We start from the raw sequence: 144,179 nt of genomic DNA on the forward strand, positions 1-144,179 counted from the left end.
ATCTTAATAAAAAACGTATATGGATGCATTAATAGATACTTATTTAATATTTAATTTAGTTTGTAATTAAATTAATTATAATGCAACAAAAAGAATCTATAATTTTAATAAATAAAATTATTAAGAGAGAATCCCGAATCTCAAATATAAGATGAAAAAATCAAAAAAAATTCTAAGTCAGGCGGAAGAAGTAGTTAAGATGAAGGCATTATTAGGTAAAGAAATAACAAGAAAAGGAAGAGTTGTGGAAACCTAAGAGAAAAACGCCATGCAACCATTTTATATTTGGACACGTGGGGGTTTTGTGTAAAGAAATCTGGAGATGTGAAAGAAAGAAAGAAAGAAGAAGGCAGCTGTTGGCTCTACTTTATTGGAAATCCATTCTTGCTATACAATGCCAAAGTCGTCACGTTTTTTATGTTTATTATTGTCATAAGTCTTACACAACATTTTACTATTTTTATATCCTATTTTATTTTAATTATTAATTTACTTATTTGCTTAAAATGAAAATTGTAATATAAATATTAGATTGCAGTAGCCATTACGATTTGATATTGTAAAAATTGTGCAAACCAAATAAAGAACATTAAATTTTGTTTACGTAGTTCGGTTTTCCTACATCTGCGAAGCTTAACATAATTAGTAGTTCTACTATCTTTAATCCACAATACAGCAAGTGATTCACACTCTATCACTCTCTCCTTGTATAGGGATCTTCCTTTTGTACTTAAAGATTAGAACATTCACCTCCCCTGAGAACTTGGGCGGTAAACACTCAACAATATTTACAATTCAGATTGCACACTCTCCCAAGATAGTTCCACGATGAACAAATTAGAATGCACTTAATAAGCTCTCATTACAAAACCTAGACAAGCCTCCAAGCATATATAAATTTTCGCTTGTTAACATAAAATCTAAGTTAATACAAAGTAACTCCTTGAAAATAGCTATTATATCAATAAACAATCAAAGCACAATCAATCGTATCTCCAAAATCAACAACACCACCTCGATCAAATCTTTACATTCCAAGCAGTTAATTGATTCACACGAATCCAAACCAATCTTCAAATGTCAAGGATTGATTTCTATAGATGGATCAAAGTAGTTTCAATAAAACAACATATTAACATATCCAAAAATTTTCCTCATTGAATTGTCAAATCAAATAAAACAAACTTTTTTTAATTAGTCCAATAGCAGTTTGTAGTTGACATTGTTGAGTGCCACTCAGTAACTCACTCATTTTGCCTCAACACTTTTTGGTTCTTATGTTTTTTTTTTCCAAATTGAAACTTATGTTTGGTTTCCGTTATACAAAGTGGTACTCGAAATTAACAATGTTAATTTTTCTATGTGGTCTAATGAACATTTGACACGTGGCAATGATGAAAAAATTATCAAAAATAAATTTGTAAAATTATAAAAAAATTATTTTATGTAAAAACTTATAATTTTTTTATCTTCATGTATTTTTTTTTATCTTCTATAAAAGTATACTTTGTAAAAATAATATTTATATTTACATAAGATATAATATTACCTAAAAATATTAGAGTATATTTTGTTTAAAGAAAATGATTTTTAAAAATTGATGAAAAATAGATTTCATTCAACAAAAACATTCGAATGCCAATACGATTTCATGTTTATTAAAAAATATTTTATTTTTAATATGTTCGGCAACTATTTTTTTTTAAATGTATATTCAGAAAAAGTTATAATTTTGGTGTATGAAAATGTTCTGTTTAAATCTTGAGTTGATAAATGCATTTGAGTAAAAACTCATTTAGTAACTATATAATTTGGAGGTAATTATGTAATTTTAAACAAAAAAAAAACTTTTAAATTTAATAATTTAAATTCCAACCATTTGATTTTTCACGTGTGAAATATTTAAAAGAGAACATGAAAAGTTTTTCTAATTTAATAATTTAAATTCAAACCATTATATTTATCTTGTGTCCAATAATTACAAGAGAACATGAAAAAGTTAACGCCATTAGTTTCAGGTAAAATATTGAGTAACAGAAATTTCAAGTTGAACAAAAAAAAATAGAGGTACCAAAATAAAAATCAAAGAAAAAAAATAGGTACCAAAAAGTATATCTATCTTAAAAAAATTAACATCATTAATTCTGGGTATTATTTTGTGTAATGAAAACCGAACATAAGCACCAATTTGACCAAAAAGAACATAAATACCAAAATGATTATTGAAGCCAAATACAAGTATCAAAAAGTATATTTATCTAAAAATTTACAATATTCATAAGCTAAACAAAGTCCCAAAGATGATTATTATGATTATTATAATAATTAGAAGGGTAAACCATGCCAACTTTCCTTAAACTTTTGTTTTAAATTATATTTCAATCACCTAACTTTCAAAATTAACATAATAGTTATTAATGTTATCAAGTTATTATATTTTAGTGACTGGTCCGTTAACTTCCGTTAAAGAGATGACCTGACACATTAATTTAAAGAGTTAATAATTAATTTAATCCTTAAATTATAACTAAAACATTATTTTGATACTTTTAAAAAAAATTAACAATAGTGCTATTTTTTTAAAAAATATTAAAAATTATGATGAAAATATTTAAAAAATTAAATCCACTACCATTCTTTTTTTTTTTAATGGAATCCACTACCATTCCTTATCTTTTTTTTTTCTCTTGAGAAATCAAATCTAGATTTCCATCAAAACAAAATCAAACCCAAGTTGATAAAAGCGACAAATTTTTTTTTTGTGTGAATCACGTTTTTTTATAATAAAAAAAAACTATTTTTCAATACGATGGAGAAACATATTTCCATTTTAATAGAATTCTCAATTTATAAGAATTATCTAATACAATGAGACATTAGCTTTATTTATTATATATATATTATATATAAAACATGTTGAAGATGTTTGTTTAATGCAATTGTAAAAGCACCTATTTTAATAAAATTGTAGTTTTGTTATTATTAAAATACAATTAAATTAAAGGTAAATAAACAAAATCTACTGACTTTGCACTTCCCTTTCACAACAAAGATGAAGAGTTGTTGATGATTTTGGGAGTTTATTTAAATTAAAACTTCACTTTTTTATATTTTGTTTCTTCCATAAATTTAAAACATTATTTTTTTTAAATTTAAAAAACTCATTAAATTTTTATTCAGAATCTAAAAATTTATTTTAAAAATGAAAAACTCAAAAATTGTTAAACCCATAAACTCAAAGGTTAAAACTTCTTAAGATATTAAGCAATAAAATATTTAAATAAGAAAGTCTGAAACCACCAAGATAGCTGAGTTGATCTAAAGCGTGGTCCGAATGGGCTGGGTTCAAAACCCACTCTCCACAAAAATTTTCTACTTACTGCTTAAATGAAGCCTTCCTTTCAAGCCCAAATTACTTACAAGGCTAAGTGGAGATGAGTATACAAAGGGATGCTGGTTACGTAACTCCACAAAGACGACAATTACATAAACCATCTAAAGATTATTTCAATAATTGTTGACCTTTTGCTTCTTTGTTTTGCACTCCATTTCGATTCATATGTTCAATTTCATACTTGGTATTTTGATGGTACCCTACAAGGAAATCTATTTATTCGGTTAATAATTTTTTTTATCCAATCCAGTCAACAAACATCAATTATTATTTCATTAAACATTGGTGATGTCAATTTTGAGGGTTGGGTGAAAGATAGGTCTAAGGTGAACTGTTAATGATTTGCAAGATGGAAAATTTGTCTAAGTCAACAAAATATAACAAAAGAAAAGTTTAAGGGAAGCAGAGTTTATTGAAGGAGTATTCAACGTACCTGGTCAACGTGCTAAAACTGAATATTTGTAGGCTATGTGATACCTCTCTAGAGCTGCTCGGGCTAGTGCCAAGATTCAGCCGTTTGTACCTGAGCTTTTTGTCTCATATTCTGGATTTTTAGATTCCTACCTTATTGTGTTTTAATAACTTGATTTGCTGGAAACTTATAAAAGCTTCTTGCTCCTACATGAAGGCACAAGGAGGATGTTTTGCGTGAGACATTTTGAGCTGTGTAGGTAAGACACCTTTGTGGGTTTTTAGTAATTGGTAAACCTGCTCATTAGTTGAGCTGTTATGCTTGCGTGGGCATGAGCACGTATGTATTGTCTTTCGGTCTAAGCTTGTGTATTTTGGGTATTAACAATAGTCCCCTTAACCAGTTAGTCTGTAGCTGGTTTCAAAGTGGCTTGTCAAAGACAAACAATAACTATTTATTCTGGAATGTCAAGGAAAGGCGACATCTTTTTTAAGGCATTTAGTGCATTAGTTTTAGAGGGAATGTGCCATGATGAAAGCAAAGTTAGGCGTTAATTTCCATTGATGCTGTGAGTTGCAAGACTATAGAAAGACAGGAAGGGAGTGCCATCTATCCAAATCATGTAGTTGCATTAAAATTATATGCTTCATTCGTGAAGCCCTTTGCATTCCTTTGTAAACAATCGTCGTTTCAAGAAAGGCCCGAATTATATAATGAATATTTTAATTTATTTTAAATTATTTTAAATTTTTAACTTTACTTTATTAATTTTACTTTTTTTCACTTTCGTGCCTTCCTCCCCTTATTCCCAATTCCAGAATCAAAATCCCTAACTCACCTCCACCTCCACCGACAGCACTGCTCACCAGTCACCAGTCACCAGTCACCACATTCATCTCCACCTTCCACCTGCTTCCTCTGTCGTCGGCGCCCACCTGATTTCCTCAACTGAGTCAGGTAAGAAATATCATTTTCACTTTCTTTTTGTTTGGTCACTGAGAAAATGAAGGAAAGTTTTGGTTCTGTTTTATATTCCCCTGCTTTATTCACTCTGTTTAAATACAAAAAATGGGGAGAGGAGATAGCTAAGTGCATGACATAAATAGCATAGAAAGGAAATGGCATGGGTTGAAACATAAGTTCTTTTTTGTAGTTAAATTGATAAGTGAGAATTAATAAAACGATATTTTAAGAAATATGATTTGATTCATGAAAAAGGTTGAAATATGGATAGGTTTTTAAACATCTTTGTTGGTTTGCTGGCTTCTTATACAGCTTCCTTCAGATTCGAAGAAATGGGTAATAAAAACATAAAATGAATAAACAAAAAACACAATACTAAATTATCTTTTGAGATTATATTTATGTTTTTTTGGGGTTTTTAATATTACTTTTAATAATTTTAGGTGTTAAAAGGGTGTTCTGTTCTTTCAATGTATGTTTTTTGGACACTAGCATGATTCAAAAAGTCGCCTCTCTTCATATATATATATGTATATATTTTTCCCTTTATTTTCCCTTCCTCTTACTTTCTTCTTATTCTTCTTCTTTGTGCGCTAATGACTTTTTTATCTGCTTCTGTGTCGGCCAATGAGTAATTTATTGATTGAATCCTTGAAAGAAATTGCACACCCAAAGAAGATTCATCACTGTTTTCCTTCTTTTTTTTCCCCTAGATATCCTCTTTGGGTCTTTATAGGAGGAGAATTTGGAGGAAGTTCTGATTACAGGAACTTTGTGTGTTGTTAGTTGCTCAGAGTTTTTGGGGTTTCTTTATGGGGTCAAAAAGACTGTAAGATTAGTAGAGAACTCTTTTTTTTTGGGTGTGTACGTTTAGTTTCTGGGTTTCTTTTTTCCCTGTTTTTAATGAATCTTAATTTTTGTAGTAAAGTTTTGATGGTGAACTCAAAACATGGTGAATTGAACAGTTGTCTCTTTTCTTTTCTTTTTTTCTCTCTTTTAGTTTCTGATTTTTTTACCATTATTTTATGTTGAAAATTTGCAAAAGTACAAATGTTTGTACCCTTTTTTGGAAGTACTATGGGTAGCAATAAAGAAAAGTAATCAGGAGAGGAATCGGGTGCCTGATTACAGTGTTGCTCAATAATTTGAAGCCATTGTGGGAGAGGATGGAACCAACTAAGGAAAGTAAAGAAATTTTGTTCTTCTGGTTCAATGTTTCCTTTAATGGCTTTTTTTAAGTAATAAAGGAGATCATGGGTGTCGAACTGTATGGCAATATGGTAGAGATGGTTGAAGTACCATAAAAATCATTTTAATTCATTTGGTTGTTTAACAAATCTAAACCTTATTGGGTGTACGAAAGGATAATACGGATGAATACCCCAAGGTTTAAGAATAAGTCCCCCAAAATTCTTGAAAACTTGAATCTGATACTCAAACATCATGTCTCTAGCTTTCTGATGAAAATAATTTCTTTTTACAAGAGTAAAAACTTCTGGAGGATATTCAGGATAGAGATTAGGAGTGACAGTGTAAGGGGTAAGAGAGGTAGATGATGAGGAATAGGGTCGATACATCATAATTGGTCTAGGCCAAAAAATTCTTTTATAGGCGAAGACTTCTAGATTTTCTTTGGGTCTAGAAAGTAGATCAACAAGAACATTTTGCTTTCCAGGTATATGTTTGACATCAAAACTATATTCAGAAAACCATTCTGCCCATATTAAAAGTTGTAGGTGAGGGACAGTTTTCTGTTTGAACTTGAGCATTTGTGGAAATGAAGACATATCCATTTCTACCAAAAAATGATAACCCAGAAGATGGAACTTGAATTTTGCCATACCTTTCTTGACTGCAAGGATCTCTTTGAATGTGGAGTGGTAATGAATTTCTACTTCTGAGAATCTTCCACTCTTGTATCCATAGAGTTGTCTTTTGTCATTTCTTTTTTCAAGAAAGATTGCTCCCCAATATTTATCACTGGCGTCTGTCTGTAGAATTTTTTCTCCATCTGAGGGGATTTGAAGTGGAGGCAAATCCTGGGTAATTTCTTTCAATTTTTGGAGGGCTTTTGTCTGAGAAGAAGACCATGGAGGAGGGTCTTTTTTGAGTAGCTTTTGCAGGGGATTAATATACTTAGAAACTTTAGGGATAAAATCTCTAAGATAATTAACAATCCGAATGAATTGTTGGACCTGCTTGAAAGACAAATCTTTTGAAGGAAATTTGAGGAGTTCTTGAGCAATGTGTGGTCCTAGAGAATATTTTCCTTCTTTGATATCCATTCCGAGAAACTGAATTTCTGATTTGTTGATCTGCATTTTTTTTCTGACAGCATTATCCCATATTTGAAAATAAGGGATTTGAATTCTTCAAGGAGTTATGCATGAGAATCCACATCTTTGCTGTAGAGCAGAATGTCGTCGATGTATACTAAAGCATTTTCCATCAAAGGATGAAAAATCTTTATCATTGCTTTCTGGAATAGAGAATGAGCAATCTTTAATCCAAACGACATGACTTTCCACTGAAAATGTCCATTAGGAATACAAAATCCTGTTTTTGGTCTGTCATCAGGATGAATTCCTAATTGCCAAAAACCTGCCTTGAGATCAAACTTAGAGAAAACTCTTGCTTTGGCTAGACTTGAGAAGAGTAAGTCTTTCTTTGGAAGAGGAAATTTGTCATCTTAGAGGAAATGATTAAGAGGCTGATAATTAATTACCAGTCTTAACTTTTCTCTGATCTGTTCAGATCTTTTATTTACATAAAAGGCTTCACATGCCCATTGAGAATCTGAGGGTTTAGTCAAATCTTGATGCAGTAACTCTTTACATTCCTTTTCTGCTAGCATCAGATGATCTGGATTCATTCCCTGGTGGCTGGCATTTGTTGGATTGATGTCTTCATTTTTCTTGAAAGGGAGTTTAATGAAGAAATCTAGGTTTTTCCACAAAGGGTTTGAGCATTTATTCAGGAATTCAGAATGAGATTCTGCACAAGATTGGGCTTTTAATTCTTGGATAATGTGAAGGATTTTTTTAGGTTAAATGACAATTTTGGGATTCTAACAAAGGGTTGGAAAAGATTTTTGAATCTTACTCCTTCAGGGAGTATTCTAAGATGCTGTGCTTTTTTGTAGAGGTCAAAGCCTACTACAATATCTTTTCCAAGGAGTTTTGATCCCAATACTGTGGTTTTCACACAACAGCTTGGGAAGAATTGGATAGTAATTGGTTTGCTTATCATATGAGTAGCAAAAGAAACATCAGCAGCAGAATCAAAATACCTTATGTGGGGTTTCCACCATTTTGGAGGTAAAATGTCTGCGTTCATGATTGTTTCTGCTGCGCCGGTGTCTATGAAGGCAATTATAGTAATGGGCTTACTATATTTGTCTAAATAGATCTTGACAGGTACATGAGGAACTGGGACTGTGTTAATGGTCCTGTCAATAGTCTGAGTTTTGGCTTATATCATCTGTATATCGGAATAGTCCGATTCTGGTTCTGAAGAATCACAAGCAGGGATGGCACAAATCGTCTTGTCTGATGGTTCATCTTTAATGGAGCAGACAGATTCAATATCATCATTTTCTTGAATCTTTACTCCTGATTGTTTTACTATTTGTGCAATCTTCTTGGCTTGTTTCTTGTTCTTTGGATAATTTTTTGAAAAATGTCCCTTTTGGTTACAGATGTAGCAACGGTCAGATTTTGTTGACTTTCTTTTCTTCTTAAGATATCTCCATCGAGGCCTTACTTTCTTCTTCTTGAAGTTGGAAAAGAATAATGTTTTTTTGAAATGTTTCTTTTTCTTTGTGCGGCAATCACACAGATGGTCCTTTGGGCATTTGTACTTCAAGTGGGAATCATCGCAGGCTCTATCAATTCTTTTGTCACCATGGAGATAATCTTTGAAAATCATTCTTCTGGTGCAGATATCTTCTAGAGCAACAAAGACTTCTTGTTGGAGTTCTCCAACAGTGATCTGAAGAATATCTTTGTTCTGTGTCTGGAGGGCTTGATTAACTGCAACTTGGATTGGATTTGGAAGAGATGAGAGGATAACTGGCTTGAGATTTGGATTTAGTCCCAAAGCATAATATAGCTTGGTCATTATTTTGAAATGTTTCTCCAAATCTCTCTTGACATACGAATAACATTTTCTTTTGTAGAATTCCCTTCTTTTTAATGTCAGCAAATCTTGAGGGTTTTCCACAAAATGTTGATGTATGATTCTGATTGGCTGGGCCAGATCTTGAAGAACTAGAAACTGCATTTGGTCATGCTGATTAATGAAATTCCACCAATCTCTCAACATTCCTGTAAATCTGGAGACAAACTCCATAAGAATGTCGTAATTGCCATCTTCTGTAAGCTTGCGAGTTTCTAACCAAGAATGAAATTCTTGAATTCTGTCTGGCCATTTTGCTGGTGGCAAATCATCTATAGTGAAAGTGGTTCTTCCTATGGAAGACTTTGGAATTTGTCTCTGATCTACAGAAGATGATTCTGGCATGTCTTGCATTTCATCATCACTTGGTTCTTCAACTTTAGTTGTTTGAAATGCTTTCTGCAATTCTTCATATTCTGATTCCGTTTTTTCATCCGATGAGTATTCAAACTCTTTAAATGATTCATCTGATGAATCTGAACTTTCTCCTGAATCAGCTTCAGAACATGATTCTGGGTTTTGTATAGTTGAGATCTTAGGAATAGAAGATTTTATATAATCCTTTAAAAATTTTGTTAAAGGATTTTGATCTTCTTGTTGAATCATTAGAGATTTTGAGACTTTCTTTGGAGGAGGAGATTTCGGTGGAGACTCCTCTGAGACTGGTCTTTTTTCCAATTTTTTCTCCATCTGATATGCTTTACTTTCACTGTCTGTTTTGGCTTCTTCAGTAGCCATTTTCTTTTTTTCTGCTTGTTTTTTTATTTCCAGAAAAATTTTATACGTACTTGGTTTGGTATGTTTTGAAACTTCTGGAAAGGTTATTCGTACTCCTTCTACTCAGGGTGGATTCTTCTGTCTAATAGAGGGAAACAATTCAATTGTTTCTACTCTATGAGTTAGTTCAGGGATTTTCCCTGTTTCTTGAAGAGTCTTGATTTGTTCTTTCAATTTTTGAATTTCTTTCTCTTTGTGCAAGATGAGAGAAGAAATCTTGTCTTGGTGCTGCTGGTTGTTTAGCTACTGCGTCCAATCTTTTTTGTAAAAGTTGGATCAGATCTCTGACCATCTTGGTGTTTTCATCTAACTTGGTTTCAACAATTGAGATCTTTGAATCAATTCTTTTTAGAACATGATTCTGAGCAATAGCATTTTCTGTTTGCCAATTGAGAGGAGCTTCTGCAGCACTTATTTTGGACGGTGCACCCGAAATATCAGTCTAAATTTTTGAAGGGATTTTTGGTGTATTAGTATAACTCTTTTCAGAGTATTCTTCAAGGGGTGGGAAATCTTTATCATATGATGCTGTAGGTTGCATCATACACACAGTGGAAATTGGTTTTTGTGGAGCAAGAAAGTCTGGGTTCTTCTTAACCCATTTGTTTATTTTCTTGTAACAAGGCTGAGGAAAAGGTTTTGATTTCTTGAGGATTTTTGCAGGAGACTGAGTGGATAATTTTGGAGGAGGAGGAGAGGGAGGTTTACAAGGTTCAGGTGGAACCTGTCTATTTGGTAAAGATTTGTGGGATGAATAATCAACAAGGTAAATATATTTACCATTATCCTCTCCAAGTGGTCCAATGTCTGGATCTCCATCCATCCACCTTTTGTAAAACTCGTCCTGAGTTGAATTTTTCTTTTTCTTTTTCTTTTTTCTCGGCTTTGATGCAGTTTTGTCCATGCTATCAACCCAAACGGCCAATCTGTCATCTTTGCATAATTCACATGAACAGTTTAAAGCCCAAGGACAATGTCCAGTAACAGGGTCTTTAAACATGTATAAAGGTTTTCCATCTGCGAAAAAACTTTCTATTAGGCTTCTTTTTTGGCCGGGTTCACACAATGGACAACAACAGTCTAGATCATCTTGATCATGAAGTTGTGCTGGTTCTTCGTTTGGTTGTATCATCAACTGGGTTGGGAAAATGTTGGGATTTTTAGAGCTGTGAAGATGACTATGATCAAACTTGATTTCAGTCGTTCCAAGACTTCATTTTCAAGAGATTTATGAATCCAGGATGTAGGAAAAGAACTGAGCTGGGTTGTTTTTCCACATTTGACAGTATTGAGGCTTATAGAAGATTATAATCATAAAACTTTCATAATTACCTCTTGCCTGATTACAGTGTTGCTCAATAATTTGAAGCCGTTGTGGGAGAGGATGGAACCAACTAAGTAAAGAAATTTTATTGTTCTGGTTCCATGTTTCCTGTGATGCCTTTTTTCAAGTAATAAAGGAGATCAGGGGTGTCGAACTGTATGGCAATATGGTAAAGATGGGTGAAGTACCATAAAAACCATTTTAATTCATTTGGTTGTTCAACAAATCTAAACCTTATTGGGTGTATGAAAGGATAATCTGGATGAATACCCCAAGGTTTAAGAATAAGTCCCCCAAAATTCTTAAAAACTTGAATCTGATACTCAAACATCATGTCTTTAGCTTTTTGATGAAAACAGTTTCTTTCTACAAGAGTAAAAACTTCTGGAGGATATTCAGGATGGAGATTAAGAGTGACAGTGTAAGGGGTAGGAGAGGTAGATGATGAGGAATAGGGCCGATACATCATAATTGGTCTAGGCCGAAAATTTTTTTTATAGGCGAAGACTTCTGGATTTTCTTTGGGTCTGGAAAGTAGATCAGCAAGAACATTTTGCTTTCTTGGTATATGTTTGACATCAAAACTATATTCAGAAAACCATTCTGCCCATATTAAGAGTTGTGGGTGAGGGACAGTTTTCTGTTTGAACTTGAGCATTTGTGGAAATGAAGACATCCATTTCTACCAAAAAGTGATAACCCAGCAGATGGAATTTGAAATTTGCCATACCTTTCTTGACTGCAAGGATCTCTTTGAATGTGGAGTGGTAATGAATTCTGCTTCTGATAATCTCCCACTCTTGTATCCACAGAATTGTCTTTTGTCATTTCTTTTTTCAAGCAAGATTGCTCCCCAATATTTATCACTGGCATCTGTCTGTAGAATTCTTTCTCCATCTGAGGGGATTTAAAGTGGAGGCAAATTCTGGGTAATTTCTTTTAATTTTTGGAGGGCTTTTGTCTAGGAAGAAGACCATGGAGGAGGGTCTTTTTTGAGTAGCTTTTGCAGGAGATTAATATACTTAGAAACTTTAGGGATAAAATCTCTAAGATAATTAACAATCCCAATGAATTGTTGGACTTGCTTGAAAGACAAATCTTTTGAAGGAAATTTGAGAAGTTCTTGAGCAATGTGTGGTCCTGGAGAATATTTTCCTTCTTTGATATCCATTTCGAGAAACTGAATTTCTGATTTGTTGATCTGCATTTTTCTTTCTGACAGCATTATCCCATATTTGAAAATAAAGGATTTGAATTCTTCAATGAGTTCTGCATGAGAATCCACATCTTTGCTATAGAGCAGAATGTCGTCAATGTATACTAAAGCATTTTCCATCAAATGATGAAAAATATTTATCATTGCATTCTAGAATAGAAAAGGAGCAGTCTTTAATCCAAACGGCATGACTTTCCACTAAAAATGTCCATTAGGAATACAAAATCCTGTTTTTGGTCTGTCATCAGGATGAATTCCTAATTGCCAAAAACCTGCATTGAGATCAAACTTAGAAAAAACTCTTGCTTTGGCTAGACTTGAGAAGAGTAAGTCTTTCTTTGGTTGAGGAAATTTGTCATCTTGGAGGAAATGATTAAGAGGCTTTTAATTAATTACTGGTCTTAACTTTCCTCTGATTTGTTCAGATCTTTTATTTACATAAAAGGCTTCACATGCCCATTGAGAATCTGAGGGTTCAATCAAATCTTGATGCTGTAACTGTTTACATTCTTTTTCTGCTAGCATCAGATGATCTGGATTCATTCCCTGGTGGCTGGCCTTTGTTGGATTGATGTCTTCATTTTTCTTGAAAGGGAGTTTAATGAAGTAATCTGGGTTTTTCCACAAAGGATTTGAGTATTTATTCAGGAATTCAGAATGAGATTCTGCACAAGATTGGGCTTTTAATTCCTGGATAATGTGAAGGATTTTTTTAGGTTGGATGAAAAAATGTTTTGGGATTCTGTCAAAGGGTTGGAAAAGATTTTTGAATCTTACTCCTTCAGGGAGTATTCTAAGATGCTAGGCTTTTTTGTAGAGGTCAAAGCCTACTAAAATATATTTTCCAGGGAGTTTTGATCCCAATACTGCGGTTTTCACACAACAGCTTGGGAAGAATTGGATAGTAATTAGTTTGCTTATCACATGAGTAGCAAAAGAAACATCAGTAGCAGAATCAAAATACCTTATGTGGGGTTTTCACCATTCTTGAGGTAAAACGTCTGGGTTCATGATGGTTTCTGCTGCGCCGGTGTCTATGAAGGCAATTATAGTAATGGGTTTACTATTGTCTAAATAGATCTTGACAGGTACATGAGGAACTAGGACTGTGTCAATGTTCTGTCAATAGTCTGAGCTTTGGCTTGTATTATCTGTATATCGGAATAGTCCAATTCTGGTTCTGAAGAATCAAAAGCAATGATGGCACAAATCGTCTTGTCTGATGGTTCACCTTCAATGGAGCAGACAGATTCAATATCATCATTTTCTTGAATCTTTACTCTTGATTGTTTTACTATTTGTGCAATCTTCTTGGCTTGTTTTTTGTTCTTTGGATAATGTTTTGAAAAATGTCCCTTCTAGTTACAGATGTAACAACGGTCAGATTTTGTTGACTTTCTTTTCTTCTTAAGATATCTCCATCGAGGTCTTACTTTCTTTCTTCTTCTTGAAGTTGGAAAAGAAGATTGTTTTTTGAAATGTTTCTTCTTCTTTGTGCGACAATTACACAGATGGTCCTTTAGGCATTTGTACTTCAAGTAGGAATCATCGCAGGCTCTATCAATTCTTTTCTCACCATAGAGATAATCTTTGAAAATCATTCTTCTGTTGCAGATATCTTCTAGAGCAACAAAGACTTCTTGTTGGAGTTCTCCAACAGTGATCTGAAGAATATCTTTGTTCTGTGTCTGGAGGGCTTGATTAACTGCAACTTGGATTAGATTTGGAAGAGATGAGAGGATAACTGACTTGAGATTTGGATTTAGTCCCAAAGCACAATATATCTTGGTCATTATTTTGAAATGTTTCTCTAAATCTCTTTTAACATACGAACAACATTTTCTTTTGTAGAATTCCCTTTTTTTTAATTTTAGCAAATCTTGAGGGTTTCCCACAAAATGTTGATGTATGATTCTGATTGGCTAGGCCAGATCTTGAAGAACTAGAAACTGCATTTGGTCATGCTGATTAATGGAATTCCACCAATCTCTCAACATTCCTGTAAATCTGGAGACAAACTCTATAAGAATGTTGTAATTGCTATCTTCAGTAAGCTTGCGAGTTTCTAACCAAGAATGAAATTCTTGAATTCCGTCTGGCCATTTTGGTGGCGGCAAATCATCTATAGTGAAAGTGGTTCTTCCTATGGAAGACTTTGGCATTTGCCTATGATGTGCAGAAGATAAGTCTGGCATGTCTTGCATTTCATCATCATTTGATTTTTCAACTTTAGTTTTTTGAAATGCTTTTTGTAATCCTTCATCTTCTGATTCTATTTTTTCGTCTGATGAGGATTCAGACTCTTTAGATGATTCATCTGATGAATCTGAACTTTCTCCTGAATCAGCTTCAGAACATGATTCTGGGTTTTGTATAGTTGAGATCTTAGGAATAGAAGATTTTGTATAATCCTTTAAAAATTTTGTTAAAGGATTTTGATCTTCTTGCTGAATCATTAGAGATTTCGAGACTTGCTTTGGAGGAGGAGATTTTGGTGGAGATTCCTCTGAGACTGGTATTTTTCCCAGTTTTTTCTCCATCTGATATACTTCAATTTCACTATCTGTTTTGGCTTCTTCAGTAGCCTTTTTCTTCTTTTCTGCTTCTTGTTTTTTGATTTCTAGAAAAATTTCATACGTACTTGGTTTGGTACATTTTGGAACTTCTGGAAAGGTTATTCGTACTCCTTCTGCTAGGGGTGGATTCTTCTGTCTGATAGAGGGAAACAATTCAGTAGAAAGTTCAGATTCATCAGATGAATCATCTAAATAGTCTGAATCCTCATCAGACGAAAAAATAGAATCAGAAGATGAAGAATTGCAGAAAGCATTTTAAACAACTAAAGTTGAAGAACCAAGTGATGATGAAATACAAGACATGCCAGAATCATCTTCTGCACATCAGAGACAAATGCCAAAGTCTTCCATAGGAAGAACCACTTTCACTATAGATGATTTGCCGCCACCAAAATGGCCAGACAGAATTCAAGAATTTTATTAGAACAACAAAATTTCTTTACTTTCCTTAGTTGGTTCCATCCTCTCCCACAATGGCTTCAAATTATTGAGCAACACTGTAATCAGGCAAGAGGTAATTATGGAAGTTATATGATTATAATCTTCTATAAGCCTCAATACTTTGTCAAATGTGAAAAAGCAACCCAACTCAATTCTTTCCCTACATTCTGGATTCATAAATATCTTGAAAATGAAGTCTTCAAATATGATGTTCAATATCGAGAAGTACAAAAGTTTCTCTGCCAGCTCAATAGGATTATTCCATTTGAGATATGGCCACCTCCAGATATTGATGCACCATGGGACACCTGGTCAAAGACACATACACCTCATCATGAAGCAGTCCTAAAAGCTCTCCGTGAATATCATGATGGAATCCTTGACCACACAGAATGTCTCAAGATTACCCGTGGTAATACAGTCAAATCAGTCTTGCTAAGATAGAATTTATGATGAAAAGGAGAAAGCAAAAGACGAAGAAATAACCTGCTGCAGTGAAGATTCCATGGATAGTGCTCAGCTTCCCCATTCAAATGCAAACAGCTGAAAATCACTAGTCAGGAATGTTGCTTTAAATAATTAAAGTATTTTTCTTTATGTCAAATAACGTCTAATATCAGTCCTGCTTTTATTTTATGTATTGTTTACTTTATGCTTTAATGACTGATGCTTATCCAGAATATTGTTTACTATTTTGTTGTATTACATCTTCTTCAGCTATAAAAGGAGGATGTATTCCCATTGAAAAAACCACGAAGAAGTTCTAAATAAAAAAAAATCCAGTGTGTTTTCTCTATTTATGGCTTTCTAAAGATCTTTCCTTTTTTCTAAATTGTCTTCCTCTTAGAAAACTTCAGATGAGTTTACAAAGAATTTACAATAAAGTATGCTCTGTGCTTGCCATATAATGGACCCTGCACATCAGAAATATTGAAATTCTGATCAACTATACTTATATTGATGTGGATAACATATGCCTCTTGAATTAAGGCTTTGTTGCTAAAAGGCAGTGCCTGTTAAATGACCCGTGTGGATGAAGGGTTTAAGTTTTGGCATAGCATACCTGCAATAAACACAAGGATTGCAAGAAAGAAGGAATTGTTGCAGGTATGCTATGCCAAAACTTAAACCCTTCATCCACACGGGTTATTCAACAGGCACTACTTTTTAGCAACAAAGCCTTAATTCAAAAGGCATATGTTATCCACATCAATATAAGTATGGTTGATCATAATTTCAATATTTCTGATGTGTAGGGTCCATTATATGGTAAGCACAGAGCACGCTTTATTGTAAATTCTTTGTAAACTCATCTGAAGTTTTCTAAGAGGAAGATTTAGAGAAAATGAAATATCTTTGGAAAGCCATAAGTAGAGAAAACACACTGGATTTTTTTTATTTAGAACTTTTTCGTGGTTTTTACAATAGGAATACAACCTCCTTTTATAGCTGAAGGAGATGTACAATAAAATAGTAAACAGTATTCTGGATAAGCATTAGTCATTAAAGCATAAAGTAAACAGTACATAAAGTAAAAGCAGGATTGATATTAGACGCTATTTGACATAAAGCAAAATACTTTAATTATTTAAAGCAAGATTCCTGACAAGTGATTTTCAGCTGTTTGCATTTGAATGGGGAAGCTGAGCACTATCCATGAAATCTTCACTGCAGCAGGTTATTTTTTCGTCTTTTATTTTCTCGTTTCCATCATGCAATTCTATCTTAGCAAGACTGATTTACTGTATTGCCACGGGTAATCTTGAGACCATTCTGTGAGGCAGGGATTCCTTCATGATATTCATGGAGAGCTTTTAGGACTGCCTCATGATAAGGTATGTGTGTCCTTGGCCAGGTGTCCCATGGTGCATCAATATCTAGAGGTGGCCATATCTCAAATAGAATAATCCTATTGAGCTGGCAGAGAAACTTTTGTGATTCTCAATATTGAACATCATCTTTGAAGACTTCATTTTCAAGAGATTTATGAATCCAGGATGTAGGGAAGGAATTGAACTGGATTGCTTTTCCACATTTGACAAAGTATTGAGGCTTATAGAAGATTATAATCATATAACTTCCATAATTATCTCTTGTCTAATTATAGTGTAGCTCAATTATTTGAAGCCATTGTGGGAGAGGATGGAACCAACTAGGGAAAGTAAAGAAATTTTGTTGTTCTGATTCAATGTTTCCTCTGATGGCTTTTTTCAAGTAATAAAGGAGATCAGGGGTGTCGAACTGTATGGCAATATGGTAGAGATGGGTGAAGTACCATAAAAACCATTTTAATTCATTTGGTTGTTCAACAAATCTAAACCTTATTGGGTGTATGAAATGATAATCTGGATGAATACCCCAAGGTTTAAGAATAAGTCCCCCAAAATTCTTGAAAACTTGAATTTGATACTCAAACATCATGTCTCTAGCTTTCTGATGAAAACAGTTTCTTTCTACAAGAGTAAAAATTTCTGGAGGATATTCAGGATGGAGATTAGGAGTGACAGTGTAAGGGATAGGAGAGGTAGATGATGAGGAATAGAGTCGATACATCATAATTAGTCTAGGCCAAAAAATTCTTTTATAGGCAAAGACTTCTAGATTTTCTTTGGGTCTGGAAAGTAGATCAGCAAGAACATTTTGCTTTCCTGGTACATGTTTGACATCAAAACTATATTCAGAAAACCATTCTGCCCATCTTAAGAGTTGTGGGTGAGGGACAGTTTTCTGTTTGAACTTGAGCATTTGTGGAAATGAAGACATCCATTTCTACCAAAAAGTGATAACCAGAAGATGGAATTTGAATTGTGCCATACCATTCTTGACTGCAAGGATCTCTTTGAATGTGGAGTGGTAATGAATTTCTATTTCTGAGAATCTCCCATTCTTGTATCCACAGAGTTGTCTTTTGTCATTTCTTTTTTCAAGCAAGATTGCTCCCCAATATTTATCACTGGCATCTGTCTGTAGAATTCATTCTCCATCTGAGGGGATTTGAAGTGGAGGCAAATCTTGGGTAATTTCCTTTAATTTTTGGAGGGCTTTTGTCTGAGAAGAAGACCATGGAGGAGGGTCTTTTTTGAGAAGCTTTTGCAGGGGATTAATATACTTAGAAATTTTAGGGATAAAATCTCTAAGATAATTAACAATCCCAATGAATTGTTGGACTTGCTTGAAAGACTTGCTTTGATAAAGTCTTTAATTAACAAATCTATCAAAGGATGAAAAATCTTTATCATTGCTTTCTGGAATAGAGAAGGAGCAGTCTTTAATCCAAACGGCATGACTTTCCACTGATAATGTCCATTAGGAATACAAAATCTTGTTTTTGGTCTGTCATCAGGATGAATTCTTAATTGCCAAAAACCTGCCTTGAGATCAAACTTAGAGAAAACTTTTGCTTTGGCTAGACTTGAGAAGAGTATGTCTTTCTTTGGAAGAGGAAATTTGTCATCTTAGAGGAAATGATTAATAGGCTGATAATTAATTGCCAATCTTAACTTTCCTCTGATCTGTTTAGATCTTTTACTTAAATAAAATGCTTCATATGCCCATTGAGAATTAGAGGGTTCAATTAAATCTTGATGCTGTAACTCTTTGCATTCTTTTTCTGCTAGCATCAGATGATCTGGATTCATTCCCTAGTGGCTGGCCTTTGTTGGATTGATGTCTTCATTTTTCTTGAAATGGAGTTTAATGAAGAAATCAGGGTTTTTCCACAAAGGGTTTGAGCATTTATTCAGGAATTCAGAATGAGATTCTGCACAAGATTGGGCTTTTAATTCCTGGATAATATGAAGGATTTTTTCAGGTTGGATGACAAAAAGTTTTGGGATTCTGACAAAGTGTTGGAAAAGATTTTTGAATCTTACTCCTTCAGGGAGTATTCTAAGACGCTGGGCTTTTTTTATAGAGGTCAAAGCCTACTATAATATTTTTTCCAGGGAGTTTTGATCCCAATACTGCGGTTTTCACACAACAGCCTGGGAAGAATTTGATAGTAATTGGTTTGCTTATTACATGAGTACCGAAAGAAACATCAGTTGCAGAATCAATATACCTTATGTGGGGTTTCCACCATTCTGGAGGTAAAACGTCTGGGTTCATGATGGTTTCTGCTGCGCCGGTGTCTATGAAGGCAATTATAGTAATGGGCTTACTATTGTCTAAATAGATCTTGACAGGTACATGAGAAACTGGGACTGTGTCAATGGTTCTGTCAATAGTCTGAGCTTTGGCTTGTATCATCTGTATATCAGAATAGTCCGATTCTAGTTCTGAAGAATCACAAGCAGGGATGGCACAAATCATCTTGTCTGATGGTTCATCTTCAATGGAGCAGACAGAGTCAATATCATCATTTTCTTGAATCTTTACTCCTAATTGTTTTACTATTTGTGCAATCTTCTTGGCTTTTTTCTTGTTCTTTGGACAATTTTTTGAAAAATGTCCCTTCTGGTTATAGATGTAGCAACGGTCAGATTTTGTTGACTTTCTTTTCTTCTTAAGATATCTCCATCGAGGCCTTACTTTCTTTCTTCTTCTTAAAGTTGGAAAAGAAAAATGTTTTTTGAAATGTTTCTTCTTCTTTGTGCGGCAATCACACAGATGGTCCTTTGGGCATTTTTACTTCAAGTGGGAATCATCGCAGGCTCTATCAATTCTTTTGTCACCATGGAGATAATCTTTGAATATCATTCTTCTGCTACAGATATCTTCTAGAGCAACAAAGACTTCTTGTTGGAGTTCTCCAACAGTGATTTGGAGAATATCTTTGTTCTGTGTCTGGAGGGCTTGATTAACTGCAACTTGGATTGGATTTGGAAGATATGAGAGGATAACTGGCTTGAGGTTTGGATTTAGTCCCAAAGCATAATATATCTTGGTTATTATTTTGAAATGTTTCTCCAAATCTCTCTTGACATACGAACAATATTTTCTTTTGTAGAATTCTCTTCTTTTTAATGTCAGCAAATCTTGAGAGTTTCCCACAAAATGTTGATGTATGATTCTGATTGGCTGGGCCAGATCTTAAAGAACTAGAAACTACATTTGGTCATGCTGATTAATGGAATTATGATTCTAATTGGCTGGGCCAGATCTTTAAAAACTAGAAACTGTATTTGGTCATGCTGATTAATGGAATTCCACCAATCTCTCAACATTCTTGTAAATCTGGAGACAAACTCCGTAAGAATGTTATAATTGCTATCTTCAGTAAGCTTCCGAGTTTCTAACCAAGAATGAAATTCTTGAATTCTCTCTAGCCATTTTCCTGGCGACAAATCATCTATAGTGAAAGTGGTTCTTCCTATAGAAGACTTTGGCATTTGCCTCTGATGTGCAGAAGATGATTCTGGCATGTCTTACATTTCATCATCACTTGGTTCTTCAACTTTAGTTGTTTGAAATGCTTTCTGCAATTCTTCATCTTCTGATTTTGTTTTTTCGTCTGATGAGGATTCAGACTCTTTAGATGATTCATCTGATGAATCTGAACTTTCTCCTGAATCAGCTTCAGAACATGATTCTGGGTTTTGTATAGTTGAGATCTTAGGAATAGAAGATTTTGTATAATCCTTTAAAAATTTTGTTAAAGGATTTTGATCTTCTTGCTGAATCATTAGAGATTTCAAGACTTGCTTTGGAGGAGGAGATTTTGGTGGAGATTCCTCTGAGACTGGTATTTTTCCCAGTTTTTTCTCCATCTGATATACTTTAATTTCACTGTCTGTTTTGGCTTCTTCAGTAGCCTTTTTCTTCTTTTCTACTTCTTATTTTTTGATTTCTAGTAAAATTTCAAACGTATTTGGTTTGGTACGTTTTGGAACTTTTGGAAAGGTTATTCGTACTCCTTCTGCTGATGGTGGATTCTTCTGTCTGATAGAGGGAAACAATTCAATTGTTTCTGCTCTATGAGTTGGTTCAGGGATTTTCCCTGTTTCTTGGAGAGTCTTATTTTGTTCTCTCAATTTTTGAATTTATTTCTCTCTTTGTGCAAGATGAGAGAAGAAATCTTGTCCTGGTGCTGCTGGTTGTTTAGCTACTGCGTCCAATCTTTTTTGTAAAAGTTGGATCAGATCTCTGACCATCTTGGTGTTATCATCTAACTTGGTTTCAACAATTGAGATATTTGAATCAATTCTTTTTAGAACATGATTCTGAGCAATAACATTTTCTGTTTGCCAATTGAGAGTAGCTTCTACAGCACTTATTTTGGACGGTTCACCCAAAATATCAGTCTAAATTTTTGAATGGATTTTTGGTGCATGAGTATAACTCTTTTCAGAGTATTCTTCAAGAGGTGGGAAATCTTTGTCATATGATGCTGTAGGTTGCATCATACACACAGTGGAAATTGGTTTTTGTGGAGCAAGAAAGTCTGGGTTCTTCTTAACCCATTTGTTTATTTTCTTGTAATAGGGCTGAGGAAAAGGTTTAGATTTCTTGGGGATTTTTACGGGAGACTGAGTGGATGATTTTGGAGGAGGAGGAGAGGGAGGTTTACGAGGTTCAAGTGGAACCTGTCTATTTGGTAAAGATTTGTGGGATGAATAATCAACAAGGTTAACATATTTACCATTATCCTCTCCAAGTGATCCAATGTCTGGATCTCCATCCATCTACCTTTTGTAAAACTCATCTTGAGTTGAATTTTTCTTTTTCTTTTTTCCTGGCTTTGATGCAGTTTTGTCCATGCTATCAACCCAAGTGGCCAGTCTGTCATTTGTGCATAATTCACATGAACAGTTTAAAGCCCAAGGACAATGTCCAGTAACAGGGTCTTTAAACATGTATAAAGGTTTTCCATCTGCGGAAAAAATTTCTATTAGGCTTCTTTTTAGGCCGGGTTCACACAACGGACAACAACAGTCTAGATCATCTTGATCATGAAGTTGTGCTGGTTCTTCGTTTGGTTGTATCATCAACTGGGTTGGGAAAATGTTGGGATTTTTAGAGCTGTGAAGATGACTATGATCAAACTTGATTTCAGTCGTTCCATCTCCCTTTAATGTGATCTGACTTGAGGTGGACTGGATCGGCTAGCTATGCTCAAGAAGTTTTTCATAGCTGGTAATCCATTTTTTTCTGGGAGGAGTTTGATCAATTCCTGTTTTGGGATCTGTCTTAGAACATGAACACAATGAGGCTGGTCATTTGTGTTTACTGAAATGAGTAGAGAGTCATCTGTTTCATGCCTTGAAAGATTGAAGGCATGATCTTGTATTCTGTAGACAATCTGGTAATAAAGGGCGGCAGAGATAGCTGGAGCAACCTGTGGGGCTCCTGCTATTTGGATTTGAACTTTCAAAGCTTTGGTGAGATTGGGATCTGCCAATGCCATTGTGAAATTTGGGAAAAGAGTGACCATTACAAGGCCAGAGTTTAACGTTGCTTCAATTGTAGCAATACATGCATTTTGGTATTCTAAATATCTAGAATCCAAAAGTGCAATTCTTGCAACTACTGGCTTTCCAGCTGTGCCATGATAGTTCAAAGCAAGACGTATTATTATTTTGGCTATTTTATTAAATTAAATAATAATAATATTATTATTTTTACTATTATTGTTTATTATCGTTATTATTATTATTTTATTTTACTATTATTTATATTCATTATTGTTATTATTACTATCATTATTATTTTTACTATTACTATTATTTTCTATAATTATTATTTCTATCATTATTATTATTATTTTCCTATTATTATCATCATCATCATCATCATCATCATTATTATCTTATTATTATTATTATTATTTTTAAAACCATTTCATTCAAAGTTTCCTTATTCATATATTTATTTGCTCATTCTCAATTTAAATTAAAATTTTTCACTAGAATTTTCTTTACTATTTCATTTATTATTCCTTTATTATTTTATTTATTTCATTTTTATTTTGTTTTTGTTCTCATCGTTATTTTCTTATTATATATTTATTTACTCATTTATTCATTTATGTCTTTATATACCTGCAAGTTTATGTTATTCGTTATTATTATTATATTTGCTTTATCATTATTCGCCAAGTACGACCATTTTCGCGTTTTAACCAATTTTTGATTTTAAATGTTACAAAGATTTTATCCCTTTTTTACCCAAACTCATAAAAAAAGATTTTCCAAATAAAGATAATATTTCGTGTTTAGAAATTCAAGAAATCGTGCCCTAACGTGTCGGGTTTTGATTTTTCGCTTGACCAAATAACTAAATATCCTTTCGAAATTCCGTCCATGTTTTCTTAAATTAAAAAACAAGGCAATATTTCGTGTTCGGAAATTCGATAAATCGTGTCCTAACGTGCTGGGTTTCGATTTACCGTTTGGACCAAATAGCCAAATATTATTTTACAATTTTGATGCATGATTTTTGGAAATCATGAGATAATCTTGGTATCGAGGGTTTGAAATGTTGTATCCTAACGTGCTGGATATGATATTTTATTCCTTCGGAACAAGAGAGTTTCAATATCCAATTCAGGTTATCCAAACATTTTTAAAAGAATTGTATTTTAAAATCTTTTCAAATTTTCAACATTAGGACGTTAATTAATTAATAATGTATCAATTTTGGGCGTTACAAGGGTGCTAATCCTTCCTCGTGCATAACCGACTCCCGAACTCATTTTCTAGTTTTTCGTAGACCAAAAACATTGTTTTAATAAACCAAAATGCTGTATTAAAATGATCGATCACAAGGTGACCTGATCACACCTAAACAAAAAGGATTGGTGGCGATTTCATTTTCATTTTTAAAGTCGATCCCCGTTTTTTCAAAATACCAAAATAAAAATGGTTTCGACAGCTTGGCGACTCCGCTGGGGACCAATAAGAGAGTCAAGCTGTAAAATCGATTATTTTTTATCCTTTTGTCGAAGATTGAAAATTTGATTTGAAAAATCATGGTTCTTTTGTCGCATTTGTTTGTGTCATGTCATATGTTTGTTGTGATTCGAGTCTCATAGGATATTCCTGCATTATATTGCATGACTGTTGTGGTCACACCTTTTAAGTGAGAGTGAGAAACTATTTCCTTCGTGAAGTTTTCACCTCTGTGCAGGATAGTAGATTGCTTTCGGGATACATTCGTACCTATGTTTTTGTGAGGTTTTCACCTCCATGCAGCCATAGGAAATGTATTCCCCTGAACTGAACTCGGTCCATATGAGCCTATAATGGGTGAGGATCGAGGAATCTGCCGATTTGGGTACCTCTACCTTAGCACCAAACCTAATGTAGAAATCCCTAAGAGCCCACCCTAGGTAGAACTACGCCAAACCCTAGTGGACATCCAGATAGGTGTTTAATTTTTTTTCATTTGCTTCGAATTTTATTTTTGGTGTATAATACTGACTACTTGTGTTTTATTTTGGCTATGATTGCATGTCATTTCATATTTAAGAGACGTTGATTCACGTTCAATTACTAATTTAGAGAGCTTGTCATGGAGAATGAATTTCTTAATAAAGTGGAAGATAACGCGGCTGTCCGTATATGTTCAGAGAAAACGTAATTAGAGAAAGGGGATAATCTAGCCAAGAGGTACACATCAAAATTATGGGATTTCATCCGTATTAGCGTGACACAGAATGATCTCCGGGAATTGAAAGAGATATGGGTCAATTGGCATGATGAAGTCAAGCAACTATTTTACAGTAATTATGGTGATTTGCCTTACCTACTCGACATCAAGGTGGACAAGCACTTGCTTCGAGCTCTGACTCAATTTTGGAATCCCTCTTATAGTTGTTTTACTTTTGGGAATGTAGATTTGGTGCCTACAGTAGAAGAGTATACAACCCTGCTTCGTTGTCCAAAGATTCAAGCTGACAAGGCCTATTCTAGAGCCGCTAATGTCTCGAATTTCGTAAAGAAATTAATATCACGGGAATCAGTGAACAGTGAGTCATGACTCGTACCAAACAAAAAGGAGGAATCAAATGTATTCCTTGGAAAAGCTTGCGCGACCTCATTTTGGCGCACCCGGATGTGAAGAAAAAGGTCGATATTTTTGCTTTAAACGTTTACGGGCTAACTATTTTCGCTATTATGCTAGGGTATGTAAACGAGGCAGTTTCTGATCTATTTGAACTACTGGATAAGGAACTCATGCCGGTTATCGCGATTTTAGCCGAAACATTCAGATATTTGAATGCATACAGGAGAGTTTGCGAGGGCATATTTATAGGGTGTGCACAGTTGTTGTTAGCTTGGTTTCACGGCCATTTCTGGAAGGTGGATCAAGTTTCTTATTGAGTTTTCTCTGAGAATTAATCTTCGTTAACGGAGATAGCGGCCACGCCCAAGAGAGATGACATATCAGAAGAAAATTGGATCGCGCTCCTTCGAAATCTCTAGGAAAAGGACGTTGAGTGGAGAGCTCATTGGTTGGTTCCTGACGAAATTCTTTACAGATGTGAGAGTTTTGACTGGGTTCCTTTGTCGGGAATTTGGGGAGCCGTTGGGTATGCTCCTTTGCTCGTGCTGAGGCAATACAAATCGAAACAGTTCATACCAACAATGTATGGGCTAGCTCAATGTGAGTTTTCGTATAAGGGGGATAGCTATAAGAAAAAGTTTCAGGAAGTATGTGATTCATGAAGCCAGACTCGCCGAATGAAAAGATTAGCTGTGGATCCGCTGTCGACTCCTGAATATAAGGGGTGGTGGAGTAAAAGAATCAACGACAACATCCCCGTGCCAAGTCAAGAAGGCGCGTCGTCGATGGAAGAATATCTGCAAGTAATCCCCTTCAAGTTAGAGATTATAAAACAAGACTGCGAAAAGAGGAGTTCGGAGTTAGGAAAGAAGATAGAGCAATTGGAGGAGGAAAATATGCATTTGAGGTTAGATGCTGATGTTTAGAAACTCGTGGCTGAGAAGTTGAGAAAAGGAAAAAGGAAGGCCGAAGAGGACTTCGACAGTTTGAAGACTGATTACAAGAAGCTGCGTATGTCGATGAGAATCACCGGATTGGGAAAGATGTCAGAGTAGTGGCAATAAGAAGTCTAAGAAGAAAAGGCTAGAGCTGATCAGTGAGAGAAGATGTTCCATGATACTCGAGCACAAGAAAACACTTTAAAAAGGAGCTTGGTTGAAAGCCAAAATGAGAAGGAGATGTTAGGAGCTCAGGTAGCGGAGTTAGAAAAGGCCTTATATTAGCATCATAGCCGTAACTCTGACATTGAATTAAAGGCCAGCCTGAGCAAGATCGAAGATTTGAAAGGAAAGGTAGAAGAACTCGAGACTGCACTACAGAGCTGTGAACTTCAAATTGAATTCCTTGAGTTGAATAATTAGTAGTGGAAGGAGCAGTTCCGTCGATCACAAGACCAGGTTAGGGATAGGGATTACGTTATGGGTAAGGCTGTGGCTCAGATATGAGTGATGACCAATCATTTACAGACCTTAGCAGTCCAGGCTGACGTGCTATATGTGAAGTACGAGTTAGAGTCGGACCGGGGTCGAGAGCTGGCTTGGCTTCTTGAGAGAGTCAAAATTTTGAGCATCAGGGCAATGCCGTATATATGATCTGTTTTATGTAAAGGATTTTGTTTTTTTAATAAAGTTATTCTAAATGGAATTGGATCAGAATCGACGCCTTTTTAGTTTTGCACTCATCTCATGCATTTGCATTACATTACATCATGTGCATTAAATTTCACAAAAGAACCCTAATTACTTAGAAATCATGTTATAGTTACCCTAGAACATCACTACTACACGGATAAAAACTAAAGCTATAGATCAAAGGTTGGAAAAACTGGAACAAATGCAGAAGAAAATGCAAGATCGGCTGCAAATACAAATGCAAGAGCAACTGGCCAAGATTCAGCAGGATATGAAGGATCAGATGATAGAATAAAAAAAGAGCATGATAGATCATGTTGCTTGGAGGGCCAAGAAAAGGAAAGAGCCCTATGGTCAATTTTGGGGATGACAGTGAAACCTTTATCTATCCGTCAGGTTTTGCCTCAACAAATACCCGAGCACAACCCAATGCATATCCATCTAGGGTGTCCGTCAATATCAGTCCTCGGTATCAGACCGGTGTTTTGACATTAAAAAACTTCCCGACAGGCTCAGGTTTCGGAGACAATCCGAAAAATACCGGTGTCCCTGATCTTGATGACATGGCTTAGATAAAAAGGGCAGGAGCGGAACTCCCAAAGTAATTGGAAGACTGATTCAAATGGCTAGAGGAGAAATTTAAAGCGTTGGAAAGCGTTGATTATCATTGTGGAGTGGATGCTAAAGAGTTAAGCTTGGTCCCAGAATTGGTACTCCCTCCGAAGTTCAAAATGCCGGAGTTTGAAAAATACAACGGAACCAGCTATCCTGAGGCTCACATCACTATGTTTTGTTGGAGGATGACTGGACATGTCAATAATGATCAGTTATTGATTCACTCTTTCCAGGACAGCTTGACTGAGGCTGCAGCCAAATGGTATAATCAGTTGAATCGTACCCAAGTTACATCATGGAGGGATTTAGCATAGGCCTTCATGAAGCAATATGGCCATGTGACGGACATAGCGCCTGACAGGATCATGTTTAGAACATGGAGAAAAAGTCGAGTGAAAGTTTTAGGCAATATGCTCAGAGGTGGAGAGAAGTTGCTACACAAATCCAACCACCGGTGCTGGAAAAAGAAACAACCATGTTCTTCGTTAATACCTTGAAAGCACCTTTTATTATTCATATGCTGGGTAGCACAACTGAGAGTTTCGCAGATATAGTGATGTCGGTGAAATGATAGAGAATGCAATAAGGTATGGAAAGATAGAGGCTGGAGAAAGCACCAAGAGGTTAGCCTCGAAGAAAAAAAATGAAGTCAGTAATTTGAGTATGGGTCATGCAAAACCAATCACGATAAATCAATCAAGAACCATAGCCACGAGCCAGCAAGCCTCGCCAAGACAATAGCCCAATACAAAGCAAAACACGAAGAAACTCCAGTTTACTCCCATTTCAATAACGTATCGGGAGCTGTATAAAAGTTTATTTGATGCACACGTTGTATCCTTTGTCTACTTAAAATCGATGCAACCCCTATACCCCAAGTGGTATGACGCAAGTGGTCAATGTGAATACCATGAGGGAATCTCGGGGCACTCAATAGAGAACTACCTTTCTTTCAAAATGCTAGTCGAAAGGCTCATCAAAATGGGCGTTGTGAAGTTTGACGATGCACCTGGTGTAGGAAATCCGTTACCCAATCATACTGGCAATGGGGTGAATGTGTAACACCCCAAACCCAGCCCAGACGTTACAACCGAATCCGGCGTGTCACATTGAAGTGTTTTTTGAAAACCATGTTTTCATTGAAAACCCTTCTTGATGTTTAGAAACTTTTACCGTTTAAACTTGAATAAAACCTTAGCCTTATTTTTTTCCAAAACGTGATTCATTGTAATAATCAAAGCATTGTTAACAACCTTGTAAAATCTTATGGGAAACTTTGAAAACTTGTAAACCTTTGTAGTGGCAGAAACATGTTATTTTAAAAAACAGTTAAGTATCGAAAAAAATCAAACCTTCTTTGTCATGGCTTAAAGTGAATGGATACTACGCACCAGGTAGGATTCAAGAAAATAGGAGGTGAGTCAATTAGACTGCTTAAGTATCTAGTTCTTCCATGATCCAATCCTAGACATGCATACATCCATTGCCACACTTTAAGCTTATTACTTGTCCACGAACAACAAATTAAGTTTAAGTCTATTTAAAATATTTATTTTCTTTGAAAACATTTACGTTGCGGAAGCTTTGTTCAGTTATCGTGATATTTTAAAAATAAGTAACTTTTATAAAACGCGCCCTAGAGCTAACCAATTTAATAACCCAAAATATTAAAAATAATAAAAAGAGTGGCCTTATTATAACTTTAACCAGAATAAAAATAATCAAAATAATAAATGCGAAACTTATTTTAAAGAAAATAGAAACTTAATCTTCGTGGCTACTCTGAATCCCGCCCAGCTCCAAGTCCACCAACTAGGGCTCACCTGCAAAGATGGGAAAAATGGGGGTGAGTTTGGAAAACTCAGTGTGTAAAGTATCCCAACCAGAGCTCAAATCAGTTCAAGCTTTACTGGGCCTAAGCCATATTCAGAATTTAGTGTTAACTGGCCTTAGCCCATATCAATATTAATCTGGGCCATAGCCCCTTACAGTAACAGAGTATACTGGGCCTAGCCCATATCAGTATTAATCTGGGCCGTAGCCCTATACAAATCGAGATATATTGGGCCTTGCCCATATCAGCACAGTTGGGCCCATTTCAATACAGTCTCATATGATTAATGCATGATAACCCCATCCAACCCTGCACTTGCCTCCTTCCATCCCTACACTTCCTGTGGGGAATAAATCACCCACGCCATCCCTACACTTACAGTGTTAGCACCGGTTGCGGCACTAACTATAATCTGCAGCAAAGCTGCTTATATCAAAATACGTGGCACGGCCACCAGAACGGGTTCTTCCTCCATAACAAAACCCAACCCCATGCAACAGATATACATGTCATGGCATACAACAAACATAATCAAAATATCATGCATTTCAGTCAAAATTAACCCTAGAGGTATAACGGTCATTTTGCACCTAGGAGTAAAATGGTAATTTTCATACTTAGGGGTATTTTAGTAAAATTTTCTATTCTAGAGTTTACATACATATTATAACCATTAACACATTAACAGAAGCACTTACTGAGCGTTTTTATCGAATTGGTCCCGTTAGCCCACTAACCCGTTTTTGGCCCATTAAGTCCAAATATACCGAAGTGCACGAAATTGTGCACTCTGCAATCATACTGCTTGCGATTACCAAAATTAACAACCATACCACCTCACAAGCGCTCGCACGCTCGCAAGTTCACAAATGCCGGTTTTTTAGCTTTTCGGCTTTTGCCGATCTAGTCTATGAGTGGGTGTCGTTTACACACCTGTTTTATGACGATTCGTTGACGAGATCTACGCATGAACTGCCTACAATTGTATTACTACCATGTTAATCTAACTATCAAAAACGAACTACATATTAACTCCTTACCATATTCGGCCAATAACACCTTAGGCATTAGCGATCCTACCTTTGCCGAAGTTAGCGACTAGGTTTAGATCCAATTGTTCCACTTGTCCAAGCCCTTGATCAACAGCCTCTAGATCACACTATTATCAAAATAAAGTAATTATCACAACCCTTAGGGCTATAAACCCAAATCGACAACCTCCCTAACCTTTAGGGGTTTCGACTTTTTCTAAAGTACAAAATAAAGACTAGGTTGGAAAGACTTACCACCGATTCCTTCAATCAACGATTCCTCTTAGTTCCTACTCGATTCTGATGCAGTTCTAAGCCCTCAAATGATAACAAAAGTCGAGCCTTCAGTGATCTTAAAATTTGTCTATGTCCCTATGGCTATGCGTTTTCGGCTTTTTGTAACAGTGAAGAAAAGATGAGGATTTTGTAATGGCTTTGTCGACAGAAACTTGGGGTTTAGAGGACTAGAGAATCGGTCAAGAATGATGAAGAGAAGTAAAAAGATTTGGCTAGGAAAAATCGGCACAGAAGAAAATATAGGCTTTCGGGATTTCGGCTTTTTATGGCAAATGGTTATGAAGGTTTAGAAACGACTGATAAAAGATAGAGATGTACAAGATGATAGGAAGATTCGGCTATAGAGGAAAAAAGAAAAAGATGAGGAGAAAGTAGATGGAGAGAAAAATAAAAGAAAAGAAGAAGGAAAGAAAATGGAAGAAGAGAAAATATCAAAACCCAAAGGAAATATTCTAAAATACCCCAAATATATACTGAAGAAAAAAAAAATCAAAGGGAACAAAAATCAGCAATGGCTAATTTACTCAAATCCAAGAGACTAGCCGAAACAACTCCCAACTACCACCCCATAGTTGGCTTAAATACTTACCCCACCTCTTTCCAATTTGAATTCCATTAAAATTCATTCCTTAATTTTTGCCAAAATTTTAATTTGAATTACACCCAAATTCTTTCCCCGTACAGTAACCTGCTTAATTCAAATTCCAATCAAGGTCTGGGTGTTTCGGTCCAGTTCAAATACCTTCCCCACGTGCAGCAAAAATCCAAACCTTGCGTGCGCGAACTGCAGCTCGAACCCCAAACCTCCGTCAACCTTGTGCCCACACCTGTGCTGCTGGCCACTGCACCAGGCTTCCTTCCTTACTAATATATGGTCGCAATAAATTATAAACCTTACCTGCTTCAGCTCTGGCCCACTTTAAAAATAAAACAAAATTCACCCGCATACGGAATCGAACCTGCGCCCTCTCCATATGTCCAGCATTAAAAAAACCCGCAACTCCTCTTAACCTTATTCTAGCCGCGATCTGCATTAAAAAAAACCCTAATTGCGCACGCCGCGCCTTGAACCCAGGCTCCTCCCACGCCCTCCTAGCACCCTTAGCCACTGGGCCAGATGCCTGCTTGTGCTAAAACTCAGCCCTATTTTATTAATGAAGCCTACTGCCCAGATTCCCTTAAGAGGCCAAATTAAAACAATTTTTTTCCTAGAGTTTAAACACCAAAACAGCAATACTTTTATAAATATATATTTTATTTTTTATTTTTTTCTATCTAATAATAATAATTATAATAATAATTTTATAAATATATCTAATAATAAAAATTTCAAATATCAATAATACAGTAAATAATAATAATTTTCATAAAAATTTTCAAACATACATACAATAATATTTTTCTAAGAACAATAATTTTATCTCATAATACTAATTATCCGTAATAATAAATATAGTAAAAATTTTCTAGTAGTAATTTAATTCAAATTTTTTTCTTAAACGATAATATTTAAAACTTCTTAATTATTCAAGTTTTCTTCTATCTGGATCCTAGACTCAAGGCCCAATTTTTTCTAGGCCCAATTTTTGGGGCGTGAATGCGATAGTTGAGAATATGGGGAGGAGAATCAAGTTGAATGCTGCAGAAATAAGAACCCCGTTAAGTGAGGTTTTGAGGAAAATGGTGGAAAGAGGGTTAATCATGCAAAACTTGGTGAACAAATCCCGAGAAGCAAGGAACTATAATGAGTTCCACGGGGAGGAGGACCATGAGATTCAGAGATGCAGTGAATTCAGGGCCCTGGTGTAGGGTCTAATGGACAACAAGGAGCTCGAGTTCTTTGAGTTCACTGAAGGAGAGGACGTTTGCACCGCAGGAGAAGGGTCAGTAGAAAAGGTTTATGAGGCTGGTTGCCCAGTGGTAATTATCTCACGGCCAAAGATCAGCGGAGCTGGAGTAAAAGTTACACCAAGAGTTGTATTTCAGAAACCCGTGGCTTTTCCTTATAAGGATAGCAAAAAGGTGTTATAGAATTATAACTGTAATGTGACAGTCTTGGGAGAGGAAAGTTTGGGCATCACGCAAAACACAAAAGCCGAACCTGTAAAAAGAAAATCTTTGACAATCGAACAAGGGGGAGAAAGGTCAGAACAACTGGTTAATGAACCAGAATGGAGAATGAAGCCAAGGAGTTTTTGAAATTCTTAAAACACAGCGAGTATAGTGTTGTGGAACAATTACACAAGTAGTCGGCACGTATATCAGTACTGGCGTTGCTCTTAAACTCGGAGATACACCGTAATACGCTAATGAAGGTATTGAACTAAACCTATGTCGCTGATGACATTTTGGTAAACAAGATAGACCGCATTGTCAGCAACATAAGCACCGACAATTTCATCTCTTCAGTAACGATGAAATACCGCCAGGGGGTATGGGATCCACCAAGGCTCTGCACATCACCACCCGTTGCAAAGGGTATACATTATCGAAGGTACTAATTGATAATGGATCGACACGGAATGTCTTGTCCCTGTCCATATTTAATAGTTTGCCTGTAGACAGCTCTCATATGAAGATATGCCAGAACACAGTAAGGGCATTCAACGGCACCGAAAGGAAAGTAATGGGAATGATTGAGGTACTTTTTCAGATTGGACTAAACACATATAAGGTAGATTTCCTAGTGATGGACATCAGGTCTTCTTATAATTGTTTATCGTGGAGGCCTTAGATTCACTCAGCGGGGGCAGTACCATCGTCATTGCACCAAAAGTTAAAGTTGGTGACAAAAGGGCCGACTGATAATGATAAACACAGAGGAGGACATTATCGCATCCGTTACCAGTGATGCGTCGTATATATAAAATGGTGGGAAGGAAATAAAGTGTTTCTTTCAGTCATTGGAATTAGTAATTGCAACTTTCATCATCGAAGAAGCAAGGTCCCAATGCCAAAAATATCCTAAGCTGCGAAGATGAGCCTACAACTGACAATAGGAAAAAGGGGCATTGGTTGGAAGGGGACTCGGGAAATACCTCCATGGACGGGTTGAAGTGCCAATCTTGGTTGATAAGCAGGATTGTTTTGGTTTGGGGCATAAGCCAGACACCAAACAGTGGAAGGAAGAGCTAAAAAGGAGGCAAGTGAGATGAAGGGCACGATTGAGTAGGGTAGAGGTCAAGTGAAAGTCAATGACCTTTCCCCATATATCTAATACATTCGTGTCAGGAGGAATTATCCATCTTGAACCGAAGATGACAAGAGAAGGGACGACTGAAGATTTGATGGGAAATTTAAGCATCAACGCCGTATCAGAAGAGGGAGAGGTGGGAGAAGACTTATCGGGAATTCGCCCTTATGCACCTGAAGTTTTCTGAACAACTGGACTGTGGAAGAAATTCCTATAGTTCTTAGAGCTAATACGGAGTAATGTTCAAAACACACTTTTTGTCTTACACCTAGAAACAGTAAGAATCTTTTGTGAAATAGGCTCATGTTCAAACGTCTTTATTTTTAATAAAAAATGCACTTTTGTGTCTCATTCTAGATAAATATTCTTTTATTTCTCATTTCATTCATAATCATGCCATACAAATAAGCCACTCTTAGATTCATTCTTGGATATTCTTTTGTGCTTACAATAGGTCTCCAGATATCAACGACACGAGAGGCGCTGCTACAGACTCAAAATCTCTTTTTGGACGAGATATGCGTTTAGAGGGATATCTGGATTTTGAAGGTGATAAAGATTGTGGATTATCTCTAGATTTGTTAAGGATAGTAGAACGGGAAGACAAACAGTTTCTACCTTATAAAGAGACAATTGAGAATGTGACCTTAGAAGAAGGGAAAGAGGTGAAAATTGAAACTTGCATAACCGAGGAAACAAGGCAGGACCTAATTAAACTACTGCAAGAGTTCAAAGATATCTTCGTACGGTCATATCAAGACATGCCTGGGTTAAGCGCTGATATTGCGGTGCATCACATCCCCATAAAAGAAGAGTGCAAGCCAGTTCAGCAGAAGCTCCGAAGGATGAGACCCGATATTGTACTAAAAATAAGTGAAGAGGTCAAGAAACAATTTGATGCTGGGTTCTTACAAGTGGTTAATTACTCAGAATGAGTAGCCAACATTGTCCCCATCCCTAAGAAGGATGGAAAGTGCGGATGTGTATAGATTACAGAGACTTAAATAGGGCCAGCCCAAAGGACAACTTCCCCCTGCCTCACATCGACACTTTGGTGGATAACATGGCAGGTTGCTCACTATTCTCCTTCATGGATGGTTTCTCGAGATACAATAAGATAAAGATGCATCCTGAAGACATGAAAAACACCACATTCATAACTCTATGGGGAACATTTTGCTAGAAGGTGATGCCATTCGGGTAAAAAAATGCGGGTGCAATGTATCAAAGAGCCATGGTAACCTTGTTTCACGACATAATACACAGAGAAATTGAGGTTTACGTCGACAATATGATTGCAAAATCTCAAACAGAAAAAGAGCATATACAGGTTTTGAGGAAATTATTCTTGAGGCTGAGAAACTTTAAACTAAAGCTCAATCCAACAAAATGTACTTTCAGGGCTGGGTTAGGAAAGCTACTCGATTTTGTAGTCAGCGAAAAGGGAATTGAGGTTGAACCCGATAAAGTCAAGGCTATACAAAATTTGCCTCCGCCGCACACTCAAAAGGAAGTTCGAAGTTTCCTAAGGAGATTTAATTACATCACCCGGTTCATTTCACAGGTAATTGAGAAATGTGACCCCATATTTTGTTTCCTCAAGAAACACAACCCAGGTGTGTAGGATGATGAGTGTCCGAAAACCTTTGACAAGGTTAAACAATATTTGTCCAATCCCCATGTACTAACGCCACCTAATCCTGGTAGGCCATTGATATTGTATTTGACAGTATTTGACAATTCAATGGGATGTGTGCTTGGCCAACATGATGAGACAGGAAAGAAAGAAAATGCAATATATTACCTCAGTAAGAAATTCACTAAGTGTGAAATGAGATACTCGCCAATTGAGAAATTATGTTGCGCCTTGGTTTGGACAACTCAGAGATTGAGGCAATACATGTTGTACCATACGACTTGGTGAATCTCAAAACTGGACCCGCTAAAGTACATGATGAAGCCAACTACTTTAAACAGAAGGATGGCCCGATGGCAAATTTTACTTTCCGAATTTGACATAGTCTATGTGAACCAGAAGGCTGTGAAAGGGAGTACAATAGTAGATTTTCTAGCCAGTAGAGCTCTATAAGATTACGAGTCTTTGAACTTTGATTTTTCTAATGAAGATCTAATGTATGTGGCAACTACTGAGGAAGACATTCCAGAAGATCATCCATGGAAACTGAATTTTAACTGAGCACCAAACGTCGTTGGTAATGGAATTGAGGTAGTCCTGATATCCCCAAGTGGATATCATAATCCATTAACTTGCAAATTGGATTTTGACTGCACAAACAATATGCCAGAAAATGAAGCATGTATCATGGGGATCCGTGTAGCCATAGAGCATAAAATCAAGGTGCTAGAGGTGTATGAGAATTCTGCACTAGTGATCTATCAGCTCAAAGGTGAATGGGAAAAAGAAACCCAAAGTTGATCAACTATCGAAAGCTAGTTCTGGAATTAATTGAGGTTTTTGATGATATCACTTTCTGTTACCCCCCGCAAGATGAAAACCAGATAGCTGACGCCTTGGCTACATTAGCTTTTATGATCAGAGTAAATAAACAAGAGGATGTGAAGCCGATCCAGATAAGTGTTTGTGAGGCTCCAGCTCATTGCTGTAATATCAACGAAGAAGAGGAAATAGATGGTTATCATTGGTATCATGATATTCTACGATATGTGAAGAATCATGAATACCCTTATCAGACAACTGAAAATGATAAAGAGAATGTTGAGGAGGCTGGCCAGTGACTATGTCTTAGACGGAGAGATCCTGTATAAAAAGAGGAAGGATCAGGTGCTGCTAGGATGTGTAGATGCGGTGGAAGCTAAGAAAATCTTGGAAGAAGTCCATGAGGATGTCTGTGGGACGCATGCCACTGGTTTCAAAATGGCCGGGAAAATCATGAGATTCGGTATTACTGGTCCACGATGGAAAGAGATTGAATCAGTTACGCCAAGAAATGTTATAAGTGCCAAATTTATTGAAACAAGATTCACGTGCCTCCTTCACTTCTTCATGTTATGGCTTCTCCATGGTCTTTCTCAATGTGGGGCATGGACATCATTGGGCCGATTTCGCCGAAGGCTTCTAACGAACATCATTCATCTTTGCGGTCATCGATTACTTTACCAAGTTGGTAGAGGCTGTTTCGTACGCCAATGTCACAAAGTCAGCGATCAGCAAGTTCTTGAAAAAGGAGATCATATGTCGATATAACATGCCGAAAAGGATCATATCTGACAACGCATTAAATTTGAATAACAACATGATAGTGGAGGTCTGTAATCAGTCCAAAATTAAGCACCACAACTCGTCACCATATCGCTTGAAAATGAATGGTGCAGTCGAGGCGGCTAATAAAAATATTAAGAATATCATGGGAAAAATGACCGAGACCTACAAGGATTGGCATGAGAAGTTACCATTTGCTCTACACGCCCATCGAACATCTGTCAGAACTTCTACCGGGGCAACACCATACTCATTGGTTTATAGGATGGAGGCAGTTTTGCCCATTGAAGTCGAAATTCCTTCTCTCGGGGTTTTATCATAGTAAAAGCTGGACGAAGCAGAATGGATCCAATCCCTGTATGATCAACTGAACTTGATTGAAGAAAAAAGGCTAAAGGCTATCCGTCATGGTCAAATGTACCAGAAGCGAATGATGCGAGCTTACAACAAAAAGGTTCACCCCAAAGTATTCAATAAGGGAGACTTGATATTGAAAAAGATCCTCCCTATACAAAAAGATTTCAAGGGGAAATAGATTCCAAACTGGGAATGACCTTATATGGTAAAGGAGGCTTTTTCTAGAGGAGCGCTGATATTAACTGAGATGGACGGTAAGAGCCTGCCTAGCCCAGTAAATTCGGATTCGGTTAAAAGGTACTTCGTTTAAAGGAGAGACCAAGGCGAAAACCCACAAAGGGCGCTTTGAGGTCAAAAAAATAAAAAATAGAGATGCCAAGGCGAAAACCCGCAAAGATTTATTTATTTTAATTACCTAAACCCAAAATTTAACTACCCAACCCAACCAACAATCTATTAATACTAGACCAAGATTTATTTATTTTTACTTAAGCACAAACCCAATTACCCAATGGATTTAATTAAAGATAAACTCATTAAACAATTAGTAAGTTTATATTTTGATCGCTAAATTTTAAAAAGTTATAAAATGATCACTAAACTATTTAAAACTTTTCATTTAAGTCACTGGACTATTAAAAACACTATTGTACGGCCTTATTTATTCGCACTACCTATACTAATCGAAAAGTCTCATTCATTCCCTTTCTCTTGAACATCATGGATCTGTAAACCAAAATCTAGACAATTTTCTTATTTAATCTTCAACACTCACCATCAAATCAACTTGGAGCTTGCTAGCTGAACTTTTGAAAAAAACTTAACTAGCTCTTTGACTTAAATGAAAACTTTCCAATAGTTCAATAACAAATTTGCAACTTTTTAAAGTTAAGTGACCAAAATGGAAACTTAGTAAAAGTTTAGTGACCTTGAGTGTAGTTTACCCTTTAATAAATCAACCCAAGCCCAATTAAAAACAATTAGTTGCTCCCAAGCCCATATCTGTTTGCAGATACCAAACCCTAGCTCTTTCCCACCCAAAATTCCAAACCCACCCCTCTTCCCACCAGGTCCTTCCATTCACGTCGTCGATTGCTTCCCTTCACGCTGCTTTCTTCATCGTCTCCATCAATTGCTTACTTCCCTTTTCACTTAGTCGCTAGCTATTTTTTCTATTTTTTTTCAAAGGTCGGTTAAAGACTTCAAATTTGGATTAATTGTTTACTTTGTATTTTAAATTTTGAGTTTTTTATATGTAATAGGCAGTAGGCGTATGAGGCTTCAAAATTTACCTTTTTCTTATTTAGTTGAATTGTGATTGTTTAACTTGATGCATTGCTGTTGGTGTTAAAATTGATTTTTTTACCTTAAAAAAATCATTGTACAGGAAAAGAAAGAATTAAAAAAATTAAGCCTAATTGTGCTGAGGATATATGTAATCAATAACTTAGGTCTTTAAATAGAATTTAAAAAAAAAACCTCTTTCGTCACTAGCTGATAGCAAATTTTATCATGTTTATGTTACTATTATTTATTTGTAGTTGATTAAAATTTTTTGGATTTTTTTCTGCTTTTAATTTGAATTAATGAATTTGGTTGTTATTATTTTCTCAATGGAATTAGGGTTTTAGGGTTAAAGTTAGACTGCAGTCTTTTCCATTTATTTTGCTGGCTATTTTAATTTTGTAGCATGACACCATATTCATAAGTTTGTCCATCAGCAGTTAGGTTTTAACCGTGAAGTTCTGGTGATTGTTTGCTTTTTCTTACCCGAAAATGTCATCATTAAGGAATACTATCAGCAGACGTGCTCACAAGGAACGAGCTCAACCGTGAGTCTCAGCTTTTTGTTCCCTTTATTATAGCCATGCATTCTACATAAGTTTTCCTTATTTTGCATTTGCTTTCGTGTTGTTCAGTACTTGGTTATATTTTAGGTCATCGAGCAAAAAAATTGGGCTTCTTGAGAAACACAAGGATTATGTCGTCCGTGCAAAAGCATTTCACAAGAAGGAAGAAACATTACGAAAAAGTTTATTTGTTTAGTGCATTCAATTTCTTGCTGTTTATATTATAGTATGTGCTCACTAATTTCTTCCTCTTTTTTTGTGCTTTTTTTGTTGATTTACTCTACAGAAACTCAAAGAAAAAGCTGCATTCAGAAACCCAGATTCACTCTTTTTGTTGATTTACTCTACAGAAACTCAAGGACAAACCTACATTCAGAAACCTAGATGAATTTTACTTTTAGATGATAAAAACGAGAACTGTGGATGGAGTTCATAAACCTTAGTAAAATACAACTTTCTTGTTTATACTGTTTTCTATTCATGCTTGCAAATGTAGAAAGCTTATGATCGCGTGATTTCGTGATAGGTTTTAAATATTTATAATTAATCATTCTTGAAACTAACTATTATCGCGATGTAGGCAAGTGTACCTATCGAACAGTAGTATAGTTTTAGCAAGACCGGATTGTCGAACCCAAGGGAACTAAAAGTACTAGTAATGACTTTCTTTTTAGTATCTAGTCTAAGAATAAAGAGGTTTTTGTTTTAACTAACTAATTATCTAAACTAAGAATTCACAGAGAATGGAATTAGGGAATTGCTTTTGGGAAAATCGATTGAATTAAAACAATACCTAAGGAAAAATCCACCCAGACAGTACTTGTTATTCTAGCTCCGAATCGGACAATTTATTCATTTAACTTGTTCCATAGAGATCCCTAAGTTATGTTATTATCCCTATTCAAGACTAATAACGTCTAATCCCTAGATTGAATAATTGGGACCTTTCTCTAATTAACACCCTAGGGTTGCATTAACTCGATCTATGGATCCTCTTATTAGGTTTCACCCTAATCCGGCAAAATCTTGTCACCCTATGTCTAGGCGCGCAATCAACTCAGCTTAATTATGACAAATGTACTCTTAGACAGGGTCTATTCCTCCTCTGAATAAGAGCTTATCTTGAATCAGTATCCTAGGATATCAAAACAAGAATTAAGAACACATAATTAAGAACAAGTTAAATATTTATCATACAATTCAGAAAATAATAACAAGATTAGTCTTAGGTTTCATTCCCCTTAGGTATTTAGGGGATTTATTTCATAACTAAAAAGGAAAACATCTCAGAATAATAAAGAATACAAAACATAAAGAAAACCCAAAACTCCTGAAGGGGAAATTGAGGAAAGATCTTCAGTCTTGATGGTGAACTCGGCTTTTGAGATGGATCAATTGGCTTTCTTTGAGTAATTCCTTACTCACTATTCTGTGTCTCATTTTTCTTCCTCCTCTAGGGTGTATTTATAGGCTTTGGAATGCCTAAGAGCCCTCAAAATTATCCTTTTTCCGAATTGGACTCAACTTGGGCTCGGCAAGGACACGCCCCTGTGACACGCTCGTGTGCGATTGCTTCAGGCCGTGCTCGAGCCTGCCAAATTGACACGGCCGTGTGGTCTGCCCATGTAAGGACGTCCAGGCCGTGTTGATTTTGTACTTTGGCCTATTTTCTCCGATTTTGGCCCGTTGCTCGTTCCTTTCGCTCTCCTATACTCTCCTAAGTATAAAACATGAAATTAAAGCATTAGGAGCATCGAATTCACCAATTTTAATAGGAAATCATCCATAAAATGCGTTAAACATGGGGTAAAAATATGTATAAATTATGGTTTATCAGCTTATTTGGTCTTCTTTTCTTATTTTCCGAATTCTATATTTGTATAGGAGTCAGGCTAACAAATACACTGAAGAAAAACTCATGCTAATGAAAACTCAAGAAATAGGATATATACTACAGAAATGCAAAGTGAAAGGAAGGTACCAATGAATGATTTTTGGTTTATCAAGGGGTATATGATATTTCCTACATGGTCATGGTGATGAAAATTATGTGCAACTAATCATCGCTACTATTTTATTCTGCTGCAGAAAATTGAGAAGCTAACTGCAGTGTTGCATTCTGTTGAAAATCATCCATCTAACAGACACATTTACTATGCCGAGGATAGGTTTGATTTCTTAATATTAGTATATCACCCTTTCTTTTATTCCTTGTCTCTGGTTGTTAGCTAGAAACAGAAATTATGAGCTACTGTTGTACAAGACTAGTATATGGTGATAACCTTTCAACTAAAAAAGTGATTTACCTTTAGTTTGCCTTCTTTGAAATTCAACTGAAAAGTACCTACTTATCTTCTATTGTTTTACCACATTCTTTAAATAATATCCATCATGAAATTTGATTTTTTAAGCTCTTTAGAAGTTTTACTAACATTTATCATATTAATTTGTGATACTTCTATAGTGTTAATTTGTGATACTTCTATAGTGTCAGAAATGTATCCATGATTGGCCAAAAGAGAAAAACAAAAAAGAAATATGGTTGAAATTACTTGCTCTTGTCTTCATTGATTAAAAAAAATACCCTGATTTTGCATCCGTGGTTGTTTTCATTGGTATGGTTGTTGGACCGGTAAAATTAATTGAAATATAGTTCTTGAGCCCTAAGATATAGAACAGTTTAGCGGTATATGTTCTCATTATCTTCACAAACTGGGGGGAAAAAAGGAGACCTTTTGATGAATCAAAGTAAATTTTATACTTATTAATATTATGTATAGTTTTGAAATATAAGAAATATGTATTCATATATATTCTTATTTACAGGGAAGAAGCTAGAGAATTACAGTCACAAGCTTCAGAAAGCAGAGTTACTCCCCCTTCTGGTGATATCCCTGATCTTATTAAAAGGTTAGTTAATTGACAATATTTTACATGGTGTGTTTGACAAATAACTGGAAGGGCCATTGACATTATGTTCACTGCCATAAGTTGTCTTCATCTTGACCATGATTTCCCATCTTTACACATTTTTGACCTTTCACATGTAGGAAGACAGTTGCTTCTTACAGGGAATTAGAAGCCAGGAAGAGTAGAGTGAATAAGCTGAAGAAGCTATATATGGAAATGTCACTGAAGAAGGAATTACAGGTACGGATAATATTTTAGGGTTTAATTGCATCAGATGTCCTTAAACTATAGTCCAGAGTCTAAACTATTATCCAAATCCAAACTTCAAATCATAGTAATTGGACTCTTATGGACTTGTCAACTTAACCATCAGCAGAGGCGTTAAATATTAGCATTCATTTTGATGTTGAGCATGTTTAAAACACAAGAAACAATTTTTAAATACATGTGTATTTGTTGGATTGATAGTTTGGATTTAAAGTGTTCAAAAAATGGAACTCACTTTAAATCCGTGCTGCTCTTACGATAAAATTCGAGCACGTGTTTTAAATATGCTTTATGTCAAATCTAGTGCAATCAATCCAACATTTTAAGAAAATTTCAATATAATGTGGACAATGCATTTAAATTTTAAAATAGATTTCATGGTACAGAAAAAGGGTCGGAAGTGGAAACTCCGTGAAGACGAGTTAGTATGTCCAACCTCCAAGCCAGTGTATAAATGGAGATCAGAAAGAAAGTGGTGACAAAGATGGTTGTGTTGGTGAAGGAAGCAATTTGGCTTTAGCAGCTTTCCCCATGTTTTGAGAGAGATCTAAGCCATAAATATTGAAAGTTTTGCATTGTTATGATTTTCAGGAGCATGGGACCAATTATATATGATATGAGAATTATTATTACTTAAATGAGTTATTTATTTATTTATTATGTCTGAACTCTCTTGAATTCAATTTAATCCTTAATACTTTATATTACATTATTTTTATATATTATGTAATTGAAAACACGTTAAAAAATAAATCTATACTAAATATATAATATTACTTTAATGTATTAAAATAATGTTAAGATGACTATATAAAAAATTCAATAAATAAAAAAATATATAAAATTATTAAATATTAAAATAATATAATAAAAATATTTTTTTAAAAATTAAAAAATAATCAGGAAGGGCCTAAAATGGACTTGGGTTAGTCTTTTGTAAATATGAACGGATTTGGGAAAATTTTTAGGCCCAGATTTCAGGCCGAGCCGAGCTTGGGCAAGTATAAAATATGTTAATATCATGCTTAAACCCGGCTCGAACCCGGCCCATGAGCACCTCTATGTTATGGGTAGTTTTACGCATTGTGCTAAAAAAAGCAGATATGATCAGAACCTATAATGAGATTATTAAAAAAATAATTTATTATAATCATATTTTTTAAAATTTAATCAACTTAAGCGATGGATTATCGATTATTAAAATATACAAAGCCGAACCAACTGACTTAATTGACTCACAATTATTATTTTTAATTTATTTCAAATATATTTATAATATAATATAATATATAATTTTAATTACCTAAACCCAAAATTTAACTACCCAACCCAACCAACAATCCATTAATACTAGCCCAAGATTTATTTATTTTTACTTAAACACAAACCCAATTACCCAATGGATTTAATTAAAGATAAACTCATTAAACAATTAGTAAGTTTATATTTTGATCGCTGAATTTTAAAAAGTTAGAAAATGATCAGTAAACTATTTAAAACTTTTCATTTAAGTCACTAGACTATTAAAATATCTATTGTACGGCCTTATTTATTCGCACTACCTATACTAATCGAAAAGTCTAATTCTTTCCCTTTCTCTTGAACATCATGGATCTAAAAACCAAAATCTAGACAATTTTCTTTTTTGATCTTCAACACTAACCATCAAATCAACTTGGAGCTTGCTAGCTGAACTTTTGAATAAAACTTAATTAGCTCTGTGACTTAAATGAAAAATTTCCAATAGTTCAATAACAAATTTGCAACTTTTTAAAGTTAAGTGACCATAATAAAAACTTAGTAAGAGTTTAGTGACCTTGAGTGTAGTTTACTCTTTAATAAATCAATCCAAGTACAATTAAAAACAATCGGTTGCTCCCAAGCCCATATCTGTTTGCAGATACCAAACCCTAGCTCTTTTCCACCCAAAATCCCAAACCCACCCCTCTTCCCACTGGGTGCTTCCATTCATGTCGTCGATTGCTTCCCTTCACGCTGCTTTCTTCATCATCTCCATCAATAGCTTGCTTCACTTTCACTTAGTGGCTAGTTATTTTCTTTTTCAAAGGTCGGTTAAAGACTTCAAATTTCGATTAATTGTTTACTCTATATTTAAATCTTGAGTTTTTTTATGTGTAATTGGCAGTAGGCGTATGAGGCTTCAAAATTTACCTTTTTCTTAGTTGAATTGTGATTGTTTAACTTGATGCACTACTGTTGGTGTTAAAATTGATTTTTTTACCTTGAAAAAATTATTGTACAGGAAAAGAAAGAATTAAAAAAAATTAAGTCTAATTGTGCTGGGAATATATGTAATCAATAACTTAGGTCTTTAAACAGAATTTTAAAAAAAATCTCTTTCATCACTGGCTGGTAGCCAATTTTATCATGTTTATGTTACTATTATTTATTTGTAGTTGATTAAATTTTTTTGGATTTATTTTTCTGGTTTTAATTTGAATTAATGAATTTGGTCGTTATTAGTTTCTCGATGGAATTAGGGTTTTAGGCTTAAATTTAGACTGCAGTCTTTTCCAATTATTTTGTTGGCTATTTGATTTTGTAGCATTGCACCATATTCATAAGTTGCTTCATCTACAGTTAAAGTTTTAACCGTAAAGTTCTGGTGATTGTTTGCTTTTCCTTAATTGAACATGTCATCATTAAGGAATGCTATCAGCAGACGTGCTCACAAGGAACGAGCTCAACCGTGAGTCTCAGCTTTTTTTTCCCTTTATTATAGCCATGCATTCTACATAACTTTTCCTTATTGTGCATTGGCTTTCGTGTTGTTCAATACTTGGTTATATTTTAGGTCATCGAGGAAAAATATTGGGTTTCTTGAGAAACAAGGATTATGTCGTCCGTACGAAAGCATTCCACAAGAAGGAAGAAACGTTACGGACAAGTTTATTTGTTTAGTGCATTCAATTCTTGCTGTTTATATTATTATATGTGCTCACTAATTTCTTCCTCTTTTTTTGTGCTTTTTTTGTTGATTTTCTCTACAGAAACTCAAGGGGAAAGCTGCATTCAGAAACCCAGATGAATTTCACTTTTAGATGATAAAGACAAGAACTGTGGATGGAGTTAATAAACCTTAGTAAAATACAGCTTTCTTGTTTATACTATTTTCTATTCAGGCTTGTAAATGTAGAAAGCTTATTTGGTCTTCTTTTCTTATTTTCTGAATTCTTTATTTGTATAGGAGTCAGGCTAACAAATACACTCAAGAAAATCTCATGCTAATGAAAACTCAAGACATAGGATATATACTACAGAAATTGCAAAGTGAAAGGAAGGTACCAATGAATGATTTTTGGTTTATCAAGGGGTATATGATATTTCCTACATGGTCATGGTGATGAAAACTATGTGCAACTAATCATCGCTACTATTTTATTCTGCTGCAGAAAATTGAGAAGATAACTGCAGTGTTGCATTCTGTTGATAATCATCCATCTAACAGACACATTTACTATGTCGAGGATAGGTTTAATTTCTTAATATCAGTATATCACCCTTTTTCTTATTCATTGTCTCTGGTTGTTAGCTAGAAACAGAAATTGTGAGTTGTTGTTGTACAAGACTAGTATAGGGTGATAACCTTTCAAGTAAAAAAGTGATTTACCTTTAGTTTGCCTTCTTTGAAATTCAACTGAAAAGTACCTACTTATCTTCTATTGTTCTACCTTATTCTTTAAATAATATCCATCATGAAATTTGATTTTTTAAGCTCTTTGGAAGTTTTAGTAACATTTATCATATTAATTTGTGATACGTCTATAGTGTCAGAAATGCATCCATGATTGGCCAAAAGAGAAAACAAAAAAGAAATGTAGTTGAAATTGCTTGCTTTTGTTTTCATTGATTCTAAAAAAAAATACTCTGATTTTGCATCCATGGTTGCTTTCATTGGTATGGTTGTTGGACCGGTAAAATTAGTTGAAATATTGTAACGACCCAAATTTTTACGATTATCAGAAAAGTGTATTTTTGGGTCTCTGTCTCTGAAAAATAGATTCGTAAATATTTTTTAAAAATATCTACGAAACTAATTGAGTGGTTAATTAGAGTTTAATTAAGTGAATTTAGTTTAATTAAGGATAATTGGATAAAAGGATTAAATTAAATATAGTGTGAAAGTTTAATTATAGAATAACTAAATTTAAAGGGGGCAAATAAGAAAATAAGCCAAAATGAGTGTCAAGTGTATGGCAAAAATAAAATACAAGTGTAATAAATATTATACATACATTTGTAATACATGTATGTATTTGCTTATTATTTAAGTAAATATTAATGTATTTATTTTTATTAAATTGATAATATATGATGAATAAATTAAATAAAGACAAATGTGTGGATATGATTTGATACAAGTGTATTAATAAAAATACATACATTTGTAATACATGTTTTTGATATTAAATAGATATTTATTATTTATAAAAGATATTTAATAATTAAATAATTATATTATATGATTTTTATGTGATGAATAAATAAAAGAATGACAAATGTATGGTGATACATGGATACATATGTATTAATAATATACACATATATAAAAGTATTATTTATTATATAAATATATCATTAGATTATATATATATAAAACATAAGTAAATGAAAGAAAAAGGAATGAAATAAAAGAATGAATGAAACAGAATAAGGAATGAAACAGAGAAGGAAGGAAGAAAAGAAAGGAAAGAAAAGAAAAAGGGAAAATTGAGGGTTTAAAGCTTGAGGTTTAAATAGGTAAGTCAATTTAGCCCTTTTTACTTAATTTTGATGTTTTAGAAGCCTTGGAACAAGGTTTTGATGAAGTTGAGTTGATATTTTGAAAGATAGTTAATTATTAGATATTGTTCATGTTGAACAAAAAGATGAATTAAGGGCTAAATTGATAGAAATTCAAGTTAGAATTGATAAAAGGATTGAATAGTAAAGTAATTTATAAGTTTTGAATGGTAGGGACTAAATTGAAAGAATTTCAAAATTATGGTTCTATGGTGAAATTAAAGGGCTAAAATTAGTTTAAACTGAAAATTGAATGAAAATATTGAGTTAAATGTGAAGAATAAAAGTTAGTTTCGGTTTAAAGACTAAATTGGAATTTAGGCAAAAGATGAATAAAAATTGAAATATTCCAAATGAAAATTGAATGGTAGTGTATTGATAATTTTTAATTAATTTCCGTAGCTAGCGTTGTGCCGGAAAATCTCGGCTAAGCGAGGAAAGACGACGTCAACGAGGGTTAGCTCAGAAATTACGGTTGTGTTTTTATAATCCGAACTTAATATTTAATTGTTGAATTTATTATTTAATGTGTAGGGTGATGCATTGAAAAGCGAAATTTAATTGTTAATTATTAAATTTTGATTGAATGTTAAGGCAAGCATTATTGTGTTTTATGACTATTGAAATGAATCAAAATGTATATTGTATTGCAATTGAATTGCATGTGGATTGATATGAAAAAATGTATTAAATTGAATTGAAATTAAATTACGATTGAAATTGAAAATTTGAAAGTTTACTGAATACCCTATTAACTGTATCGGGCTAGTCGGATATAGTTGGCATGCCATAGGATTGGAAGTGTTCAGGGATATTCCGACTTTGTGTCGATGAGACACTATACGTGCCGACTACTGTGACTGTTCCGGATTCGTTCCGAAGAGGTACTCCGTACTTGACTGTTACTGTACTGTTTCAGATTTGTTCTGATGAGGAAGTCTGTGTACCGCTACTGTTACTGTTACTGTTACTGTTACCGTTACGGTGTATTCCGACTCCGGCCGATGAAACACTGTATACTATCCCCGGTGTGTGGGTTAGATCCGTGTATCCGTCCAGGTCTGAGTCATGTTAATAGGGGCAAATAACGGCACTGAAAAATTATCTGCTACCGAATATTTGACTGTTACTGAATAAATGATTGACTGATACTGAATAATAATGATTAAATGATTGTTATTGAAAAATACTGACTATTATCGAATTATTGATTGCTACTGAGTAAAGGATTGCTACTGAACGAATAATCATTACTGGATAACTAATTGTTATCGAATGACTAAATGTTACTGGAAGAAACTGATAAATTATTCGATACTGAAATATGTTTACTGATATTGAATAGTGAGCAGAAACATAAGACATATGAATGAAGAATATTATTGTTGAGAATTAAATGGAAAAGCTAATCAAGTTATTAGATGATGAAGGTTGAATGAGTTGTAAAGAAATTATCTATGAAATGAATAAATGAATATTTATGATTATTATAGGACAATAAGTGTATGTTATGTTTAAATGTTTGGATTATAGAAATACCACTGAGTTCATACTTAGCGTACGGTTTGTTTCCGTGCGTAGGTTAAGTTAAAGCTAGAATGTTGAATCAGCATCCCAGGCCGATCTCGAACTTAATAAGGTAACACTTGTTAATTGTTAATAATGGCATGTATCTAGGATGTCTTAAGTGTGTTATTTTGCATTGTGATTGTAATAGTGTAATAAGTAAATTGATATTTGATAATGATACATGATAAGTGTTTTAAGTCAATTATTGGATTGTTTTAGTATTGGTATTTTGTATTGGTTGTGGTTTGAAATTTGCGGGGTTGGCTAGTAAAGTGTGAAAGGCTCATTATTGAGTCCACACGGCCTGACACACGGGCATGTGACCAGGCCGTGTGAGACATATGGCTTGCACACGGGCATGTTTTTAGGCCGTGTGTCCCCTGCACCTAAAATGCTACAAAACAAATTGCCACACGGGCTAAGCAGACGGACGTGTGGTACTGCTCATAAAGAAGAAATTTTGAAATTTTAAGAAAAATTCGTAGTGATTCTAAATTAGCCCTGAATTGATTTTACTGTTCATATTGGACCGCGAGGGCCCATTAAAGGGACGACATCTTAAAATTATGATGAGTGTAAACATTTATTTTTAATTAATGTCTGTATTGTACTGAACCTTGTTCTGGCAACGGTATAGGGTTAGGGGACGTTACAATTAGTGGTATCAAAGCTAACTGGGTTTAGCCAATTCTAGGATTAAGTCGAGTACAGAAAAGAGTCTAGAGGTACATGCCATAATTAAATCAAAATTGAGTCAGGTTCGGATGCTGATATAATTGTTTGTTTCTGTTTTATAGTTGAAAATGTTAGATGAACATATCGATGGTATTGATTATGAAATGTATAATGGAGACGAATAGTCTCGTGAATTAGATAAAAACTGAATCGACAACAGTGGGTATTAACTCAATGGGTAATTAATTACTGAATGATGACTGATGAAATAATAGAAAAAAGAATGATACATAATTATTTAGAACTGTAACTGATGCTCTTTAGTGAGTAGAAAGAAACGGTATCTGCTACGACATCTACCCCTCCAGTTTCTCAATCGGTTCCCGAAGTGCTTCAAGGTACAGAGCTTGTCTGAACGGGCATCTGTTGCTGATACTCCGTAAATATAGTGTGGAAGAATTGAGAATTATAGCTAAAAATGATCTTGAAAGAACTGGAATCTGGTTAGAGAATGTTATAAGGATTGTAATTGAATTGCTTTGTTCACCGATTAAATGTTAGAAAGGTATGATATTTCTATTAAAAGATTCAGCTTGCCAGCGGTGAGAAATATTTCTTTTTTTTTTATTAAGAAAGGGTTATTTGGAAATTTTCTAAAACGAGTTTTGACAGAAATATATGTATACATCAGTCAGAGATTTCTTGATCAGAGATGTAAAGAATTCTTGAAGCTTAAATAGAGTCGTGTGATAGAATAAATATATTAGAGAGAATATTCCGATAGAAACTGTAAGGTACAAATGGTTTGAAGACGGTTTAAATGAGGACATAAAGCCGAAGAATGTAGAATAAAGAGTGGGATATGATTCTTTTGATTATTATCTTAGTGATTGTTCGAAGAAAATTGAAAAAAAGATTATTCAGATTTCAAGACCGAGTAACATAGATACCAGAGGTAGATTACTCTGTAACTCCGGAAATATTAGTGATAGTCAAAGCGTGACAAAGGACTTCACTAAAAAATCTGGAGAATGAACATCAGCCAGGGTATATGTTAATTGTATATAAGAAGATTTATCTCTACTAGATTTATTACAGGTAATTTCTTCTTTATTGAAATTGATAAGATTATTCTAAATTTATTTTGGTTTGACTTATTCCTATGATTGCATGAATTCAGTATTTGCTAAAGTTTTGCTTGTTGAGTTCACTGAATTATGGTGGAAGTATCAAATTTTCTGGTCAGTATTTATTGGCTAATAAGATCTACAAGAACTGTCTGATAATGATACTAGGATATTATTTTCTGTTTGATTTGATGTTATTACTATTTGATGTGATCTTGATAATGGAATGGTTAATTCTGCATGATACTGTGGTAAATTATAAGCACAAGTATATTATATTGCGAAGTTAGGACGATGAATTGTTTTGTTTTGAATCAGAGAAGATTGAATGATTTACCTATTGAGATATTGATCATGTCAAAACAGAAATATGCTGGAAAAGGGTTATGGTATTTACTTTGCTTATGTATTGGATATTAAAGTATTCAAGTTACGGTTTAATTCTGTGGCAATAGTACGAGAGAATTCTGATGTGTTTATAGAAAAGTACCCTAATTACTGTTGATTGAAGAAGCTGAATGTGTTATAGATCTTGTGCTTGAAATGATATTGAAAGGTTCATTATTGAGTCCACACGGCCTGGCACACAGGCGTGTGACCAGACCGTGTGAGACACACAGCTTGCACATGGGCATGTTGTTAGGCCGTGTGTCCCCTGCACCTAAAATGCTATAAAACAGATTGCCACACGGGCTGAACAGATGGGCGTGTGGTACTGTTCATAAAGAAGAAATTTTGAAATTTTAATAAAAATTCGTAGTGATTCTAAATTAACCCCGAATTGATTTTACTGTTCATATTGGACCACGAGGGCCCATTAAAGGGACGGCATCTTAAAATTATGATGAGTGTGAACATTTATTTTTAATTAATGTCTGTATTGTACTGTACTGACTGGTAATGTCTCGTAATCTTGTTCTGGCAACGGCATAGGGTTAGGGGACGTTACAAATATAGTTCTTGAGCCATAAGATATAAAACAGTTTAGCGGTATATGTTCTCATTATCTTCACAAACTGGGAAAAAAAAGGAGACATTTTGATGAATCAAAGTAAAATTTATACTTATTGATATTATGTATTGTTTTGAAATATAAGAAATATGTATTCATATATATTCTTCTTTACAGGGAAGAAGCTAGAGAATTACAGTTACAAGCTTCAGAAAGCAGAGTTACTCCTCATTCGGGTGATATCCCTGATCTTATTAAAAGGTTAGTTAATTGACAATATTTTACATGGTATGTTTGATAAATAACTGGAATGGCCATTGACAATATGTTCACTACCATAAGTTGTCTTCATCTTGACTATGATTTCCCATCTTTACACATTTTTGACCTTTCACATGCAGGAAGACAGCTGCTTCTTACAGGGAATTAGAAGCCAGGAAGAGTGTGAATGATCCAGGTTGAACCTTATATATATATATATTAATTCACTTAAATTATCATTTTGATATAAATTCGCCAATTATTGATAAGTGTGAATAATCCAGGTTGAACCTTAGGAATAGCCTAGGATACGAGCGACATGTCACTAGGAAATTATGTGTTATGAGCTCAAGTGAGTTGTGTTATGTGATATAACCGGGTGCTGGTCATGTACATCCTACCGGTGGTTGGGTAGTCCAGCATGTGTTGCGAATACCTGTCAACTTTTGTGAGCAGCCCGAGTAGCCATGTCTTGACCGTCAGCTTGTGTGAACAGGCCTGAGATTAGCTCAAAAGGGAACTTTATATGATGTGTGAATTTAGGTAGTATTAGTTACTTTTGTGACATCTACATGTGAAAAGAGTAGTCCGTGTATCCGATAGTATTCCGAGTGTTCAACGAGAAATCCTATGTGTAATATGGAATGTAATAAAGTTGTGAACATGTGTTTCCATGTTGAGGATTTGTACAGGTTTCAATATTTGTATATGTATAACCCTTGAAAAAAGTGATTTATGGTGTCGAAACTTTGGTAAGTTGTGAAGGAGTAAGTTATATTTATGGGTTCTAAGGTTGGAAGTATCATATACCTTAGATTAATTGTATGATGAATGTATGCATGTATAAGTTGATTTTTTTTACGTACCAACTTACTAAGCTTAATGCGTACTTTCTTTTTTTTCCTTTCTTATAGTATTGCCAAGCTAGCTCGGGAATTCGAGGACGTCGGAGGCTCGATTACACTATCAGTCAAATTATTTTGGTATATTTAGTTTCAACATTTTGAATATGGCATGTATAAGGACTTAGTCTTTTTGTTATATGTCGTATTGATGTAGTCAATTGTGTTGATACATGATAACATTCAAGTCAATTTGTAATTAGCCATGAGATATGGCTTCTCATAATTGTTGGGTTGTAACCCTAATGTATTATGCATGCATGCAAATGTGTTATTGTTATTATGCTTGTGAAAGCTTATGGATGAGAAGTATGGTGAATGTCACATGGATGCTTGATTGTTGATGAATGTTTGGTAGTAATTAAGTGTCTTCTCAAGTATGTTGTGTATTCTATAGTTGGATAAGTTTACAAGTGTGGCTAAGGGTGACTAAAGGCTTGGAAAATAGCCTAAATATGGTCCACACGGATAGACACAAGAGCGTGTGTCTAGGTCGTGTGTGACACACGGTCTGACCACATGGGCGTGTGATTTGGCCGTGTGTCCCCTGCACCTTGAAAATTGAAGTCAGTATGCATGATAGTAACCATACGGGTAGGAGACACAGCCGTGTGTCTCAGTCGTGTGGAGAACACGACCTATGGCCATAGGTGTGTGCCTTGGCCATGTGACACCCATTTGTTCATGACCAAATCGACAGAGAGTTACACGGGTGTTAGACACGGGCGTGCCTAGGCCGTGTGAGGGACATGGGCTAGGCACACGGACGTGTGCCAGGTCGTGTGAAAACCACTGCAACTTGAACTAAAAATTAAATTTTGCACTGGTTAGGGACACGGGCGTGTCCCAATCGTCATTAGGCCGTGTGAGCCACACGGGTCACCAACATGGCCGTGTCAAGCCAAACAGATGTGTGTATCACTTCCCACACAAGTGTGTGCCCTTGTTCTTAGTGAAAATTTTCTATGCTCTTTAAGGGATTCAGATTGATTCCGAATTGATTTCCGAACATGCTTCGAGCCTCGTGGGCCCATATTAGAGTTGTAATAGCAAAATATAAAAAGTTTTAAATTGTTTGTAGTTCTTTTATAACTTGGATAAGTTCATATGCTTGTGTTTAAGTCCGGTAATGCCTCGTACCCTATTTCGGTTTCGAACACTGGTAAGAGGTGTTACCTAGCAGCCGTCACTCCTTGCCACATCAGCCCCCGCCGCTCGTGCCTCTGCCACGCATAACCTTCCCGACGTACGCCGCTCCACCACGCCATGTTAGTAGCGTGTTCACCTACGCACCTGCAAATATGCAAAAATAAGTTGTAAAAAGGCTATAAAAGCCTCACGAAAATCCATTGTAGAGGAGGTTTTGTTTTTACGAATATACAATACACACGAGATCAAAAACCCAAAAACAGAAAATTAAAGGTGGTCTTTTGTTTTTATTTATTGTTTTTTTTTCTTTTTACATATCTATCTAACTAGTTTTTCAAAGAAAGAAAAAATCAAAACTTACCCATTTTGTTTCGTTCGCATCGTTGCGAGGGGGCTGAGGTCTTCGTCTCCGATGAAAGATGACATTTTGGGGCTCAGGAAGCCGAAAAACCCAAAAAAAATGTCTTTTAGGTTTTTGGCCACCGCGGACGGCGGTACCGTAACCGGCGACCAGCGGCTGCCGCGATGGTCTAGTGTCGGAGTAAGGCCGGACTGATGGCCAGAAATCGGGGAAAAGGAGAGCTTTTTTGGAAAGTTTCTAAGTTTTTTTTGAAAGAATAGGGGGAATAAATTTTTTCAGAAAAAATTAACTTTTATAAAAATTTAAATTAAAATTTTTCACTAGAATTTTCTTTGCTATTTCATTTATTATTCCTTTATTATTTTATTTATTTCATTTTTATTTTGTTTTTGTTCTCATCGTTATTTTCTTATTATATATTTATTTACTCATTTATTCATTTATGTCTTTATATACCTGCAAGTTTATGTTATTCGTTATTATTATTGTATTTGCATTATCATTATTCGCCAAGTACGACCATTTTCGCGTTTTAACCAATTTTTTATTTTAAATGTTACATAGATTTTATCCCTTTTTTACCCAAATATAAAAAAGAATTTTTCAAATAAAGGTAATATTTCGTGTTTGGAAATTCGAGAAATCGTGTCCTAACGTGCTGGGTTTCGATTTTTCGTTTGACCAAATAACTAAATATCCTTTTGAAATTCTGTCCATGTTTTCTTAATTAAAAAACAAGGCAATATTTCATGTTTAGAAATTCGATAAATCGTGCCCTAACGTGCTGGGTTTCGATTTACCGTTTGGACCAAATAGCCAAATATCCTTTTAAAATTTCAATGCATGAGTTTTGGAAATCATGAGATAATCTTGGTATCGAGGGTTTAAAATGTTGTATCCTAACGTGCTGATATGATATTTTATTCTTTCGGAAAAACAGAATCTCAATATCCAATTCAGGTTATCCAAACATTTTTAAAGGAATTGTATTTTAAAATCATTTCAAATTTTCAACATTAGGACGTTAATTAATCAATAAGGTACTAATTTTGGGTGTTACAAGGGTGCTAATGCTTCCTCGTGCGTAACCGACTCCTGAACTCGTTTTCTAGGTTTTTGTTGACCAAAAACATTGTTTTAATAAACCAAAATGTTTTATTAAAATGATCGATCACAAGGTGACCCGACCACACCTAAACAAAAAGGATTGGTGGCGACTCCTTTTTCATTTTTAAAGTCGATCCCTATTTTTTCAAAATAGCAAAATAAAAATGGTTTCGACAGCTTGGTGACTTTGCTAGGGACCAATAAGAGAGTCAAGCCGTAAAATTGATTATTTTCTGTCCTTTTTTCGAAGATTGAAAATTTAATTTGAAAAATCATGGTTCTTTTGTCGCATTCGTTTGTGTCATGTCATATGTTTGTTGTATTCGAGTCTCGTAGGATATTCTTGCATCATATTGCATGACCGTTGTGGTCACACCTTTTAAGTGGTAGTGAGAAACTACTTCCTTCGTGAGGTTTTCACCTCCATGCAGCCATAGGGAAATGTATTCCCCTAAACTGAACTCGATCCATATGAGCCTATAACGGGTGAGGATCGAGGAATCTGCCAGTTCGGGTACCTCTACCTCAGCACCAAACCATATGTAGAAATCCCTAAGATCCCACCCTAGGTAGAACTACGCCAAACCCTAGTGGACACCCAGATAGGTGCTTGATTTTTTTTTCATTTGCTTCGAATTTTATTTTTGGTATATGATACTGACTTGTTGTGTTTTATTTTGGCTATGATTGCATGTCATTTCATATTTAAGAGGCGTCGATTCACGCTCGATTACTAATTTAGAGAGCTTGTCATGGAGAATGAATTTCTTGATAAAGTGGAAGATAATGCTGCTGTCCGTGTATGGTCAGAGAAAACGCAATTAAAGGAAGGGAATAGTCTAGCCGAGGGGTACACATCAGAATTATGGGACTTCACCCGTATTAGCATGACACAGAATGATCTCAGGGAATTGAAAGGGATATGGGTAATTGGCATGATGAAGTCAAGCAACTATTTTACAGTAATTATAGTGATCTGCCTTACCTACTCGACATCAAGGTGGACAAGCACTTGCTTTGAACTCTAACTCAATTTTGGAATCTCACTTATAGTTGTTTTACTTTTAGGAACGTAGATTTGGTGCCTACAGTAGAAGAGTATACAGTCCTGCTTCGTTGTCCAAAGATTTAAGCTGACAATGCCTATTCTAGAGCCGCTAATGTCTCGACTTTCTTGAAGAAATTAATGAATATCACGGGAATCAATGAACAATGGGTCGCGACTCATACCAAACAAAAAGGAGGAAGCAAATGTATTCCTTGGAAAAGCCTACGAGATATCATTTTGGCGTACCCGGATGTGAAGAAAAAGGTCGATATTTTTGCTTTAAGCGTTTACGGGCTAATTATTTTCCCTATTGCGCTAGGGTATGTAGACGAGGCAGTTTTTGATCTATTTGACTGACTGGATAAGAGAGTCACGCCGGTTCCCGCAATTTTAACCGAAACATTCATATCTTTGAATGCATGCAGGAGAGCTTGTGAGGGTAGATTTATAGGGTGTGCGCAGTTGTTGTTAGCTTGGTTCCACGGCCATTTTTGGAAGGTGGATAAAGTTTCTTATCAGGTTTTCTTTAAGAATTACTCCCTGTTAAAGGAGATAGCGGCCACGCCCAAGAGAGATGACATATTAGAGGAAAATTGGATCGCGCTCCTTCAAAATCTCCAGGAAGAGGACGTTGAGTGGAGAGCTCCTTGGTTGGTTCTCGACGAAATTCTTTACCGATGTGGGAGTTTTGACTGGGTCCCTCTGCTGGGAATTTGGGGAGCCATTGGGTTTTCTCATTTGCTCGTGCTGAGGCAAGACAGATCAAGACAGTTCATACCAACAACGTATGGGCTAGCTCAATATGAGTTTTCGTATATGAGGATAACTATAAGGAAAAGGTTTGGGAAATACGCGATGCATGGAGCCAGACTCGCCGAATGAAAAGATTAGCTGTGGAGCTGATGTCGACTCCTGAATATAAGGGGTAGTGGAGTAAAAGAATCAACGAAAACATCCCCGTGCCAAGTTAAGAAGGCGCGCTGCCGATGGAAGAATATCTGCAAGTGATCCCCTCCGAGTTAGAGATCATAAATCAGGACTGCGAAAAAAGGAGTTCGGAGTTAGGAAAGAAGATTGAGCAATTGGAGGAGGAAAAGATGCATTTGAGGTTTGATGCTAATGTTTAGAAACTTGAGGCCGAGAAGTAGAGAAAAGGAAAAATGAAGGCCGAAGAGGACTTGGATAGTTTGAAGACTGATTACAAGAAGCTGCGTATGTCGATGAGAATCGCCAAATTGGGAAAGACATCAGAGTAGTGCCGATAAGAAATCCAAGAAAAAAAGGCTAGAGTTGATCAGTAGGAGAAGAGGGTCTATGATACTCGAGCACGAGAAAACATTTTAAAAAGAAGCTTGGTTGAGAGCCAAAATAAGAAGGAGATGTTAAGAGCTCGGGTAGTGGAGTTAGAAAAGGTGCTATACCAGCATCATGACCGTAACTCTGACATTGAATGAAGGGCTAGCCTGAGCAAGATCGAAGATTTGAAAGGAAAGTATAAGAACTCGAGACTGCACTACAGAGCTCTGAACTTCAAATTGAATTCCTCGAGTCGAATAATGAGCAGTGGAAGGAGCAGCTTCTTCGATCACAGGACCAAGTCAGGGATATGGATTATGTTATGGGTGAGGCTGTGGCTCAGATACGAGTGATGGCCGATCATTTACAGACCTTAGCAGTCCAGGCTGACGTTCTATGTGTGAAGTAAGAGTTAGAGTCGGACCGGGGTCGAGAGCTGGCTTGACTTTTTGGGAGAGTCAAAACTTTGAGCATCAAGGCAAAGCCGTATATATGATTTGTTTTATGTAAAGGATTTTGTTTTCTAATAAAGTTATCCTAAATGGAGTTAGATCAGAATCGATGCCTTTCTAGTTTTGCATTCATATCATGCATTCGCATTACATTACATCATGTACATTAAATTTCACAAAAGAACCCTAATTAATTAGAAATCGTGTTATAGTTCCCCTGGAACATCACTACTACACACGGAGAAAAACCAAACCTATGGATCAAAGGTTAGAAAAACTGGAACAAATGTAAAAAGAAATGCAAGATCGGCTGCAAATACAGATGCAAGAGCAACTGGCCAAGATTCAGCATGATATGAAGGATCAGATGATAGAATCACAAAAGAGCATGGTGGATCAGTTAACCCAGTTGCTGCTTGGAGGGCCAGGAAAAGGAAAGAGCCCTATGGTCAATTTTGGGGATGACAGTGAGACCCTTGTCTATCCGCCAAGTTTCGCCCCAACAAATACCCTAGCACAACCCAATGCATATCCACCTAAGGTGTCTGTCAATATCAGTCATCAGCATCAGGTGTGACAACCCAAATTAGACCCTGGTCGGAATGTGGTTTCGAGACCACATTACCGAGCCAAAAATTTATTTTCGTGTTTTAATTGCATAAATTGTTGTGTGACAGTGAATATATGAGAAATTAAATGCTTAATATTAGCATTAGGATTGTGAATTAATTCAAAAAGGACCTAGTTGACGAAGTTAGAAAAGATGATAGATGAATTATAAGGATTAAATAATAACAAGGTGAGAAAGTTTGGGTTTGCATGTCAAGGTGCCCAATTCTTGATAGGTGGCCGGCCAAGCATGGTTCCATTCCTCCAAGTTTATGTTGATTATTATTTAATATTGGTAAGTGGAGTAGGAAATAAAAGAAATGAATTAAAAAGAAAAGAAAGGATGAATAAAATAAGGGAGGAAGGAGGAGTGTTCATCCTTTTCCTTACCACAATAGCCGAACCTAAAGAAAGAAAAAAAAAGAGAAGAATGTGAAGCAAAGGCATTCGGCCTTTTGAATGAAGAGGAGGTTAGTAAATTTTGTTAATTTTTCTTTTGAAATAATAGTTGTTTGGGTTAATCATCACGTTTTTCTTACCTAGCCATACTAAAATTTCGAATTTAGAGTGTTGGATGGAGCTTTCGGTTATGGTATGTGTGAGAAGAACTTGATTTTTTCTTACCTTTAAGTTTTGATGGATAAAGAAACAAAAGGTTGTTGATGAAAGAAATTAATGTGTTAAGAGATCATATGAAACTTATTCATGTTTATATATGTTATATGCAACGAAAATGGTTGATGATTTTGGAGGTGATTAGCTTGAATCGGCCACGGTATATCCATAAACACGATCTATGCTTGTTATGTTACTCATGGTTAAAACAATTCGGCTATGACATTCGGCCATGGATGGTTGTATTTCTTTGATGTTGTTTTTGATGCTTTAGGGCATTGAGGGTTGATTATAGATGAGGTGAGTTTCTTGATTTAAAATTTGATGGATGTTAAGCTAATTGGGCAACCAAAGGTTCAATATTTTTGTTATGAGGTCATATGTGCATTTCGGCCATGGTCTTTGCTTGAATATGAGATTTGTAATGTGATTTTCCTAAATTGTCTATGAATTTTTGGTTGTTGATTCCATGGTAATGGTATATTGAATCCATGAAAATTTAGTAAGGTTGCATTCGGCAACTTGCTTGGAATTAAAAATTGATGTCTAAGCTTAGGTGATTTCGATGATGATATATATATATTCATAAGTATATTTAGTTGATTCGGCTTTGGTAGTTGCATGAGGTTATTAGCCGAATATACTCACATACATATACATGTGAAATTGGATTGTAAATATTTAGCAAGGTGATTAAACTAGTTAAATTATTGATTTAGCTCAAGGAGTTAAAGGAGGTGAATCGAGCAAAGGCAAAGAAAAGGTTATCGAGTAGCCGAGTTGGAACCGTCTTACCTAACACGAGGTAAGTCATTAAGCATGTAGTTGGTATTATTTCAAATGGTCATAATGTGTATGTATTGATGCTGATTGGAATGAATAAATATACATATATATATATATGCATGTACGTATGTGATGATGAAATTGTTGAATGAAAGAAAAGAGGTAAGATGTACTGAGTTGTTGATCTCGGCACTAAACGTACGGGATGACCATTTATGACCAAGAGATTGGCGCTAAGTGCGCGGGATTAAATTGTACAGCACTAAGGGTGCGATTCGACTATGTTGCACTAAGTGTGCGAAATGAATATGATGCACTAAGTGTGCGAATTGACCATGCGGCACTAAGTGTGCGAGTTGGACTATGTGGCACTAAGTGTGCGATTTGATTACGTAGCACTAAGTGTGCGAGTTGATTATATAGCACTGAGTGTGCGGGCTCAATAAATATTCGTGAATCATTATGGACACTATGTGTGCGACATTATTGAGTCGATCGCGGACAGCGGATCGGGTAAGTGTCTTGAGTACGTGGCTAATAGGTGCTATGCTTATACTTGGTGTTGAGCTCGGTAAGTTCGAACCTATGTGACAAATATACTTGAAGTCACGTACATAAAATTTATCGTAGGATGGGTGAAAGGCCGTATAGTCGTTTGATTGTAACGAAAATAAATCGATTTATGAAATTGCTTCAATGTCCTATTGATGAGTATTTAGAATGTGAATGCATGAATTGATATGAAATTGAATCGATAGGTTGGAGGAACTATGGTATGGTTCGGTATGGATGGAGTAAATTGTCTCGTTCCATTTGTTTCCTCTTGTGATAATGTTATTGATAGATGGTAGTGCATTGCTTATGACTTACTGAGTTATAAACTCACTCGATGTTTCCTTGTCACCCATTATAGGTTGCTTGGACTCATCTATTTTTGCGGGGTCGGGCCGTCATCGAAGTCATCACACCGGATAGCAAGTTTTGGTACTTTCTTCTTAGTTGGCTTAGAGGAACATTTTGGCATGTATAAGCTATTACGTTGTGTTTGAATTTTGGCATGTAAACTTTAAGCCATGCGAAAATGGCACGAACGTTCGATTGAGTTGGATCAAGGGTAGGCATGAAATGGACCTAGTTACTTTCGTAACAGATGCTGGCAGCAGCAGTGTCATGAGATTGAAAAATCATTAAAAATAGTAGGAGTGGAATTAATTGATGAATAAATTATGTAATCGAAGCTCGATGAGTCTGTTTTCATGAGGAAGTAACGAAAAGATCATATGGGCAGTATATTAAGAGATAATCAGATTTTTGTGGGACAGGGCCAGAACGGTTTCTGGATTCCCTGCTCCGACTTTGGAAATTCATTACAAATTAACCAGAGATAATTAGGGGTCGTACCATATATGTACAGATTCGTCTCTGAGTCTAGTTTTCATAGAAACAAACGGCATCAGTATTGGAGCCCCGTGCAGGGAGATATCCAAGTCGTAATGGGAAAAGGTCAGTGTAGTCGACCCCTGCAACTGGGGAGACTTTGACTAATAAACTGTACTAATTGGCCCGACCAAAAATTCTAGAAAAAAATACATAGATGGGCACATGAGTCTAGTTTCTGGGAAAAATTACAAAACTGATTTTCGAGTTACGAAACTCAAGATATGATTTTTAAAACGACTAGTACACAGATTGGGCAGTGTCTGGAAAATAAATTTTGTAAGGAGTTAAAGCCAGTTAACACCTCGTGTTCGACTCCGGTGTCGGTTTCGGGTTCGGGGTGTTACATCAGGCTAGTGTTTCGACATTAACAAACTTTCCGACAGGCTCAGGCTCCGGAGACAATCCGGTAACTATAGGTGTCCCTGATCTTGATGACATAGCGAAGATAAAAAGGGCAAGAGCGAAACTCCCAAAACAACTAGAAGACTGATGCAAATGGCTAGAGGAGAAATTTAAAGCGTTGGAAAGCGCTGATTATCAATGTGGAGTGGATGCTAAGGAGTTGAGCCTGGTCCTAGATTTGGTACTCCCTCCGAAGTTCAAAATGCCAGAGTTTGAAAAATACAATGGAACCAGCTGCCTTGAGGCTCACATCACTATGTTTTGTCGGAGAATGACTGGACATGTCAATAATGATTAGTTATTGATTCACTTTTTCCAGGACAGCTTGACTGGGGCTGCGGCCAAATGGTACAATCAACTGAATCGTACCCAAGTTACATCATGGAGTGACTTAGCACAGGCCTTCATGAAGCAATATGGCTATGTGACAGGCATAGCGCTTGACAGGATCAAGTTACAGAACATGGAGAAAAAGTCGAGTAAAAGTTTCAGGCAATATGCTCAGAGGTGGAGGGAAGTCGCTACACAAGTCCAATCACCATTGTTGGAAAAAGAAACAACCATGCTCTTCATTAATACCTTGAAAGCACCTTTTATTAATCATATGTTGGGAAGCGCAACTAAGAGTTTCACAGACATAGTGATGTCCGGTGAAATGATAGAGAACGCGATAAGGTGTGGAAAGATAGAGGCTGGGGAAAGCACCAAGAGGTCGACCCCAAAGAAAAGAGAAAATGAAGTCAGCAATATGAGCATGGGTTATGCAAAATCATTCACGGTAAATCAACCGAGAATGGTAGCCACGCGCTAGCAAGCCTTGCTAAGACAAGAGCCCAGTACAAAGCAAAACACGGAGAAGCTCCAAATTACTCTCATTCTAATAACGCATCGGGAGCTGTATAAAAGTCTATTTGATGCACACATTGTAACCCTTGTCTACTTAAAACCAATGCAAGTGGTATGACGCAAGTGCTGAATGTGAATACCATGCGGGAATCTCGTGGCACTCGATAAAGAACTACCTCTCTTTCAAAAGACTAGTCGAAAGGCTCATCAAAATGGGCGTTGTGAAGTTCGACGATGCACCTTGTGTAGGAAATTTGTTACCCAATCATACTGACAATGGGGTGAATGCGATAGTTAAGAACATGGGGAGGAGAATCAAGTTAAATACTGCAGAAATAAGAACCCCGTTAAGTGAGGTTTAGAGGAAAATAGTGGAAAGAGGGTTAATCATGCAAAACTTGGGGAACAAATCCTGAGAAGCAATGAACTATTGCGAGTTCCATAGGGAGAAGGACCATGAGATTCAGAGATGCAGTGAGTTTAAGGCCCTGGTCCAGGGTCTAATGGACAAGGAGCTAGAGTTCTTTGAGTTCACTGAAGGAGAGGACATGTGCACCACAGGAGAAGGGTTGGTAGAAAAGGTCTGTGAGGTTAGTCGCCCAGTGATGATTATCTCACGGCCAAAGATCAACAGAGTTGGAGCAAAAGTTACACTAAGAGTTGTAATTCAGAAACCTGTGGCTTTTCCTTATAAGGATAGCAAAAGGTGCCCTGGAATTATAACTACAATGTGATAGTCCCGGGAAAGGAAAGTCAGGACATCACGCTAAACACAAAGCCGAACCTGTAAAAGGAAATCCTTGACGATCGAACAAGGGGGAAAAAAGTTAGAACCACTGGTTAATGAACTGGTAATGGAGAATAAAGCCAAGGAGTTTTTGAAATTCCTAAAACACAGCGAGTATAGTGTTGTGGAAAAATTACACAAGCAGTCGGTACGCATATCAGTACTTGCTTTGCTCTTAAACTCGGAGGTACACCGTAACGCGCTAATGAAGGTGTTGAATGAAACCGATGTCACTGATGACATTTCGGCAAACAAGCTAGATTCCCTTGTCAGTAACATAAGCACCGACAACTCCATCTCCTTCAGTGATGATGATATACCGCCAGGGGGTATGGGATCCACCAAGGCTCTGTACATCACCACCCACTGCAAAGGGTATACATTACCGGGGGTACTAATTGAAAATGGATTAGCACTGAATGTCTTGCCCCTGTCCATATTGAATAGGTTGCCTATAGACAACTCTCATATGAAGACATGCCAGAACATAGTAAGGGCATTCAATGGAACTGAAAGGAAAGTAATGGGAAGGATTGAGGTACCTCTTCAGATCGGACTAAACACATATGAGGTAGATTTCCTAGTGATGGACATCATGCCTTCTTATAATTGTTTATTGGGGAGGCCTTGGATTCACTCAGCGGGGGTAGTACCATCGTCATTGCACCAAAAGCTAAAGTTGGTGACAAAGGGCTGACTGATAACGATAAACGCAGAGGAGGACATTTTCGCATCCATTACCAGTGATGCGCCGTATATAAAAATTATGGGGAGGCAATAGAGTGTTCCTTTCGGTCATTGGAATTCGTAAATGCAGCTTTCATCATTGAAGGACGCAAGGTCCCGATGCCAAAAATATCCCAAGCTACGGAGATGAACCTACAACTGACAGTAGGAAAAGGGGCATTGCCTGGAATGAGACTCAGGAAATACCTCCATAGACGGGTTGAAGTGTCAATCTTGGTTGATAAGCGGGATCGTTTTGGTTTGGGGCATAAGCCAGACTCCAAACAGTAGAAGGAAGAGCTGGAGAGGAGGCAAGAGAGACGAAGGGCACGATTGAGTGGGGCAGAGGTTAAGTGGGAGTCAATGACCTTTCCCCATATATCTAATACATTCGTGTCAGGAGGAATTATCCATCTTGAACTGAAGATGACAAGAGAAGGGACAGCTGAAGGTTTGATGGGAAATTTGAGCATCAACACCATATCAGAAGAGGGAGAGATGGGAGAAGACTTATCGGACATTCGCCCTTATACGCCTGGAAGTGTTCTGAACAACTGGACCGTGGAAGAAATTCCTGTAGTTCTTAGAGCTAATACGGAGTAATGTTCAAAATACACTTGTTGTTTTATGTTTGGAAATAATAAGAATTTTTTGTGAAATAGGCTCATGTTCAAAAGTCTTTATTTTTTTTAAAAAATACACTTTATGTCTCATTCTAGACAACAATTCTTTTATTTCTCATTTCATTCATAATCATGCCATACAAATAATCCACTCTTAGATTCATTCTTGGATATTCTTTCATGTCTACAATAGGTCTTCAGATATCAACGACACGAGCGGCGCTGCTATAGACTCAGAATCTCCTTTTGGGCTAGATATGTGTTTAGAGGGATATCAGGATTTTAAAAGTGACAAAGATTGTGGATTATCTCCAGATTTGCTAAGGATGGTAGAACGGAAAGAGAAACAGATTATACCTTATAAAGAGACAATTGAGAATGTGACCTTGGAAGAAGGGAAAGAGCTGAAAATTGTAACTTGCATAACCGAGGAAACAAGACAGGACCTCATTAAACTACTGCAATAGTTCAAAGATATCTTCGTATAGTCGTATCAAGACATGCCTGGGTTAAGTGCTGATATTGCGGTGCATTACATCCCCATAAAAGAAGAGTACAAGTTAGTTCAACAGGAGCTCCGAAGGATGAGACCCAATGTTACAGTAAAAATAAGGGAATAGGTCAAGAAGCAATTTGATGCTGGGTTCTTACAAGTGGTTAATTACTCAGAACGAGTAGCCAACATTGTCCCCATCCCTAAAAAGGATGGAAAAGTGCGGATGTGTGTAGATTACAGAGACTTAAACAGGGCCAACCTAGAGGACAGCTTCCCCCTACCTCACATCGACACTTTGGTGATAACACGGCAAATTACTCACTGTTCTCCTTTATGGATGATTTATCGGGATCCAATTAGATAAAGATGAATCCTAAAGACATGGAAAAGACCACATCCATAACTCTGTGGGGAACATTTTTCTATAAGGTGATATCATTCAGGTTAAAACATGCGGGAGCAACGTATCAAAGAGCCATGGTAACCTTGTTTCACGACATGATACACAAAGAAATTGAGGTTTACGTCGACGATATGATTGCAAAATCACGAATAGAAAAAGAGCATGTATAGGTTTTGAGGAAATTGTTCTTGAGGCTGAGAAAGTTTAAGCTAAAACTTAATCCAACAAAATGTACTTTCGGGGCTAGGTTAGGAAAGCTAGTCAGTTTCATAGTCAGTGAAAAGGGAATTGAGGTCGACCCCGATAAAGTCAAGGCTATACAAAAATTTCCTCCGCCGCGCACTCAGAAGGAAGTTCAAGGTTTCCTAGGGAGATTAAATTACATTGCCCAGTTCATTTCACAGCTAACTGAGAAATGTGACCCCATATTTTATCTCCTCAAGAAACACAACCCAAGTGTGTGGGATGATGAGTGTCAGAAAACCTTTGACAAGGTTAAACAATATTTGTCCAATCCCCCAGTACTAACGCCACCTTGTCCTGGTAGGCCACTGATACTGTATTTGACAGTATTTGATAATTCAATGGGATGTGTTCTCGACCAACACGATGAGACAAGAAATAAAGAAAAGGCGATATATTACCTCAATAAGAAATTCACTGAGTGTGAAATGAGATACTCGCCAATTGAGAAATTATGTTACGCCTTGGTTTGGACAACTCAGAAATTGAGGCAGTACATGTTGTACCATACTACTTGGTTAATCTCGAAATTGGACCCACTAAAGTACATGATGGAGTTAACTGCTTTAAATGGAAGGATGACCCGATGGAAAATTTTACTTTCTGAATTTGACATAGTCTATGTGAACCAGAAAGCTGTGAAAGGGAGTGCAATAGCAGATTTTCTAGCTAGTAGAGCTCTAGAAGATTATGAGTCTTTGAACTTTGATTTCCCTAACAAAGATCTAATGTATGTGGCAACTACCGAGGAAGATATTCCAGAAGATCATCTATGGAAATTAAATTTTGACGGAGCATTGAACGCCGTTAGTAATGGAATTGAGGCAGTCCTGATATCCCCAAGTGGAGATTATTATCCATTCACTTGCAAATTGGATTTTCATTGCACAAAAAATATGGTAGAATACGAAGCATGTATCATGGGAATCTGTGTAGCCATAGAGCGGAAAATCAAGGTGCTAGAGGTGTATGGGGATTCTGTACTAGTGATCTATTAGCTCAAAGGTGAATGGGAAACAAGAGACCCAAAGTTGATCAACTATCGAAAGCTAGTTCTGGAATTAATTGAAGTGTTTGATGATATCACTTTTTGTTATCTCCCGCGAGATGAAAACTAGATGGCTGACACCTTGGCTATATTAGCTTCTATGATTAGAGTAAAATAACGAGAGGATGTGAAGCTGATCCAAATGAGTATTTGTGAGGCTTCAGCTCATTGCTGCAATATCGATAAAGAAGATGAAATAGATGGTTATCATTGGTATTATGATATTCTACGATATGTGAAGAACCGTGAATACACTAATCAGGCAACTAAAAATGATAAGAGAATGTTGAGAAGACTGGCCAGTGACTATGTCTTAGACGAAGAAGTCCTATATAAAAAGAGGAAGGATCAGGTGCTGCTAAGATGTGTAGATACGATAGAAGCTAAGAAAATCTTCGAAGAAGTCCATGAGGGTGTCTGCGGGACGCATGCCAATGGTTTCACAATGGCTAGGAAAATCATGAGATTCGGGTATTACTGGCCCATGATAGAAGGAGATTGCATCAGTTACGCCAAGAAATGTCATAAGTGCCAAACTTATGGAGACAAGATTCACGTGCCTCTTTCACCTCTTCATGTTATGACTTCTTCATGGCCTTTCTCAATGTGGAGCATGGACGTCATTGGGCCGATTTTACCGAAGGCTTCTAACGGACATCGATTCATCTTTGTGGTCATCGATTACTTCACCAAGTAGGTAGAGGCTACTTCGTACGCTAATGCCATAAAGTTAGCGGTCAGCAAGTTCTTAAAAAAGGAGATCATATGTCGATATGGCATGCCAGAAAGGATAATATCTGACAACGCGTTAAATTTGAATAACAGAGTGATAGTGGAGGTCTGTAGTAAGTTCAAAATTAAGCACCACAACTTGTAGCACCCCAAACCCGGCTTAACAGTTATGGTCAAATCTGGCAGTGTCATAATGAAGGAATTTGGAAACGGAGCTCAATAAAACATTACACTCATAAATCCTTAGTTGCTTTTATTTAATTCAAAACATATATTCAATTAAGCAACTTGCCTCAAAACATATCATTTTAGCGGAAGCTTATTATAAGCAAAATCGTGCAAGTTTTTTTTTTAAAACCCTTGCTTTTGATAAAATCTGAGTTTTTCAATTATGTAATCATAAAATCGTAGTCTAAACCGAATTAAAACAAAACAGTCTGTATTACATAATATAAAACCCAAAATAAATCAGCACTTAATTATTAAGTGTAAAATCACAATCAATTCGAACATGTGGTCACCAAGAGGCTCTGCCGCACTGATCAGTCTAAGTTTAGGGATTTCCTGTACAGATAAAACAGAAAGGGGTAAGTTTTCATAAACTCAGTGTGTAATCCCCACAAAAAATATGCATTCAGTCAATCACAACAAACAGTCAAAAGCAATCTGGGCCTAAACCCATTTCAGTTTCAGTAGCAGTTCGGGCCTTAGTCCATTTCAGTTCAGTACATACGTCATACATACAGTTCACACATTTAAGGGTCTAAGTAGTGTTTACCGACCCTACAATAGGTTTACGGTCGTCTTGGGTGACCTGTGCAACCTTAGTGTAACACCCTGAAAATTTCTACAGTAAGATATTATCCTTAATACAGTAAAATAAGGAAAAAAAGTGACAAGAAGAGGAAAATTGAGTTATATCACTAGGAAGTATATTATGACATATTGATTCAAGAAAGGACTAAATTGTAAAAGTGAGAACAGTTTTGTTGCCCAAGAGTAAATACTCAAAATTTAAGGGATTAAAGTGTAAATATGAAAAACTTGAAGGACTAATAGTGCAAATATTTTGAGGGTGAAATGATTTAGAAACCAAGGAAAATGGATGAATAAGGACCAAATTGAATAGGTGAAGAATTATGAGGGACTAAATTGTAATTTTACCAAATTAAGTGATGACTCAAGAATGAAATTTTAAAAGATCACAAAGGGCAAAATGGTCGATTGGAAGAGAGAGAAATCTAGAAAGGAATAATGATGTTGGTGATATTTTATAGTTTTTTAATTAGATAATTATTATTTATTTAATATTTTAATAATATATTTTATTATTTTATTATTTTATTTAGTCTATATATATGTGTGTGTGTGTGTGTGGAAAAGAAAATATACACCACCCATCTTTCTCCATTCATTTCACGTTAGAAGAAAAGAGAAGAAAAAAAGTATTGCTTTCTTTACAATTTAGTCCTTCCACAAAAAAGTTACCCTTTTTACCTAAAAATCAAAAGAATTTTCGTAGTTACCAAGAGAGAAAAATGTTAAAGAGACTAAGGGGAGTTGGAATATCAAGTTGGATTCAAGAAATAGAACCTGGAGGAGAGAGAAAAATCAAGTTAAAGATTAAAATCAATGGGACAATGTACGAATTTTAAGATTTCAATATATTTTGAGTAGAGTTTCTCATGTAAGGTAATATCAAAAGCATGAAAATGATGTTAAGATAGAGTTTTCTTATATAAGGATCCATGTTCTTGATATATTAGTGAAGGGAAATGAGAGAAAATAATGGGAGATATGGTAGAGAATGGAAATAAGAGTGTTATAAACTTGGTAATCAATATGTTGCACTAAAGTAGTTTTAGACAGTAGCAATAGGCTAACTATGAAAAATCACCAAAAATGGTAGAAATTGAATTAGAAGCTGAGTGAGATATGTAATTAAATCTTATTGAGTCTATTTTCATATAAAATAAATAGAGAAAGTAAATGAATTTTTTATTCTAAGATATTTACATTTTTGTGAGACTAGTTTAGAATGATTTCGAGATCCCCTGTTCTGACTTGGAAAAATCATTAAAAATTATAAAAAATAATTTTGAGACATAATTTATATGGTTAGATTCCTTAATGAGTCTATTTTTATAATAAAAAAATGATAACATCATTTGAATTCTTTTTAAAGAGATAATTAAACGTTAGTGAAGAGTAGTCAGAACTGTCAAATAGCAAAATAGGGGAGAATTTAATGAATAAAATGTACTAATTGGATAAACCAAAAATTCTGAAAATTTTATGGTAAGAAAACATGTGAGTATAGTTTTAGATAAAATTAACGGGTATTAATTTGGAGTTCTTTAGCTCAAGATATAAATAATTTAGTTACTATGACTCAAATAGACGGCTTTGAATATACATATAAGTAAATTGTGAAATTATAGATAATGTTACTTATAAGCATATTTTATAAATTAAGGATGTGGAATGGAGAGGAGGAGGAGGAAAATATGTATGAATATTCAGCTAGCATAGCTAATTTGCATGTTTTAGGCTTAGGGACTAAATTGAATAAAAGTAAAACTTTATGGGTAATTTTGTAAAAATGTTAGAAATGACCAATTTGCATGAAGTGGATTATTTTATTATTTAAAATTGCAAAAATTGAATAAAATTATTAATTTAGTTCAAGATCGGGGAAAAACATGTTTTAAGGATTAAATTAAAAAGTGTTGAAATTATGAAAAATTCTGATATTTTATAGAATACATGGGTTGTTATCAATTTGTATGAGAACAACGGCTAGAAATAAGGATTAAATTGCAAGAATTTTTATTTTTAAATGCATGAAATATTGATATAATGAATTACCTGATTTATGTTTATGAAGAAATGGCAAGAGAATGATATTTATCATGATATGTCAATATGTGATTATCTTTGATACGTTGATACAAGAAAATTAAGTATATTGAGACGAGTAATAAATTCAAGTTAAACATGTCGAGAAAAATAAGTATGTTTAAGGGACAATATGATTGATTTTAATTGGTTCCAAATATGAACATTAGATGAAATAAAATATCTAATAAATAAATCAGTAACTCCGGTAATGCTCCGTAACTCTATTTCGGTGACGGATTCGGGTTAAGGCCGTTACATTTAGTGGTATCAGAGCTAAGGTTTAGTCGGTTCTTAGACCAAATGTAGCACATGTGAAATGTGAAGCCTAGAAATACATTACATAACCTGTGATAGTGTGATATCTTTTAACTCTGATGAGATTTATTTTACTTAAAGATAAAGATGTTTCCCAATCGAGCTAATTCCGATAATGTTGAAATCGATACTCAAGTATATGAGTAAAAGATGATTATGATGAGTCCAAACTCATAAAGGTACTTCGCTTAAAAGAGAGACCAAGGCGAAAATAAAGGGCGCTTTGAGGTCAAAAAAATAAAAAAATAGAGAGGCCAAGGCCAAAACCCGTAAAGATTTATTTATTTTAATTACCTAAACCCAAAATTTAACTACCCAGCCCAACCAACAATCCATTAATACTAGCCCAAGATTTATTTATTTTTACTTAAGCTCATACCGAATTACCCAATGGATTTAATTAAAGATAAACTCATTAAACAATTAGTAAGTTTATATTTTGATCGCTAAATTTTAAAAAGTTATAAAATGATCACTAAACTATTTAAAACTTTTCATTTAAGTCACTAGACTATTAAAATCACTATTGTACGGCCTTATTTATTCGCACTACCTATACTAATCGAAAAGTCTCCTTCCTTCCCTTTCTCTTGAACATCATGGATCTGCAAACCAAAATCTAGACAATTTTCTTTTTTTATCTTCAACACTCACCATCAAATCAACTTGGAGCTTGCTAGCTGAACTTTTGAAAAAAAACTTAATTAGCTCTGTGACTTAAATGAAAACTTTCCAATAGTTCAATAACAAATTTGCAACTTTTTAAAGTTAAGTGACCAAAATGGAAACTTAGTAAGAGTTTAGTGATCTTGAGTGTAGTTTACCCTTTAATAAATCAACCCAAGCCCAATTAAAAACAATCGGTTGCTCCCACCCAAAATCCCAAACCCACCCCTCTTCCCACTAGGTACTTCCATTCACGTCGTCGATTGCTTCCCTTCACGCTGCTTTCTTCATCGTCTCCATCAATTGCTTGCTTCACTTTTCACTTAGTGGCTAGCTATTTTTTTTTTCAAAGGTTGGTTGAAGTCTTCAAATTTGGGTTAATTGTTTACTCTGTATTTAAATTTTGAGTTTTTTATGTGTATTTGGCAGTAGGCGTATGAGGCTTCAAAATTTACCTTTTTCTTATTCAGTTGAATTGTGATTGTTTAACTTGATGCACTACTGTTGGTGTTAAAATTGATTTTTTTTTACCTTAAAAAAATCATTGTACAGGAAAAGAAAGAATTAAAAAAAATTAAGTCTAATTGTGCTGGGAATATATGTAATCAATAACTTATGTCTTTAAACAGAATTAAAAAAAAACCTCTTTTCGTCACTGGCTGGTAGCAAATTTTATCATGTTTATGTTACTATTATTTATTTGTAGTTGATTAATTTTTTTTGGATTTTTTTCTACTTTTAATTTGAATTAATGAATTTGGTTGTTATTAGTTTCTTGATGGAATTAGGGTTTTAGGGTTAAATTTAGACTGCAGTCTTTTCCATTTATTTTCCTGGCTATTTTGATTTTGTAGCATTGCACCATATTCCTAAGTTGCTTAATCTGCAGTTAGGTTTTAACCGTGAAGTTCTAGTGATTGTTTGTTTTTCCTTACCTGAAAATGTCATCATTAAGGAATACTATCAACAGACGTGCTCACAAGGAACGAGCTCAACCATGAGTCTCAGCTTTTTTTCCCCTTTATTATAGCCATGCCTTCTACATAACTTCTTCTTATTGTGCATTTGCTTTCGTGTTGTTCAATACTTGGTTATATTTTAGGTCATCGAGGAAAAAAATTGGGCTTCTTGAGAAACACAAGGATTATGTCGTCCGTGCGAAAGCATTCCACAAGAAGGAAGAAACGTTACGGGCAAGTTTATTTGTTTAGTGCATTCAATTTCTTGCTGTTTATATCATAGTATGTGCTCACTAATTTCTTCCTCTTTTTTTGTGCTCTTTTTGTTGATTTGCTCTACAGAAACTCAAGGAGAAAGCTGCATTTAGAAACTCATATGAATTTTACTTTCAGATGATAAAAACGAGAACTGTGGATGGAGTTCATAAACCTGAGTAAAATACAACTTTCTTGTTTATATTGTTTTCTATTCAGGCTTGCAAATGTAGAAAGCTTATTTGGTCTTCTTTTCTTATTTTCCGAATTCTTTATTTGTATAGGAGTCAAACTAACAAATACACTCAAGAGGATATGGCGGACATGTTTAGAGGTCGAGCTACCCACCCAAGCCTGAAAACCCGTTTGAAATTTGAGAGAGTTTGGGCAAAAAAAAATTAAGCCCGTTTAAAATATGGGTTGGGCTTGAAAATTCAAAGCCTGAGCCCGGTCCTGGCCTGACCCATTTTAAGTTTATAATACTTTATATTGCATTATTTTTATATATTATGTAATTTAGAACACGTTAAAGAATAAACCTATACTAAATATATAATATTACTTTAATGTAAACATTAAAATAATGTTAAGATGACTATATAAAAAATTTTAATAAATAAAAAATATATAAATTATTAAATATTAATATAATATAATATAAATATTTTTTAAAAAATTTAAAAAAATCAGGACAGACCTAAAATGGATTTGGATTAGTTTTTTGCAAATATGGACGGGTTTGAAAAAATTTTTAGGCCCAGATTTCAGGTCGGGCCGAGCTTGGGTAAGTATAAAGTACGTTAATATCATGCTTAAACCCGGCTCGAACTGTAACACCCCCTAACCCTAAACCGTCGCCGGAATAGAATTACGGAGTGTTACCAGTCAAATACAGTGAAACGATGACATTTATTATTAAAATAGTACATATGTGAGCATAACGTCCCTTATATGGGCTTTATGAAGCCCAAATAGATGTTAGGGATAAGTCGAGACTTATAAAAAAATTTTCGTAAAATTTTCAAATTTTCATAGTGAATAGTACCACACGCCCGTGTGGCCTAGGGACACGCCCGTGTGGGCATCCCGTGTCACTCACACGGCCTAGACACGCCCATGTGAGCTTACTGACTTCCTTCTTAAAAATAACCAAACTCACACGGCCGAGTCACACGCACGTGTGCTTAGCCCGTGTGGATTTATTTTTATTTCGAACTAGGTGCAATTTTCACACGGCCAAGGCACATGCCCGTGGACCATGGCCGTGTGCCTCACACGGCTGAGACACACGCCTGTGTCTCTTACCCATGTGGCATCCTGAGCATACTGACTTGAAAACATTTTAAGTACAGGGAAGACATGGCCTAACAACATGCCCGTGTACAAGCCGTGTGTCTCACACTGTCTGGTCACCCGCCCGTGTGGCCTGGCCGTGTGGACTAAACTGAACCTTAAACTACATGCAAACCACCCTACACATTTTGAAATAAAACCAATTCCAATTCCTAGACTTTATCCCATTTAAAATACGAGTAAATGCTTTTAAATTATATCTAGAACATGTCTAGTTAGATAACATAACCATACAACCAATATACCATCATTGGTACCCCATTTTATATCAAGAATTCTATACTAATCAACCTTGAACTTCAATAACTCAAAACATGTATATTTCATACTATACTTAAGGTTTTGGTAACATTTACATAACATACCAAAAGACCACTTAACAACTTAGCAACTTAGGTACAATACCATTTAACAACTTAGGTACATGCCTTATAACCAAAAAGAGAGGAACTTCACCACTTTGAGTTCAGGGATTGGCTTGGATGCTGAGTCCTTTATACTTTCATACCTAATCTGCGCACGGAAACAAACCGCACGCTGAGAATACTCTCAGTGGTATTTCTATAAACAATAGCTTAATCAACTTTAAAACATGATAAATCAATCCATTCATTGCTATAATTCAATATCAATTCATAATGCAATAACAATCAGACAATCAGTACTTTAGTTTAGTTTACCCTTATTAACATAACTCGGACACTGACGGATACACGGATCCAACCCACACACCGGGATAGCACATAGTGCTTCATCGGCCGAAACCGGAACAGTAACAGTATGGTACACATATTACCTCATCGGAACAAATGCGGAATAGTAACAGTAATCGACAAATAGTGTCTCATCGACTTAAGGTCGGAATATCCCATAACACTTCCAATTCCTATAACATGTCAACTATATCCGACTAGCCCGGCACTGTTAATAGGGTATTCAATTCGCATTCACATTTCCATGCAATATAGATATCAAATATAGCAATAAAGATTAAGCTTGGTTTATAGAAATACAAACCAATATTTATCGAATTTAATTGATATCTTCAGTCACTTTCTCTTTTCCTTTCTTCAACAACGGTTCCAGTGCTACGTTAGCTCAATTATACAATTAAAAATTATCAATACACTAATTCATAAATCACATTTTCACCTTCTATCAAACTTTTACAAAAATTCCAATTTCATCCTTTTTTCCATAACCAATCTTTTTCTTTAACTTAATCTTCATATTTTCATTTAATCATCTCATTAATAAATTCTAGCTCATAAAATTCATCATAAAACATAAGTTTTGAGCTCCTTTCAATTTAGTCCCTACTTAAACCTAACTTAAAATTCTTTTAACAATTCACCCATTTTTCACTTCTAACTTAAATTTCTATCAAATTAACCCATAAATCCTCAAATTATTCAACTAAATAAACATCTAAAAATTCATTGTTTTTCTTCATATTAACCTCATACATGTAGAACTTTGAATTAGGATTCCATACACATAAAAATCACAATAAAAGGAATTAAATCAACTTACCAATCAAGCTTTAAGCCCTTAACCTTCAATTTTCCCTTTTTCTTTTTCTTTTCTTCTTTCTTTCTCTCTTTCACGTTTCTTTCTCTGTAACTTTCTATTATTTTTCTTTCTTTTTACTTTTCTATTATTTCATTTCTTTATTCTATTTTCTATTTTCATTATAATACTATTATTAATATTATAACAATATAATAACATTACTTAATCTATAAGAAAATTTACTTTAACACATATTATAAATTTTACCAACTATTACACTTGTAATTTCATAGTATCATACACTTGGCACTTAAGGTCTAATTGCTAGATTAGTCCCTTTACTTTTCTTTAATCTATAATTAAACTTTTATTTCATATGCAATTTAGTCCTTTATTCTAAATTCAAGCTAATTAACTTAATTAAGCACTAATTAATCATCCAACTATAATTCATAAATATTTCTAATAAATATTCATGAATTCAATTCACGGAAACAGTATTTGAGACTTGATTTTTGATACCAATAACTTTTGGTTCATTACACGAACCATAGCTGACACAACCCAGCCATGAGCACCTCTATGTTATGTGTAATTCTACGCATTGTGTTAAAAAAACAGATATGATTAGAACCTATAATGAGATTATTAAAATAATAATAATTTATTATAATCATATTTTTTAAAATTTAATCAACTTAAGCTATGGATTATCGATTATTAAAATATACAAAGTCGAATCAACTAACTTAATTGACTCACAATTATTAATTTAATTTATTTCAAATATATTTATAATATAATATATACTTTAATTTAATTCCCTAAACTCAAAATTCAACTACCCAACCAACAATTCATTAATACCAACCTAAGATTTATTTATTTTTACTTAACATAAACCCAATTACCCAATCAATTTAATAAAAGATAAACTACACGTAACCTCATTAAACTATTAGTAAGTTTATATTTTGATCACTAAATTTTAAAAAATTACAAGATGATCCTTAAACTATTCAACACTTTTCATTTAAGTCACTGGACTGTTAAAATCACTATTATACAGCATTATTTGTTCGCACCAACTATACTAATCGAAAAGTCTCCTTCCTTCCCTTTCTCGTGGATATCATGGATCTGCAAACCAAGATCTAGACAACTTTCTTTTTTGATCTCCAACACTGACCATCAAATCAACCTAGAGCTTGCTAGCCAAACTTTTGAAAAAAACTTAATTAGCTCTTGACTTAAATGAAAACTTTCCAATAGTTCAATAACAATTTTGTAACTTTTGAAAGTTAAGTGACCAAAATGTAAAGTTACTAATAGTTTAGTGACCTTGAGTGTAGTTAACCCTTTAATAAATTAACCCAAGCCCAATTAAAAACAATCGGTTCCTCCCAAGCACATCTCTTTTTACAGATACCAAACCCTAGCTCTTTCCCACCCTAGCTCTTCATCCGCAACTTAAGTTGTAACTCTGAAGTGGGCAACTTAGGTTGTAAGCGTCAAGTGTGAACTGTGAACTGTGAACCACCGTGAACCGTGAACCACTGTGAACCGTGAAGCGTGAAGTTCAAGGGTTGCTTACGTTACCTTACCTTAAACATGTCATCATTAAGGAATGCTATCAGCAGACGTGCTCACAAGGAACGAGCTCAACCGCGAGTCTCAGCTTTTTTTTCCCTTTATTATAGCCATGCATTCTACATGGCTTTTCCTTATTGTGCATTTGCTTTCGTGCTGTTCAATACTTGGTTATATTTTAGGTCATCGAGGAAAAAAATTGGGCTTCTTGAGAAACACAAGGATTATGTCATCTGTGCGAAAGCATTCCACAAGAAGGAAGAAACGTTACAGGCAAGTTTATTTGTTTAGTGCATTCAATTTCTTGCTGTTTATATTATAGTATGTGCTCACTAATTTCTTCCTCTTTTTTTGTGCTCTTTTTGTTGATTTGCTCTACAGAAACTCAAGGAGAAAGCTGCATTCAGAAAATCAGATGAATTTTACTTTCAGATGATAAAAACGAGAACTATGGATGGAGTTCATAAACCTGAGTAAAATGCAGCTTTCTTGTTTATACTATTTTTTATTCAGGCTTGCAAATGTAGAAAGTTTATTTGGTCTTCTTTTCTTATTTTCCAATTTTTTTATTTGTATAGGAGTCAGGCTAACAAATACACTCAAGAAGATATGGTAGACATGTTTAGAGGTCGAGCTACCCACCCAAGCCTGAAAACCCGTTTGAAATTTGAGAGAGGTTGGGCAAAAAAAATTAAACCCGTTTAAAATATGGGTTGGGCTTGAAAATTCAAAGCCTGAGCCCGGTCCTGGCCTGACCCATTTTAAGTTTATAATACTTTATATTGCATTATTTTTATATATTATGTAATTTAGAACACGTTAAAGAATAAACCTATACTAAATATATAATATTACTTTAATGTAAACATTAAAATAATGTTAAGATGACTATATAAAAAATTTTAATAAATAAAAAATATATAAATTTATTAAATATTAAAATAATATAATATAAATATTTTTAAAAAAATTAAAAAAAAATCAGGACAGATGTAAAATGGATTTGGATTAGTTTTTTTTGAAATATGGACGGGTTTGGAAAAAATTTTAAGCCCAGGTTTCAGGTCGGGCCGAGTTTGGGCAAGTATAAAGTATGTTAATATCTTGCTTAAACCCAGCTCGAACCATAGTCGACCCAATCCGACCATGAGCACCTCTATGTTATGTGTAATTCTATGCATTGTGTTAAAAAGAACAGATATGATCAGAATCTATAATGAGATTATTAAAATAATAATAATTTATTATAATCATATTTTTTAAAATTTAATCAACTTAAGCTATGGATTATCGATTATTAAAATATACAAAGTCAAATCAACTGACTTAATTGACTCACAATTATTAATTTAATTTATTTCAAATATATTTATAATATAATATATACTTTAATTTAATTCCCTAAACTCAAAATTCAACTACCCAACCAACAATTCATTAATACCAACCCAAGATTTATTTATTTTTACTTAACACAAACCCAATTACCCAATCAATTTAATTAAAGATAAACTACACCTAACCTCATTAAACTATTAGTAAGTTTATATTTTGATCACTAAATTTTAAAAAATTATAAGATGATCCTTAAACTATTTAACACTTTTCATTTAAGTCACTGGACTGTTAAAATCACTGTTATACGGCCTTATTTGTTCGCGCCACCTATACTAATCGAAAAGTTTCCTTCCTTCCCTTTCTCGTGAACATCATGGATCTGCAAACCAAAATCTAGACAACTTTCTTTTTTGATCTCCAACACTGACCATCAAATCAACCTGAGCTTGCTAGCCAAACTTTTGAAAAAAACTTAATTAGCTCTTGACTTAAATGAAAATTTTCCAATAGTTCAATAACAATTTTGTAACTTTTTAAAGTTAAGTCACGAAAATGTAAAGTTACTAATAGTTTAGTGACCTTGAGTGTAGTTAACCCTTTAATAAATTAACCCAAGCCCAATTAAAAACAATCGGTTCCTCCCAGGCCCATCTCTTTTTGCAGATACCAAACCCTAGCTCTTTCCCACCCTAGCTCTTCATTCGTAACTTAAGTTGTAACTCTAAAGCGTGAAGTTCAAGGGCAACTTAGGTTGTAAGAGTTAAGCGTCAAGCGTGAACCACCGTGAACCGTGAAGTGTGAAGTTCAGGGGTTGCTTGCATTATCTTACCTTAAACATGTCATCATTAAGGAATACTATCAGTAGACGTGCTCACAAGGAACGAGCTCAACCGTGAGTCTCAGCTCTCTTTTTTTTTCCATTTATTATAGCCATGCATTCTACATGGCTTTTCCTTATTGTGCATTTGCTTTGGTGCTGTTCAATACTTGGTTATATTTTAGGTCATCGAGGAAAAAATTTGGGCTTCTTCAGAGCCACAAGGATTATGTCGTCCATGCGAAAGCATTCCACAAGAAGGAAGAAATGTTACGAGCAAGTTTATTTGTTTAGTGCATTCAATTTCTTGCTGTTTATATTATAGTGTGTGCTCATTAATTTCTTCCTCTTTTTTGTGCTCTTTTTGTTGATTTGCTCTACAGAAACTTAAGGAGAAAGCTGCATTCAGAAACCCAGATGAATTTTACTTTCAGATGACAAAAACGAGAACTGTGGATGGAGTTCATAAACCTGAGTAAAATACAGCTTTCTTGTTTATACTATTTTCTATTCAGGCTTGCAAAAGTAGAAAGCTTATTTGGTCTTCTTTTCTTATTTTTCAAATTCTTTATTTGTATAGGAGTAAGGCTAACAAATACACTCAAGAAGAACTCATGCTAATGAAAATTCAAGACATAGGATATACACTACAGAAATTGCAAAATGAAAGGAAGGTATCAATGAATGATTGCCATTTAAAATATATGTTTAATTGCCATTTAAAAGTTCACTTTCTCATTTAATGGTTGGATCATACATATTTAAATGATAATGATCAATGTTCTGGATATTAATAGACGAAAAAGTAATGAACCGGATTCTAACTTGTTTTACACTAATATAAGTAAATTCTTCTTTATATATGTGTGGCATGATAAATTTAGTCTCTAACATTTACTCTTTTTGTTACTTTTGACCCTAATTGTTTTTTATCATTTCAGCCCTCAACTTTGAAAAATAGTCAAATCACTTTTTTTTAGTCGGAAAAGTTGACTAGCCCTATAAAATTTTATCAGCACTAACGTGACAACTCACATGATAATCCACATATACTTTATAAAAATTTAAAAATAATAAAAATATTTTTAAAAATTAAGCAAATTTCAAATAGATTCATAATTTTTTTATTAACTTTTTCCCTATATAGTTAAATCCAAAAAAATTAAATAAATAAATAAATAAATAAAATAGGAGATTGTTTCCTAATCCTAAATAATGAAAGCCTAGAAATAAAACATGTTTGATTCATAAAATTTAATAAGAAGGAATCATTTCGACAAGAGCTGTTTCACTTAAATTCTTTGGTGGAATGAATATGATGCTACCTTTTAACTAATCTTTGTCCTTAATTAGGGGAAAAATCTTACCTAAAAACATTAATTTCTTCTTTTTTTTACTTTATATAAATAATGTTCACGTTATATATTTTGATTATATTTTTTTATATAATGTTGAAAACTATCCATAATACGTTTCAAGGTACTTGAACCCACTTTTTTTATATTAATAATAATATTAATGCCAATCGAGTTAAAATTTAATAATATAAGGCATCAAATATTCAAATATGAAAGAAAAAATTAAAATAAATAATTAAATCATTTTTATTTATCAATACATATAAATATTAAATGGCAGTTAAACAATTTTTTTTATATTTTATGTTTTCTTGGATTTCAGAATCATCCCATGTGAAATTTGCGAAAAACCATGAAGGAAGACAGGAATTCCCATATCAACTTTCTACCCCCCCCCCTTTTTTTTAAAAAAAAGAAAATTAAAATTTAATTGTTTGTGTATGGGGAAAGTGAGATCAAAATCTGATTTTTCACTTGGCTTCTTTTGAAACTTGTGCTTTTAAAATATAGGCTACACACACATACTTGTTCCATGCTTTTTTTTCTTCAATTTTGATAATTGAATTTATGTTTTTTTTTTGTAAGTTTAGAGTTTGAATTTTAACATATAATAATAATAATAATAATTATTATTATATTAAGCTTTTATTATATAGTGAAGTCGAGTTTGACCCAGAAGCAAATCTAAAAATGTGTTTAGGGGTGAAATTGAATTGTAAAATTACAAGAGGTTAAAAAAATAAATTTTATCATGTATTAATTTATGGTTTTATCATTTTTCAAGGGATTAAATAAGTTCTTTTTTATTTTGAGGCGAAAACATAATTTTCTCATATATTAATTTATAATTTCATCAATTATAAGAGGGCACGGGAGCATATATCTGAAATGTAACGCCCCAATTTTCGAGAATTCTGTGAATGTTGGCATAAGTTTAATTATGTTAGTGGGCCTCTAGAAAGCCAAGCTTAAGATAGAACCCGACAATTTTAGTTAATTTTTTTTCCATAAGAAAAAGGGGGTGAAATTATGAAATAGAACCTATGTGAAAATATTTGAAAATGCTATAGGCTAAATTGAAGTGGCCAAATAAATAGGAGTGCAAAATAGGAGGATTTGCATGACAAACCTCCCATTTTACATGAAGTGGCTAGCCATCATGTTGTTGTAGACAATATGAGCACTTGATATCCATAATTTATGGTACAAATTGATACAAATTGATAATGGGTTAGGTAAATGTTCCATGATAATGGATTAGGTAAATATTCCATGATAATGAGTTAGGTAAATGTTCCATGATAATGGATTAGGTAAATATTCCATGATAATGGGTTAGGTAAATGTTCCATGATAATGGTTTAGGTAAATGTTCCATGATGGACATTTCATGTCTTTTGTATTAAATAATTAAATGGATGAAATATGAAATTTTATTAAAAGAAAAAGGGGTGAAAAGAACAAAGTTTTGTCCATCTTTGTTCATCATAGCCTAAAGTTAGAGAAGAGAAAGGAGAGGAGAAAGCTCTTGAATGTTCGGTCACTTGGGGAAGAAAATTGAAGGTAAGTTCATGGTAGTTTGCTTCTATCTTGATGTTCATGAGTTCTTCTTGATTCTACCTTAACTCTTGAAGCATATTTTGGTTTTTGGTTGTGTTGTGAGCATTTGGTCATGAATTAAAATGAAGGAAATGGTTGTTGTTTCATGTTCTTTTGATGAAAAATGGAAAATAGGTGAAGTTGAGCCAAACAAATGAGCATGCATGTGCCTTAGATGCTAAGGGGAAAAATCGGCTAACATGTTGTGCTTTAAAATGATGAAATGGAGACTATACTTAAGTAAACTCATAGATATGTGATGATTGATTGGTGATATACATGTTTAAATAACATGCATGCAAGTTATGTGTGAAAGAGTGATTTGGTAATAAATCTGCTTGGGACAGCAGCAGTAATGTGAATTTGGAAAATCACCATAAATTGTGAGAGATGACTTAGAAGGTGAATAAATTATGTAATTAAAGCTTAATGAGTCTAGTTTCAAATGAAATAAACGAGAACATATTTTTAATTCTGTACAATGAGAAATTTGATTCGTAATGAAGAGTGGTCAGATTAGTCAAACAGTGAAACATGGGAAACTTTAAGAAAAATCTGGTATTGATTGGCCGGACCAAAAATTCTGAAAATTTTATGGATAGAAGATATATGAGTCTATTTTAAGAGAAAATTAACGAAACTTGATTTGGAGTTTCGTAGCTCCAGTTATAAATTATTTAGTGACTGTTGCTCAGGAAGACAGCTTGCAGTGAAATTATGATTATGTGGTAAACATTGACAAAAATTTGTTAATGAGTTGCTTATTGATTTCTTATAAGCTTACTATGATCTGTAGGTGTGGTTGGCCGAATATTGTAAGGGGTTAATACGTAGTTTGTATTTGAATAGTTAGATTAACGTGTTAGTAATCCAATTGTAGGCGGTTCGTGTGTGGATCTCGTCAGCATATCGTCGCAAACAGGTGTGTAACTAACACCCTCTTTCTTAGTTTGGATCGGCAAAAGTCGAAAAGCCGAAATGCTGAAAACCGATATTTTGTAGATTTGCGAGTGTGCGAATGCTCGTGAGGTAAATCGATTAATGTTTTTGGTAAGCTGCAAAATTTGGACTGCAAAGTGCAATATTTCTGTGCCCTCGATATTTTTGGGCTTAATGGGCCAAAATTGGAATGATGGGCCAACGGGCCCAATTCGGTAAGAACCCTCGATACGTGATTCTGTTAGTACGTGAAAAGTAGGAATATGCATGAAAAACCCTAAAATAGATAAATTACTGAAATACCTTTAAAAGTGGAAAATTTACAGTTTTACCCCTAGTAGATAAATTACCGAAATACCCCTAGGGTTAAATTGACCTAAATGCATGTTTGACTGTTGTTATTTACTGCATGCCATGTTGTTCTTATCTGATGCATGGGATTGGGATATTGACGGAGGAAGTACTGAAAGTGGCTTGTCCACGTACTGGAGGCTTTGCCTCAATTTACTGTTAACTGAGCAGTAAGGCTGCAACTGTGGAGTGTTGGGCTGGGTGGGTTGAGCTATTCCCCACATGGAGTGTAGGGTTGGTACGGGTGGAGTGTAGTGGTTGGTGGGTTGAGTAGTCTCCCCAAATGGGCTTGCATATGTTATTGATGTTGCATGTATTTTAAAATGGGCCTATGGGCCATACTGTTATCTGAATAAGGGGCTAAGGACCAGTTTATTGTAATCTGAAAAGGGCTCTGGTCCAGTACCACTGTTACCTGAATGGGCTTAGGCCCAATAGGCTTAAGCTGACTTGGGTTTTGAATGGGTTTTCCTTACACACTGAGTTTCCCCAAACTCACCCCTTTTATTTTCATCCACGCAGGAAATCCCCAACCATAGTGGGCTTGGAGCTGTGAGGGAATTCGGAGTGGCCACCCGTTCTGAAAGTTTGGTTTTCTTCTGGTGAACTGGACATCCTATTATTTACGTTGAGGTTTGGGTTTTTAAATGTAATAAGGCCGCTTAATTATTTTTTATGGTTTTAATATGTATTACTAAGATAGGTATTACTTATTTTAACTGTTGAAATTGGATAGCTTTAGGGCGCGTTTTCAAAAAAAACAACAATTGATTTCAAAATAACACGACAACAAGCAAAGCTTCCGCAATGAAAGTATTTTCCAAAATTAATCACTTTTCCTAAAAATGACTTAACCAAATCGGTTTCCTAGAAATATACATGACGTTAAGGTGTGGCAATGGTGGTGTGCATGTTTAGGATTGGATCCGAAGGGAGCTTGGTACTTAAGTAGTCCGATAGACTCACCTCCTCTTTTCCGGTTTCCTATCTGGTGCACAGCTTCCATTCATTTTAACCTATAATGAAATTATCTTTTAAAACACTAAGTAGGTTTTTCTGGATCAACAATATAAAATGTTTTGAACGCTTCGATGTGGCATGTCGGATCCGGCCATAACGTCTGGGCCGGGTTTAGGGTGCTACATGAAAACTTTTCTTAAATTGAGTGGAGCTTGGGCAAAAAAGTAAGCCCATTTTTTCAGGTCGGACCAGGCCCAAGTTTGAAAATTTGATCTAGATACCTTGCATGAGCTTGGTCTAGCCCATGAGCACCTTCAGTCAATGAGTACTAATCCACAATACCAATTATCTAATCGTTGGCTCAAGCTTGCTAATTGAACTTTTTTAAAAAAAATTAATAGCCTAGTGACTTTAGTAAAAACTTTCGAATAGTTCAGTGACTATTTTGTAACTTTATGAAGTTGAGTGATCAAAACATAAACTTATGAATAGTTTATTGACCTTGGGCGTAGTTTACCCATTATTAATTTATATATTTGTAAAGATTTTTTTTAAAATTTTTAATAAGAGGATATCATGTGTCATCATATGATTGGCTATCATTGCCACATCAATACAAACTAATTGTTTAGTGCGAAGTTATCAAAGTGCGTAACAGAATACAAGTTCAAATGCCAACTAGGTCAAAAAAAATTTTAGGTACCAACTAAGCATTTTTAGATAAGTTCAGAGGGCAAACTATACATTAATCCTAAAAAATAAAATTATTAAAATTTAGAATATTATTTTTTTAAAATCGGAGATCTAAGCTATTCATGTTATACATACATAAATATTTAAATTTGATCGACGTGTTTTAAATACACTTCTTATCATACCTGAACAAAATTTAAACATCCAAGTTGAGATTTAAGTTAACAAAAAAACCTAGATTAACATGATATTGATATTTAATGATCCAATTAAAATGTTTTAGAGAATTTTAAGACTAATATAAAATCTGAAGTGTAATTTGGAGACATATGATGAAATTAACCTATTTGATAAAAAAAAAAAAAGAAGTTATAAAAATAATAAGAGTAAATTACACAATAATTCATTTAATTTTCATAAATTTTCAATTTGGTCACTAAAAATAAAAAAAATATACAAATATAACACCGTTGTTAGATAGTTTTTATTTTAGTCACTTGCTATTAATTTGGCTAACGGCAATATTAGTATACACTCATCTTAATCACTCAACTTTAGTAAATTTTTATTATTTTAATTTTTCCAAAAAAAAGGAAAACTTGGGTTTTTATAAGAAATTAAATTTCCCAATTGTGGAGTTGAAACTATAACTCAATTTCGTATAAAAATCCAAATAATTCATTGTAAAAACTCAAGTTTCTCCTTGTGAAAGCACAAGTGTTTTCCTATAAAAACTTAGTAATCCTCAGTAAAAACCTATGTTTTCTTTTTTTATGAAAAAAGAAATTAAAATTAATTCTAAAAAGAACTATTTTTTGAGAAAAATGGTTTTTCTAGTAAAATACATGTTTTTTTTTCCTTTTTGGCTAAAAAACTTAAAATTAATTCTAAACAAAGAGAAAAAATTGAAATTAAAAAGATAAAATGATATTTCCTTGCAAAAACTCTAATTTTTCTTATAAAAATTCAATAATTCCCCGTCAAAACTCATGTTTTCCTTTATCGAAAAAATTAAAATTATTTATTACAAAGAAAAAATAAAAGAATTTAAAAAGATAAAAATGAATAACTAAAATGAAAAATTTACTAAAGTTGAATAATTAAAATAAGTGTACAATAACATTTTTATTAGCCCAATAATTGTCGAGCAATCAAAACAAGAAAACTATTTACGACGAGTTACTAGAAAAACTATCTAATGGCGGTACCATATTTGAAAATGTTTTATTTTCAGTGATCGAAATGAAAACTTATGAAAATTAGATGACTAATTATGCAATTTACATAAATAATAGACCAAAGCAGACAATCATGTGTATAATTTCTCTCTTCTCTTTCTAACTCTCTCCCTCCATTCAAAAAAAAAAAAGGGTAATTCCACGACCGTCTGATTTCTTTGATTGTTCACAGTAATCAATGTCAATGGCTGCAAAAGGGGAAGGACCAGCTATCGGAATTGATCTAGGCAGGACATACTCCTGTGTCGGAGTGTGGCAACATGACCTAGTCAAAATCATCGCCAACAACCAAGGCAACAGAACGACGCCGTCTTACCTAGCTTTCACCGATTCCGATCATTTAATCGGTGACGCTGCTAAAAATCAAGTCGCCATGAACCCTATCAACACTGTCTTTGGTAATTGCCTAGTTTCTGATTCTATAATCAATAAATTTTAATTGGTCAAATTTAATAAAAGATCCTTATACTTTACATTTTTTATAAATTTGATTAATCTGTTATAATTTGATATTTTTAAATCGATTGATGTGTTATTTATAATGATAAAGGTAAGTATTTATTAGGCATAAGGTTTCAGTTTCATATCTTATGATTAAATTTTAAATTTTATTATGATTATTATTTAAAAAAATTTACTCTTAAAAATATAATTTAATTTGTTTATAAAAAGTATTTTACTAATTTTATAATTGAATTGATTTTAAAAAAATATTAGATTAAATTATTGGCCATTTTACCAGAAAAAGCCCATTTCAAAAATTATTTACAAAAATGGGTCAACTTTTTGATTATTTACCGAAAAGGACCGAATTCTACAAAAACGCATCCACATGAGCGCAATTTCAGGGGATATGCCAGCAAAGCGCTTCCCTGGGGGAGCATTTTTGCCATGTCAACTCAAATCGCGCCCTTGTGGACGCACTTTGCTGATGTGGCAAAAACGCTCCCCCAATGACACATTTTAGCCTGAGTTTAAATTTTCAAAAAAAGGTCATTTTTTTTAAATATTATAAAGATAGACCAATTTTTTTGAAAATTTACAAGAATAAACCTTAAAAAAAGACTCAAAGTGATAATACCACTTTTTTTAATGTAGCATCAATTAATACGGAAACAAAACTTACAAAGATCTTTATATAGACTCAAAGTTTCATTTCTCTTATTTTCTTAAGCAATGTGGGATATGAGATATGTGTATATATAGACTCATGAATAGGTTTGCAGGTTGTTCCTAAACAATGTGGGATTCCTTCCTTTTTTAACTAACAACATGAGATTAAAAGCTACACTATATTTTATATTTTTTTTACTTAAAGTTTAATTTTTTTTACAAAAAGTTAACATTTGTTACATCATAAATAAAAATTTTAAACTCTATAAGTAAAAAAATTATGAAATATAAAATAAGTGTGGTAAAATATTAAAAAATAAATATTTAAAAAATTACTAATAGTTGAGTGATCATTTTGTAAGTTTTTATAATTCGATAGCTAAAAAATCATAGTTAAGTGACTACTAATGTAATTTAATCTAGATATAAAAATATGAAAAATAATTATTATATTTTATGTATATTATATATTTCTATGAAAAAACTTATTTAACATAATTATATACTATGTTTAAATAAATTATCTATCTAGTCAAAATACATCTAAAATAAATTTATCAGCATTCATTAGGTGATGAAAATTAAATTAAAATTAGAATTAAAAAAATTAATTAGTATAGTAAAATATTAAAAATAAGTAAATATTTAAAAAAGATATATCAATTTTTTTAAAATTACAAAAAAATACTATTTGAGTGCCAAATACTCACCATTTATTTATTAATCAAACATTCATAATATAAAATTAAAATTAAAATTAAAAAATTAAAAGTATAACTTCTAAATTTAAATAATGGAAAATTATTTTAAAAATTAGAATTGCATTGATATTAACTTCAAACATTTAAAGTTGAATAGAAGATTATTGCATGTACAAGTTTCATATGTGCAATTTGTTCTCTTTTTTTAATAGTTCTTTTGTATATGTTAACAATTCTAAAATGCAACAAGATTAAATATCTCAAAAGATAATTTTATAATATGAGAAAATGTTAACAAAATATAAAAAAATAGAAATTGTTCTGTAAAAATCTTATAAAATATAGTGTAGCATTTAGTCTCATGTTGTTAGTTAAAAGAGGAAGGAATCCCACATTATTTAGGAACAAGCTGCAAACCTATTCATGAGTCTATATATACACATATCTCATATCCCACATTGCTTAAGAAAACATGAGAAATGAGACTTTGAGTCTATATAAAGATTTGCTTTCTAAGTTTTGTTTTCATATTAATTTGTGACACCTTAAAAAAAGTGGTGTTATCACTTTGAGCCTTTTTTAAGGTTTATTCTTGTAAATTTTCAAAAAAATTGGTTTATTTTTGTGACATTTAAAAAAATGACCTTTTTTGAAAATTTAAACCCGAGCTAAAACGTATCCCTGGGGGAGCATTTTTGCCACATCAGTAAAGAGTGTCCACGAGGGCGTGATTTGTGCTGACATGGCAAAAATGTTCCCTCAGGGAAGCGCTTTGCTAGCATATCCCTTGAAATCGTGCTGATGTGGACGCGTTTTCGCTGAATTTGGCCCTTTCCAGTAAATAATCAAAAAGTTGGCCCATTTCCGTAAATAATTTTTGAAATGGGCTTTTTCTGGTAAAATGGCCATAAAAGTATAAGGTCAGAATTTCTTTATTTTAAATTATACATTAATAAAAACTTGAATAAATATTTTATTAGAAAATAATATTTTGTGTTTTGTATTTATTGTGATAATTGTTCTTAGTTGATGATATTAATAATCATATTGTAATTTTATTTATTATATAATAAAATTATTAGTTATATTTAATTAAAATAATTTTATTTTTAAATAAAAATTATATTAAAAAATTAAAAAGTTGGAGGATAACCAGCCATTGTTTACACAAATAAATAAGGAGGAAGAGAAGAGGAGGAAGATATCAAAATTGAGCAAAAATACCGTAACAATGCTTGGTTGGTAAATTTTTGTCGGTTTCCAGATTAACTGAAATAATTTTAATTAATTAAGGGTCTTTTATGAAATCTAATGCGTATGATGCAATGTAATGCAAATGCATGGGAAGAATGCAAAAAGAAAGAGAGGCGTTGATTCTGAATTCAATTCCATTAGAAAAACTTTTCTAGAAAATAAATTTCTTTACATAAAACGGATTACATATGCGACATTGCCCTCATAGTCTAATTGAAGACATCAAGCTTTTTTTTCATATCCAGATGTTATGGTCGAAACTTGCGAATCTTCCCAAAAGTTATCTCTATTATTTTCTTTTTGCTTGATCTAGGCCGCAGTTCATTGTTCACTTATCCCCATGATGCTCATTAGCTTCTTTAAGAAAGTTGAGGCGTGACGGCTCTTGAATAATCCTTGTCAGCTTGAATCCTCGGGCAATAAAATAAAATCTTGTTTTCTTCCGCGGACTATCAGCTTTCCTTCGTTGTGTCTACTTAGACTATATTCGGACGGCCGTATTATATTCCACTTTATCAAGAAATTCATTTTTCCATGACAAGCTCTTCTATTTAGCAATCGAATATGAATCAATACCTCCTTTCTATGATGATGTAATACAATGCAATCATAAACAAAACAAAGCACGTTAGCACAAGAGAAATAAACAACAGAAAAAAGTACCTAATTGGGTGACCACCAGGGATTGGTTCGATTCTACCTAGGGCAGGCTCATAGGGCTCACTATATGTGGTTCAGTTCTAAAGAAAGGGTACCTGAACCAGCAAATTCCACAATCCTCACCCATTATAGCCTCATGTGGATTGAGTTCAGTTCAGAGGAATACATTTCCCTATGGCCATGCGGAGGTGAAAACCTCACGAAGACATAGGTACGGATGTATCCCGGAAGCAGTTCACTAGCCCACGTGGAGGTCAAAACCTTACAAAGGTGTAGTTTCTCACTCTCACTTAACAGGTGTGACCCCAACGGTCATGCAATATGATGTAGGCATATCCTACAAGACTCAAATCACAACAAACATATGACACAAACAAATGTGACAAAAGAACCATGATTTTTCAAATCAAATTTTCAATTTTAGACAAAAGGATATAAAACAAGCAATTTTACGGCTTGACTCTCTTATTGGTCCCCAGCGGAGTCGCCAAGCTGTTGAAACCATTTTTATTTTGAAAAATGGAGGTCGACTTTAAAAACAAAAATAGAGTCACCACTGATATTTCTTCAAGGTGTGATCGGCTCACCTTAAAATTGATCATTTTAATAAAGCATTTTGATTTATTAAAACAATAATTTTGGTCTACGAAATTCGAGAAAAGGGGTTCAGGAGTCGGTTACGCACGAGGAAGGGTTAGCACCCTCGTAATGCCCAAAATTGGTACCTAATTGAGTGATTGATGTCTTAATGTCGAAAATTTGATAAGATTTTAGAATATGATCCTTTTACTTGAAAAGAACACTTGAATGAATTAAATTGGATGCTAAGACCCTCTTATCTCGAAGAAATAAAACGTCATACCCAGTGAGTTAGGATACGACATTTCACATTTTCGAAATTGAGCTTGTCTTTTTAAAACTCATGCAGTGAAGTTGAAAAGGATATTCAATTATTTGGGTTAAATGAAAAATCGGAACCCAGTAAGTTAGGGCACGATTTATCAAAATTCCAATCATAGAATATTTCCTTTTTTTTTTAGAAATCTTTATCTCGAGATACAAAGAGTCATATCCAGTGAGTTAGGACATAACACCTCGAATTCCTGAGAATAAGCTTTTATTTGAAACTTGTACGTTTTGATTGAAAAGGGTACTTGGTTACTTAGATTCAACGAGGAAAATTGGAACCCAGTAAGTTAGGGCACAATCTTCTCGATGTCAAATACCGAGTATTACTTTATTTCGAAAACTTTTGAATAAAATGATTTTAAAACTTAAACGATATTAAAACACGACTTTTTAGGCGAATAAAATGCGATGGAATAATAATGTACAATGCAACGTAATAATTCATAAACAAAATGTTATAATAATGAATCACAAATAACAAATAAAAAGTATAAAAGAGGTTCAAAATAAATAGGAAAAAATAATGTACACAACAGTTTAAAAATAAACAATGTATAAAAGTTTGTAATAATAAAACAATCAAATATATATATAAGTATATAAAAGAGTTTAATAAATAAGTAAAGCCACACCAAATAAGTAATGTATATGAAATAATTCAAATAAGATATATTAAAAAAATTAAAAAGAATAATATAAACCTATTGACAATAATGAATAATATAAAAATAAAAAAATAGTAATAATAACAATGAATATGATAATAGAAAAAAATTATTAGTAAAAATGATACTATGAATAAGTAATAATAATAAAATAATGAATAATAATAATCACAACAATATAAATAATAATAAAAACAATAATAGTAATAAAATATAATAATAGTAATACAATAGTAATAATAACAATAATATTAATAAAAATAAAAATAATAATTTTAAACAAAAAAATAGCAAAATAACTAGAAAAGGATTAAATTGAATTTAAAACAGAAATTCGGGGTAAATCTGAAATAAAAATAAAAAGAAAAGGATCGAATCAAACACGCGAATAACAAGGAAGAACCAAAACGGGAAATAATCACCCTTCAAAATGCAGCACTTCACGCGGGACTAAAATGAGATCGAAGGAAAACTCTAGGGCAAAATTAGAAATAAAAGAAACTTAATTGCAGAAATATAAAAAGGCGGAAGGACTAAAAGCGCAATTAGCCCATCCGTTAAAAAACACGCAGACCCTAAGGCCTATACGGGTCGAGTCACGAGTCAGCCTCCAAAACGACGCCGTTTTGGGCGTTTTGGGGGTTGATCAAAACTACGCCGTTTTGACTAGCTATTTAAGTCAAAAATACCTTCAAAAAAATCATTTTCAACCTTTTTAAAAAAAATAAAAAAAAAATCCTTCTTCTCCTTCAATGCCCCATGGTCGGTCTTTAGGCTCCGACGCCGAACCACCGCGACGGCCTTCAGTCGCTGGTGACGGCGCTGCCATCCGCGGTGGCCGAAAACAAAAAAAGCCATCTTTTGGGTTTTTCAACTTCCCGAGCCCCAAAAAAATATCGCCTTTAATCGGAGACGACGTCCTCAATTCCCCTCACGGCGGCACTAGCGCGACTAAGGGTAAGATTCGGCCTTTCTTTTGATTTTTTAGTTTTCTCTTTGGAAAAAAAAATAATATGAAAATAGAAACATAAAATAAAAAAATAGAACCACCTTTAGTTTCTCTGTTTTTGGTATTTGATTTCGTGTGTTCGTATATGCAAAAAAACGTAAGTTTACAATGGATTTTTGAAGGCTTTTTTATAGCCTTTTTACAATTGTTTTTCGACTGTTGCAGGTGGCGTGGTGGACATGGGCACTGATGTGGCACGGTAGAGCAGAGCACAACGCGGAGGGCAGTAACACGTACGATGCCTGGAGGCCGTGGTTGTTGGCTGCCAAGGGGCTAGGGTTTTTTAGCTGAAAATTGTTTAAGTTTCTGGGCCATAGGATTGGGCTTAAGGTTTTTATATTTGGGTCTAGGTCTATTTTTATTTTGGTTTTTGGTTTATGGGCCCCGGGCTAAATTGGGCCATAACAGCTGCCCCTCTTTGCTCGTTTTTGTGTAACGAGAATAGAGCAAAGACTCCAAATGGGTCAATTTTGCCCGGTCTTGCCAAGTCTTGACTTCTTTGGTACTCCTCTTCTTCAAGTAGCCTTGATTGCAACCTCAGGAAAGTAAGACTTGTAGCTTCGATTTACTCCAATAAAGTTTCAAGGAGAAGATATTTGTAGCTTTGATCTATTCCACTGGAACTCAAAGGAGATAAGAATTGGTAATTTCAACCTGCTCCACTGCAACTTCAGGGAGATAAGATCTGCAATCTTCAGTCTGCTCCTGTACTGCTTTGAGAGATAAGATCTGCAATCTTCAGCCTGTTCCATTACTGCTTAGAAAGATAAGGCTAGTGGCTTAAATCTGCCTCCCTGCTACCTCGAGAAGATAAGATTTACTATCATTAATCTGCTCCACTACTGCTTAGGGAGATAAGATCTGTAATTTTCAGCCTGCTCCACTGCTGCTCAGAGAGATAAGGCTCACCGTCTTCAATCTGCTCTACTACTGCTTAGAGAGATAAGATCTGTAATTTTCAGACTGCTCCACTACTACTTTGGGAGATAAGACTCACGTCTTCGATCTGCTCCACTACTGCTTAGGGAGATAAGATTTGTAATTTTCAGCCTGCTCCACTACTGCTTAGGGAGATAAGGGTCACCGTCTTCGATCTACTCCACTACTGCTTAAGGAGATAAGATTTGTAATTTTTAGCTTGCTCCACTACTGCTTAAAGAGATAAGGCTCACCATCTTTGATCTGCTCCACTACTACTTAGGGAGATAATATCTATAATTTTTAGCCTGCTCCACTACTGCTTAGGGAGATAAGGCTCACCGTTTTCGACCTGCTCCATTACTACTTAGGGAGATATGATCTACAATCTTCAACCTACTCCACTATTGCTTAGGGAGATATGATCTGCAATCTTCAGCCTACTCCACTACTGCTTAGGGAGATAGGATGGTCTTCGATCTGCTCCACCACTGCCTAAGGAGACAAGACTTACAATCTTCAGCCTACTCCACTACTGCTTAGGGACATAGAATGGTGGCTTAAATTTGTTCCACTACTACTTAGGGAGATAAAATTTGCCATCTTCGATCTACTCCACTACTGCTTAGGGAGGCAAGATCTACAATCTTCATCCTACTCCATTACTGCTTAGAGAGATAGGGTGGTGGCTTAAATCTATGATATGCAATCTTCAGCCTACTCCACTACTACTTAGGGAGATAGAATGATCTTCGATCTGCTCCACTACTGCTTAGAGAGACAAGATCTACAATCTTCAGTCTACTCTACTACTGCTTAGGGAGATAGGATGGTTGCTTAAATTTGCTCCACTACTGCTTAGGGAGACAAAATTTTCCATCTTTGATCTACTCCACTATTGCTTAGGGAGACAAGATCTACAATCCTCAGCCTACTCCACTATTGCTTAGGGAGATTGGGTGATGGCTTAAATCTACTCTACTATTTCTTAGGGACACAAAATTTTCCATCTTCGATCTACTCCTCTACTGCTCAGGGAGACAAGATCTACAATCCTCAGCCAACTCCGCTATTACTTAGGGAGATAGGGTGGTGGCTTAAATTTACTCCACTACTACTTAGGGAGATAAGGCTTACCGTCTTTGATCTGCTCCACTACTACTTAGGGAGATATAATATGTAATCTTCAGCGTGCTCCACTGCTGCTCAGGGAGATAGGGTGGTGGCTTAAATCTACTCCAATACTGCTTAGGGAGACAAAGTTTGTCATCTTCGATCTGCTCCTCTACTGCTTAAGGAGACAAGATCTACAATCCTCAGCTTACTCCGCTACTGCTTAGGGAGTTAGGGTAGTGGCTTAAATTTGCTTCACTAATGCTTAGGGAGACAAGATTTGCCATCTTCGATCTACTCCACTACTGCTTAGGGAGATAAGATCTGTAATCATCAATCTGTTCCACTACTGCTTAGGGAGATGAGGCTAATCTAAATTTATAGCTTCAACTTATCTTGCTACATCATCTTCTAGGGCACATACCTGTAGAATCGATTTCATAGGCCTATGCTTATGCTTAATGATTAGGATGTCATGATCAGAATAAGTCAAATGCTCCTAACTAGATGTATTATGAATGACATTTTTATGAATGTAGAATGTCATGAGAATTCCCTTTTTAACACTTAAGGCGTCATCGTTCATAATTCATCAAGGTTCTGTCACTGATGTGCTATTCTGCCTTCTTTGCTCAGCTGGTATCTTTGACAGAAAATTTAAAAAAATAATCACTATTTGCTCAGCTGGTTTACTCCACTGCATCTTTAGGGAGATAAAATTTATGGTTTCCTCTATCCATCCCACTGCAACTTAGGGGTATAAGATTTGTACCATCTTCAATCAATTGATCTGGGTAACATGACCAGTTGTGTATACAGGAATATAGAATGTCATTTGTTCAAGAATGATCCCATTTTAATGCTTGGGTTGCTAATCATTCGTCGAAGTTGTATCACCGACGTAATATCTTGTCTCTTCATTCAACTGATATCTTTGACAAAAAATTCGAAGAGATAGTCACAATTTAGACTCTTCTTTCTCAAATATTTCCAACCCTTAGGTTTGGTGAGTTCTAAACAACAGTCCTGTTTCAGGTTCTTGTGTTATTTAGAAACCTTTTTAGAGTACTACGCATAACTTCTTGTGTGAAAGTTTTATTAGTCCATTAATCATTATTTTAATGTAAAATGCTTGAAAAAGATCATAACAATGGATAAGAAAGAAAATAATTAGGAGCATAGCTCAAAATAAATAAGTTAATCAAAGATAGCAAATGCAATAAGAAGGAAATTTATTGGGAGCGTATCTTGAAACGAATAAAGTAAAAAAAACTAAATTTAATATGGGTAAGATGAAGGCTAGGTGCCCCAGATATCGCAGTATGAGCTTCTCTGCACAAAACTTCTCGAGGACCCTTTGAACTTGTTATGTGCTTAGAAGACCTAGAGTACTTTGTTGATGCCCCAAGATGTAGCATTCTTCCTTCTTGTTAATTCAATAAAGACAAGACTACCGCATGCCCCACCTTTGATCAAAATTTGAGCTGCCCTTTTTCGGGTTTTCAACTCAAAACCTCTTTGGTCTCAAGGTGCCTTTTGCGGGTTTTCGCATTGGCCTCTCCTCCTTTTTTTTTACCATGTATAACCTTTGGGTTGATCATATCGATATTTGATCCATTTCTCTTCCTCCATCTTTAGCTCATCCGACACTCGGTGAGAAAGAATTTCAACTTCAATGGGAAAAATCACCCCATTCCATAAATCAATGAGAAAAGTGTTTCCCTTGTGAGGGTCCTGTTAGACATTTGATAAGCATAGACGGTAATTTCTCAGGCCAATCTTTATGAGTCTCGATTATTTTCCCCACGATCCTTTTTTATTTTGCCTCTACTACACCATTCGTTTTGGGGTGATATGGCATTTAATCTTCAACAGACTGCAGACTTCTGATATCGTGCCACTGTCTAAATTTAGTGCATCGTCAAATATGATTTTTTTGGCATTCCATACTAACATATGATTTCATCTTTTCAAGAACTTGCTAATTGTCGGCTTTATGACATTAGCATATAAAGCAGCTATCACCCACTTGGTGAAGTAATCGACGACCACAAAGATGAATCGATACATGGTAGAAGCTTTTAGCGAAATCGGCCCAATAGCATCCATGCCCCACATAGAGAAAGGCCACAAATTCCACCGATTCCTTGTAAGGTAAGATTGGTTTCTCATCTGGTTCTACCATCCTTCATAAATCAGGAGATAAACTACAGTCTTAATTATCTTCAAAGTCCTAAGGTTCCTCTGGCCACATAACTTGCTCAAAATGAGGTTCTGAGTTAATAACAGGTCGCTCAGAACATTGATATCTGGAGACCTGTTGTAGAGATGAACGAAAGATCCAAAGAACAAAAGAATCCAAGAATAATTATTTGTATGGTATGATCATGAATGAAATGAAAGAGTAAAAGAACATTTGTTCAGAGTGAGGCAAAAAAAATGCACTTTATTTGAGATAAAGATGTTGGACATAAGCCTATTTCACAAAAGGCTTCTTATCGCTCCTAAGCTTAGAGTAATAAGCGCGTTTTGAACATTACTCCTAATTAGCTCTAAAAATACAGGGATCTTTTCCACAGTCCCATTGTTCAAAACACTCCCAAGTATGCAAGGCTTTGGAAATTTTTATTCCCCGGTTCCCTCTTCGGATATGTTACTCAGATTCCCTGATATTCCTCCCAGGCTTTTGACTTGTTCGAGACATCGTAACTCTTTTGCCCCCACTTTCAAATATCGCATTTACTGTATTGTCAAAGCTATTAGGTTCTGAAGAATCATCGAACTTCACAATTCCCATTTCAATGAACCTTTCAACCAACTTTTTAAATGTAGTGCAGTTTTCGATTGAGTGTCCCATTATTCCCGCATGGTACTCGCATTGAGCATTTGTATCATACCATTTCGGGAATGGAGGTTGCACGGGTTCCGAGTAGAATGGGGATACCACATGTGCGTCAAACAGATTCTGATATAACTCACTATATGTTATTGGGATGAGTGTGAACTGGAGCCTTTCTATATTTGGCCTCGAGTTGGATTATTGCCTTGAAAAGCCTTGATAACTAGTGGTTACAGCCCTCAGCTAGCCTACGTTTACCAATTTGGAGGGCATGCTCACGATGTTCACTTTATTTTCCTTATTTCTCGGGGTTGACCTTTTAGCGCTTTCTCCTGCATCTATCTTCCCACTTCTTGCCGCATTTTCAATCATCTCACCAGACATTATCATATCTGAAAAGCTCAGAGTAGTGCTTCCCAACATATGGTTAATGAATGGGGCTTCTAGAGTATTGATGAAAAGCATCGTGGTCTCTTTTTCCAAAAGAGGCTGTTGGACTTGTGTTGTTACCTCTCTCCATCTTTGGGCATATTGCCCGAAGCTCTCATTTTGCTTCTTTTCCATATTCTGTAAGGTAATTCTGTCGGGTGCCATGTCTATTACATGGCTATACTGCTTCATAAAAGCTTGTGCTAAGTCCTTCCATGAATTGATTTTAGCACGACTCAATTATTTGTACCATTTACCTGCTGACCAGATCAGACTGTCTTAAAAGCAGTGGATTAACAGTTGGTCGTTATTAACATATCCTGTCATTCTTCGACAGAACATTGTAATGTGAGCTTCAGGACAACTAGTTCTATTGTACTTTTCGAACTCTGGAGTCTTAAATTTTGGCAAGAGTAATAGATCGGGGACCAAACTCAAATCCTTGGCGTCAATCCCACAATAGTAGTCAACATTCTCCATTGCATTAAATTTTTCCTCTAAACACCTTTACCGATCATCGAGTTGTTTTGGCAGTTTCATCTTCGCTTTTTCCATTTCGTCCAAATCAAGAACTATAGGAGTGGTTGGATTGCCCCCTGCATTGGAGCCTAAGCTTATCGGGTAATCCACTGGTGCCGAGGTACCGACCTAATATTGTTGGGATCTGATAGCAATAGGTACACCTTGTGGACATGTCTAAGCATTTGTTAGGTTTTTTTTATTTTGAAAAAACGGAGATCAACAATGGGTTTAAGTTTTGGTTGACCTAATTAAAATTTTCAAAATTTTAAAAGTTTAATGAGATTTTTTTAAAAAAATTGAGGGGTCTAATTAAAATTTTATAAAATTAATGAGAACTTTCAAAAATTTAAAAGCCTAATTAAAATTAAAATTTTCAAAAAATAAAATTCAAAGGAAAAATGAATTTTTCCAAAAATACCCTCTTGCCACCATTACCGTCCGCCCTCAAATTGACCAAACTCTCAGTTTACTCCTTGAAAAAAAAATGTAATGATAACATGTTATTTGATCAATCTTTAATATATCATATTAAATAGCCAACGAAAAGAAAAGAAAAAGGTTTTTCTAATCAAATTCAATCTTTTCTTTTAGTGCTTGAATAACTTTGTTATTTTATTTTATTTTATAAGTCAAATGGAAATACCGGTGAGACTCGAACTCTAATATTTGACAGAATATTAATGAGCACTCAACCAACTGAGTCTATATGTGAAAAGGTGAGTAACATCCTTGAAATAATTGAAGGCAGCAGAAGATACAATAATGGAAACTTCAAAAACATACACAAAGGGCAAAAAGAAAAAGAGGGCTTAACTCTCGAAAAAACGAAGCTCTACCATGAACTCTTGATGCTTTGGGGAATACCAAGCAACAGCCTTTGCGGAACAAAGGACCTGCAATGCATATTCAATTGCAAACACTGGTTGGTCTGCTTGTATGTGCCAACCTTTGTCCTTGAAATCAATCACAACCCCTGAATCAACTCTAAAACTGAAAGGCCCTGCAATCTGTGCAAAATGCATATAAAGAATTTTACAGCATGAATTAGAAACCAGAGATAGGGATGGCAAAACTCGAACTATCACATACATTTCAAACCGATCTATCTCGAATGGAGTTTTTAATTTCTTTCTTTGATTGAACAGTAAATGCAGGGTGAGTAAGGCAGGCGTTTGTTTTTTTTTCCCTGTTTGAAAGGTGGGTATGGAGTGGAGCAGCTGTGATATCTACTTGCATCAACCCGCCCCCAATGTTTAAATTACTATTTTACCCTTACATATATATTTGACTTTTAAAAGGATAAGAATATAATAATATACTATAAACCCTGAACTATTTAGATGAGATATTCTTAGATTAATCTTCAATGTCTCAATATCTATATGTCTAATGCACATTGAAAGTACTGAAAATAACTTATAAATGTCAAAGAGGAGAGGATCAGGTGGGGTGGTTATGGACGTATCAAATATCCATGGTGGTAGTGGTAGTGGTAGTATTCAAGTTCTAACATCCACGCAGAGTGGGACAGGGTTGGGGCAGAGCACACTAACAATGAAGCAGTGGTGGATTTAACAATATCAGCTCCGAACCCGATTCATTACTATCCCTACCCAGAAAATGCCTAAGAATTCAAATTGGTTATTGGAAAGCCCCGGTTAACATCGAACAGTAAAATAGCCAGAAATGCCCGGGACAAACCAATGGCATTCACAGCAATGTAAAGTAGATAAAGCGTTATTAACCAAATATCAGAAAAATATTGCTGCCAATCATTTTTTTAACATCCTAATCGAAAGGGTCGAGATTATTTCAAAAGACATACCTGCTGCTGAAGTGAAAGGGAGGTAGTTGGGCAGATCATTTTAACTGCTTCTGGACTAGGCTGGTGTGAGTTCAAAAGATCTTGAGCTAATTGTGTGGCACCTGCAAGGAATTTAGAACCAGAAGGGAAATCCATGCTCAGAAACTAGCCGTTGGAAGTTCCCGTGCTGGGCCGTAAATGACACGGATGCAAATATATCCCCTAGAAGGGTAGATTTTAGAGTTGGATTATGATATGATAAGTGCTTAACATCTTTAGCATCTTCAACTAATCTGATCGAACTCTCCCCAAAACTCGCACTCAAAGAAGCACCTATGCATATAAAACAAGGAAACTTTTAGTATTTCACAATAGCTGCAGTTATCGATATGGAATCATTCATGAAATGAACAATTCCTGGAAATAACTTTGTCATAAATGGATTGACTATATGATAAAATCAGAAGTAGTAGTAAGTACAGCACATGGAAAAAAAAATCCCCCTCCACTATAAACATATAACATACAGTCAATTCAGGGAGTCAATGGGGTATATCTTACCAATGGTTCCTGATGCTGAAACATGGGGATCTGAAAGGAATATGTCATACGGTTGAACCATCTTCAGTTTCTGAGCTTTGCTTCTCCAAATGTCAACATTCTTCTCGTAAGAAAAGGCGCATTTAGCAGAAACGCCAGGAAATAGAGAAGCGGGCACTTAAGCAATGGGATCACCTTGAAATTGCTTTGGTGACCCATGGTTATGGTGTAGGCACAAATGATAACTGAGACCAGAATCCAATGGAAGAGAAGCCAAATCAATTGCCATGGAGAAAGGCACATCCCAGTAAGTACCAGTCTCTTTGTCCACAAAGAGAGCAGGCCAAGCTGCATCCACTGTCAAATTATGATGTGGAAACTGCCAATGACCATAAAATATGAGGAAAAAAAATCAGAACATTTAATGTTGTCATTGCCAAGGCCAGAGCCTAGGCATGCCTACACCTTGCACTTTAGCACTAGACAACAAAAGCACCTCAGATCCTTTTGAGCAAGGCCCATTTGATCAGACTCAGGCCTAGTGCGCCTATGTGCACTTTTTTTTTGTAAAGCTTTAGTCATAAAAGAAGCTCGACCGATCAAATTTAGCTTTAATTTTTCACTAGACATTGTTTGAGCATTCAACTATAGACATTGTTGAGGGGGCCAACTCCTTCGGGAAAATCTTTGAAGTGTCATCCATCGGGTAGCTGGAACCCCAACAATAGAAGATATTGTCACTGTGTTGTGCTGGGGTTTTGTGTCCCACCTCCACGGAGAGTTGTGTATGGTTCACGAAAAGGGAGTGTCTCGAGGCAATGGGCCATTTGTGGGCACACGATAAAACACCCGCCAAGGGGACGAGAGTGTCTTCACTCTTGGTGGGGTTTGAATCACTGACCTATGGCATATAGGTCATTGTGGGTGACCATGCGCCTACGTATAGCCCATTGCCTCAAGACACTCCCCCTCCGTGAACTGGACACAGCTCTTAACGAAGGTGGGAGACAAAACCTGGCATGACCCGGGATAATACCTTTGATGGTTGGGGGCTCGGTCGGCTCCCTAGGGGACGACATTTCAAATACTTCTCCCAAAGAATCGACCCCTCAACAGACATGAACCATAAGTAAGTCATACACATTGAAAAAATTGCCTGTTTTGTATATAATTAATATACAACTCACACATATACACATTTAGTTCACTTATGCTAGCCATTTTTCGCACCTTGTGCCTGAAGCAATATAAGGGTTCTAGTGCCTAGAGTGTGCCTTACGCCCTACATGAAATAATTAATGAGAAAAGCACTAAGCTTATGATGGAAAACAGATTTCTTTCTAGGAATGGAAGAGGAATTATGAGCATAATATGAATCAGAGCTTAAAAGCAGAGTGTCATCAGGGGTTAACAACACTTCGGAAGAGAATCCAAGGGCATACAATGACTTATCAAGAAAAAGCTTCCCAATTGATTTAAGGTCACGCTTACGCACACCATCTCCACCTCCATTTTCCTTTAAAGACGACAAAAACTTACGCAGGTTGAACTGACCAAGCAAAAGAGCAGACCAATTCTCAGTAACAGGGATGCTCAATACTCGCTGAATTGTAACCCCAAGGTGATGGGTATAAGAGGGAAGAAAAGGGGCAACCATGAACCGTTGCATGAAATCGATCTGGTTAGGCCTGAAAAGTTTAGTCCCTCTTGATAAACCCAAAGGTAATGCCTTCCCTGGAACAGCACGCGCCGCTCCTTCAAGGGTACGAGGGGTGGAAGCGTCCAATTCCCATAATTCACCGTCTATTGCCCATCGGAGCTTCTTCATTGTCGCCTAAGTCACACTCACACAACCCCGGAAAAACAGAATCGAATCGATATACTAATATCAATGCTTGGTGGCTGCTAATGCTAGTAATAATTCATGGTAATCTACTTTGCCTGGCCCTTTCAATTTTGAATTCCCCTTCTTGCTCTTCTTCTTAAATGGCTAAAAAACAGAGGCAAATGCTTTGAAACTAACGGTGCAGAAGCAGCCCTATACGCTTTAAAGTTTAAACGCTCTTCAGGAAATGGTTACAGCAGAATCTTATAGAAAGGTCTAATTTGGTTTTAGTCCCTGTATTATTCAGAAATTCAATATTAATTTTGGGTTAATACGATTTTTGGGGTCTGAAAAAGTTCTCACCTTAGGATTTAAACTTTTTTTTTTGTCTAAGTTAGTCTTTAAACTTGTCAATTGTTCTCCCATTGGAACCTGAAAACTTGATAATTATTCCCACATTTAGCCTAAACTTTTTTTTGATCCAAGTCAGTCTTAATATTTCCTTGAAAACCCTAAAGTTCAAGGATTAACCAAGAAAAAAAAAATTTAAGGCATAATGTGAGAGCAGTTGTCAAGTTTAGGCTTGAATAATGATTAATCCTTTAATTTGTTTAGGAAGTTTCACTAGTATAAAGACGGTACAATTACAACTATAAGACCATACATTATAAATTATAACCCTTCAATTTTACCTCTCGGTCACCATTTTACCCAATTGAGAAATCTAATCCAATTTATCTCAAGACCTCATTAGATTAAATCGAGCTAATCGAATTAATACTCAATAGGATCTCCTCTCAGTTTCACCTATTTATATAGTCCCCTAGAATTATCAATTCTAAGTTTTTAATTTCATTCGATTTAGTCTAAATTTTACGATTTAGTGCCTAAATCTTAAAATTAATTAATTAACACTTCAATTAATCAACCACAAATAAAATCGTTTCATACCCATAATCAATCCAAGAAACCCAATCATTTTCATGTTAAATCACACAAAAAATAATGATAAAAACAAAATCAGGTTTAGAAATGCTCAATAGAACTGAGAAAAATCTTTGAATCAATGAAAGGTTTGAAGTGTTAAATCCATGAATATTGTAACCCAATTGATAAAACACAAAATCAGAATAGTAAAATATGAGAAATCTATTGAAATAATAAAACAATTGTAAAAGGTACAAGAAAATTCATGTACTTATTTTTGCTAAGAAAGACAAAATGAAAAAAATTCTAAAAAAGAGTTCTCTAAAATCTAACCTAAAATAGCTAGTATTAAGAATCTATCCAAAAGTCTCTCAGAAATGTGTCATAAGGTATCTTTTATATTACCCTCACTTTAACTTTGACTTAAGGTTTGATAGATTGAAAAATGCCCTTTAAAAATTTATCCTCGTTAGGGCCAGTGTCGCGACATCCACATCTTGGTGTCGTGACATCAACAACAAACTACTTCAATGGGTGCTTTTGGGATTTAGTGTCACAATAACAACCTTTTAGTGTCGCGGCCTCGTCCTTAGGTGACTTGACTTCTACAACTTTAGAGACTGTGGTTGGTGTTGCAATCTCAATAGCTCAATGTTGTGATCACATAGGTAGGTGTCACGACATCACACTCTTGGTGTCGTGACTTCAAAGATAGTCCACTCAGATGTGTGATGTGATGAAGTCCAACTCCTCGATTGATAATAAAGGCATCAATGTCGGGACATCAACACCTTAATGTTGCAACATTGGCTCCAAATTAGGCTCTTCTCCTCATTTTTCTCATTAACCAAGTGCCTGAAATAAACATAACTTTAAGATTAAGTTTCAGGCCTAAACTTGTCATTTTATTTCAAAAAGCATAAAAACACAATAATAATTTAAATTAAGTATGAAATCTAATAATTAAAGAAAAGTATACTAAAAAATAAGCTCTTTTAAGTGTTTAAAGAACTTAATTTGATGTATATAAATATGACAAGACATTGGGCTTAAGTATAATATTAACCTACTTTATACTTGTCCAAACTTGACCCGGCCTAAAATATAGGTCTAAAATTCTGCCCAAACTCACTGCAATTTCTCAAAATTCTTATTGCCCATAATGCATTTCAATAGCGTCAAACTCAAATCTTGATATACAAAAGAGTTCACTCTCTAAAAAGTATCACCTTTTTTTTTTACCATATATATTCAAATCTTTTGAACACACTTGTGATAATTGCAGAAGGGAACATAATTTAAATTTTTTTATATCATGATTTAAACTTATTAAATTCATGATACAAAAATCAAATTTCTTCTTTAAACACTCACAAAATAATCCCAACAAATTTAAACGGAGTCACTAGTACATTCTACAACATTTGAAAATATTAAAAAACTTTAAACATTTAAATATTAAAAATTAGAAATTAATTTGTATTGTACATCCATCTATTGTAAGCTCATTAAAGACTAGTCACTAGTCACAAATTTTCTTCGTATTTGAAGCAAAAATTCAACTCTCAATTTAATTAAGTAAGAAAAAATCATTACCATTTCACTAAACTCTCATGATTCACTTATATATATTTTATGCTATCTGATAAATGATATTTCTAATAATATGGGCATATATATATGAAAAGAAAGTACAGCAAAAGTCTCATAGCAAACTATAGGGAACAAATACATACACATAATGGAAAAGTTATAACATTTTTTTATATTATAAAATTATCTTTTGAGATCTTTAATCTTGCTACATTTTAGAATTGTTAGCATATACCAAAGGACTATTAAAAAAAAAGAATAAAGTGCACATATAAAACTTGTACATGTAGTAATATTCTATTCAATTTTAAATGTTTGAAGTTAATATTCATGCAATTCTAATTTTTAAAATAACTTTCCAATTTTTAAAATAATTTTCCATTATTTCAATTTAGAAGTTATGCTTTTAATTTTTATTTTATTTTATTTTATGTTACGAATGTTTGATTAATAAATAAATGGTGAGTATTTGGTACTTAAATAATATTTTTTTTGTAATTTTAAAAAATTGATTTCTTTTTTTTAAATATATTTTTTAAAATATTTTACTATACTCATTAATTTTTTAATCCTAATTTTAATTTAATTTTAATCACCTAATGAATGCTAATAAATTTATTTCAGATGTATTTTTACTAGATAGATAATCTATTTAAACATAATATATAATTATGTTAAATAATTTTTTTTATAGAAATATATAATATACATAAAATATAATAATTATTTTTCATATTTTTATATCTAGATTAAATCACATTAGTAGTCACTTAACTATGATTTTTTGGCTATCGAATTATAAAAACTTGCAAAATGATCACTCAATTATTAGTAATTTTTTAAATATTTATTTATTTTTCATATTTTACCATACTCATTTTATATTTTATATATTTTTTACTTATAGAGTTTAAAAATTTTATTTATAATGTAACACATGTTAACTTTTTGTAAAAAAAAATAAAACTCTAAGTAAAAAAATATAAAATATAGTGTAGCCTTTAATTTTATGTTGTTAGTTAAAAGAGGAATGAATCCTACATTGTTTAGGAACAAGTTGCAAACCTGATGTGATCCGGCTCAGGTGTTCGAGTCGAGTTCACAAAGGTTGCCTGATCGTCTTCGAGAAAAGTCGTTCTCAAGAATGGACTAATTGTTGGAATTGGCTTAGTAGGCTTAATGGTAACAAAATGGGGTTCAAAATGAGCTAATTTTATGATGGTAGGTTCGGCTAGGGAGAAACAAAGATAGGTGATATGTGGATAGCTCGGTTTGGGATAATAAGTAAATAAAGAAAGAATATGGAGATGGAAAAACAAACTTAAACTTCAAGAGCGATTCAACACTAAGGAGTTTCACCCCGGTTCCTATATTGTTTAAGGTGATGGATGGAATATCTGGATAGGAGAACGCCACACCGATACGGTGATAAGTTCTAAATCAAGCTCGGTAGATGCCACTAGCACAACTAGATAAGTCTTCGAAACTTGTATGAGATATGAGAGGAAGTAAACCTCACAGAAACAATGTTTCATTAATAAAAAAATGTCAAAAAGTTCTTTTCAAATGAAAAGCAACAAGTATTTATAGCTAGAAACCTAGGTTAGCCAAATAGGCACATTCATAGCTTAATGGCTAAGTAATTCAACTGTAAATGAGCTGGAAAACTCGAGAATAAAACCATACAAATTTTATGTCTTTGTTCAGCCATTGGGACGCCATTAGACAACTTCTAGATGAAGGAAATTAAGCTGAATGTATTTGGGAAGAGTTGGAAGCTGACTAGCTTTCTTGAAACATCCATAATGCTTAAATGAGCTCCTTTAATCCTTCCTTGAGAAACTGAACATGCAGCAACATCTTAATAGGAGTTTTGGAGCACGAACAACCCAAATGGTGTGAACACTTGAACTCTAATAGCCCCCCAGTGTGAAAGGACGAATTTACATGGCCTCTGTGTGTGAATGCTACAGCTAGAGGTGTGCATGGGCCGGGCCGGCCCGCCCCAAATGTAGGAGGGTTTGGGCAAAAATATAGGCCTGAAAAATAGGCTTGGGCAAAAAAATAAGGCCCTTTTAAAAAACGGACCGGGCCTTGGGTAAGGCATTTTTGGCCTGAGCCCGACCCTGTCCGAATTCACTAAATGACAAAAAAATCTATTTTTTGATATTATTTTCTTATTATTTTCTCCCTATTTTGCTACTATTTTACTATTATGTTGCTACTATTTTGTTGTTATTGTTTGGTTATTGTATAAAACTTATTTTATTGTTAATTTTTTTATTATTTTAAAGAGATTTGCTAATTTTATTATTATTTTAGAGGTGTTTACTTGTTAAGTTGCATCTATTTTAGTGTTATTTAAGTATACATATTTTTTAAAATTTATTTTTAATTTGTTGAGAAATATTTATTTTGATGTTTTTAGTATTTTTTATGGTTTAAATATATTTTAAAATAATATAAAAATTAATATGGGCGGGCCGGTTCGGGCTCGAGTTTTAACATTTTTATTCAGATCGGGCTTGGAAAAAATTTTAGGCCCATTTTTTGGGTCGAGTCGGGCCTAGGCCTAGCAAACGGGCCTAGCTTGAACCCGGCCCATGCACACCTCTAATCCTAAATATGCCTTAAGCTCATCAAGCGTTTTCATTTGAACTTTTTTGCATGTAGCAGATATGGAAAGAACAGTTAAGCATTTATTGGCAAAAGAAAAGAATGCTCAAAGTTGTCGCTCTTCTTGTGAAGTGTTGTTAATCTTTGATTACAGTGGAAGGTTCCATGTCAACTATGGCCAGGGGCGTAATTAGCCCCCTAAAATAAAAAAAAATTTCATTTAGGCCCTTTGAATTTTTTAAAATTTTAAATTAAAAAAGTTAAAATTATACTTTGCCCCCTAAAAATTATAATAATTTAATTTAATCTTTTAAAAATTATAAATATATAGATTATTAAAATAATGAAATTATAATTTTACTATCGTAAAAATTATAATTTAATTTCGACCCCTAAAATGATTTTCTAATTTCGCCCCTGAGTATGGCTTGTACTTTTGCAAAGTTTAATCATAATTAGTATCTCCCCTACACATCAAAGGTTGTGGCTAAGTGTTGTTGTATTGAGTTTTTTTTTCTCTTAAGGTATTTACTAAAGCAAACCTAATAATTAATCATTCGTATTCTGTAGGCCTAATAAGAAGTATTAAGTTTCTTTTAATTAGCATATCATCCACGTAAATTTGGAAAATGGATCCAATTTATTCATTAATCTCTGGTATTGAGCGTCACCCATTTTTATTCTAAATGGCTCTACAATGTAGCAATATATTCCATATTTTGTCATAAAGGATGTTTTTTCTTGATCTATGATCCATACAGATTTAGTAATTGTGTCCTAAGAATGCATCCATGAAACTTAAAAATGGCAGGGGCGAAGCCAGGGGGGCTGGCATGGGCCCCGGCCCCCCTAAAATGTAAAATTATTTTTTAGGTCCTTAAATTTTTTAAAAATTTTAAATCAGTAAAGGTAAAATTGCACTTTAGCCCCCTAAAATTATAAAAATTTAATTTAATCTTTTACAAATTATAAAGATATAAACTATAAAAAAATAAAATTTCATCCGTCCCCCCTAAATTTTTTTTTCTTGCTTCGCCCCTGAAAAATGGTATCCTGCAACTATGACAAATGATGCAAAACATGTAAAAAGTTGACATAAGATTTAAGATTCAAACATAATTTTCTTTGTTTAAATATGCCAAACATTTATGTTTTCTTTTGAAATTTGTACTTTAATTTTACATTGAGTCCCTATATTTTTTTACTTAACAATCTTGATCCTTTAATTTTAGATTTACCATTACAGTTAGAAAATTTTTTTAACGGGGGCTAGAATAAAGTTGTATATTTTTATGATAGTAGTGAAATTTTACCATTTTAATAGCCTATATCTTTATAATTTTTAAAAGATTAAATCAAAATTTTCTCATTCTTGGGGGCAATGTGTAATTTTACCATATACTAATTTAAAATTATAAAATGGCTAAAGGTGAAATTGTTCATTTTAAGGAGACTGAGGCCCCTGCCAGCCTCCCTTTGGCTTCACCCCTGGTCATGAGACAATTTTAAAAAAGCCAACGTAATTTTTTTTAGCCGGCAATATTTATAACTTTTGTTAAATTCGTTTTTACTCTTTAAAGGTACATAGTTTTTTTTTTAAAATTGTATTTTCAATAAAAATCATATAAAATTTTAAAAAATAAAAAATATATATGAAAAATAAAACTCAAAAATTAAAAATTTTGAAAACATTTAAAAATTATGAAAAATATAAAAGTTTAAAAATTCAAATTTATGTTATTTACTCCTTAAATGGCAATTAGAGGTGTCATGCCTTGAATAACCATCCCGACTTAATTAACTTGACCCACTTTGGTTGGGCTTAGACTTATATTAAAGAGATAAAAAATTATATTAATATTAACTTATTTTTATAATTAAATTTAAATATTTTTTATTATTTTTAAGCAACAAAATTAGTCATTTAGGCATGTCAAACCTAGGCTCATTTTTTTAAAAACCGTGCCTTCCATGAGCACCTCTACTACTAATAAGATCTCTTGTAAGTTATTCATTTAGTCTATATTAAATCAGGTTTGAGTAAGTATTTTTAATTTAATTCAAATAATTTATATAATAAAAAATTAATTTAATTATAAAGTATTAAAGTATTGGTGTAAAATAATTTTTAAATAATGATACCAACTCTAAATCAATTTATTAAATTTATTTTTATATAATGTATTTTGAAGAACAAGTTTATACAATATATTAAATTTAATTCAAACCAATTCAGAGTTTGTATCATTAATTAAAAATGCTTTTACATTAATATTTTATATATTTTATAATTAAATTTAAATGAAGATATTTTTTTATAATTGAATTAATTAAATTAAAAAATATTTGTCCGAATTTGATTTAATATGAATTGAACGAATGACTCAAATTTTCGAAAAAGTTAAATAACACATTTTTTAAACTTTAGGAACTATTTATAATTTTCAAAATTTTTTAAAAATTTTAAATTTGATTTGTTTAGAAAATATGCACTTTAATAAATTAATTTAATTTTTTATTTTTATAAAAATATTAAAAAACCTAAAACTTTAAATGTTGAAATGACAATTTTGTCCTTAAATTAAAAAATATATTGTTCTTTAAAGGAAAATTAAACCATCATCTTTTAAATTTAGAGGAAAATTACAAATATATAATATTTTTTTTAGCCTGAGTATTAATATATATATATATATATTACCTTTCTTTTATATAGTTGGGAGTTCTTGATGATATTCTACATGGGTAATTTCGGTAAAAGAAAATCTATTTCGTGCAATCATCAAATAACCCATTTTAAAAATGGGTGTGTTGAATGTGGATTATGGGACTTTACGGCTTAATCCTGGATTAAGTCATTTGATCAATCAACTAAATACTTATTTTATTATGATAGGTTAAATACACCCAAAATAGCTTAACCGTTGAGGTGAGCCAAACAAGAATTTGAGACAAGCCAAAAGGATGTGTGAGTAACTCCATATCTATTCATACACAATAATTGCTGAATTTGATACCGTTCCACAATCCAACCAACTTAAATTATTATTTCATTAAACATTTCACCAAATCTAATTTTAAAACATATTCCAATCCAAACTTCAACATATCCTTCATTTATCCTTTTGCTTTATTGAATTAATTTATGTGAGTGACACAATATGCAACTCACTTATAATAATACTAATAACAATAAGCTTAATCCATAAAATGGTATCTAAATTATACCTTTTTTTCATCTTGATATCTAAATTTTTTCTTTTCTCACAAGTATCGAAATAATTCTTTTTTCTCGAGTTAATAACTCTCTTTTGTCTAACCATTAAGGCTTAAATTACAAATTAGTACATAAATTATGCCTTTTTTTCCCTTTCCATACTTAAATATGTTTTTGTCACAAGTGGTACCAAAACTACTTTTTTTTTCTCAAGTTGGTACCTCTATTAGTTCAATCCTTAGTCAATCAAGGTTTTTAAAACCGAACCAATGGTTGAACTGGTCAAGTTGCCAATCCTCGATTTAATTGATTTGTTCGATTCTATCAAATGAATTATTAAAAATTCATAAAAAATTTAAAAAATATTAATATAAAAAAGAAAACTGATTTAATCTTTATCTTCTAAACAGTACCCTGGTTAATTTCCAGTCGAACCAATTCGACCAACCAATCCGTTCTAATTTTGAAAAGATTGATTTTCATCAATAAAAGAACTTTTTTGATCTTGTCAAGTTAAGCAAGCAAGCGATGAAGTTTGAAAATAGAATTAATCGCTAGCATCTTGATTTTGGAGGACAAGTTTCGAACATTGTTGACATTACTTGATAATTATAAAGAAAAAAATAAAAAATAGATGAGAGAGAAAGAGAAGGTAAAAGAAAAACATAAAATGAAAAGAATAAAAAAATAAAAGTTTATATGACATGGTACCCTATGATTGGCTTGAATCTTTTTAATGAATATAATATTTTGTTATAAAATAGGTAGGAATAATAGCTTAGCTATCAGTTGTAACAAAAAAAATATTTAGGTATCAACTTGAGAAAAATAACATAATTTAAGTACTAATTTATAAGTTAAATATTTTTTTAAATAGCCTTAATGATGTAATTAACCGAGGTGTCAATTTGAAAAAAAAATTGACATAAATATTTAAATACCAATATAATATATATATATAATTTAAGTAGGAGCTTAAAAAAAAAAAGAAACTGTTGTGTGGGCATATGCACGTCAGCTGAGCTAATAATCATTTAGTTAAATCCTGTCGTAATTAATTAAACTGCTATGCTAATGACTTTTTCCTTTTGGATAATCTCTTGGACAATTTCTTATAATCACTTATAATGGAATTATTGGTTTTTCCAGAAAAAAAATATAAATTGAGTAATTTTCAACGTTTACCATAAACGCCAGAATTGAGTATTTAAATTAAAGAAGTCCCATCATTATAAACTCAATCATTGAGTTTTAGACAAATTCAAATTAGCCTAATCAAAGTTTTTAACGTTTCTTAATGAAAGAAATTATGTATTCTATTATTTAAGTTACTCTCTTTATTTTAATAAAAACCATTTAAAAAATATATAATGATATTTAAATTCACAATCAATTGAATTAGTAAAATTTTAAATTTATTATTCAATCAAAACTTCATTTTTCATGTGTTTCATATATTTTTATTTTAATATGTACAATTTTGTAATCTCCCCAACCCGGCCTAAACGTTAGAGCTAAATTCGGGAGATTATATTGGCCGCCGAGATGACCCACTAAGCTAACGGAGTTTATAAAATAGTCGTTTTAAAACATTTGTTTGATTTTAGAAAATATTTAATGTATTTTCGAAAAACTTAGTGTTTTACCACATTTCTTACGAAATAATATAATTAATTCAAATCCAGTTGATTTGTATCTACTCGTTTAAAAACTCATTTCTCATCAATTCAGTGAAAAAAAGTGATACTAGCTTAGATTTAATGAAAACCATGTTTCATGCATTATATAATGAAATAAAACTCAAGCATTAATAGCCTAAATATACTATGTATGCCCTAAATAATCCCAAAACTAAGTCTCGTGCCACAGTTTAAAATAAGACACTATAGTTTATAAATAATAGGAACCATAAATAATAATGGGTAAATATGAAAATTATTAATATAACTTCAATCCGAGTTGAGCCCTCTGATTTGCTAATTTCGTATCCTAACCTGGTGGGTTCTCTGTAAAGATATAAAGTAAAAGGGAGTGAACTATGAAGTTCGATGTGAGTTCGTTCACAAGAAAATTGAAACAATACCACAGGCAAAGCATGTGGGTTAACAATTCTAAGAATAAACACAATCATAAAGCACTTCAGATTAACGGTTTATTATATCGTCGCTTCACTACACTATTTTAGAAAAACACAGTTTCAAATGCACATGCTAATGTATAACAATACAGGTTCAATTTATCATAAAGGTCCAACCCAACTCTGTTACACATCTCACTCATGAGTTCCCAGAACTCATCTACCATATCACTCCAGGTTGTGGATGAACCACTGCTGATTTGTAGATAATTACCACTTGTTGTGGATACACAATGTAATTGTAGATAAAAGCTGCCGCTGAATTTATAAAAAGTGTGGGTGAACCGCAAGTATTTTTTGACAAAAACATTTGCAGCTGAGCTGCCATTTGGTTCAAGATCGAACCACAATTTGCAGTTACTGCCACTTGTTGTGAGTGCGTAACATATTTTCATATTAAACGAATGCCACTAGGTTTGTGGACAAACTACCACTTGCTTGCAGATTATTAAATTGCCACTCTTCTTTCGTACAAATCATCTCGCCCCATGCAATACAATATGACATACTTTATAACATAATAATGCAAAAATTCGTAGGCATGCTTAACACTTATTTCGTTCAACACTAGCAATAGATATGTTCATCATGTATTCAGTGGGGCAATAGTAATAATAAGACTTCACAATTTGTCAATAATACTTTAACATTAAGCAAGATTAATAGCACATGTTCATTCATGTCATTATAATGATTCACCTAATCAATATCGCTAAACAAATTATAATAGTAATCATTCAAGCATATAAAATATAAATTTTTGTATAAACACTAATTCAATGATCAATTAAGTGCACAAAAACTCTTATGAACACTTTAAGGATCAGGTAGGGACTAAACAGAACAAAACATAAATTTTTAGGCAAAATTGTAAAACAAGAGGCACAAGGTCGTGTGGCTAAACCTATGAAAGGGTTACACGGTTGTGTAACAGGCTGAGGTTATGTGGAACACACAAAATTAGGCTACAGAAGAGACACGGTCATGTGGTTCATGAACTACACTAGGGTTTCAAGGCACATGGCCATGTTAAGGGTTGTGTGGTCCACACGTATGGCCCACACGCCCGTGTGGCCCTATTCTTAAACATGGTTTTGCTCCGATTCACTTATAAAAGAACACGCACTTGTCATCGAGATCTCGAACGACGTTCCTCACATTCAAATCTGATCTGGGGTACCTAAATCGGATCCTTTAAGCAATAATTATACAAGAGTAAACTTTTGTTTTCTAAGATTTATCAAGATTCAACGATATTAACGAAATATTCGTCAAGAACTGTGAAAGATTGACTAATTTGTTTGAAAGACCAATACCGGATAGAAATCTTACGAAATTTTGGGTCTTAAACTTTAGATCGAGATGCACTTATCACATTTGATGGAATTACGAAGGCTATTACGTAGAATTTAAACAATTGGTAGAGAATCGATTTATTAAAGATTGATTTGATATCGAAGGCAAAAATCATTTCAGCAATGGAGAGAAAAATTGATGTAAAGAAGATGATGGAAAAGAAATATAAGAAGATATGGGGAAAGAGGGAGAATTCAATTTGAAATAGAAAAGAAATCAAAATCCTAGGGTAATTAGGAAAAGAATGACTAAATACTTAGGGTTTTCAAATCTTAAAGGGCTAAATAGTAAATTACCTGATCTTGGCCAAAATTTAAAATGAAATGAACGAGGATGGCATAACTTGAACACAAAAAAGTAAAGGGGAAAGGTAGACACTTAACCATTAGGTTACTGCCCACTCTTAATAGATTTTTACTCCAAATAATATTTGCTTTAAAGTGATTTTTCATCTTAGTTTGCTAAAAATAAAGATTAAAAAAACGGAAAAAATGTGGTTTAAACTTAAGACCTCTAAAGAATATACAAGGTACTTATTCATCAAGCTTAAAGCTCATTTCTTACTTATTCATTACAACTAACCTCTTATATTCTGCGGTGTGACAAATTTATTATCTCCATTAATTATATATATACTTACTATTATTTAAGCGTCTAATTGAGTTAATGTCAAGAGTCAACGGGGCACCAACTTGATTAGGAAACTAACAAAAATATTCTTTTGTAATTATATTAAGTTAAATTATTCGATTGTACTTTATATATTTACTTACTATTATTTAAGCCCCTAACTAAGTTGGTGTCATAAGTCAATCGGATATCAACTCGGTTAAGAAACTTAAAAAAATATTCTTTTATAGTTATATTATTTAATGATACTTTAGTCTTTTTATCTTAAAAAAGCCAACAAAAAAATTATATATGGTGGGATTTGAACCCGTATTATTTAAATTAATAAAACATTAACACTACCATTAAACTATAACTTTAATTTAATATAATATTTGTATTTTAATTGTATTATGAATACTTTACTGCATTCACCAATTGTATATTTATGACACCAACTCAATTAGGAGATTATGGAACCTTTGTAATTAAATTAAGTTATATTATTCGTTGGTATCTTAGTATTTTTATCTTAAAAAAGATCCAATAAAAAATTACATATGTTGAGATTTGAACCCGTGTTATTGAAATAAAAAACATTAATATTACCACTAAACCAAATCTATATTTTAACATGATATTTACATTTTAATTGTATTGTTCATACTTTACTATTTCCATCCATTGTATGTATATTAACTATGTTGTTAATTGCGATGGTGTTAAAATTAACTAACACCAACTTAAGATTGATATCAACACCATGATAAATAATTACATTAATTTAATATTTTTTTTAAAAAATATTTGACTTAAATAAATAATAACAGAGAAAATATCTCGAATCCAAACGTCATTAAAAACTGAAATTCTTGTACCCGTACCGACCTTCCAATAAAGTCTATCTGCCAAAACACCCGTTGCCGCCCATATACTCCACCATACGTAGGAGCAACTATTCCCCAAACGCGAATTTAAAAAATCAACTTCCAGAAAATATTTTGCTTTAAATACTTGCGCTACTAATGAATTTGGATTATTTAAAATCCTCCATCCCTGTTTTGCTAAAAAAACGATATTAAACTGGGCCATGCTTCTAAAACCCATTCCGCCTTCTCCTTTAGGACAACACAGATGCTTCCATTGACACCAGTGTATTCCTCTTTTCCCATGACCTTTCTGCCACCAAAATTTAGCAAAAATATTTTTGAGTTCCCCACATACTGAATTTGGGAGAAGAAAGCAAGACATAGCATAGGTTGGTATTGCCTGGAGTACTGATTTGATAAATGTCGAAACCATTTTTTGAAAACGAGAATTGACTTTGTTTTTGAAAATGAAAATTAAAACGGGAGTTGTCACTGATCTTTATTAGGTGTGATCGGATCACCTTTGTTTTAATAAAACGTTTTAGTTTACTAAAACGGTGTTTTTGGTCTACGAAACTCGAGAGAATGGGTTCGGGAGTCGATTACGTGTGAGGAAGGATTAGCACCCTCGTCACGCCCAAAATTGGTACCAAATTGATTAGTTAGTGTCTTAATGTCGAAAGTTGAAAATCGAAAACAGATTTAAAATACGATCCTTTTTGTTAACGTTCATAAAGACAAACTTGAATTAAGTGGCAACGGGCATCAAAGGCTTACTCGTCCCGAGATAGCAAGATATCACATCCCGTAAGTTAGGATGCGAAGTTTGAACCCTTGAGAACAAGTTTGCCTTTAATTTTTATTGCAACTTTGTATATTTTGAAACCTAAAAGGATATTTAGCTATTTAGGTTTAACAAGAAAATCGAAACCCCGTAAGTTAGGGTACGATTCCTTGAATTCCCGAAACTCAAAATATTGCCTTATTTTGAATATTTTCTTTTTGAATAATAACGAGTGTGTCACTTCACAATGTGAGTTTATTTTGTTTGGAGTAAAATGAAATAATCTATATTGGATAAATACATTTGAGCTTAATGCGCGATATGATTTAAACGAAGTAAAATAAAAATCGATATAGAGTATGGAGTAATAATGCATAAACTAAATGCCATGACATTGAACGTCAACAATACGAAGATACTAATAAATAATTTCTAGGGCATATAATGGTAATATTCACATGATACACTATTTAATACCAACATTAACAAGCGAAGAAAACGAACACATAATATGTAAACAATTTAAAGTAGATAATATTATGCAATAAACAATTTATAAAACAACTTAGAAATAAATAATAGGATAGTTTTAAACAAATAATATATAAAAAATAGTTAAATAAATGATAATAAACTAGCTCCGAATACACAATATAAAAATCTTAAAATGAATAACACATAAACAGTTTAACTTAATTTTTTTACAAAAAATCTAAAATTGATAGTATATAAAATAGTTTTAAACAATAATATATATATACAAATATTCGAAAATAAATAATATGTGAAAGAAAACAAATTTAAAATAAATAATAAAAACATATATACAGGTATATATAAAAACAGTTTAATCTAAGCAACATATGAAATCTTAAAATGAATAATAAAAGGGTTTAAAATAAATAATATAGAAAAGACTTAAAAGTATATAATAATAAAAAAATTTGAAATAATAATATAATAAAAGGCTTGAAATAAATAATAAATAAAAGGTTTGCAATAAATAATAAAAGTATTTGAAACAGTTAACATATAAAATAGCATGACTAAGTAACATGTAAAAATTTAAAATAGATAACATATATAAAAAATAGTTAGAAATAAATAACATAAAAAAAATATTTAAAACAAAAAATGTGTAAAACAGTTTTAAATAACTAATATAAAAGGTTAAAAATAAATAACATATAAAATAATTTAAACTACATAATGTATATAAATGTAAAATATATAATATGTAAATGTTTAAAATAAATAATGTATATGAAAACTTAAAATAAATAATATGTAAAATAATTTAAAATAATACATAATAAAACAATTTAATGTAAAAGGTCGAGGACTGAATTAAAATCGAAGTACAATTACGGGGTGAAAATCGTAAATAATAGAAGCTGCTAGGGATTCAAATAGGATGGGATTAAAAGGCAAAGGGGTTAGTAGGGAAAATGTCCCAAACCAACCAAGTGCGTCATTTCCCTGGGTAAATCGGAGGGCAAATTACCAATAAAAGCTCCCTTTTTTTTAAAATTTACCGAAATGGGCCAGGTCAGAAATTATTTACTGGAATGGACTAGTTTTTACAAAACGCGACCACGTCAGCGCGTTGTCGGGGTAAAAAGCAGGAAAACGCTTCCTCAAGGAAGCGCTTTGCCTACGTGGACAGAAAACGTTTCCTTGAGGACGCGCTTTCTGTCCACTTAGGCAAAGCGCTTCCTTGAGGAAGCGTTTTCCTCATGTTTGAACAGTAGCAACGATTACTTTTTTGACCGTTGGTAACCCCCCCAACGGTCCAAAAAAAACTATAAAACCCCCCACCCCTTTCATTTTTTTCACACTTAAATCCTTTCAATTTTCAATCTTTCAATATTCTCTCAAATTTCTCTCAAATCTCTCAAATTTCTCTTAAATTCCTCTCAAAACTCTAGTTAATTTTTTCAAAAAAGCTCTAATTTTATTTTTTCTAAATTTATTTTTTAAAATAAAAAATTTGATCGTGTTAGCAATGGCCGGAGAATTAATTCGCTTCGATGATAAACACATATTCGTTGAATAAATGCAAATGGTAAGTGTTAAATTTAATATTTAAATATTATTTAAGATTTCTGTCATTTATGCAAATTTAAATAATTTTTATTTTATTATTTCTTATAAAAGTCTGTAGATCGGATATTGCAATGCTATATCCGTAACATGACTGGTCCTCCATCACCGTTGTTAGAGGATTACCTACGGGAAGCGGGTTTTTGGCACGTGGCGATGATAGGCCGGGGGTGCAAGTTGGACCCGAAACTTATTAGTGCGTTGATAGAAAGGTGGAGACCCGAGATGCACACATTTCATCTTCCATGTGGAGAGTGCACTATCACTTTGGAAGACGTGCATTTGCAATTAGGATTGCCGGTGGATGGGGACGCAGTCACTAGGTCCGTTCATTCTGCTGATTGGGGAGCGGTATGCTACGAGCTTTTGGGTGCTATTCCGGATAATATTAACGGAGGTCGGATCGAGATTTGCTGGTTACGAGACACATTTTCGAAGCTGGATGATGATTCTACCGAACTAGAAAAAATTCGATATGCTCGAGCATACATTCTTCAGATAATTGGAGGTTATTTGATGCCGGACTTGTCATGAAACCTTGTACATCTGAGATGGCTGCTGAAACTCGTTGATTTTAGAGCAGCTGGTGAATTTAGTTGGGGGTCTGCCGTGTTGGCAACACTGTACAGGGAGATGTGTGGGGCTACGCGACCGAATAAAGTGAAAATCGGAGGTTGCCTATCACTACTACAATCATGGGCACGGTTTCGCTTTCCATTTTTACGTCCTCGAGTGGACCACCCATATACATTCCCACTCATAATGAGATAAATTTTATATTAGATTTCACAATTATTACGTAGATTTAAAATATAATCGTATGCTAAAAATTTATTTAATTAGGTGGAACTATTCGGCAAGTTATGCTCGATTACCTACCTGTCTTGAAGATATACGGCTTCTATTAGAGCAACGGTCGGAAGCACAAGTAAGTATTAAAAATATATATATACATACATAATAAAATATTGGATTCGTATTTAGTATTTAGTATTTAGTATTTTTTATTTAACTAATATTTCCATCATTTTTATATAGTTTCAATGGACACCATACGAGGATCCGGCAATTCGGGTAGTAATTCCGGATGAATACTTGCAAAATTCGAACGCTTGGCACGTGAAGGTCCTATTGGTCAACTTTGCTATTGTGGAGATGCACCAATCAGACAGAGTATTACGGCAATTTGGATTCCGACAACCGATTACTGTGGCACCTGAGGTGTTGGATGATCATCACAAAATCGACTTATGGCAATTGCATACGGATTGGCCGAGATTCTGGTCACACTATATCCAAATGTGGGAAGATCGGTATGATTATATACCTACTCGGGAACCAATCATCGTTCCAGAGTTGGTGTGCGTGCCGGAATACATGCCATGGTTTAGGATCCATGGCAAGCCATATTTACTGTCAAAAGAGGAGAGGCAGCGGCAATTGCGTGTCCAAAGGTAACGACGTGGCCCTTTAAATCCTAGAAGAAGGGACGACGACGCAGGCCCATCAATAGCGCCCACACAATCACCCAGGCCAGCAACAGGACCTACACAGTCACCGGGCCCAACAGTTCAACAGTCAACACCCACAGCACAGCCTCTTCAGATGATGCTAGGTACGTATCCTAGCCCTTATATGTTTCCTTTTTCTAGTCCTATGGCAGGTTGGAATGCATGGCCCAGTTCATCTCCATTTCCGATTAATCGGAGTGGACGGCTGATCTATAGGCAGCCGTCGCACGAGGGATCGCAGAAGGGGCCGTCGGGGAGCTCTTCTTTTTACCAATCCCCATCACCTTATCTGTTTCAAACACCTCCGCCATTAATGATGCAAACACCTCCACAGTCACTATTCTATCAAGGCGGGTCATCCTCCCAACACCCACAACCAGAATCCTCGCCGGAGCAAGCACAACCCCCGCCGGAAGCTAGACAAAGGAGGAATCCAACGCGTAACCGTCGATGACCTCCATGTGGCACTAAATCCGACCGGCACAGACATTGATTTTTACTTTAATATATTTGTACAAACATTTTGAATCTTTTTATATTATTTCATGTTATTAGATAAAAGGTTGTTTTAAATAAAGTAATTGTAATTTACTTTTATATTTTTAATAAAATGGAAATTATTTTAAATAAGGCAACATTTTGATTTTTATATTATTTCATGTAATTAGATAAAATGTTGTTTTAAATAAAGTAATTGTAATTTACTTTTATATTTTAATAAAATGAAAATTATTTTAAATAAGGCAACATTTTGAATATTTTTATATTATTTCATGTGATAATATAAAAGGTTGTTTTAAATAAAGTAATTATAATTTACTTTTATATTTTTAATAAAATGAAAATTATTTTAAATAAAGCAATATTTTGAATATTTTATATTATTTCATGTAATAAAATATAAATAATACAACATATTGACAATTACAACAACTATCAACTATTGCGATTTGGACATGATCTACTTGTATGGCCTGGGTTCCTACACCATCCACATAACTTCTGTTGATTGGTTGTTTCTCGGATATCCATATTGTTGCGTATTCTAGTCGAGTAAGGTTGACCCTTTGGTTTACGCCGCAACTCTCTATCCGGTAACAGCTTAAACGGAGCAAGCGATACAAAGGGCCACTTACGCTCATCTGGGACCGGTGGGAATATATGTCTCCACACGTTGTACATGTATTCCAATTTGTACACGTCGTCGACATAGCTCATGGGATCTAGATAAAGATTTTGACAAGCTGCAATTACATGTGCGCATGGATAACGAAGTGCGTCAAACCTCCCACAATCGCAAGTCCTATTTCTTAAGTGTACACGATATTGCCCGCCAGTAATACCTTGGTGCGGTTTGTCAAACTCTGTCACACGAAACCATAAGTTGTCTCGATTGTGACACACTGTGTGCATAGTGTTCGCCCGTGCCTTCGCCTTGTTAATTTCTTGCAATACCTTTGCGCACCATACATGGCCTCCCTGTATTTGGCCTGCATAACTCGTTGCTCGTTTCGGAAATAGTGCTGCTAAATGAAAATATGTCTCTCGCACAACTGATGTTATCGGTAAATGACGTGTTCCTTTCAAAACAAAATTTATACATTTGGCCAGGTTTGAGGTCATGTGACCATATCGTAAGCCGCCGTCGTATGCTTGTTTCCACTGTTCGAAAGGTATATTACATAGGTAGCCATGGCCCTCTTTGTTAACTGAATGGAAAACTGCCAACATCTCATGAAAACGACCATTACTTATCTCATACCCTGCCAATATAAGTTGATAGCGAAAATTACATACCACTTTTCCATTTAAAATAAATTCAATATTCCAAACGAAATTATATTAATAGAGATAAAGTTAAATACCCATGTTGGCCACTTGCCGTCGTTCACCTTTAGATGGATATTGCCTGTAGTAGTTGGAAGCAATGTGCCTTAGGCAATACCGATGGTGTGTGGGATGCCATAAGCTTCCCTGTCGCTCAATTGCAGCTAGTATCACGGTGCTTCGATCCGATATAACGTATATATCAGGTTGGGGGAAAACATGCATCCCTAACCTAGAAAGAAAGAAATCCCAGTCATCAGTTGACTCCCCCGGTGTTATTACAAACGTAATTGGAAGGATTCTTCCACTACCATCCTGTGCGACTGCTAGCAATAGCCAATGGGTATATCTACAGTACATAAAGGTACCGTCAATTTGTACCAATGGCTTACAATATGCAAATGCGTTTCGACGTTGCTTAAAGCTCCAGAAGAGACGCTTAAATACTTGGCATCCATGGAGCAATCGGTCGTTGTAGTTTGCAAGTTCTGTTTGAAGGTCTGTTATGCAACCTGGGACGTATCTCTCTAGCACTTAACATCATATGCCATATTTCATTATATGAAACGTCCCACCCACTATGCATCTTCTCCAAAGCCTTCTGCTTAGCTATCCAAGCCTTGCGGTAAGAGGGCGTGTACCCCATTTGGTTACGAATATTGGCAATTAAGACTGGCACTGAAGTCCTAGGATCTGCCTTCACCGTGGGTAGTATTAAGCTAGCTAACATAGCTGAATCCATCTTGGGATGATCTTGTGAAATACCTGTCAACGAAGTACGTTAAATAATGTAACATTACATAATAACAGTATTATTCAAAAACCTTAAATACTGTACCTGCAGCACATGTATGTGGACCCTTATACTTTTTTATCTCCCACAACCCTGTCCTTTTCCTCAACGAGGCGTAGATTTTCCATGAACAACTTCCGTCTTGCACTGCACACTTCGCCTCAAACTTATCGGATTTAGATTTAACCACGTGGTAGTTAACACCGTTATTGATGCTATGTTGTTTCAATGCACCAAGAAAACTATCCTTATTAGAAAACTCCTTACCAACTTCAAATTCACTCGAATCCAATAACGAACTTGTATGATCACGCGTTCTGTGTGGTAGATCTGGAAACTACAATGCATCATCTGTAGATAAATCAACATTATGCATGTGGGCTGGAGGCGAGTATGCCCTGAATCGTGGATCTTCTTCTTCATCTGAACCCCCTTCAACATCTTCAGGTTCAGTTGGAATAGGCTCCGGTTCAGAAAATAATCCAACTTTTGTACCATCGAGGCCAGGCTCTCGAGGTGGATCCACATCGGACTCATCATCTAACCTACCATGATCTGCGACGTATGAGGTCCCCTCACCGGTGGACGTCATGGGGAGTACATTATCCCTTCTTCTGGCGTTTCATAACGTCTCCAATTAGATGTAGATTGCCAAGCACTATAAGTTGATGTCATTCCCCAGTAAGTATTTCCAGCATCAAACATCGACCCACCTAGGTGCATGTCCCATCCACTAACAGAGTGTCGTGCAGGGGTTGTGTATTCCATACCGCTACCAAAAACTAGCAATTCCGTGTTATGTAACCCACTAACGGAGTGTCGGGCAGGGGTCGTGTATTCCTCTCGAACAGCAGCCGCAAATGTATCATTTGGCGATGTAAATTGTACATATAACTCAATATATGGTGCTCCACTAGCAAGATGAGTCTGCACCATTGCCTCTAAGCTACGAGCACCTTTGATGTCGAACGAGTCATATGTTACTGGATCAATAGAAACACAAAATTGATACCTAATAGACAACACTTTCATTGGCGTTGTTCCGAATATTTTACGCCTAATCCTTTTATGAAGTTCTGTCAAATCTATGTTCTGGTTAAAAACCATTCGTATGGTATTCTCCGAAAAAAAACAACACCGTTCTCGATGTGACGAACCTTACCATCATAGTAAATAACAGCACTAATGCATTCACTCATCTTTAATTTTTATCCTTCTTAGCCTCTCTATTTTTTTTTACTGTAAGTTATGCAACCTGAGAACAAAATTTGGCTCATTTATAGCCTAAGTTATTTCAGAAACCACTGTAGCAACAGAGCGTCCACGTGGGAGCTTCTTTCAGTACTTTTGCTGAAAATGCATCCTGCTTGAAGCGTTTTTGACACTATTTATACAGACACGTCTTCTCAAAATTATTTTTTCAGAGACCACTATAGCAAAAAAGCATCCACGTGGGAGCTTCTTCCAGTAATTTTGCTGAAAATGCATCCTGCTTGAAGCGTTTTTACCACTATTTGCATAGACACGTCTTCTCAAAATTATTTTTTCAGAGACTACTATAGCAAAAGAGCGTCCACGTGGAAACTTCTTTCAGTACTTTTACTGACAATGCATCCTGCTTAAAGCGTTTTTTGCACTATTTGCACAGACACGTCTTCTCAAAATTATTTTTTCAGATACTACTGTAGCAAAAAAACGTCCACGTGGGAGCTTCTTTCAGTACTTTTGCTGACAATGCTTCCTGTTTGAAGCGTTTTTGACACTATTTGCGCAGACACGTCTTCTCAAATTTATTTTTTAGAGACTACTATAGCAAAAGAGCGTCCACGTAGAAGCTCTTTTAGATTAACAAATAATTTAATTAAGTTACCCTAAACCCTAAACCCCAAACCCTAATTTATTTGATTTTTTTTCTTAAATACCCTAAAACCCTAAACCCTAAAATCCTAATCTATTTTTTTAAAATTTATAATTAATTTACTCAAGTTACCCTAAACCCTAATTTATTTGATTTTTTCCTTAAAAACCATAAACACTAAACCATAATCTAATTTTTTAAAATTAGTAATTAATTGAATTAACAAACACTAAACCCTAATTTATTTAATTTTTTTCCTTAAAACCCTAAAATTTAAAAACCCAAAATTCCTAAAATCTTAACCCTAATTGCAGAAAACCCTAATAAAAACATGGGGAAAACGCTTCCTCAAAGAAATACTTTGCCTATGTGGACAGAAAGCGCGCCCTCAAGGAAGCGTTTTCTGTCCACGTAGGCAAAGCGCTTCCTTGAGGAAGCGTTTTCTTGCTTTTTCCCCTGACAACGCGCTGACGTGGACGCGTTTTGTAAAAACTGGCCCATTCCGGTAAATAATTTCTGACCTGGCCCATTTCGGTAAATTTAAAAAAAAAGGGCTTTTATTGGTAATTTGCCCTAAATTGGAGGATTAAATCGAATGTAAAATGAAATCAACAGGTTAAGTTAAAAATAAATAAATAAAGGTTAGACTAAATCAAAATACACTGCAAAAATAGAGGCCCATTTGCCAAATAAACCAAAAATCAAATAAAAACGCAGATCCCCTTTCGGTGCGGGTAGAGTCATGGGTCAAAGGCCTAAAACGACGTCGTTTTGGCCTCTAAACCCAATCACCAAAACGGCATCGTTTATACAAGCTTATATAAACCAGATTTTTTTTTATAATTTCATTTCTGCTGCTTCTTTTTAAAAAAAGGTTTTGGAACCCTCCCCTTTTCTCTGCTAGGGTTTCAAAAGAAACCCACTTTTGCACCGTCACCGTCATGCCTCCTTAAAGTCGCCGTGGCTTCCACCGTCGACTGTGGTCGAGGTCGTATGAAATTGGGTTTTTTAACCCCTTTTAAGACGAACTCGACGGTGAGGGCTTCCTAAACCGAAAAAGATCAAAAGAAAAAGAACCCCACCCTCTCTTTAGACCGAATTCGACGATGGAGAAGAGGTCTCCGACGATGGGGTCGCGAAGATCCGGGTATATTTCCCTTTCTCCTCTCTTTTATTCGCCTTTTTTATGTTTTAAAGTAGGTAAAAAATAAAAAAATAAAAGAAGATAAAATAGAACAAAACCGAAATAAACAAGAAAACTTAGATTACAAAGGAAATATTGAAATCAACCTTCTAAAGTTTCTTATTTTTTGATTTCTGATATGCGTATCCTCTACATCGATGATTTTTAGTGGCTCTTATAGCCGACAATATTGCAAATACATTATCTATTTTACTACTGCTTCTACTTTGCGTGTTGCCCTTCTCCCTTTTTTATGTTTCTTTTGCAGGCTTTGGGAGTCAACGGGGCAGGGGTGGGTTGAGGAGTGTCAGACGGCACGCGGGTGGTGCTGCAAGCGTGCCAGTGGCGGTGGACGTGACAAGGGCAGACCTAGGTGCGGCGCACTTAGGGTTTTCCTTTGTTTTTCGAGTTAAAAATGTTGTGGGCTAGGGTTTTGGTTTTTTGGGTTAATTTTAGATTGGTTGAGTTTTAGGTTTTTGGGCCTACTGGGCTATTTTAAAAATGGACTGTTTATTATTGGACTTTTATTTTTGTTTTTTTGGTTTCTAATGGGCCGGGCAAAATAGGCCTCTTACAATAAACACCAATTTTCCCCTTGAGATAGTAACCTAGTGCTCCAACTGTTAATTCTCATAGGGACCCTTTCTTTTGGGTTTTGAAAAGACTCATTTTTCCTTCTACCGATCACATTAGGGAGTCCCAAGTATTTCTCGAGATTTGTTGAACTTCTTACTCCTAATAAAGGCGAAATTTCTTCTTTTTTGTATTCAGTTGTATTTGAGCTGTAAAAGATCGTTGATTTATTAAAATTCACATATTGACCTAAATAGCTTTCATATTCCTTGAGTATTTCTTTCAAAACCAACACACCCATACTTGTTGCTTCACCAAACAAAAAGCAATCGTCTGCAAAAAGTAAATGTGATATCTCTGGCCCTCTTCTGCTTGCCTTTTCACCTTTTAACAAAACCTTTCCCATTGCTAATCTTATTAAAGATGACAGTCCATCGCTGTAAATTAAAAAATGAACAGACTAAGTGGATCTTCTTGGTGAAGCCCCCTGGTAAGTTGAAAAGTTCTGCCACTCATTCCATTTATATTTACAGCATAAGAAGCAGAAGTAATGCATTTCATAATTAATCCCACCCATTTTCTTGTAAAACATCTGCAACATAACTTGCTTTATAAAATCCCATTCAACTCTATTATAGGCTTTGCTCATATCTAGCTTCACTGCTATATAACCTTTTTTCCTTATGCGCTTTTACCGAAACGTGTGTAAAATTTCTTATGCTAAAAGCACATTATTAGAAATAAGTCAACCTGGAACAAAAGCACTTTGAACATTATCAATACAGCTGCCAATGACTTCTTGGAATCGGTTGGCTATTGTTTTTGCCACGATTTTACAGATGATCGTGCATAAACTAATAGGCCTAATACTAACAAGTTTAGTGGGATTTGGGACTTTTAGGATGAGCACAATATCTGTCTTATTTAGGGATTCAAAAATCTGGTCATTATTCAAGATACCTATGCAGAAAGTTTGAACATCCTTACCTACTATATGCCAGTATCTCTGGAAAAATAGTGCTGGAAAGCCGTCTGGTCTTGGTGCTTTAGAAGGCCCCATTCCTTTTAAAGTTGTTTGAATTTTTTCTACCGTAAAAGGAGATGCTAGAACTGTATTTTGCTCGTAAGAAATTTTATTATCAATACCCATTAACAGATGGGATGGATCCCCAACTCCATTTGTCATAAAAAGCCTCTGAAAAAACAAAGTGGCAACTTCACAAATCTCTAAACCGTTAGTAATCTTCTTTCCTTCATTCTATTCCAGCCTAGAAATTGTGTTTGTTCGTATTCGAGCTGAGGCACACTTATAAAAAAAGGCTGAATTCTTATCCCCAGGCCGAAGCCAATTTAATCTTGCCCTTTGTTCCCAGTACATTTCGTCTTTATCGTTCTCTATATTCAAATGGATTTTTGTAATCTTTGCCATAGTTTCATCATCCCTTTCTTTCTCTAGCAGAATTTCAAGATCCTTAGTTAGCTTCTTTTTGAATCCCTCCCTGCTTCTTCTAATAGTACTTGCCCATCTCTTCAAATGAAGTTGCAATCTTTCAAGTTTTTCTACTAGCGAGCCTGTGTATGACTCCCAAGATACTTTAATTTCTTATTCAAAAGAATCCTCCATGGTCCACCACGCCTCAAATTTAAATTTAGGGCTCCCTATAATTACAGTACTGCTTTTTGTATTTAAAAGGAGAGGACAATGATCTGACATTGAATTAGGTAGATGTTGAATGCTGCCCGTAGATGTTGAATACTGCCCATTGGAAACAAATTGATCTATTTTTTGTTCGTAACTCCTCTATCCAATCTCTTTTTAATGTTTGTTTCCGGCAAATTTCCCCTTTCCCAAGTGAACCAAACTCCTGAGTAGCCAATATGTAACACCCCCTAACCCTTATCCGTCATCGGAACAGGATTACGGGGCATTACCAGTCAATATAGTTTAATTACGAACATTATTTAATATAGTTGTTTACACTTATCCTAAATTTAATGTATCGTTCTTTTAATGGGCCCTCGAAATCCAATATAAACAGAAAAATCAATTTGGGACTAATTTAAAATCACTATGAATTTTCTCAAAATTTCAAATTTTCTTATCGAACAGTACCCACACGCCCATGTGGTCTAGGGAACACGCCATTGCCCTTTACCCATATAACTCTCTGACTTATTACTTATGAACAAATTAGTTTCATAAGGCCAAGACACAAGCCCGTGTGCCAGGCCGTGTGGACTCAAAATGAGTCTTACAATTCAAGTTTACCAACCTTGCAAATCATAAACCACAAACAACATAATTTCTAATCTTTTAATTTACCCAAATTACGATGAAACACATCTAAAAAATATTAAATTGACCATCTTAAGTGTCTAGTTAATGTACCTTCATTGGTACCAAAATTTTTATCAACAAAACCTAGCGATAATTTACTAATCAAACCTGTTTATAATTATTCCCAAATTTGCATCTTTATACCAAACTTAATTAAGCTATGTACTCAACCATTATCATTTATAACAACATTTACAATAACTTTCCAAAATAACCACTTTTGACATCCTAGGTACATGCCATTACCAATAATGAACATACTTTTCCACTTACAATTTGGGATCGGCCTGGGATGCTGATTCAACGATCTGACTTTAACTTATCCTGCGCACGGAAACAAATCGTACGCTGAGTATGAACTCAGTGGTATTTCTATAATCTAAACACTTAATAACATAAAATACACTTAAAATCATATAATGATCATAAATATTCAATTATTCATTTCAAAGATAAATTCTTTATAACTCATTCAATCTTTATCATCTATTAACCCGATTAGCTTTTCAAAATAAATTCACAAATCATTTAAAAACAATAATATTTTCCATTCATATGACTCACTTACATTTCTGTTAACTATTCAATTTCAGTAAATAATATTCAACTATTACATTTCATTCAGTAACCCATATAATCCAAGCTCAATATCAGTCAATATTTTTTAGTGTCACTCAATTTATCAGTTTCATTTAGTAACATTCAATTATTCAGTAGCAATTAGTTATTCAGTAACAATCATTTGCTCAGTAGCAATTAGTTATTCAGTAACAATCAATTAGTCAGTAACAGTCAGTCGTTAAGTACTTTTATTTATCCCCTGTTAACATGACTCAGACACTGACAGATACACGGATCCAACCATCACACCAGTACAGTATGGCACATAGTGCCTCATCGGCCAAGCTGAAGTAAACAGTAACAGTAACAGTAATAGTACAGTACAGAGTACCTCATCGGAATAATCTGAAGTAACAGTAACAGTACGACACACAAGGTGCCTTATTGACTTAAAGTCGAAGTAACAATACGACACTTATAGTGCCTCATCGACTCAAAGTCGAAGTATCCCTAAACACTTCCAATCCTACGGCATGCCAACTATATCCGACTTAACCCCAATATTGTTAATAGGGTTTTCAATTTCACTTTCAATTTTTTTTTCAACCAATACACATTTCAATTAATCACATATATTCTCAAATCAATACAGTTCACTTTAATTTTCAATAACAAATATTTAAATTTCACAATAATCACATATTCATAATTAATTTCATCACATTCCTAATCAATATATTTTTCAAATATAACATACATCCGATATTCAATTTTCATATCAACCATATATATCCATATAAATTCAATTCAATAACAATTACTAATACTTACATTAATTTCTTACAATAACATATAAACAAGAATATAACAGATAATAATTAAAATTCAGATTAATTACCAACTCAATTTAAATTCAATAACAATGCTCAAATATCATATAAATTATAATTTCACAAATACTCAATTCAATATCAAATATACTACGCTTAAATTAATTTTCTTACCATAAACATTTAAATTAAAATATAACAATTAATAATTAAATTCGGATTATAGAAATACAAACCGTAATTTCTCGAATTATTCTTCGTCCACCTTTTCTTTTCCTTTTTTCGTAGATGCCTCAGGTGCGATGTTAACTACGAAAAATTAAGATAATTTTCATAATCATTAATACAATACTAATTTACATTTGATATTTAAATTTGTTACTCAATTTCTATTCAATTTCTACTTTAATTTCAATTTTAATCTCAACTAAATTTACTTACTTTTTCTATCTCAATTCATACTTTGTTTCTACTTAATTTTCAACCAAACTTAGACATTAATTATCTAAATTTCATCATAGAACCCTAATTTCGAAATTCTTTCAATTTAGCCCCTACTATGCAAAACTAATAGCTTCTTTTACAATTTAATCCTTTAATCAATTCTAACTAAAAATTCTATCAATTTAATCCCTAATTCAATCATTTGTTCAACATGAACTTTACTCAAAAACCTAAGAACTTTCAAAATCTCAACTTAATTTCTACAAAACTTTGTTTTAAACCTTCTAAAACATCAAAATTAAAAGAAAATGACTTAATTGACTTACCTATTAAAGCTTAAAGCTTCAAATCTCCAATTTTTCCTTTTCTTTTCTTTTCTTTTCTTTCTTTCCTTCCTTCCTTCTCTGTTTCGTTTCATGCTATTCTGTTTCTTTCCTTTGTTTGCTTTCTTTTTCTTTCTTTATTAACTATATATATAATATAATAATAACAATTAAATATCTATATTAAGTATCTTTTAAATAAAAAATATTTATTTTACATTTGTATACCATCATCTCCATACGCTTGTCATAATTAAATTTATTTATTATATAAATATCTTATAATATAATTACTTAATTAATAAATCTCTTTTATAAATAGTAAATATCTATTAGTAATTAAATACAAGTACTACAAGTGTATGTATTTTTTTATTTACACACTTGTATCAAATCATCACCACACATTTGTCTTTATTTATTTTATTTAATTAATACAAAAGAATAATAAATTAATAATAAATTAATATTTACTTAAATAATAAGTTGTTAGGATTTCGACCTGATTAAGCAACGAACAAGAAAATAGTAAAATAAATTGAGAAATTGAACACACAAATTTAACGTGGAAAAACCCCTCCAAAGAGGATAAAAAACCACGGGCAAATATAATTTTACTATAATGGCAAAAAGAACGAAGAGTACAAAAGATGGAGATAAAAACTAAACCCCGAACACTCGAAAATAAAGAACCCACAAAACGTAAACACAAAATTCTCTAAATGTGTTATGAGTTCTAATCTCTAATGGGTATTTTTTCTAAGGTTGTAAAATAGCCTATTTATAGGCTAAATTCATAAGTCAAATAATAATAAAATAATCTAAACTAATCAGTATTTAATTGAAACAAGTAAACAGAGTTTAATTGAAAGATTATTTTTCAAATTTGACTGAAAATAGGAGTCATATTTAACAAATCTCCACCTTGACTCATATTTCCACAACGCCATCTTTTCAAAGCCTGCCACGAACCTATCTTGGACTATACAGGGAATTAACTGAGTCGAATTTGTGCTTAGAAACTAGAAGACTTCTAGCCTTCGACTTGTACACTGCCAAATCAAAACTAACCCGAGTTTGATTTTCACGAACACAATGCCCTAACTTTTCAAAACATGTATCCAAAAGAGAACCTCTCTTCAACGAAACAGTCATATCTTTTTCCCTCCTATGACCAAGTTGCCTCCGCTCCAAATGAGTTGACTTCAACTCTGTAACAAACGAGGGACGTCCGGTTTCACCGGTCACTGTTGAACCTTCCAGAATATAAAGACTGCCGATTCTTTTACCTTTTAACAAAACGAGAGCTCCATGAGATACTTTAATGCCGCTCGACTCGATGTTAATTCTGCATCATTTCAAGTCTAAAATACTCAAGGAGATGAGATTCTTTCGTAAATCAGGTACATACCTAACATCTGAGAGTGTCTTAATCGTCCCATCGTGCATCTTAATTTTAACAGTACCAATACCAATTACCTTACTAGATGAATCATTTTCCATGCGTACAACTCCACCTTCAACTGAACTGTATGTGGAGAATCATTCTCTATTGGGACACATGTGGAAAGAACATCCCGAATCTAGGATCCACTTGGACATGAGCTTAGAGTTATCGCTTGTTGACACTAACAAGAAATCATAACCATTTTCATCGGCCAAATTAGCACCAGCTACATCTTCCTCGTTACTCTCAGCAGCTCTTTTATTTCGCAGTTTATAACAATCTGCCTTGACGTGACCTAATTTTTTACAATAGCGACACATTTTGTCTCGTTTCTTTGATGCTACCAAAACGGAAGCTTGTCTATCTGTCTTGCTATCCAAATGAAGTCATTGTCGAGTTTGTCTCTACTCAACAAATGACCCTTCACATCTTCGAACGAAAGTTTTTCTCTACCATAAATCAGGGTCTCCTTGAAAGACTTGTATGAATGGGGTAAAGGGCACAATAATAGCATAGCCTGATCTTCATCGTCAATATGAACCTTAACATTCTTTAAATCATTTAAAAGAGTAATAAATTGACTGATGTGATGTCTAAGAAGCTCACCTTCATTCATGCGAAACGTAAATAGACGTTATTTCAACACTAAACGATTAGCCAGAGACTTAGTCGCATAAAGAGTTTCTAACCTTTTCCACAAGGCTGATGAGGTCTTCTCCATCAATAGCTCCTGCAATACCATATTCGCGAGGCACAACTGGATTGCAGACAAAGCCTTTTCATCAAGCTCTTCCCATTCTGTTTTATTTAGATTCTCAGGCTTTTTCCCAGTAACAACCTTTTTCAAGCCTGATTGAACTAGAATTGCCATCATCCGAACTTGCCACAGATTGAAATTTGTCTCACCATCGAACTTCTCTATTTCAAATCTTGTTGTTGCCATCTCTGAATGGGCTGATCTATGAAAGTTGAACTAGCTCTGATACCACTTGTTAGGATTTCGACCCGATTAAGCAACGAACAAGAAAATAGTAAAATAAATTGAGAAATTGAACACACAAATTTAACGTGGAAAAACCCCTCCAAAGAGGATAAAAAACCACGGGAAAATATAATTTTACTATAATGGCAAAAAGAACAAAGAGTACAAAAGATGGAGATAAAAACTAAACCCCGAAAATCTGAAAATAAAAAACCTACAAAACGTAAACACAAAATTTTCTAAATGTGTTATGAGTTCTAATCTCTAATGGGTATTTTTTCTAAGGTTGTAAAAGAGCCTATTTATAGGCTAAATTCATAAGTCAAATAATAATAAAATAATCTAAACTAATTAGTGTTTGATTGAAACAAGTAAACAGAGTTTAACCGAAAGATTATTTTTCAAATTTGACTGAAAATAGGAGTCATATTTAACATAAATAAATACATACATGTATTACAAATGTATGTATAATATTTATTAGACATGTATTTGATTTTTTCCATACACTTGGTACTCATTTTGGCTTATTTGCTTATTTAGTCCCTTCAATTTTCTTTATTCTATAATTAAACTTTCACACTTTATTCAATTTAATCTTTTTATCTAATTATCTTTAATTTAAGCTAATTCACTTCATTAAACTATAATTAACTACCCACTTAACTTCGTAAATATTTTTAATAAATATTTACGAATCTATTTTTTAGAAACTGAGACCCGAAAATACACTTTTTTGATAACCATAAAATTCAAGTCGTTACACAATATCCACAAGTTGACATTCCTCTAAAACCTCTCTGAAGGCCTCCATTCTCTTCTACTCCATTTGAACTCCTCCACTTTTTTCAAAAGACTACATAATTTCATTGAAGTCATCACTTACTAACCATGGTTGATTTTGTTCTTGGTATAACTTTCTGAGCAGGTTCCACGAGAGATTTTTATTATTTAGATAAGGTGAACCGTAAAACCCTGTAAATCACCACTCTTCTTGTACAACAGTCTCCTTTATCATCACATCGATATGCCATTTCGAAAAACTTCTCAGAGTTACCGAAATATCTCCTTTCCATACTAGACACAATCTACCCCTAGAACCCTCAACTTCAATTTCGATTCCATTCGTAAAACCATAGCTCCTCTTAACCTTCTCCATCCTATTTTTGTCGATTTCTGTCTCCATTAAGAAGACCATATGGTGATTATGCTGCTTTAACAAATATCGCAGCCTCCAAACTGCCCGTGGATTCCCCAACCTACAGACATTCTAGCTTATGTTTTTCATTTTGCCCAGTCGGCTTGCCTTTTGGCAGCCGCTGATCTATATTTGTTAGAAACAAAATTTTGTTCCGAATTTTCAAACATTACTCCCAAGGGAACTCCTGCTTGACCCACTATTTCTTCATATTTTAATCTTTTTGCTCCATCTTTAGAAGAGAAACATGTACTGTTATCATCAACTTCTGGAAATTTCCTCTTCCCCACAATACTTTCATCCTTCCTATTATCTGACAATTTTCCTAGAATAATTCTTTTCCAGCTTGACTTCTTGACTAGTGTTGAAGGTTTCTCCATCTCACTAATTCTTGCATTCAATTCGCCAGTCTTCATCATTCCAGAATCTTCCTTCTGCTTTTTTAATAATTCCTCCAAACCTAGCAATTGTAGACCGTCTTGAGGCTGTCCTTGCATATTGTTCCCTTCTGCAGATTTATTAATTCTATTATTCGTTAGATCTATATTTCCTATGTAAGAACATTGAGATCCCCTCTTTTTTGAGAAAGCATTTAGTTTCATACTCTCTTTCCCAACTATGTTTGATTCTGCTTTTAATGCCATAGAGTATGGAGGATTATCTCTAATTTTATTTTTTCCTGCAGGACTTAACACGAGACAATCTTTGAGGCCATACCCCATTCTACCACATCCAAAGCAAAAAATTGGTAACTTCTCATATTTAAAAGAAATCCACGATTTAAAATTAATATCACTTGACACAAAAATACCTCTTCGAAGGGGTTTTTGCACATCCAGATTAATTCTTAATCGATATTCATCACCATTAATCTTAGATCTAATTACTCCTTCGAAAGTAACGCCAATAGCATGCAATAAATCTTTTTTTATCAAATTCTGGTAAACACGGACCTATTTTAATCCAGAACGGTGATGAGATTAGCCGAATCCGTTTTCTCTCTACCGGTTTACTCGGTCGATCAAATAATTTCGAAACAACTAAGGTCGTCCCTCTATAATAGTCTCCAAGTCTTCTTCTAAATCGAAAATAATTAGAAAGAGATTTTGCCCTGCCTCCTGGATCTCAAATCTTTTCCTTGTCTTCCATATGCTACTCATCTGTGCCCTAAAACTCTCTGGATTGTAAGGCTTTTTGTCCATATTGAACATATCAGAGTAGGTTTAACATTTGGTACCACCATCGAGCATTTAACTGATAGTTGAATGAGCTCTTCCGCCAGTAAGGAGATCTCATCGTTACTCTCTCTGTCATTGCCACCACTCTCCTCCATCCCAAGTTGCAGCAGTTACTGCTTTCTCTAGGACTCTATGGAAAGCACTCTTGATTTTCAGAAACTAATTTAATAATTTTAATATAATGTATTCACATGTTTTAATATCGTGTATATTTCATATGTTATTATTAATTAATTTCAAATCATATACTTTATTATTTAATATATGTTATTTTTAAATATAAATTTATATTCTAAATACGTAATTTTCATTCGTGTATGCGTATAATAAAATTTCTAATACTTACATGGTAGCTCATGGGTAAAGGAAATGAACGAAAAAATTAATGATTGGTTTTAGGGGTTTATAATCCTTTCTCAAACAAATTTAATTACACAATTTACTAAAACATTATACATTTGAATGAGATCATAAAAATAAATAATGATAAAAATTTAAAAGTTAACTAAAGCAGTCACATAAACACAGATATAATAAAAATAAATAATTTTTATATTGAATAATTATAAATTAATTATTGATTAAGTATTAATTCGAATGATATAGATAGTGTTGTTAATGTATAAAGACGTAGATTTGAGAAGGTTAAAGTGTTTTTATCCTCTTATTTAAGGGTTAAAAAATGTTTATAGATAGTTCTAATTTCTAAGTATTGTATTAAAAAAAATAGCATTGAAAAGCTACAAAACCTATAAAATAAATAAATAAAATGATAAGCTTGATAAAATCATTATTTTTTACACATATTTTAATATATGGGTTAGTAATAAATTAATTTAATTGGTAATATTTAGCCACTCTCATGTAGGGGTGAGCAAAACTTGACTAGATTCGAAAAATTTAAAAAAAAATGAATTTCGAGTCAAACAAATAAGTAATTCGAATTTTGAGTTTGAATCGGGTTAAGTTTTACAATTTGGATAACAGATTGGTGTAAATACCCTTTTAATCCTTGTCAAGTTTTAAAATAGGCAAATTGGTCCCTCAACAAAAATTACAAAAATTTAAAATAATTTTTAAAATCCAAAATATTTATAAAAATTATAAAAATTTCAAAAAAAATTAAAAAATATAAAGAAAGTTTAAAAAATTTAAAAATTTAGAATAATAATTTTAGAATCTAAATAAGTTAATTAATTATTCAAGTTTATCATACCAAAATTTTTTTTTCTTTGAAAAAGTTTCAAATATATATGATTTCAAATTTATGTGCTCTAACATAAAATTAATTATACTGTAACAAGATTTTAATTTGACATATTTAATTTTTTAATTTAACTCGATCAATTTCACTCAAATTTGATTTGACTCGAATTTCATTTCACCCATCTTTTTAATTTTAATTTTAAATTTATATTAATTAATTTTTATTTTATACCTAACTATTATAATATGTATGTAATTTAAATACCTTTTTTCGTTATGTTATTATATACTAATAACTAAATAAGACATTTTGAAATCCTAGCAATCTAAGAAGTGTTTGAAAATTTTAAAACTAAACCCAACTTGAATCAAATAAATATTGTGATATTAAAGTTGTAATTTATTTTTACAAATTATTAATGTAATGTGTTACGAATATAACATCATTTTATATATACTTGTTATATATACACATAATTATATTTATTCAATAAAAAACAATCAAACTTATTTATTTTTTTATAAGTATATAATTAAACTAAAACATGTACAATTGAATAAAAATAAAATTACAATTCACACTTATAATTATATTAAATTAAAATTTACATATCTTATATATTAAATCAAAATTTATGTATAAATTAAAAATATTTATATTCGATATACTACGATATATAATTATATGTCCTAAACTAAATAATAACACATTATCAAAAGTTCCTCAAAAAGTAAATTTAAATAACTTTATTTTAATGATGTATATATTAATGTATAAAATATTAATCCAAATTAAAGTTGATCTCACTTTCTAACTAATGTTTTACTAATGTTTTCCGTGCGAATTATATTTAAGATCGTTAAACTACTAGTAAATTAATGTTTTAGTCACTCTAACTTTAAAAAGTATATATAAAATTTACAAATCTTTCACTCAAGTCACCATATTATTATAGTATGACCTCTTCTGTTTGCGCTACTCTCATTAATTAAAAGCTTTTATTTTCTTTCTCTTCTACAATTTAATTTTTTTTATAAAACCACTTTGAATGTTGCAAATTTACAAACCAAAACTCTAACCGTCAGATCGATTGGGTTCTAAAATATATTCTTTTACTTATCGACATATATTAATCTATTATATCAACGTTGAATCATCACTTGAAGCTCGCTATTTTTTTTTGAAAAGAATATTAATAGTTTTATTGACTTAAATAAAAACTTTCAAATAATTCAAATAATTATTTTATAATTTTTTTAAAAAAATTGAATAACTAAAATAAAATTATAGTAATAGATTTTTTTAATATCTAATCTAGAAAGGGTTTTTTTACTATAATAATATGAAAAAAAAAACCAAAATGGGATATCCTTAAGATTATATACGAAAATGGGTTACTAGAAGTGATGGAGGGTGGTGCATAGGCGGCACCACCCTCAAATCTGACACAATTTCAGTTAAAAAAAACATTTTCAGTTAAAAAAAAGAGTAGGACGAAAAAAAATAATAAAATATGGGTGGAGGGTACCCCACAGGCGGCACCAGTGGAGGGTACCCCACAGGCGACACCGCTGACTCCTCTGCACCGACGGGACTCGTCACTGCCACCGACGGGACTGGTCTCAGACATTTTTTTATTGTGTTTGGGGACCTTAAAATGTTCCCCAATTTCTTTGTGTGCGTGAGTGAAGAAGAAGAAAGGGGGAAGGAGAAGAGAAAGAGAAGAGAAGAAGAAGAAGAAGGGGGGAAGGGGAAGGAATAAAAGGTAATGTTTTTTTTAAGGAAATAATTTTTAATTGATAATTTAAGGAAATAAATTATTTATATTAATTGTTAATGTTATTATTGTTGATTGATTTTGATTTAATTTTTAAATTTAATTTTTTGCAAGGTATATTTTGGATAAAAAGATATATTAAGGTATGTTTGTATTTATTTTAATTTTTATATATATTCATAATTTATTTTAAATTTTTATTGAAGTAAAAAATCCTATCTATGTTATGTAGAAAAAATATTTTATTATTATTTATTTAATTTATTTGGTAAGTGTGTTTTAGGTTAATTAGATATATTTTTTATTAATTTATTTGGCATGTTATATTTTGATTTTTTTTTTATTTTTTATGTGATGAGTTTTTTTACAAAAATAGTATAAAAAATATTAAAAGAATAACTTAATAGTATATTTTAAAAAATATATTTTAAGAAATTCGAAAATAAAAAAAGGTCAAAATCAGAGTTTTTTTACTAAATTAATATAAATATACTAAAATAATACATATAAAACATTATGTACTAAAATAATAAAAAAATAAAATACGAAAATAGTATATTTTGAAAAATAAAATCCGAAAATAAAATAAAAAACAAACGGCCAAAATCAGAATTTTTTACTAAATTAATATAAAAAAACTAAAATAATACATTTGAAACATTATGTACTAAAATAATATAAAAAAAATAAAATACGAAAATAGTATATTTTAAAATAAAAAATCGGAAAAAAATAAAAAAAAGGCCAAAACCACATATTTTTACTAAATTAATATAAAAAAACTAAAATAATACATGAAACATTATGTACTAAAATAATATAAAAAACAAAATACGAAAATAATATATCTTAAAAAATAAAACCTGAAAATAAAAATAAAAAAGGCCAAAATCAGAGTTTTTTTCTAAATTAATATAAAAAAACTAAAATAATACATTTGAAACATTATATACTAAAATAATATAAAAAATAAAATACGAAAATAGTATATTTTAAAAAATAAAATCCGAAAATAAAAAATAAAAGGGCCAAAATCAGAGTTTTTTTCTATATTTATATAAAAAACTAAAATAAAATATTTTAAATATTATGTACTAAAATAATATAAAAACATAAAATACGAAAATAGTATATTTTAAAAAAATAAAATCCAAAAATAAAATAAAAATAAACGGCCAAAATCAGAGTTTTTATTAAATTAATATAAAAAACTAAAATAACAAATTTGGAACATTATGTACTAAAATAATATAAAAAATAAAATATGAAAATAGTTTATTTTAAAAAGTAAAATCCAAGAATAAAATAAAAAACAAACGGTCAAAATCGGATTTTTTTATTAAATTAATATAAAAAATAAAAAAATAATACATTTGAAACATTATGTACTAAAATAATATAAAAATAAAATACGAAAATAATATATTTTAAAAAATAAAATCTGAAAATAAAATAAATACTAAAATATATTGAACTACATGCCGGGTATATTATATATATTATAATTTAAACCAAAATATTTTACTTATTATCATTTTAAAATAATAATAAAAATATTTGAATTTGAATTGGGTATATTTTTTTTAATGTAGTATGGCAAAAAATATGCTGTCGAAAAAACGGTTTGGTATTTTTTTTGTAATTAAAAGTAATATATATAAAATTTAGTTATTTTGACAAATATTTAAAATCCATCAAACATTGAAATTAATAACCGAAATTTATTTGAAATTGCAGGTATGGCAACAGCTTCATTGATTAAGGAAGATCCTCACATAGCTGACACAGTTAATAAAACGGTAATATATTGTTATTTGTTACTCACATGTTCCATTTAAAAAGATTTATGTAATTTACGCAAATAAATTATGTTATTATAACTTATTTCTGCAATTTAACATTGTCAGGAATCGTACCACGTATTAAGGGGCCGGGTGAATGGTTTAGGATATTCCCCGGATGCACGACTGATGCCGTACTTGGAGCTAGCTGGATTCGGGTCAGCAGCATTGATCCGGACGTTTGATTTGCGGTATGATTTAATATCCGCATTGGTTGAGCGTTGGCGCCCGGAGACCCACACTTTTCATTTGCCGTGTGGGGAGTGCACTGTCACTCTGGAGGATGTTGCCCTGCAACTTGGGCTCCCAATCGACGGGAGTCCGGTAACGGGTGTAAGTGCGTTAGCTGAGCCGGCTGCACTTTGTTATAGCCTCCTAGGAGCCTCTCCCGGCGATGATGAGTCCACTTTATCGGGTTTGAAATTTACATGGTTGAAATCAAATTTTCAGCATTTACCAGATAATGCCACAGAAGAAGAGTTGATGTGCGCAACTCGAGCGTACATTATGCATATTATAGGGGGTGTATTGATGCCTGATGCGAACAACAACAGGGTTCATATCATGTATTTACCTCTATTAACTGATTTGCATAATGTTCGCTCGTATAGCTGGGGCTTCGTAGTTCTGGCTATGTTGTATCGTGAGCTTTGTCGGACGACAAAGCCTCATGCTGTAGACATAGGCGGATGCCTTATATTGTTGCAGTCATGGGCTCTTTATCGAATGCCATTCTTGGCATCGGTTAGTCACCAGCCATATGTATATCCACTAGTTAACAGGTGATAAAATTTAACTTGTTATTAATTGATAGTTTCTTTATAATGATACTATTCTAACGATACTATATTTATTTGAAATTTGTTTTCATAGATGGAGTATTTATCCGGGTATCGGGAGGTCGTACACTGTCCCGATATATCGTTTGTTGATTGAGCAACATGCCGGAGAAGGAGTAAGCTATTCCAATATTCGCGACATGTAATTACTTTATATATCTTACTCAAACCGTGTGAAATTTTAACCATGGTATTAATCGTGCAGTTTATTTGGATGCCATATCGTAGACCAGAAATTGTGGCCGTTATACCATCTTCTGCCTACATTCATTCTCAATTGTGGTGCACTAACGCACCAATTATCAGTTTCAATGTAGTCAAGTGGTACCATGGGGATCGAGTATTACGACAGTTTGGTTGCATCCAGTATATCCCGGATTCGCCAAAGGAGGTGGGGAAGGTTCACGGCATCAACAAGAGAGAGAAACATGGAATGCATTGGGGGGTTGTGCACCGAAGGTATATTGCGGTGTGGGATAATCAGATGGGTCGAAGACCTCGGATGGATATGTCTTCCGATTTGCAACCATCGCCAGAGTACATGCAATGGTACTTTAGTATGGGAAAGCCATATTTACTTGGTGCCCAATCGACTGTAGTCCCCCCGCACGTGCAGCGACCTGGGGCATACGAGCCAGTGGCCGATATAGAGCCCAATCCACAGCCAAATCTCGAGCCCGAGCGAGAGGTGGAACCCGAGGCATATCCTGAGGCTGAGTCTGAGCAATCGCATTCACATTCGGCTGATACTTCTTATCATCCGGATTTCCCAGACAACGACTATTTCCCGGGCTCGTCAAGGGGCGGATACCATTACGGGTTTGATATCTTTGGGTCGTCTCCATTGCAGCATAGCACTTCTCTCGGCCTGTATCCCCCTCAGTACAGCACTAGCCTCGGCCCATATCCACTGCAGTACTCCACTCCTCCTGGATGTATCCTCTGCAGCATGGCACTCCTCCTGGCTCAAGTTCATCGATGCCATTTGAGCCATATGATTTTTCTTCCATGTATCAGACGCCCTCACCTGCGACTGAAGAGGATGTTGGTCGTCGTGATCACCCACAACGTGAACGTCGATCTCTGAATAGGTATACCCCTAGGACCACACCATCTAACCATCAAATTTAGGGGTTTATTGGGTTTTGATATTAAAAAAGTTTGTATTTCTTTCTATATATTTAAATAGATTAATTGGAACTTTGAAAATTGTAACAAAATTTGACCATAATGTAAATAAGATTAATTTGGACATTTTGAACATTAAAACAGTAAAACTTAACAAACCTAGTATTGTAATATAAATTAAATACATTACAACATTAATCTAATTGGAACAAATTTTGCAATATAATTTTTTTATATAAATTAAATACATTACAACATAGGCTCAATTCCTACCCGATCGTGACGATTGTCCAATATGATAGTTTAGCTGCGGGCATTTACTCCGGTTATGACCAGCTAACCTGCATAATCCACAACGCTTACTATCGGATTTCTCTCTAATATCCATCTCATTACGAATTCTGGATGATTGCGGACGACCTCTCGGATTCCTGCGTAGCCCTCTGTCTGGGACAAGTTTGAAAGTCGTCGGAGGCACCTCCCACGTAGACAAGTCAGGCAGGACGGGGAACTCATTTTCCCAGACACGTAACGTGCGCTCGAGTGTGTACACATCATCAACAAATTGTTCAACATTAAGGTTTACCTTAGCACACGCTGCCACGACTTGCGCACATGGATAATGAAGTGTTTGGAACCTCCTGCAATCACACCGTCTGTTACAGAGATCAACTCCATATGACCTAGGTAGTATACCGGGTCGACGACCGATGGTCTCTATAACACGAAATGCTTCATGGCGTCGTGAATATATTTCTACATTCATCGACCTCGCCATCCGACGGTTTGCAACCATTGCATCCCTGACATCTTCGACAAACACATATCCCGCCTCTATCTGGTTGACTTGTTGCTGACCCATTCTTGGCATCAAGGTTGCCAACCTGTAAAATGTAGCCGAAAAGACAGATGAAATCGGAAGATGGCGTGTTTTCAACAACACAGTGTTGACCCCCTCCACTAAGTTTGTGGTCATTTGACCATAACGAAAGCCCTCATCAAAACTTTGAGCCCATT

At 34.0% G+C, this 144,179-nt stretch overlaps 4 protein-coding genes, 1 long non-coding RNA gene and 2 pseudogenes across 5 annotated transcripts; 4 read left to right on the top strand and 3 right to left on the bottom strand.

Moving 5' to 3' along the window:
- The first annotated feature begins 4,233 nt into the window (after nucleotides 1-4,233).
- LOC107898934 (probable U3 small nucleolar RNA-associated protein 11) lies at nucleotides 4,234-43,088 on the top strand (annotated as a pseudogene).
- Nucleotides 43,089-44,326: 1,238 nt separating this feature from the next.
- LOC107898946 (probable U3 small nucleolar RNA-associated protein 11) lies at nucleotides 44,327-78,164 on the top strand. The gene is made up of 5 exons (XM_041084206.1): nucleotides 44,327-44,518; nucleotides 45,119-45,160; nucleotides 72,893-72,983; nucleotides 73,092-73,183; nucleotides 78,038-78,164. The coding sequence occupies exons 1-5, from the start codon at nucleotides 44,421-44,423 to the stop codon at nucleotides 78,162-78,164; spliced, it is 450 nt and encodes a 149-aa protein (XP_040940140.1). The 5' UTR covers nucleotides 44,327-44,420.
- LOC121210983 (uncharacterized) lies at nucleotides 45,167-46,185 on the top strand. Its single transcript, XR_005906306.1, has 3 exons — nucleotides 45,167-45,553; nucleotides 45,659-45,752; nucleotides 45,864-46,185. It is a non-coding gene; the product is annotated as an uncharacterized lncRNA (long non-coding RNA).
- Nucleotides 78,165-79,517: 1,353 nt separating the features above from the next.
- LOC121211439 (probable U3 small nucleolar RNA-associated protein 11) lies at nucleotides 79,518-93,354 on the top strand. The gene is made up of 5 exons (XM_041084207.1): nucleotides 79,518-79,689; nucleotides 79,800-79,890; nucleotides 79,998-80,089; nucleotides 80,195-80,288; nucleotides 93,229-93,354. The coding sequence occupies exons 1-5, from the start codon at nucleotides 79,634-79,636 to the stop codon at nucleotides 93,352-93,354; spliced, it is 459 nt and encodes a 152-aa protein (XP_040940141.1). The 5' UTR covers nucleotides 79,518-79,633.
- A 6,211-nt stretch (nucleotides 93,355-99,565) lies between these two features.
- On the bottom strand, nucleotides 99,566-102,307 carry LOC121211440 (protein TRIGALACTOSYLDIACYLGLYCEROL 4, chloroplastic-like; annotated as a pseudogene).
- Nucleotides 102,308-102,365: 58 nt separating this feature from the next.
- LOC121210984 (protein TRIGALACTOSYLDIACYLGLYCEROL 4, chloroplastic) lies at nucleotides 102,366-103,263 on the bottom strand. The gene has a single exon (XM_041083067.1). The coding sequence runs from the start codon at nucleotides 103,054-103,056 to the stop codon at nucleotides 102,511-102,513; it is 546 nt and encodes a 181-aa protein (XP_040939001.1). The 5' UTR covers nucleotides 103,057-103,263; the 3' UTR covers nucleotides 102,366-102,510.
- A 40,161-nt stretch (nucleotides 103,264-143,424) lies between these two features.
- Nucleotides 143,425-143,928, bottom strand: LOC121211441 (uncharacterized). The gene has a single exon (XM_041084208.1). The coding sequence runs from the start codon at nucleotides 143,926-143,928 to the stop codon at nucleotides 143,425-143,427; it is 504 nt and encodes a 167-aa protein (XP_040940142.1).
- Nucleotides 143,929-144,179: the final 251 nt, after the last annotated feature.

Source organism: Gossypium hirsutum, chromosome A12 (genome assembly GCF_007990345.1).
Source record: "Gossypium hirsutum isolate 1008001.06 chromosome A12, Gossypium_hirsutum_v2.1, whole genome shotgun sequence".
Lineage (NCBI taxonomy): Eukaryota > Viridiplantae > Streptophyta > Magnoliopsida > Malvales > Malvaceae > Gossypium > Gossypium hirsutum.

What these genes read in the sequence shown, in the direction of transcription:
- LOC107898946 (XM_041084206.1), top strand. Translation starts at nt 44,421, where the DNA reads ATGTCGTCGATTGCTTCCCTTCACGCTGCTTTCTTCATCATCTCCATC. An exon ending in CACAAGGAACGAGCTCAACC is followed by an intron (nt 45,161 to 72,892) that starts GTGAGTCTCAGC and finishes GTTATATTTTAG; the next exon opens with GTCATCGAGGAAAAAAATTG. An exon ending in AGAAGGAAGAAACGTTACGG is followed by an intron (nt 72,984 to 73,091) that starts GCAAGTTTATTT and finishes TTTGCTCTACAG; the next exon opens with AAACTCAAGGAGAAAGCTGC.
- LOC121211439 (XM_041084207.1), top strand. Translation starts at nt 79,634, where the DNA reads ATGTCATCATTAAGGAATACTATCAGTAGACGTGCTCACAAGGAACGA. An exon ending in CACAAGGAACGAGCTCAACC is followed by an intron (nt 79,690 to 79,799) that starts GTGAGTCTCAGC and finishes GTTATATTTTAG; the next exon opens with GTCATCGAGGAAAAAATTTG. An exon ending in GATGGAGTTCATAAACCTGA is followed by an intron (nt 80,090 to 80,194) that starts GTAAAATACAGC and finishes TTATTTGTATAG; the next exon opens with GAGTAAGGCTAACAAATACA.
- LOC121210984 (XM_041083067.1), bottom strand. Translation starts at nt 103,056, where the DNA reads ATGAAGAAGCTCCGATGGGCAATAGACGGTGAATTATGGGAATTGGAC.
- LOC121211441 (XM_041084208.1), bottom strand. Translation starts at nt 143,928, where the DNA reads ATGAATGTAGAAATATATTCACGACGCCATGAAGCATTTCGTGTTATA.